The sequence below is a fragment of the Mesoplodon densirostris genome, chromosome 12 (assembly GCF_025265405.1).
Source record: "Mesoplodon densirostris isolate mMesDen1 chromosome 12, mMesDen1 primary haplotype, whole genome shotgun sequence".
In the NCBI taxonomy this organism is placed as follows: domain Eukaryota; kingdom Metazoa; phylum Chordata; class Mammalia; order Artiodactyla; family Ziphiidae; genus Mesoplodon; species Mesoplodon densirostris.
In genome coordinates, this window is record NC_082672.1 from 43,806,260 (window position 1) to 43,950,438 (window position 144,179).

General features: G+C 39.3%; 3 protein-coding genes across 5 annotated transcripts in view; 1 reads left to right on the forward strand and 2 right to left on the reverse strand.

Annotated features, from left to right (window-relative positions):
• Positions 1-6,051: 6,051 nt before the first annotated feature.
• Positions 6,052-120,539, forward strand: ROS1 (ROS proto-oncogene 1, receptor tyrosine kinase). 2 transcript variants are annotated; one of them, XM_060114794.1, is made up of 45 exons: positions 6,052-6,174; positions 16,749-16,793; positions 18,881-18,940; positions 21,017-21,043; positions 25,726-25,786; positions 32,422-32,570; positions 33,237-33,375; positions 36,299-36,500; positions 37,470-37,546; positions 39,248-39,370; positions 39,536-39,720; positions 40,467-40,564; positions 43,686-44,182; positions 45,579-45,791; positions 46,536-46,646; positions 47,793-47,971; positions 49,822-50,013; positions 53,442-53,542; positions 58,519-58,736; positions 59,065-59,225; positions 59,607-59,751; positions 62,245-62,507; positions 64,689-64,752; positions 65,066-65,268; positions 66,822-67,027; positions 67,902-68,188; positions 68,762-68,764; positions 72,177-72,353; positions 73,739-73,941; positions 75,433-75,577; positions 76,736-76,968; positions 77,056-77,232; positions 81,332-81,500; positions 82,233-82,350; positions 85,249-85,439; positions 89,016-89,099; positions 92,066-92,201; positions 93,441-93,603; positions 95,650-95,714; positions 96,649-96,778; positions 102,838-102,935; positions 103,152-103,355; positions 104,385-104,519; positions 112,699-112,862; positions 120,229-120,539. In XM_060114794.1, exons 1-45 carry the CDS (start codon positions 6,052-6,054, stop codon positions 120,537-120,539), a joined length of 7,035 nt encoding a protein of 2,344 aa, XP_059970777.1. The 2 variants fall into 2 exon arrangements, with proteins under 2 accessions (XP_059970777.1, XP_059970776.1); XM_060114793.1 differs by lacking the exon at positions 68,762-68,764 and having other exon boundaries at positions 58,522-58,736.
• On the reverse strand, positions 13,325-13,873 carry LOC132500276 (glycine cleavage system H protein, mitochondrial-like). Its single transcript, XM_060115240.1, has one exon. It carries the CDS (start codon positions 13,871-13,873, stop codon positions 13,352-13,354), a length of 522 nt encoding a protein of 173 aa, XP_059971223.1. The 3' UTR covers positions 13,325-13,351.
• Positions 120,540-138,103: 17,564 nt separating the features above from the next.
• VGLL2 (vestigial like family member 2) overlaps positions 138,104-144,179 on the reverse strand; it is an 8,222-nt gene continuing 2,146 nt past the window's right edge. The window contains exons 2-4 of one of the 2 annotated variants that reach the window (XM_060114985.1): positions 143,045-143,357; positions 140,461-140,982; positions 138,104-139,185 (exon numbers count right to left, since the gene is read on the reverse strand). In XM_060114985.1, coding sequence (XP_059970968.1) covers positions 139,145-139,185; positions 140,461-140,982; positions 143,045-143,357 — 876 coding nt within the window. In that variant the 3' untranslated portion in view covers positions 138,104-139,144. Of the gene's footprint in view, positions 139,186-140,171; positions 140,983-143,044; positions 143,358-144,179 lie in introns of those variants that run through there. The other variant, XM_060114984.1, reaches the window with a different exon arrangement.

The following is a 144,179-nucleotide window of genomic DNA, read 5'->3' on the forward strand; positions in this document are numbered from 1 at the left end:
GAAGTCCGTATTCAAAGACAATTGGTTTTGTGCTCAGACTAAGTCATAAATGGTAAACAATAATAAATGATGTAATTGAAAGAAGAGGTAAGGGGGCTGGGCACACCCATTAAAAGAATGACACAGCCATTGAGGACACAACAAAAACTGGTTAGAATCTACTAGGCCTAAGATGGCAGAAGATTCAACTTCCAGTAGACCTTGAGCCTCATTATATGCTCATTGTAATTCATTAGCACGCTAAATGACACACCCACAGGCACCATGACAGTTCCGAGGCTGATCATAAAAGGCCAAAAATTGGGTGGTCCAATAAAGATGTTAAAAAAAAAAAAAAAGTGGGTGGTGCTCCAATTCCTGGAAATCCCTGCCCCTTCTCCAAGATATTTAGTTAGAATATTTCTCCCACTTGACAGCCTATGAAGTTACTCAGCCCATAAAAACTAACCACCCCTGCACCCCGGGGCCGCTCTCACCTCTGAGACAGACCGCATCCTGCCTACGGAATGTGTATCTCTCTAAATAAACTTTGCTTTCACTTTACTATGGCTCACTCTTGACTTCTTTCCTGCGCAGAGCCAGGGACCCTCACTTGGTGGCCCATTCCAGGAACTCGCCAGAGACCTGGGACATGACCATCCTCCATGCCCCATTCTCCTGCAACATAATTAGTTGTTAGTAAGGCTTCCTATTCTGCCCCCCCTCCTTTTTTAAATTGGTTTCTCAATATCTGTAATAATGCCAATGTTGGAGTTTTTCCCACGTCACTCACAGCTTAATAATTACAATTATAATCACACATTTCTTAAAGTCCTTCATTACAAGATAAAAGTCTCCGGCTTGGTTCTCAGGGGTCAAAGTCACTGCCTCCCTCACCTGCTCCCATTGCCCATTGAGGTTTCCTGCCTCAACAAGATGCATCTGTGCTTTCCTGTCCTCTGCCCACCGTCTGTCCTTCGGCAGTTGCTTTCTTGGCTCTGTCCATATATCTCATGCCTGGAGTAGGGTTTGAAACAGCAGCAATTCTGGCCCAAGATGGGCTGCTGGTGGTGAGTATGGCAGTCTGCAAGGTCACTGGTGGTACCATGTGATACTGTGGGGTTCCTGGGCCCCAGCTCCTCAGGGATTGGAGAAGCTTCATTAAGAACAAAGGTTGGGGCCACTCTTGAGGGAGAGGAATGTGAAAACCCTGTTATAGATTCTGGGTCCTCTGATCTGGAGGCTGGGAGAAGAGGGCCTGATTTTGTATTTGAAAACCTCTCAACTTTATTACAAAAGCAGTTTTCACTTGAGGGCTAGCTTTAGGTAAAATGGTTAAGTGGTCATCCAGTATCTAGTTTCAATCTCTGGAAGTATCTTCCATGAAAACACAATGCCTTTTAGTCTCAATTAGATTGAAAAGGCTCAAAAAGTGCAAATACTTGGGAGAGTTGACAAATAAAAAGCAATGCTTTTGTCAGGGGTGGCTGGAAGGAGTGCTCAGTGGAACACAGGTATTTGCCTTGGAGGCCACTGGTTCTAACTGGAGAAATTTCAGCCAGCAGCCCATTCATGGGAACCAGGTATCAAGAAAAAGATTATTTGTGAAGATACAAATTCGGAGTTGCTACTAGAAGTTTATGGAAACCCAGACTCTGGCAGAAACTCAATAAATGGAAGTGAATCACAAAGTTAAAGTGAGAAATCCAGCAAAACTGACTTGGTGCCTACTTCATCTATGAATGAGGGTGTCTTAAATTCTGGCCAATGGTAGGATTGAGAGCCCAACCTGGGGGTACTGGTGAGTCAGTTCACCTGTGAGAAGCTGGGGGTCATGGGTGCAGGGGGTCAGGGGAGCAGACAGGGAAGATGCTGTGAAATGCACATGAAGAAACCTCTAAAGACTGTGATGAAAGTAACGCACTCTTATTGTAATGAATGTCTTGCAGACAAGAAACAGAAAGTTTTCTTCCTCCCTCCCTCCCTCCCTCTCTCTCTCCCCACCACTCAGAGAAAAATACTTTGGTACATTTGCATCCATTTTCTTTTTTTCGTTTTATTTTACAAAGTTGAGACCAGTCTTGTTGCAGGAAGGCGGACCCCTTCCAGGGCCCGAGAGTGGGCTCTTGTCTAACACTCGGAAATGAATCGTCTGAGTAGACACACGTGTTGACAAAGCAAGAGGCTTTTTTGGGAAGGGGAGCCCAGGTGGGGATCAGCAGGGTCAGGGAACCCAGGAGGACTGCTCTGCCACGTGGCTCGCAGTCTCGGCTTTTACGGTAATTGGGTTAGTTTCTGGGTTTTCTCTGGCCAATCACTCTGACTCAGGGTCCTTCCTGGTGGTGTGCACATGGCTCCACCAAGATGGAAACCAGCGAGGATGATTCTGGGAGGTTGGTAGGACATATGGACTGCTATCTCCTCTCTCCTTTTGACCTTTCCCGAATTCTTCCGGTTGGTGGTGGCTTGTTAGTTCCACATTCCTTACCAGGACTTCCTATTGTAAGATAATTCATGCAAATGGTTACTATAAGGGTCTGGCCGGGACCAGCGGTTTTAGTCAGTGGTTCCTCTGACAACGTGGCCCTTCTCAAGCCTAATAGTGTAAAAGATCCTTCTTTGGGGCTCCTTTTGATGATTGTAAAATTTTATTTCCCTGGAGTTATGTGGTGCTGATAGAGTGCAACTGAGTTTGAGGATATACATTGTATATTTTCAATAAATATAATTTCAAAACCCCGATGTATTTGATCACATCAAATCTATTCTGTTGCTAACCATCTGTATAGCTTATTCTAATGAAGCAGGATTAGAATAAAGGAATGTTTTAACAATTTCTCCTTTCACAGTGCCACCTCACTGATTCAATCTATGAACAAGGCAATTGTTTCAGAATGTGATCTCCTTTTTTTTTTTTTTTTTTTTTTTTCCGGTACGAGGGCCTCTCACTGTTGTGGTCTCTCCCGTTGCGGAGCACAGGCTCCGGACGCGCAAGCTCAGCGGCCATGGCTCACGGGCCCAGCCGCACCGTGGCATGTGGGATCTTCCTGGACTGGGGCACGAACCCGTGTCCCCTGCATCAGCAGGCAGACTCTCAACCACTGCACCACCAGGGAAGCCCCAGAATGTGATCTGTTAATTGCAAACTGATCCCATGGGAAAGTTGATTTAGTCTAAGGGATTTTATAGGAGTTTAAGTCTTATTTGTTAGAATAAAATTTTTAATGCATGCACTAAAATTTTGTTCAAAGACATTTTGGAGGAACTTGTTTGATGTGAGCTCTTGCCATGTATTTAGAGTATCCTATTTTAACTTGAGATGAATTTGAGGTTGTAAGTCTTATACTTTTAAAGTTTCATGCAGAATATTTAAAAAATTATTATTTAAAATTTATTTTTTGAAACTGTAATATGTACACATGGTACAAAACTCAGACATTACAAATAAATATTAACCCCTTGTCAGATACATGATTTGCAAATATTTTCTCATTCTGTAGGTTGCTTTTTCATTTTGTTGATGGGTTGCTTAGCTATGCAGAAACTTTTTAGTTTGATGTAGTTCGCCTTGTTATTGCTTTTGTTGCCTTGTTTTTGGTGTCAAATCCTCCATTTACATTTGATTCAAACATCACTTCCAGTTTTATCACTTTTTGTTTCTTTGCTGCATTTTTATCTTTGTTGGCCAATTCCCTTTTTTCAATTATCCATTTTTTCTAAACATCATTTTGTAAAATGTCATGTGGATTTACCACTGGAAGACAGGGAGGCAACACAACAACATGCTTTGCTGTCTGTGTAAGAATTGAATAACAGATGTGCAGTGAGTGGCCAATCACTGACAGACTTCGAAAGAAGTGACATAATTGGTATCTGATCATAATGTGCATCTGTTACATACACCTGATTTGTGGACTGCAGAGATAGCAGAGAAGTTTGTATTTAATGCACAATAGTTACAGTTAACATATTGGGCTAACTGAAGTTTGAACTGTATTATTATTTAACTAAACTGTGGTAACTTAAATTTCTGCATTTCAGAACCGTCCCAACAATGATTGCCTATACGGTGGCAGATTTTATTTTCCGAAGGTGGTGCGATGATCTCTTCCTCTTATATGTTCTTCTAGGACTCTGCTATTCCCACATCAAAAGGTAGGGTCTAATCCCCCTCTTCTTGAATCTAGGCAGTTTTGTGACTCTCTGGTAATTAGTAAAATGGAGCACAAGTAGCTGCATGATTTCTAAAGCTGAATCATGGAAGTCAATACAGCTTAACACTGGCACACTTTTACCAAAGCTCTAAGCCACCATGTAAGCCATCCAATTGCCTGGAGACTATTATGTTGTGAAGGAGTCCAAATAAGTCTATTTGGAGAAAGCACCTGGAGAAGATGTGTGAATTGGTTGATCCAGTATTATACTATTGAACTTTTAGGTTGTTTCAAGTCTTTTGCTAATATAATTAATTCTACAACAAATATCTTTGAACATACTCCATTTTTCACAAGTGCAAATCTATGTACCGGTTAGATTCCCCAAACCAGAATAAGCACAAGTCTTGATATTGTAAGGATACTTCTTTTCCACACCCCACCAAAGAGTTAGATCAAGTGAGAGTAAAGAATGTATTTAGGTTTTCAAGGAAGTACTTAGTGGTCCACTTTGTTAGTGAAGTAAAAGTTACAAATATTATTTGTGCTAATAAGACAAAGGCACTGGTGGCACAGTGAAGAAGATAAATTTTGTTGGGATGAGAAAATCCCTTAGGCAAGGTAGTTTATTCTGTGATTTAAAAATGCTTTTGTAGAAAGATGGCCATATCCTTTGACCAAGAAGTTGAAGAGTTGCATATTCTTTAATCTACGTTCTTTAAAATGCAGAAAATGAACAAAGAGCAGGCAGACAGTGGGGAATTTTTTCAAGAGAACAGGTTTTAGGGGTCAGTTCTGGAGTCAGTACCGTTCTTCTTTATGTTGTTCACCGATTTGGTTAGCATTTACTAAAAGATGTTCAGCTCAAAACAAACCCTCATGCGGATGTTGCTCACAATGAGAACTTCATGCCATTAAGAAAAGCTTAAGTTACATTAGTATAATTTATTTAAGAAGACAAGGAAGTTGATTTGGTACTTCAGATTGTCATAAGAAAGAACACCAACACGAAAATATCTAGCCTTAAAGAGTTAACCCTCAGCAATCTAAAACGTAGCTATCCAGAATGACTCACTTCTGTACATTGCAAATTTCAAATTCTTTGTTTCAGGCTTAAACTTTATCTTGATGCTGGGTTGACTGAAATTTGTACAATATTTCCTTTTCAGGGCTGTTACACTGGGACATATCTTAGGTTTCTGTGGTGGCTGGTTTCAGTTCTGTCTCAATAGACCTGATAAGGCTGTGTTTTAGTTAATATGTAGTGAAGTTCTGAAAGCGCTCTAACAAACTTCCTTGTCTTTAGCTAACCCTCAAGAGTATTTGTCTATTAATTGCAGCTTTGTTTGCTTTTTCATTTTGAAATATATATTTGGTTTCGAAGGGTTCTGTTTTCTCTCTCTGCTGCATCATTTGATTTGGGCGCTTTGATTTTTTTGATAATTCATTATTAGAATAGTATTACTGTTTGCTAAAGCATAGAGGGTCAAAACCCAATTTCCTGCGTAGCTGAACAAACCTCAAAGAAGTGAAGTAGTGGAGGATCCACCGAATCTGATCCCGTCTCAGGCTGCACGTGTCACATGCTTGCTGAAATGCAATTTGCGGTCTCTACTTTGTTTACTTTCCATGTGAAGCGCTCTCCTAAGACCTAACCTGTACGCAGTGGGTGACTTTCTTTATGGGAGTAAAAGGAAGCTACGTTATGAAATAGCTATTATGGGAATGATACAAGCTATCTAGGATTAAAAGGTCTAAACACTATTTTAAAAGGCAAAGATATTCCAACACATCAAAACAAACCCAAAAAATCCACCGGCCACTCTTTCAACTGAAGTGATGAAACCCAAAGAATTCAGATAGCTAAATGGAGAAAATGAGAAGAAAGTTCATCTAAGAATCCGCCATTGGTGAAGTGATGAAGAACATTTACTGGCTTGTTCTGAAACTTGTCAATTTTATGACTCTTGGCTGCATATGGATTTCTGTGGTACAGTGTACAATTTTAAACAGCTGCCTAAAGTCATGTGTAACTAACCTGGTAAGTTTTCCTGGTCTAATATTTGTCTTTGTAGAAACTAGAACATGTAGAATTCAGCTTGTTACAAATGCTTGAATTATTTTATCTTTATGAGAAGTTTTCTCATGAGAAGTTGGTAGCAAGGCAAGAAAGATTCTTTTTTCCAAAATAAGTTAGGAACATTAGTCATTACAGAAGGTAGGGCAGAGCTACTTTATTTCTTTAAGTTATCTGTTCATAGATCTTTTTTTTTTTGCAGGGGGGGCATGGGTTTCGGGTAAATGAGGCTTAAATAAAATCAATTTTGCACACCTTAAAAAATATCAGTTAAACTCATTTATTACAAAATCATTTATATTTGTCTTGAAGCATGAAATAGGTTCAGCCACAGGGCAATGCCTTCTAATTGCAGGCAGCAGTACTATTTATATTGTGGATGGATGACTGTATTGGGAGGTGGATGATGAGGGAAGCAGATGTAGGTGCCACAGAGAACATTTTATCTCACTATTAGTTATTATATATTTATATATTATTCTATGTATTATATATTTATATATAATAATTATTATTAAAAGACAGAATTGTTTGTAAATTCCTTTCTATCTGTGCATTTGTAATTCTTTTGGTGAGTTTTGTGAGACATTTATGATTTCCTTCTCATTTCTTGGTGTCATTGCTCCTATATATAGTTTCATATCTTTTCAGTTATTTTGACTTAGTTGTGCTTAAAACAGTCACTGAATCAACTTTAAAAACCAAATACATTCTAGCCAGGGACAGATACACTCTTCTTATCTAAAGACAAAGGAAATAGCATGATAGCTTACATGTGACAATACTTATAGTCATACTTTTAAAAATAATAAAAGTACTAAATACAATATTCACTATTATGCTGAGGTATTGGAGATAGAAGTCTATGGTAGAATAAAAAAGAAACATTTGTGTTACACTCTTGGCTTAATTTAAACTATAGTTTAAAACACTACTTAGGCTTACTATGGTTAATAGCACATTTTTTTAAAAGTTTGGTATTTTATATAAATCTTTGTTGAAGACTTCACTGCTACGAATGTAGAATTGTGTGCTTTAGGTTTTTACAGTTGTAATCTAAATTTAAACATGGAAAAATGGGGCTATTAAATGTTTTCTTTATTAAAAAATTAAAAAATTTTCTCTGATTATAACAGAACATATTAATTGTAAAATATTTATAAGATAGAGAAGAGCTAGAGAAGAATAAAAGAAAAAATCCTATAATTCCACCACTATTAACCTATGATTGTATTTTCTTTCAGTGTTTTCCCTCAAATATGTATATAATTTTTCACACAGTTGTGTACCCAGCCTTTTCACTGAGCATTACATGATGGGTTTTCTCCTATACCCTGAAGTTTTTATGGAAACAGGACCCTTAATATATTTAGAATATTCCATCGTATGAATGTACCACTGTAATTTGTTTATTAATTTCCCTACTATCAAAACTGATGTTGGTTGTTTCTCTTATTCTATTTGTTTTATTTTTTAGCTAAGCTTAGTTCTGTCTTATTTTGTGTGTGGGCTCCTTGATTTCAGGGCTTGGCAGGAGGAGTAGACAGTCTGTCCTTTGCCGAGTTGCCTTCCGCTCACCACCTACAGAGAAAGGCACAGCTGATGTGGCGGTGGCAGAAGACCCAGTCTGCCAATCTGACAGTAATCATGTCCTCCATCTGGGCCCCCCACACGGGGCTGGGGGGACAAAACCTCGGTGCAACAACAGTGAACGGAGCCATGGGTCAGAGGAAAGATATAGAAAAGTGCTCGAGTTTATTTCACTGTTTGAATTTTTTTCTGTGCTATCCTTTTTAGCCTGGATTTTCGCTATGAAGGTCATCTTCGATTTCACTGAGTGGTCCTTTTTTTTTTTTAATTAAAATTTTTTTGCTTTATCATGCTGGGTATACAACATACTTCCTATAACTGCTAATTCATGTATTTCAACATTTCTAGAAAATTATTAGTCATCATTTCTCATAAGGTTGTCTCTACTATATCCTTTTCTTGCCTTCTGAGACTCTAATTGGATGTATATTATATTATTCTCACTGGGTGGTTCTTGGTATTGAGGCATCTTTGTCTTTTAAAAAGAAACAAAAGAGTCTTGTACAAAGGAATGTTAGAATTGCTGTCCCCAAATGCACAAATCAGCGTTCTATGCTTGAGCATGGGTTTTACATTAATGGAGGAATCTGTATGTATTAGTTGAGTGTATTAACTGACATGATATTTTAAAATTACATATGCCATGTGCTGCAGAGAACAAAAAATAATGTTCTTCAGAACACTAGTATTGTGAGATCCTTTATAAAAAAGAAACAGGGCTTCCCTGGTGGCGCAGTGGTTGAGAGTCCGCCTGCCGATGCAGGGGAGACGGGTTCGTGCCCCGGTCCAGGAAGATCCCACATGCCGTAGAGCAGCTGGGCCTGTGAGCCATGGCCGCTGAGCCTGCGCGTCCGGAGCCTGTGCTCCGCGACGGGAGAGGCCACAACAGTGAGAGGCCCGTGTACCGCAAAAAAAAAAAAAAAAAAGAAAAAGAAACAAAAGAGATTCATGGTCAAATAATTTATGGAAAGGCTTTTTGCTATACCCTCTTTTTGTAGACCCACAGGACACAACCGCATATTAATGGTTTTGTTTAATCACAATTTTCTGATCTTCTTTGGCAACAAAACTCTTTTTTTGAGTAACAAATCTGAACAGCTGAGGGACTAGTGTTCAGAAGTGCTCTTTTACAAGTATCAACTCAATTCAAAAACAGACTATTAGAAACTATAGGATTCAGAAGGTTGTCCTGTTTAAAAAAATGTACTAACATCAATACCTTTCCTGTATATCAATATGTAACTGTATAACAAGAAAATGGAACAAAACCATAATCCAAAAATTCCATAAAATATCCAGAAATTAGCACAATTTGTACTGGTATAGGAATAGCCAAGCCAGTAAAACAGAATATACTCCAGAAACAATACCATGTACATAAGGGAGTGTGGAATATGATAAAGATGATCCTTCAAACCAAAGTGGGGCCATCCATTTAGAATGAAAAATAACTCCTTCCTTCAGCAGGCAAAAGAATAAGTAAACTGCGGCAATCCAGGAAATGGAATATTATTCTAAGCTAAAAAGAAACAAGCTATCAAGCCATGAAAGACATGGAGGAAACTTAAATGCATATTACTAAGTGAAAGAAGCCAATCTGAAAAGGCTGCATACTGTATGATTCCAACTGTATGACATTCTGGAAAAGGCAAAACTATGGAGATACTGGAAAGATCAGGGGTTGAGAGGGATGGCGTTGGGCTAGGGGGAGATGAACAGGTAGAACACAGAGGATTGTTAGAGCAGTGAAAATACTCTGTATGGTATTGATATCATAATGAGGGATATATCTCATTATACTTTTGTCCAAACACCAAGAGTGAAGGTAAGGTAAAATGTGGACTTCGGGTGATTATGGTTATGCAAATGTAGGTTCGTCCTTACTAAAAAATGTACTAGTCTGGTGAGTGGTGTTGATAATGGGGGAAGCTATGCATGTGTGGGGAAAGGGAGTTTATGGGAAATCTCTGTACCTTAATAATCTCAATTCTGCTGTAAACCTAAAGCTGCTTAAAAAACAAAAGTTTTAAAAAAGGATTAAAAAATCCAACTCCTACATCACTACCAGATTCAAATAAATTCCAGGAGGCATTTAAAAAGATATGATTTAAATACAAACAGACAAATAGCAAAACCAAAACAAGACCTCATCCTATAAAAATATTAGAATAAATTAGGGATGAATATTTCTATAATCTTGGAATGGGAATGCCTTAAGAAGCCTGCTTCAAAAATCCAGGATCACTAAAAGAAATTATTAATAAATTCAACTGCTAGAAACTAACTATATGACAATAAACGGGAGACAATAAAAACAAAGCCAAAGAATGGAAAAAAGTATGATAAACACAATTTTACCAACTCATATATATATATATATATATAGGAGTATTTAAATTAAGTTTAGAACATGAAGACTTTAAAAAAGAAGAACTATGAATGGTTAAAAAACATGTGAAAAATGTTCAACCTCACAGCAACCATAGAATTGCACAGAAAGAATGAATTATCAATTTTCTTCTATCAGATTGGCAGAGATAAAAAATTTTACAGTTGGCCAAGTTTGGATAAGCTGGGACTTTCATGTGCTGTTGGCTAGGATGTAAGTTGATAGATTTCTAGAAAACAGTGGGTTAATAAATGTCAAAATTAAAAGAGAAAATATACTTTTAACACTGAACATCAAGAAATTTATCTGAAGAGATTATTGCATAACTAACGATATGTCTGCAAAAGGCTGTTTATAGCAAATTTGCACATAATATTAATATTAGATTCCTAAGCACCTGGCACTGTACTATAATAATGAATATATGATTTAATTGAATCCTCACAGAACTTTATGTTTATTAATATTATCCTACTTATGTTTCAGATGAGAATACTAAGTTTAAACAGCATAGGTAACTTTCAAAATATCACATCAGGAGCAAATATCATATGTGGGATTAAAATACAGATCATTCTGCTCTGTTTCATTATTAGGGTAGGAAGTAAAGAATGAAATTAGTTCCGGCTGAGGCGGGCAAGATAGAAAAGCTTATGCCAAGAAGTAGGTGTTGGGTTGAGTTTTTAAGATCCAGGACTGGGATTGTGTCTTTCAAGCAGGTAATTGGAGCAGGTGGAACTAAGTTAAACGACGAGGATCCTAAGTCCAACGTGAGGAATTTGGTGCAGACTACAGGCAGCATCTGTGCTTTGGTTAAGAGCACAGGCTCTGGAGGCTCTGGAGCACAGGTACGGAGGCTCTGTGCCGTATTCAAATCCTAACTCTTGGACAATTTACAAAACTTCCCTGGGTATCAGCTGCACAATGGAATTAGCAATAGTACCTGTTGAATAGGGTTGTTGGGACGTTAAATAAGACAGTGTAAAACACCAAGAAGAGTGGCTGGAATGTGGGAATCACTCACTAATGTTAGCTGTGGTAATGAGGGGGAAGGGGATGGAGAGGGAGTGGAGATCAGGAAAGAGGGTTGACAAATCTGCTTCATCAGAACCCCCTAGACCCAACTCAGGAAGCTACCTTGCCCAAGACCATTTATGGGCACGCCATTCAACCTGTTAAATTTAATTCTGAGAGCTGCCAACAGAAGGACTTAATACTGTTACAGTGTGACTTTATGGTCATCAAGAAATACCTGTTGCTTTATTGTTTAAAAACTACCCAGCATCTACCTTTTTGGTTTTATGAGCTAACCCTGATTTTTTTGAAGGGGTAGGAAAAAATTCAATTGCAAATTCACCATTTTACACTTGGTTGTATATGGTTGTGTTTCAGTCACACAAAGGGGAATCAAAGGCTTCATTTTGAACAAAATTATGAAAACAAAGAACTGTGAATATGTGCTTGCACAATTAATCTAAAAGATACAGTTTTTTTTTTTTTGCGGTACGCGGGCCTCTCACTGTTGTGGCCTCTGCTGTTGCAGAGCACAGGCTCCGGACGTGCAGGCTCAGAGGCCATGGCTCACGGGCCCAGCCGCTCCGTGGCATGTGGGATCTTCCCGGACCAGGGCACAAACCCGAGTCCCCTGCATCGGCAGGTGAACTCAACCACTGCGCCACCAGGGAAGCCCTAGAGGAATCTCTATTTACACATCAAATGAGAGGAAAAAAGTCAACATTTGTCCTTTGGTTCCTGTGTCTGATTACTTCTCAAGTAAACCCCCATGACGCTAGGTCACTGGATGATGTTTCCAAGAGATATGACTTCTGGACCATTCCTGAGTAGTAGGCCATGTTGAATTCATGGATTTATTCCTTCAGCTTATAGTTATTTAACACTCATTATCCCTCTGGCACCGTTCTAGATGCTGGAGAGAGTGGAGAGCAAAATGGATGGTGCTTACGTGGAAGGGAGAGAGAGGGCTCCACGAACTCAGTAATGGCCCCTTTTCTCTTCCCTCTGAAAAGCACAGACTGTTTGGAAGGCCACAACAGATGCTTAAGCCACCTCCCAAGCCCCTATAGATTTTCGATTGTCTCTTGGAACGTATCTTGCTTGTAGTGCTGGGTCAGCCCAGGACAGATGGCGTGCTCCTTGCTGAATTAATCACCTCTCCAATTCAATGGTTCGAATTCAGCAACTTTTAAGGGGAGGTTCTGCTCAGTACCAATTAGAGTTACTAAAAATATTCACTTACTTTTCCTCTGCCTATAATTCTAAGTCAATGAGTGAGGCAGGTTGACAATTAGATCATATCCATGTAAGGCTATTCGGGTGCATATCTGATTATCATAGACTCAGCATTGCCATCCTTTGTAAGTCCTTCTGCTCATGAAGGTCTCCACTCAAAAATGACCAGGGACAGGATGGACAATTTATAGACTTTTCCCACCTTAGTTTCCATTTCTTTTATTTTCCTCCAGCACAAAAAAGTTCTTAAAATTTGTGAAAATGTGAGAAATAAACAGAGTAATCTGTTGTTTTACTATAAGAAAAATTCTGAATTTGTATTTTTCCTCTGTTCTTAATAAGACTGCTTTTAAAACAGAAAGATGCCATGTGCCATCAGGCAGGGCTAGAAGGCCTGATCCCCATTTTGACACATGGCAGCTGCTGCACTTGCTTGCACACATGTGTACATACACACTGCCTCTGTGTAAAGCCTAGAATGTGTCTGCAAATTGGGCTTTTAAAAATTAATATCAATCTCATATCTATCTATGAGAAAAATGAGACTTTAGTTTTGGTTTGTTTTAAGAAAAGAAAAACACCCTGACTTCAATGAACTATTGGCAAAAAAAGATGATGCCATGACTATGTGAATGAAGAGAGGATGGTCTTCAACTGAAATGCTGTTAAACATTCACCACGCTTGACCTATTGGGCATTTGTGAACAATCTAGAAATTTCTGGGTTGTGACTGTACATTTAACTTGGTGATTCATGAGAAAGCCAGAGGGGAATCTAGTAACTCTTGATGACAATGGGTGGTTTTCTGTTTCATTTTACAGTAGCAGGCTCTAGTAGTCACCTACAAGTTGTTTCATTTGTGAGATCCAAGAGTAGAGCAGTTTCCAACTAGTTTATTTAGGGGTTCCATTTTCACTCCTCAATAGATTTTATGTATTTCTCATATGCTTCTTCACTCATTAGTTCATCTAGTTCTGAAGGGTTACTGAGTGTCATCTTGATCAGCCAACCATCTTCATAACAAGATTTGTTGACAAGTCCTGGATTTTCTGCTAGAGCTTCATTAATTTCAGTTACTTCTCCTGATAGAGGAGAATAGAGTTCACTAGCAGCTTTCACACTTTCCAAAGCACCAAATTCCTCTTGTTTGTTCAATTTTGTCCCAACTTCAGGCAGACTACAGTAAACAACATCTCCCAAAGCTTCCTGTGCAAAACTGCTGATTCCCACTGTTCCAACACCGTTTTCTGTTGTTACCCATTCATGTTTGTCTGTGAATTTACGACCCGACAACAGAACGGGGCTGGTGCACAGCGGCCGGACGGCGCCCGCCCACAGTCCCCAGGGCCACGGCGGGCAGGGCGCGTTGGTCGCAGAGATGGCGCGCAGGCTGCAGACCGCGGCCTGCACGCTCCGCGCCACTCGCAGCGCCATGTTCGCAGGGGTACTTAATCTAGTATAGTTGTCTTAAATTAGTGGTGGATAGATTTTTAAAAAGCAACTTTTAGCAACAATGTTGCCTGAAGAAAATACCCCTTAACTTCCTAATGATTTCACATAAACACCATGCATCTTTTTCACAACACCCTGTGATTTTTAGGCTAGTCTCCAGTTATAATACTCAGAATTCCTGAAATTATCTGTGGTAAAACTAGTTATAAAAATTAATTCAAGGATAACATTGTTATCTTAACCTTATATAGTATTGTAACTTGCTTACCGCCATCCCTGGATTTGGGTCAAAATACTCAATGAACTTGCCACTGGAAATAAATGACAGTGGAGAAAAGTTTGTTAGTTGTATAGTGTCCAGTGAAGAACATTACTATTTTAATTTTGCAATATACTGTGTTTGCTGGTGCTATTTTTATACAGTGAAGCAACAGCCTTGCAGGAAAATAAGAAACAGTTTAATAATAAAATATTCAACTTCTTAAAAAAAAAAAAAAAAAAAAGAGTAGAGCAGGAAGATGGATACGGATACTTAAAAGCACAACAGCTCTGTAACCATGAACAGATACAGTTACTTCCCTGCTTAGTGGAAATTGCACACCCAACCCCCTAACACCCCGCCCCTGCCCCAAAGGAAAAAACAACCTGTTTCAGCAGTGGCTTCCTTTAGGCATATGTAAATCCCTTCATGGAAGGTTACGAAACCCCCGTTAATCCCACCTGTGAATGATTGTAGTATTTAACCCAGAGGTTAGTTCCTATAATGCTCATTTCATGAAAAGCCCCCCACCCCCATTTTTAGTGGTTAGTTTGTATAAAGCAAGCTCCAGACTGTAAGCCTGAAAAACCACAGTATTCCCAAACAGGCAGGATTTCCAGCGAAATAGTGTGAAGGCGACAGGGTTAACAGTCTTAAAGTCATTATTCAGACAAACTGAAAGTCTCTAAGTATGATGGTATAGGCCACCATAACCTTGGAGTCCTTTGAATGAGTTTTTGCACATGACACATATAATTGAATACGTGATTAGCATAGTCATCAATCTGTTTCGGGTATGCATATCCTATATTTATGTTTTAAAGCCCCCAGTACCACCTTTGTCTCTGCATGAGACAATTTAAGTGAGTTGCTGGTATCAGGACATTGTGGCATTCTCCGGGTCATGTGGTTGGCAATTTACTCAAGAAAATTTGAACATAATGTTTTTTTCATTACCCTTATTGTTTTTTTTTTTTTTAATTAATTAATTAATTTATTTATGGCTGTGTTGGTTCTTCGTTTCTGTGCGAGGGCTTTCTCTAGTTGCGGTGAGCGGGGGCCCCTCTTCATCGCGGTGCGTGGGCCTCTCACTATCGTGGCCTCTCTTGTTGCGGAGCACAGGCTTCAGACGCGCAGGCTCAGTAATTGTGGCCCACGGGCCCAGTTGCTCCGCGGTACGCGGGATCCTCCCAGACCAGGGCTCGAACCCGTGTCCCCTGCATCGGCAGGCAGACCCTCAACCACTGCGCCACCAGGGAAGCCCCCCCTTATTGTTTTTTAAACCATAGTTTTATACAAAACTATTTCATCTGTCTTCTGGTGGTACAGTATTTACAACAGAATGGTTATATGTTAAATGGTCGACTTTTCAACCAACTCAAACACCTGGTTAGCATAAATCTTTTAATAGTAATGCCATTCCATTAACTCTTTTGTTACCAGAACTTCTGAAAATCCCTTTGCTAAAGAGTTGGAGACTGACTGGCTATATAAACCCCAAACACTGCATAGCCATGAGAATTAAGATGTATTATTCATATTAGTACATGAGACTTTATAAGGAACAAAATCAAGTTGTTTCTGGGCTTCAGGTTATTAATCTCATGATCAAATAGTCTGTTTAGCTTATGACTTCATTTTCCCACTTCTGAATTTCATATCCAAGCTCACTAATGATTTCTATATTGGGAGCAATTTCTTGGATGGAGGAAAATAGTTTTTCCATTATCAAAAAAAAATCCAAAATAATAAATACGGAAACACAAGAAAGAGATACACCTTGAAAAATCTTGCCTAGGGAAATGCCCACATTTTTACTTTGTGTGTAATGAATGCAAATGTATACAGAGTTAGGTTGGAATATGAATATTTTTTGTATAGTCTGTTATATAATGTTAATTAAATGCAGTCAATGGTTGTTTCAGTCTCTTAAAAAAATAAGAAAGAAAAATGCAAACATAATTCATCTCTAATCCAGCAGTCCTTGATTAATTGACTAATTCACAGACTTATTTAATACTATGTAGAATCTCTCCATTGTTCTTAACTACTCCTTTTGTCTACACCCCAACTCCCATCTTTATCATTTCTGCAGAGTCCTTAAGCATTACATCTTAGACAGGCATACTTCGTTTTACTGCACTCTGCATATATTGCAGTTTTTTGCAAATTGAAGATTTGTGGTAACCTTGTGTTGTCTGATGATGGTTAGCATTTTTTAGGAATAAAGTATTTTAAATTAAGGTATGCACATTATGTTTTTTAAACATAGTGCTATTGCACACTTCATAGACTACTGTAGTGCAAACATAACTTTTATATGCACTGGGAAACCAAAAAATTTGTGTGATTCTATTTGTTTCGGTGGTCTGGAACTGAACTTGCAATATCTCCAAGGTATGCCTGTTAATTTGCACTGGCAATTTGTCTGGTTTTCAAAATGACTGATTTAACACTTTGAAACAGTTGGCTCCTTACTTTACAGTTAGAAAACACTGAGGAGGCAACACTACTCCAGGAAGCTTTAAAAAAAAGGTGGGGTGGTTATACTGAACACAGGATTGGTAGGGGTGTTCACTCCTTCCTTCTTCATTTCAGGGCAGACAGCTTGATGTCAGCACACCATACAATCTGAGTGAACCGGTGAGTAATCTCTTCCACCTCCTGGGACTTTATAGTGTTTGCATTAATAAAAAAGGGACAATGGTCAGTTTTGATCATCATAGAATAATTCCTAAATAAAAGCTCATTTATTTGTGCCTGATGGAGGAAGCTGGATGGAAAACAGAGAGAAGTCTGAATCACAGAGTATTCAAACATCAGTTCAGGAACAGTGTGTTGAAGTGTAAAGAGCACAGGACTAAGCCATGACCATGATTTTGATTCTACATTGCTATGTGACTTTGGGCAAATTCCTTAAAATTTCTGAGATGTAGTTAAAACTACTAAAGTATGTGTATTCTGAAAGGGTTGGATTAGATAATCTCCACTGGTTCTTCTAATAATTACATTTATGGTTTTATCACTATTCTGCACCTGTATCCATTTACTCAACAAGCATTTAGGGACTCCAAGTGTAAGACTAAACCAGACACTGTGCTGGGTAGTAGAGTAAAAATGAGTAAAATAGAGTCTCTGTTTTAAAGGACTCTCAACCTTGTGGGAGAGACAGACACACGGATAAAACCACAGCCAGACAGCCATGCGAGAGTCAGATCAGCAGTGTGTAGGAGGAGCAAAGAGAATACATAAGAGGAAAAGCACTTGCTTGCCTGCATGGCTAAAACTAGAAAGATGGACTAGAGGGGAGAGGTACACCGGTCAGAGGGAGCCTTCGTGCCAAGACACAACGGTTTCAGAGAGCTTGACTGGTGCAGGAGAAGAGGAGGATTTCAGCTTGCTTGGAGGACAGGGCGTGTGTGCAGAGATGGCAGGTAGAAGAGGTTGGCAAGCTAGGCAGGCCCACGTGGTGGAGAGCTGTGAGTACTATGTTGGTAATTTGGTTTCAGTGGCACATAAGGTTTTAGGTAAGAGAAGGATATGATTAGGTTTTGTTTTAAAAAGATCACTCCAAGTGTGGAAACAAGAGAGGTCCCTCATGAAGCTGTTGGCAAGCGGTGGCAGGCACAGAAAAGCAAGGGTAGTGAGTGAGTGAGGAACCCAGATAGAATCCAGGTAACGAAGGAGTGAGTCAATAGGACTTGATGATGGATTGTCCATGGGGCAAGGGGATGGCAGAAAGAGAAGCTACCCTGGTTCCTGGCTCGGGCAGCTCAGAAGATTGAAGCATACTAATGGGAAACACAGGAGAGAGAGCAAATTAGAGGGTAGAAAGTGAGGAATCTGATGTTATTTGCTGAATTTGAGGTATTGTAGGGACTTAAATGGAGATATCTAATGAGCAATTGGAAATCTGTGTCTGGAGCTCCGGAAGGAGTCTCAGCTGAGGTTCACATGTGGGGGTTATTGACACCTTGCAAGGTTGAAGCTGAGGTGGGGGATGAGTTCACTTGGAGAACTTGAAGAGTGAGAAGAGAAAAAGTTGAGGATAGGACACAAACACAGAAGGAGTAAGGAGAGGAAAAAAGAGATGGCAAAGTAGAAGGAACTGAGAAAAAGGTGGGATCTAGGTGTCATCATGGCCTGTGGACGGAAAGGTCAACACAATCACAGGCACAGACAAACCAGGTAAGGGAAGGAGGAACTGGCTGAATCTGTTCAGTAGGAGGCCAGGGCAGCTCTGCAAGCAGGTTTTCAGAGCAGCTAAGGGGTGAAAGCCAGCTAGTGGGCAGCTGACTTCCCAAACTGTCCACCTACTTAGATTTTGATGGGCTGCCTTCTGTTTGAGTCCCCAGCTTTGCTTTTTGCTTGTTGTGTGAGAACACCCCATTGACCTATATAATATGCTTGATGCCACGCTGTCCTGAACTTAACCTGCTGCCAAGCACCCAATGGACAGTGCGTTCCCTGAAGGTCTGGTGCTCTCTGGGATCCAGGCCTGCCTGCCCCAGGCTGGACTCCACTCAGCAATGCTGAGCCACACCAAGCCCTGTCTGCCTGTAAATATGACAGCTCTGCTTAGAATTCCAAAGGTCCTGATCCTTGTGAGGCCACAGATCCCTTGGTAGATTTCTATTTCAGAAAAACTTCATGTCACTATTTGCACTTTCGGGTGACAAGAAAAAAGTCATCCTTCTTCAGTCATCATTGTCTCTTATTGTCTCTTGTAGTGCATCCAAGGATGTCATTTTTGGACCTCTGCAGATCAGGAAAACTGTACTTTAAAGTGTGTAAGTATTAATTATGTTTCTGTTTTGATACTAATGTTTCCCTTAAGAGAAATGTTCTCCAAGAGGATTCCCACTTCAGCTTCCATTGGCTTTCGATTAGTTTGCCTGACTCTAAAGCAAAAGTATGAGTAATACATAGTAATAGAAAAAATGAGATCAACATTATTAATGCAACTGGAGATAGAGGGAAGTTAATGCAAACCATGGAACCCAGAGATGACCAGTTGCTCCAAATTATAAAGGCCTTTCAGTAGAATGTTAGGTATTTGTTAAATTTCCTAGCCCTGCACTTCTCAAATTTTAATATGCAAATATCAGGGATCTTGCTAAAATGCAGACTCTGATTCAGTAGGTTTGGGGCAGGACCTGAAATTTTGCCCTTGTAACAAGCTCCCAGGTGATGCAATGCTTGTTGTTTCCAGACCACACTTTGGATAACAGGGTCCTGGGTCATGTTCAGTTTCTCTTCAGGGAACATGGTAGCAATCTCATCCAGAGGGCACAAACACCTGGGTTTACTCCACTTTGTATAGGAAATACATCCCCAGTACTTTATTTTTCATTTTTCATTTATCCTGCCTTTGCCAATTAGTGTGTGACTTTGTTAAGGTACTTCACCCTTGGTACTTTGCTTTCCTTATCGATAAATGAGGATAATAATCGAATCTCCCTGCTAGGGATAGTGCCTGTTACACTATAATTACTCCAATCTCATGGCTAAGAATTTTGTAATTTAAAAATGGGTTGCGGGGCTTCCCTGGTGGCACAGTGGTTGAGAGTCTGCCTGCTGATGCAGGGGACACGGGTTCATGCCCCGGTCCAGGAAGATCCCACGTGCCGCGGAGCAACTAAGCCCGTGCGCCAAAACTACTGAACCTGTGCTCCAGAGCCCGCAAGCCACAACTACTGAGCCCACGTGCCACAACTACTGAAGCCTGTGTGCCTAGAGCCTGTGCTGTGCAACAAGAGAAGCCACTGCAATGAGAAGCCCGCACACCACAACAAAGAGCAGCCCTCGCTCGCCGCAACTAGAGAAAAGCCCATGCCCAGCAACAAAGACCCAATGCAGCCAAAAATAAATAAATAAATAAATTTATATAAAAAAAAGAAAAAACGGGTTTCTTTGTTCAAGTTGTTCAAGTCAGAGATTAAATCAGTTAGGATCATGATAACTTTAGGTAATATCATTTTCTATTAATGACTCAAATTATAGCATTGAGATTTAAATCCGTCATTAACATCTCCTATGTACAGTCCTTATAGCTTTTCTTATATAGTGTGTCTTCACAGATCTCTGCTATGGGAGTCACTTAAAGCCCACTCTCATGCTTGTGGCTGTGTGCTTCAAAGAATGGAATTTACCAAAAGATGGAGCAGATGCTGTCTGCACTTGGGAATTATTACACACTCTAAAAACACTTTTCCTTCTCCTTGGTAGCACTTTGTCCAAATGTCAATTTAAATCATTATTTGTCTCGTTACATGTTTAGTATCTTTTGCCGACATGTAAGCCCATCAAGGCAGGATCCTCTCTGTCTTGTTCATACTGTGTCCCTTGCACTGAACACAGTGAGGGGCTCGTAGCAGGTGCTCAGATCGCACTTGCTGAGTGAGTGAATGGGAAGTACCATTTGTTGCCAGTAACAGTCCAGGAAGCAGAGTGGACGCTGGAGCAGCCAGTCTGGGCAGAGGAACCTGCTGGCCTTTCCTAGCCAGAGCTGTTGGTGGTTTTCATTTTAGGTTCTGTCTCCCCGGGCACCTGCCAACACCCCTTCATTCTCTAGCCTGGCCCATGACAGATTACCCCTTAACTGACTGGGATTTTTAGTAGACATCATGCATCCCTGTTTCTCCAATGATGCAAACAACATAATTTTTATAGCTATTTGTACAGCAGCCTTCCTGGATGGAAGGCCCATCTATGGGCTCCCTTGCTTCTGATATTTTTTAATTGATTATTTTGTCAGTGGTGGAGCAAGAAATTAATTTGGAAGAAATGCCTAGCTAAGTGTCATTAAAATTATTTACAGCTTTAGAGATTTTCAATAATTTTCCTTTCCTTTTCTTTCTATGCAGAATGATACCTATGCTGCTGTTTGTGAGGTGAGTGTCAGTCACAGAAAACATGTAATTAAACCCCATGTCCTTCTCTCTTGTCCTTAAAAAGCTGTTAAAATAAGAATGAATGAAGAAAACGGAGTCACTCTTAATGCGCAGAAATGTTCTTCCTGGGAGTGTTCTACTCTGGCTATAGAAATGACTGTATAATTCCATGTTGACAGAAGTATTTGCTGTGCTTTATATATCTGTGTGCCTACCTAAAATGCATATATGAATATATATAGATGTGTGTATGCACACACACGCATTCACATATGTACATGTATATGACTCTAATCTGGTTTGAAAGGTTCTGATTACTGAAGCCTGGGTGGGAGAGGGTGGCAGGAAGAGAGGAAAAGGCACATGGAGAACTATCCTCAGCTCCGCTGATTTCATTTCTTCCCCATAAAGCCTATGCGCTATCATTAATACAGTGCATTAGAAGAGACCCCTTTACACAGGGAGATCAGCTCAGTGCTTTGTGACAACCTAGAGGGGTGGGATAGGGAGAGTGGGAGGGAGACGCAAAAGGGAAGAGATATGGGGACATATGTATATGTATAGCTGATTCACTTTGTTATAAAGCAGAAACTAACACACCATTGTAAAGCAATTATACTCCAATAAAGATGTTAAAAAAAAAAGGAGAGATCCCTTTAGTTACAATTTTCGTCCTTATTCAGCGAACTCTTTCAACAGCAATTTGAAACACAGCTTTTTAAAATTTTAATTTTAACTAATTAATTTACTTCCTGCTATGACAATAAGGGACCTTGTGCAGACTCTGGTGCCCAGGTCTCTTCTTATCAACGCCTCCCCCCATCCCTGCCCCCAGTCTCCCTCCCTCTAGGAGCTCCCTCTCCTGCGCTTGACTTTCTTCTTCCTTCAGAAAGACCTTGGGATTTTGATCTTTTCTTACTCAGTCTCCTTCAACTAAACTTCCCTGTCCTGGATTCCATACCCTTCAGAATTCATTTTAGTTTATTTGACAATAAGTATTTATGATGAAACTGCATTATTTCTCACGTTAACATCTATGCTGTATTCTATTTAAAATGTCCTTGAAACCAGAGAACAGAACTATCCTATCTTGCCTGAGGAAGAAACAGAGATTGACATTCATTAGTAAAATAGAAAAATTTCATTTGAGTGGAAAATAAAGTAAAAACAAAAAAGTAAATTGGAATATTTTCTCAATAGTCTGCGGCAACCCAGTACCTGAGTGATTTTTCCTTGGGGGTGGATGGTGACTGAGTTGGGTAAGAAGAGATAAAACAGAGAAGAAAATTTGCCCCGTATGTAAATAGATAATTAACGTTCTTTCCTGATTGACATTAAAAAAAAAGACTGCCTGAGAACTCTCTTATGTGACCAAAATAAAAGCAGCCAAAAAAACAGTCCCTGGAGGATTGTGTTTAGAAGCCAGAGAGAGTTAAAGTGTCTCAAACGTTGAAGCAGCCCAGGACTGGGTTTCCAGTGTGGTAGTTCCCTGTTCCTCAGTATGCTGCCCAGTTGTCTGTGCTTATGTAATGTACATCTTTTCTCTCTATTGTAACATATAATTATTCTATTCTTTTCTATTATATTTTGCTATTTTATACGTTAAGGAATGTAGAACTGAACAGTAATACATGCTCAATAGAGGTGGAGGTAGAGATAAACATAGAGATATTTATTTATTTATTTAATTAATTAATTAGGTTGCACCGGGTCTTAGTTGCAACATGTGGGATCTAGTTCTCTGACCAGGGATTGAACGTGGTCCCCCTGCATTGGGAGCACATAGTCTTAGCCACTGGACCACCAGGGAAGTCCCGAGGGAGATATTTTAAACTCAGCTGCTCACACCTTTAGGAAATCAACTCCTCAACCATCAATGCTTCAACCTAGGAAGCTTGGAATCTGCCCACATGTTTCTTGGAGGGAATAGTTTTACAAGTGGTAGCTTAGCAAAATAAAACTTGGAAAATGATGTTAGCAAGTAAGGTGGCTTATCCCTGAAGAACACAAATTAGATTATCCTAATCTAAAAGGTTCTAAAAACCTTTTTATGGCTTCTTATTGCCATTTGAGAAAAAATACAGACTGCCGGTGTTTGCTGACGCCCCTGCCTCATCTTGCCCCCTCTTCCTTGTGCTCTGTACTGGCCACACTGGCCTTTCCCTCTTCTCTGAGTATATGTGGCACATTCCTGCCTCAGGGTGTTTGCCCTTGCCCAGATTTTTGCAAGGCCAGCTCCTTCTAATCACTCAGGTCTTGCCTTGAGGGTCACCTCTGCATGGTTCTTCCTGAGTCCCCTCACTAAAGTTAGTCTCCTTCCTGTCTGGTCATGCCGTCTGCCTTTGACTTGTTTTATTTTCCTCATAGCACTTTTCTTATTTGAGCATATTTTATTTTTTAAGTGTGTTACTCCATTACTGGCTCTTCCCTTCTAAGAGAATGTAAATTCCATGAAGTCAGGGAACTTGCCTGTCTTATTCATTGCCATATCCTTAAAACCTAAAACAGTGCTTGGCATATAAAAGGTATTAATAAATATTTTTTGATGCGTGAATGAATGATTTTTTAGGAGATGAAGCCACAATTGGTGTGGAGACTCTGCAGTAGAGGCATCCCAGGAGGATGGTCCTCCTTGTGCTACAGGAATAAGAAAAGGCACCGACAGCAGGTGTGCCAGTCTGGGAAACACAAGCATGGAGCCAGAGGGATGATGATAAAAATGGTCTTACTGCTGTGAGAACAGAGACAGCAAACTGGTGCAGCCCCTGGGAAGTATGAACTTGGCTTCTGCAGTCAGTAGCCTGGAATATGCTGTATAAATGCCCCATCCAGGGGCTGTGAGCTCAGATTCTGTGAATTTCTTAAATCCGAATTCCTTTAGATTCTCTCCAGGCAACTTGAGCTTGAGAAACAGTGGATAATTTCATTTGAAGTCTAATGTTAGATTAGAGAGAGAGAGAGGAAGGCACAGAGAGAGAGAGAGAGAGAGGGAGAAGGAAATCCTAATCAATAGCTTTTGCCTCCACTTGAGAAAACATTTAAAGTCCTTGGAGTACAAACTTCTAGTTATAAGATTAACAGGTTCTGGGGATCTAATGTACAGCATGGTGATTACAGCTAATAACACTGTATTATGTACTTGAATGCTGCTAAAGAGCTGATCTTAAATGTTCTTATCACAAAAAAGAAATGGTAATTATATGATGGGATGAAGGTGTTAGCTAATGCTTTGGTGGTAATCATTTATCTCAAAAAAGCTGGAAAAAAATACAAGCTTCACCAAAGTAAACACAATGAAACATTTAAACTCTTAGGTCAGGACTAGCTACATTTCCAGATAAACATTATTCCATCTCCTTTCTTCTTCCTCAGTTTTCTTTCTTGAAAAGAAAATCCTATGTTAATGATAATTTTGCTCCCACTTGGTATATTTATTCTCTGCAGTTAATGAATGTGTTGAATGTATTTTACTGAAACCTGCAAAGAAGATGTGAAAAGTATACTAAACCCTTAAGTTAAATAATCCTGAGCCCAAACTGAAGTATTTAAATTAATCCTTAACTAAGCAAACCTAGGCTTATCAGGCTCCACTTCCTTTGAGTGCACAGATCAAACGTGGGACAGCTAAGTATTTGCAAATTAAAGCCCTTCTCTACCTGGATGTTCAGAGTAAATGCATTGTGTCATGGTTTCCACTATTATCATGAGAAACAATAGCATGTTGTCCTAGGTATTGTAAACTGAGTGAGAGCAGGAAGATTGATCATGATTGTGTTGTAGTTTTACGATGTGTAACTTTTCTCCGAGTTTCCCCCACCCCACCCCATTAACTATTGTTAATGCACCTGCTAAAATTTGCAGGAAATTTATCTCTCAGTCACCAAAATGTTTTCTGTTAATGAGATAAGCATGTTAATCATCATTAGGTTTTGGTAGACCTTAAAATTTAACGTTGGCATTAAGACAACCATTGAAATGTTTAGTTACTATAAAGTTTATAGTCCATTTTTAATTTTTCAAGGAAGACATGGATATATAAAATAAATAGGCATAACTTTAGGCTAGAGCTTTAGGTTATTAACTCACTAAAACTTTGACTAAGATGGCAAACATATAATTGCATTGTTGAGTTCAGTATTTTGTCACATTGTGGGGTGTCACCCATTAGAGGGTCATGAAATCAATTTACTGAATAAAGAGTCACAATAAAATGACATAGAATAGAACATATAAGATTGCATCACAGGTCAGGATTCCTTTTTGGGATGAAAATATTCTAAAATTAGATTGTAGTGATGATTGTACAAATCTTTGAATATACTAAAAACCACTGAACTATGTGCTTTAAATGGGCAAATTTTATGGTTATGTAAAATATATTTCAATAAAACTGTTAAAACAGGGGGAAAAAATACCATTTCAAGAATCTTTTTTTCCCAACATGTATGTGTGTACTAAGTTGTTTTGTTAAATGTACTTTGGAATTTGGTACACAGTCAAGAAAGATTGAGAAGTGTTGTTCTAATCCCACTAGCAAATGGGAACTTAAGTATTACAGCTGAAATACTTGATATACATGTATGCTTATATATCAGGCATTCATATTTCAAAATTTACTTGAAGCTTATCAGCAAAAGCAGTACAAAGGCTGTGCTGACTGGCATGCTACCTGTCTTCCACAGCGAGAATCCTGTGAGGTCGGCTGCAGCAGCGGGGAAGGTGCATATGAAGAGGAAGTGCTAGGTAAGCAGACGCAACCAAGTGTTACTGAAAATAATTTACACTACTCCAGGGACCTGTGCTAATGTAGGAGTAATGAGCCACCTCTTAAAATATCTAGACTTCTATGTCTCAGTATGATCTATCTATCTATCTATCTATCTATCTATCTATATTATTGAATATACGTATTATTGAATATATATATATTTCGATAACTTCAAATGTGGAAGCCATTTTGACAGACTCAGCAAAACTCTTCTTTCAGAGCAAAATAGAGGAAACAGCACATGACATGTTTAGAACTTGAGATTTTGCCCGCAGTTCAGTGGATGCAATTACTTCTGTCTTAACGAGAAAGACCAATGTGAATCCTGAGCAACTTGATGTCAGGAAATGCCACTGTTTTAATGAACTGAAAGTGTAGAAGTATTTTATTTAATGCACATTTCATTACTCAGCTAACAGTTATTCAATCGAGTACCTACTATAGTTATGGCTCCCTACCAGACATTGGGAAATTTGCACAATGTATGGAAGTTATCCTTCTCAGTGTTAAATTTTGAGTAAGTAGGGAACTTGGGTTTCCAGCTCCCTCTGACTTATTTCAGAGCAGGTTGGGTGTCTCTAAGTGACTTTGCCCAAGTGTGTTGATTCTCTAGTGGTTTCTGAAGGACCAACGCTTTGATAAATTATAGCCTATATGTTAGCAGCTAACTTTTCCAGAATTCCCCAGTGTTTCCTCCCACTGGGAGGAACAAGAGATGATTGGTTCTTCCATAAGTTGTAGTCCTTGTTTCAGTGGCTTGCTCCTTGCTCTCAGTGGCTGATGGAAATTGGAAGGTGGATCTTGCCTTCCTATCCTGATTTGCTTCTGCCCTTTAATGTCCCACAAAAGACCCTCCTTGACATTTCTGTGGAGGGGTAGTGGTATTACAGTTTTTACCTTCTGTGTAGTGGGAGTTAGTTGTGGATAAAATTTATATTCTGTGGTTTCCAAACTGTGCACTGAGATTCCCCAGCGCATCACATCTACCGTACAAGGAGGTGTGGGGCATTTTAAACATTGAGGGAAACACAAGGGTAGTCGATGTCTGTTGGACATCACAGGAACTACTAGCCAGAGGTAATTGATGGTATAAACAATGGATTGCACTACATTCCTTTCTATGTTATCATATCTTTACAATCCTGCTTTTTTGGTGTTGCTGTGATAAAAAGCAAATACCATGAGGAATACAACGAGGAACAGGAAATAAGGATGGAGATGTCCAGTCTGATTAGAATATTTGAGAAGTTGTGCAGTGCCCAGTAGGCACACAGATCCGAGTAGTATGCAATTATTTTTATTTAGGGATGAAATAAATATATTATTTTGTCTTTCAATTTATGTGTTTTTTCCCCAAACATCTACTAAGTTGATAGGACACGCATACTCAAGTTATAATACTTAATAAATGGAACTGTTTAGGTGATTCTTTTGTTCTAGTGGGTCATGAAAAAATTACTAATATATATATATATATATATATTTTTTTTTTTTTTGCGGTACGTGGGCCTCTCACTGCTGTGGCCTCTCCCGTTGTGGAGCACAGGCTCCGGACGCGCAGGCTCAGTGGCCATGGCTCATGGGCCCAGCCGCTCCACGGCATGTGGGATCTTCCCAGACCGGGGCATGAACCTGTGTCCCCTGCATCGGCAGGCAGACTCTCAACCACTGTGCCACCAGGGAAGCCCAAAAATTACTAATATATTAAAGATGCCAGAACTGAGAGAGTTTGGGAAACTTTGATTTATATCCTTTTCTTATATTCTAAAATTATACTACCAACTTAATTATACAATTCTGTTAGAGTACAAGTGTAATCAGTGCTTTATTTTATATTTTTTATATATTTTATATTTATATATAAATATAATTATATATAAATATTTATATTTATATTTTATATTTTTCATTTGGCTATCAATGTCTATGTACCACTAACTGAGATGTACCAAGTTTACATATATGGCATTTGTGCTTACAGACCTTATCTTTAGTTTGTTCTGATGAATCTTTTCACCCATGTACTTAAGACCCTGTTTGTCTTTAACACATCTGGTACTGGTCCATTTACCTGCGGATCTGCTACATTATTCTATTTTAGATACCCTCCATCCTCACCTTTTCCTCACGGTTGGAATGATAACAGCTAATAATATAGTGAAATAAAAATAGCTATTATTTATTAGGCATTTATGAGTCAGGCACAGTTCTAAGTAATTTATAGGTTTTAGCTCTTTTTGTCCTCAGAGGTATAAACACTATTATCCTCCTCATTTTACAGATGAGAAAAATAAGGCACGAGTGTAAATACTTACTTGGGGCTGCATAGCCAGAGAAGGATGTAACTTGAATTTTAACCCAGTTATCTCATTCCAGAGCCTATTCTTAGCCACTCTGCTATATATTGAAAATAGTATATAGCTCAGTTTAGCTTCTCTTCCTTTTTTAAAAAATTTTATTTTTATAAATTTATTCATTTATTTATCTATTTTTGGCTGCGTTGGGTGTTTGTTGCTGCACGTGGGCTTTCTTTAGTTGTGGCCAGGAGGGGCTACTCTTCATTGTGGTGCACAGGTTTCTCATTGTGGTGGTTTCTCATTGTGGTGGCTTCTCTTGTTGCAGAGTACGGACTCCAGGTGCACAGGCTTCAGTAGCTCTGGCACACGGGCTCAGTAGTTGTGGCTCGTGGGCTCTAGAGCACAGGTTCAGTAGTTGTGGTGCAAGGGCTTAGTTGCTCTGCAGCATGTGGGATCTTCCAGGACCAGGGCTCAAACCCATGTCCCCTGCATTGGCAGGTGGATTCTTAACCGCCGTGCCACCAGGGAAGTCCCTAGCTTCCTCTTTCTCATTTGGTTCACTCTTGTCTGATATTTTAGAATAAACCTACCTTATCTCTACTTTTCCATATGCATCACCATGGCTTTGAAACATATGTCTGTATTTAGCTATGAAATTTACATTTACTTGTACTTATATAACTCTGGCCCCTTCTGCCCAGTTCTTAACTTACATCTTTTCTGATGTCTCCTGGTTCGTCTTCCTTGCTCTGCTGACCACTCCATCACTGGACTCCTCTTCAAGGTATCCCACAGCTATCCAATCCCTGCTATCCAATCCCTGCTGATAAGCATCTCACCCTATAAAAAGGGAAAAATGGAACTGTGCTTTGCCTGTATAGTTATAGTATCCAAAAATGAACCCTAAATGGAAGAATAAGCAGAGAAGGGCTGTGTTAAGCCACTCTGTGGGCTAAACTCTCAGATGACAGTGGCTTTATTTTTTCTGGGTCACAGAGTATTTTTGTAGTATGGACTTTAATTAATTCAGATTCAGTATCTATAGTGATTAGAATTGTGTCAACTTTTCCTTTAACTGGAAATAGGTCATGGGAGTTTGTATTTAATCATTTTAAGCTCCTTAAAAATTTTACCATCTTTTCTGAACCAGAGTAGTGATTCTTTTTCTGTAAAAGAAAACTTATCCTCTAAGTTTAGCTAAAGATGCCTGCTTTTGCCACTTCTATATAGTACTGGATATACTAGCCAGAGCGATCAGGCAAGAAAAAGGCATCCAAATTTGATGGATCCAATAAAAGCCATCCAAATTTGAAAGGAAGAAGTAAAAATTCTCTTTGTTTGCAGATATTATGATCTTATATGCAGAAAACCCTAAAGATACCACAAAATACCATGTTAGAACTAATAAACAAATTTGGCAAAATAGCAGGATACAAAATTAACACTTGAAAATCAATTGCATTTCTATACACTAATAATGAACCATCTGATAAGGAAATTAAGAAAACAATTTCATTTACAATAGCATCAAAAAGAATAAAAACACTTAGAAATTAACTTAACCAAGGAGGTGAATGACTTGTAAAATGAAAACTACAAAACATTTCTGAAACAAATTAAAGAAGACAAATAAATGGAAAGACATCCTTATTCATTGGTTGAAAGACCTGGTATATTGTCAAGATGTCAATATTACCAAAACAGTCTACAGATTTAATGCAATCCGTATCAAAATTCCAAAGATGTTTTTGCAGATCTTTTGCATGAGATGGAAAGACCCATCCTACAATTTATATGGAATCTCAAAGCACCCCAAATCCTGAAGAGAAGAACAAAGCTGGAGGATTCATACTTCCTGGTTTCAAAACTTACTACAAACCTACAGTAATCAAAATACTGTGGTACTGGCATAAAGACAGACATATAGATCAGTGGACTAGAATAGAGAGTTCAGAGATAAATACTTATATATATGGTTAAATGATTTTTGACAAGGGTACCAAGACCATTCAATGGGGGAGAAGGCAGTCTTTTCAGCAAATAGTCCTGATAAAACTGAATATCAACATACAAAAGAATTAAGTTGGATCCTTATAAAACATCATATACAAAAATTAACTCAAAATGGGGACTTCTCTGGTGGCACTGTGGTTAAGAATCTGCCTGCCAATGCAGGGGACATGGGTTCAAGCCCTGGTCCAGGAAGATCCCACATGCCACGGAGCAACCAAGCCCACGCACCACAACTACTGAACCTGTGCTCTAGAGCCCATGAGCCACAACTACTGAGCCCACGTGCCACAACTACTGAAGCCTGTGCACCTAGAGCCTGTGCTCCGCAACAAGAGAAGCCACCGCAATGAGAAGCCCACGCACCACAACGAAGAGTAGCCCCCGCTCGCTGCAACTAAAGAAAGCCCGTGTGCAGCAACAAAGACCCAATGCAGCCCCCCCAAAATAAATAAATAACTCAAAATGGATCAATGATCTAAATGTAAGACCTGAAACTATAAAAATCTTAGAAGAAAACATAGGACAAAAGCTTTACAACATTGAATTTGGCAATGATTATTTGGATATGACACAAAAGGCATAGGTAACAAGAGAAAAAATAGACAAATTGAACTTCATGAAAATTAAAAAAATTTAAGCACACTATCAACAGAGTAAAAACAGCAAACAATAGAATAGGAGAAAATATTTGCAAATCACATAACTGATAAGGGATTAATATCAAAATATATAGTAAACTCCTAAAACTCAACAACAAAACCCCCAAACAATCCAATTAAAAAATGGGCAAAGGACTTAGACATTTCTACAAAGAAGATATACAAATGGCCAAAGAGCATATGAAAAGATGCTCAACATTACTAATCATTAGAGAAATGCAAATCAAACCTACAATGAAATACCACTTCAAGGAAAAAAAAAAAAAGCAAAAAATCCCAGAAAGGTAAAAGAGTTGACGAGGCTGTGGAGAAATTGGAATGCTGTGTACTGTTGATGGGGATGTAAAATGGTATAACTCCTGTGGAAAAAAACCAAAAAATTAAAGACAGAATTACTGCATGATCTGGCAATTCCACTTTGGGGTATATACTCAAAAGAATTGAAAGCAGAGTCTCAAAAAGATATTTATACACCCCTATTATACTCAAATATTGAATTCACAATAGCTAAAACATGGAAGCAGCCCAAATGTCCACTGACAGATGAATGGATTAGCAAAATGCAATATACACATACAATGGGATATTATTCAGACTCAAAAAGGAAGGAAATTCTGACATATGCCACAGCATGAATAAATTTTGAGGACATTATGCTAAGTGAAATAAGCCCGTCACAATAAGACAAATACTGTTTGATTCCACTTATATGAGGTATTTAGAGTACTTAAAATTATACAGACAGTAGATTGGTGGTTGCCTAGGGAAGGGGGAGGGAGAGGGGGAATGGGGAGTTATTATTTAATGGTTAGTTTCAGTTTTGCAAGATGAAAAGAGTTCTGGAGATGGACGGTCGTGATGGTTGTACGAGAATATAAATGTACTCAATACCACAGAACTGTACACTTAAAAATGGTTAAGATAGTAAATTTTATGCCATGTGTATTTTACCACAATAAAAAATTCTGGCGAAAAAGCAAGCTAATGCATTAAATTAGTCACAATTTTGGAAAATAGAAAAAGTAAAGTAAAATAATTTCATCCCAGTGGTACATACCATTCAGAATTCTAACCCCTCACACAGGGCCTGGGAAGTAGCACGAATAACTGTGTGTACCAATTGTAATGTTGCTACTGTTTAAAAGTTATGAAATATTTCACAATAAAAAACAGCAGAATATAGAATCCTTTGGAGTACAGACAACTACTTGCACATATAAAAATAATGTGTTGACAAAATGGGCAACAACTGTAGATATACAGTGTAAAATTAAAATATATCTTGAGACACATGTCCTGGGGTAGTGGATGGTTCTGTTGCCCCAGACACACCCTTGGTGCCCACCCTTTTAGCCTATATAGAAGTGGTATCACAAGAGAAAACTGGACAGTCTCAGAACACTCCATGTTGCTTGCTTGTAAAAAAACTATCATCAAAGATAAGTGCGTTCTATGGGGGAAAAAAGCTGCCAGACCGACTGGCTCATTTAAAAAAATAAATCACTTGAATATATGCATTAGTTATTGTTCAGGTGAATAATTGTGGCACGAGGGTGCTGAGGGCACTAGATGAAGCAGGGACACTCTCTCCTGCTTTGACAGACAGGGAACATGGTGAATGAAATCTTGTTTTCTCCCCAGAAAATACAGACTTCCCCACTGCACCATTTGCTTCTTCCATCGGAAGCCACAGTGTGACATTACGATGGAAATCGGCCAACATCTCTGGAGTAAAATACATCATTCAGTGGAAATATGCACAACTGCCTGGAAGCTGGACTTACACTGAGGTATGAACTGCTGCCCATGTGCCTAAATGGAGACTTTTTCTTCAAATTATTAAAAGTGCCAAATTACTACATATAATTATAGGTGTAAAGACATTCTAGAGAAGATTCAAACGTAAAATGAGTGGTTGGATTAGATGAAATTTAATCTCTGCTACTCTTTATGCTAAACCTTTTATTTTTAAGGAAGATATATTATTGGATGTATTTATTATTCCTTCAGTACAGCATCACATAACCAACTACTTATATCATTGGTCATTATCTGCCCACCCCACTGAAAATGATTCCAACTAGGGTGGAGGGCAGGGAGGTCATCCAGGATGGTCCCTTTTAGGAAATCAAAAGCATGTTCAGAGTAAAATAGTCCCAAGACACCAAATATATTAACATGGAAAAGTAAAGTAAAGCCTTGAGGTAAATTCCATATAATTGAATCCATAATTTTGCAGTTTTGAAGAAGGGAAGAATTTTGGTGTGAATTATGTTGACTGATGTCGGGATGGCTCAGCTCTGAGCTCCAGGCCTCCATTTCAACGGGTCTGGCAGGCCTTGGGTCACTCCATATCCAGAAGGCCATCCATCATCTACAAACGAATCTGTGCTCTTGAGTTACAATATGCAGTGGCTATTCCATAAATGCTGATTTTTGATCTCTTGTTGATTTAGGCCGTGTCCAAGCTCTCCTATGTGGTAGAGCCCTTGCATCCCTTCACTGAATATATTTTTCGAGTGGTTTGGATCTTCACAGCCCAGCTGCAACTGTATTCCCCTCCAAGTCCCAGTTATAGGACTCATCCTTATGGAGGTATGGCATGCACACATTGCTTAAGAAATCAGGGATTATTCCAAAGCTTTGGTTAGTTCATTTTATTTTAAACAATGAAATAAATTTATTCCTTCATTAATAGACCCATCGAACAATGGAGTACCTAGCTAGGTGCCAAATTATGTTCTAGGTGCTCACCATACTTCTGTGATCAAAACAAAAATACCCATTCTGGTGGAGAAGAAATACTCTAAGCAGTAAACCTAATAAATAAGAAAAGTATATTGTAAGTAGGAAGATACAGGGTGCTATGGTAAGAGGAACGTTTTGAGCAGGGTCTGTCCTTTAGAAATGGGGAGTGTATTAAAGAAGGTGGTCAGAATAAGCCTCATTTAGCAGTCAGAAATTATGGAAGGTTTTAAAGAAGAGGAGTAGTTGCTTTGAGTACTCCTTGAAAAGATAATTTTGGCCACTACACATGGAATGAATTGAAGGAATGAGAGAGACTGGAGAGTACAGAGGTAGTGAGACCAGCTGGGAGGTTATTATAATACTTTAACATTTGATTAGAGATGATTTTAAAAAACAGTACGTATATTGGGGCATTTTCTGATTTCTTCTTTCAAAGATGTGACTTCCATACCAGGAAAAGGATTCAAGCCTAGAGCCTTTTAGGGAGGTGAATGCCTGGGGCAGACACTCAGGGAGAGTTGCCTGGTGCTCTCACCCTTAGAGTTAGCTGAAGGAACTTGGGAGGACTTATTCCAAGCCAGATGTTATATGTCCCTACCCCTAGTTCTGGAGATTCAGCTGTGTGCAGAGACCCTCACTGTGAACTAGGCCTTGGACAGTGCATAGCTAGACAGCTGATGAAGCTGGTTGGGGCATTTTCCCTCTTCTCTGATTGGTGCTCTCTTCTTGCATATCAGATTTTAGGGTATGTGTGGCACCTCTGCTGATTATTCCCTGACTATCCTTGGGACCTCAGGTCAGACACTGGCCTAGGGTCATATTCGAAATATTCCAGATCCGAGTAGAATACGTGGATCCTTCTTCATTCAAAGCAATGCCTCATGTACTCCAATAGTGTTGGAACATTTTCCAGTGCTGGAGACATACCATGGTCCAGGGCCCAAGGCTAGTCAAATCAAAATAATGAAGAAGGGGGCCTCCCTGGTGGCGCAAGTGGTTGAGAGTCCGCCTGCCGATGCAGGGGATACGGGTTCGTGCCCCGGTCTGGGAGGATCCCATATGCCGCGGAGCGGCTGGGCCCGTGAGCCATGGCCGCTGAGCCTGCGCGTCCGGAGCCTGCGCGTCCGGAGCCTGTGCTCCGCAACGGGGGAGGCCACAACAGTGAGAGGCCCGCATACCGCCAAAAAAAAAATAATAATAATGAAGAAGGCAAATTTTGCTTTCCATTTCTGGGCCTTTCTCTGGATATGCAAGCCCACATACCCTCCAGGTGTTCCAGTCCTTGCACTGGGGGTCTTTTCCATGGATAGCATCTCATGCCTCAATTCTGTCACTTTTTTTAGCCACATCAAAACTTATAAGGTTATCTGTTTCATGTTCCATCATTTCATGATTCTTTTCTTTTTTAGCTATGGGAAATATATGGTTTTTAGATGGTATTACTGCCTTTTAATTGGGGCCCTTATGAAGATAATTTCTTAATCAGGTGGAATGTTTACCTTGCCTAACTTGACCAGCCTTTTCAGGGACAATTTTTGTGGGGGAGATTTGGACAATAATCACAGTTCACCACGTGACATCTACGTGCTTGAAGTGGAGCAGATCATGTCTGTCTGGGCACTGACCCTAGAGAGTTAGTTTTTCTGACATCCTGATTCTGATTCACTGGGAGATGATTCCTACTCCCCTGTTCACCAGGGTGACTGAGTGCATGGAGCAGAGGAATGATGTGATGGTATTTGTGTTTGCTAAAGCTCTGTCTGAGAGTTGGGGAGGAACTGTATCAGAGAAAGGCTGAGAGGTCAATTAAAAAGCCTTTTTAAAATGCAGCCATTGTGAGGGCTGAACTGTCTCTTTTCTCCCCACTCTAAAGGGTCAGGGGCGATGCAGAGCACCTGCCAAAATCGTTCCGAGGCAGAGAGACTACTGAAGAGCAGAGTGACATCAGTCTGTCTTTCTATGGAAAGAGGAAATAAAAGGGTGTGGTTTCAGGGCGTGGGGGGTATGGAAAGCAGGTGGAGACATGGATGGAAGGTAGGCTGTTAGATCATTCATTTTCCTTTCTGTTCTTTGTCACTTGGGTAGCTCCTAAAGTCTGTGGGTGAGTGCTTAATTAGTGAATGCATGCTCCTTTCATCCTTCACAAGGGAAGGGATGTTGCTAAGGCACAGAACGCCTGCATTCCAGGGGACCTTGGGAGCTGGGGGAGGAAAGTACAGTCTAGGTCAGCAGAGCTGATGCCAGCAAAAGTGAAGCAGACTGTTCTAATTCAGGCTTATCTAAATCCATATCTTTAGCTGGAACTAGTCCGGCCACAGCACTCTAGTGAGGGAATAGGCCCCAGGACTTACTTCTTTTAACTTGTATTAATCATTGACTCCAGTTTATTACAGATTCTCTTCTTCCTAACCTGGTTCCATCCCACGTTTCAACTTATTTAGGTCTCTGGAGATTTTTGACCACTTTTTTTCTAGAACATTTATCCTATTTGCATACTTCCACATTTAATTTTATTGCATAAATTAGAAGTGAGGAAAATAACATTTGAAAGAGTCCCTTAGGAAAGTAGCTAACTGGTATCATTTAGGGATCAAGAATTGCAGCTCATAGATATATTGCTATCTTCTCTCTATCACTTCTGTGAATATTAACAAAAATACTTCATTTATGCTCTTTTCAAAAAAAAAACACTTTTTTTCCTATCCTATTTACATTTTTACATTTTTCACTGTATATTTTCTGCTCACGATGTCACCATTATCTCTTCCAGTTCCTGAAACTGCTCCTCTCATTAGAAATATTGAAAGCTCCAGTCCCGACACGGTGGAAATCAGTTGGGCTCCACCTCAATTCCCAGGTGGACCTATTTTGGGTTATAACTTAAGGCTGATTAGTAAAAATCAAAAGTTAGATTCAGGGACACAGAGAACCAGTTTCCAGTTTTACTCCGCTCTACCAAATACCACCTACAGGTAAGAATTAAGTGGTGCAGGAAAGATGTAACCAGCATGCAAAACGGAAAGGTGGGGGGGGGAGGGGAGGGGGGAGGGAGGGATAAATTCGGAGTTTGGGATTAACATATACACACTACTATATGTAAAATAGATAACCAACAAGGACCTACCGTACAGCACAGGGAACTCTACTCGATACTATGTACTAACCTATATGGGAAAAGAATCTGCAAAAGAATAGAAATATGTATATGTATAACTAAGTTGCTTTGCTGTAGACCTGAATCTAACACAATATTATAAATCAACTATACTCCAATATAAAATTTAAAAATAGTAACCAGCATGGGTACAGGCATGATAATTATTTAAGAAACAGGGCTAAAAAATAGTTTAAATGTATTTTGAGAAGTCACATTGGCTTTGTGCTGCTGGTTTAAGTTACTGTGGTTTTCCTCAAGTTTTTATGCTTATTAGATTACACTATCCTGAGCAAAAACATTTGTGAGTATTTCTATTATATTCAGAGATAAATATAAATGTGGGCTAATAAATATGGGCTTATAAATATGGGCTAAAAAAGACATTATAAGCACCATAAATATCATTTCTTCATTTAATCCAACATGAAAAGTAAGGAGGTAAAATTCTGTTAATGGTATTTTTGTATTAACTGTTAAGGGGATTATTTTATTATTGTTAGCTTTTCCAGCATTTACTAAGACCTCTTTAAATTAGGGCATGAATGGGGGTCATGCAGATAGCAGAGTTCAGTTTTTGACCTCTGTGACCCTGAACTATTCTATGGGGAATGCAAACAAGGATGTGATTGATGGTCATTTTAGTGCTAAGCAGTGGCACCAAGTAACTAGATACATGCATTGCCACATCGTCCTTTAAATAGAAATGTTATTGCTCCTTCTATTTTTATCTCATGTTCACACCATGCCATGTAAAATACATCTCTCCAAATTGTTTTTGGAATAGGTTTTCTGTTGCAGCAGTAAATGAAGTTGGTGAGGGGCCGGAAGCAGAATCTAGTATTACTACTTCATCCCCAGCAGGTAGAGACTGGGGAGGCGCCTCCTGTTACACGGAACTGAGCGGGTGGCAAGGGTGGGTTCAGATCTTAGAGGTCCTGGGTCATCTGGTGCTCCCCAAGACCCTACTGTTCTGCTCAAATGGACACTGTCTTCTGAATACTTGGTAAGTTTTCAATTTTAAATGAGTCCCAGTATTTGACAAATAAGAGTAAGCTGTTTGATCAAAAGTTTCCACGTTGGAATTTAAAAATTAAAAAAAAAAATTAGGGATTAAAAAACTGGCTTCAAGCAAACCCTTGGTTTCAGTTAAAGTCACTAGTGATTATGACTCTCATTTACACACTTAGGGGATACATATATTGTTTCTGCCCTAACCTCCACCTTGTATTATGTATTATTATTTAACACAGATCAGATATCTTTTTCTTCCAGTTTCCTTAAGGTTTTTAAATATATCTAAACTTAATAAGTTACATTTTACCGTTCTGAATATTCAGTCTACCAAATTAGCTTCTGTTATTATTTTGCAAGTACCATTTTTTTTTTTTTTACTTCAGCATTTTAACAATTGCCTTGAGAGATTGAATACTTTCTGCATGATGCCCACGTGAGCAAAATAATAAAAGAAAATGCTCTCTAAGAAGCACTGGAAATATTTTGGGGAAGCGAGTTAAAAGACTTTGGGGGCTTCCCTGGTGGCACAGTGGTTGAGAGTCCGCCTGCCAATGCAGGCGACACGGGTTCGTGTCCCGGTCCGGGAAGATCCCACATGCCACAGAGTGGCTGGGCCCGTGAGCCATGGCCGCTGAGCCTGCACGTCCGGGGCCTGTGCTCTGCAACGGGAGAGGCCGCAACAGTGAGAGGCCTGCGTATCGCAAAAAAAAAAAAAAAAAAAAAAAAAGACTTTGGAATAACACACAAAGATTCAGAATTCTAGCAGTCTGCTCTCTGTTTTCATGGGAGCCCCATTTGCTGACTTGACTGCCCCTTCCTCTAATCTGCACAGGCCTATGCCAGTGGGTAGTGAATGTCATCTATCACCAGCCTTTAGTTTATTTTTTGGGGCTGTTACTACAATCTAGGAAAGGAGAGGTAATTTTGTTATGCAAGAAGCATCCAAAGGACGAGTTAAATATAGAGCAGGCTTAAGGTTGTTGTTACCGTGATTATTGCATAACATTTATTAATTACACTAAAAGTGTTCATCAACGCACACTTCATCAGTCTCTGGTTGATCAGGATGTCAAACAGAGTTCTGTAGTCCTCACATTTCATTACTACAGAACTTTCTCCTGCCTCAAAGGGAGATAATTAAAGACAAAACAGAGACAACCAAAGTTTGTCCATATGTGTGTGTTATGCAACAACCCGCTCCAGCCTGGGCTGGACCACCTCCACCAAGCAGTCAGATTCCTATGGTGGAGGATAAGCCAAGCTCCTATTTGGGCAAGGCTGTTGAGAACAGTGATACTGCATGTGATGTTATTTTGAGGGCATTTAGGGGCACATACCCAGAAATCCTACTTGACTGACACTGTACTTCTCATCCCAATCACAGAATGTCATTTATACCACAGTTGAAATACCCCAGTGCCTTCAGAGAAAATCTGACCAGCCTCTTTCACGTGCTACTCCCCTCATTTTGAAGGGTGGATTTGATCTTTTTTGTGTCAATGTGCATATGATTGGTCTGTCTGTCTAGAAACTGTGTTGTTGTTTTAGTTCAAGAAGAGGAACAGTGGCTCTTTTTATCCAGGAAAACTTCTCTGCGAAAGAGATCTTTAAAACATTTAGTAGATGAAGCACATTGCCTTCAGTCAGGTGCTACACACCGTAATATTACAGGTCAGTGTAATAGAGAAAAATGTTTCCTTAGTGTGAAAAGAAAGATCCAGGTTGACTTCAGTTTTAATCCCTTTATTAAGGATTAAAGAAATAAATCCTCTTTCATGGAAGTGTTTTGTCTGGTTGTTACCTAATAACACACATGTATTTGCATGGCTCTTCCAGGAATATCAGTTAATGTCCACCAGCAAGTTGTTTATTTCTCTGAAGGAACTCTCATATGGGTGAAGGGAACTGCCAACATGTCTGATGTGTCTGACCTAAGAATTTTTTACAGTGGTTCAGGATTAATTTCTTCCATCTCCATAGACTGGCTTTATCAGAGAATGTACTTCATCATGGATCAACTGGTTAGTCTGAGAATTTAAAGTAAACAACTTGATATTGATACTCTAATGCATATCTTGGTATATTTACAAATAAACATAATTCTTTCATTCAATAATTAGTTACTGAGTGTTTACTATGTTTTAGACACTGGGTTAGCAATGAACCATAGATCTAGCCTATAGGAGGGTCTAGACTTTACCTAGTACTAGTCCTGACCTACCATTAAATCATCTTTATTGTGATTTTTCAGAGCTACGAGTTTATACTAATGATAATTCATCTTCCATAAGACAGTGGTGGTACCTGAATTATCACTAGATAAAACTGCCAATCATGATCAAAATCAGCTGCAAGCATTGTAAATTGTATAATAACCATGGATAACTTTAGTAGGTCTCTGAAAATATTGTATTACCAAATCTTTGAGAAGACACAGTTTGCTGTGTTTCAAGTTTCCTTCTTTTAAAGGGACAGGCTGGTCACAATCACTATGGCTGGAAGCCCCTAAGCTTGGAAACAGCTTAAATATTAATAAAAATAGTTGAGTGCCTCTGTAAGCCAGGAAAATACGTACTTGTATTTCATGGATACCAAGAGGATATAAACTCATTAGGATATAGGATATAACACTGTCTTTTAAGAGCTTTTTTATGTTTTCTAAAAGTGCTCTGTGACTAGTGAAATTCTAAACACAGAACAGTTGCTCAAGAAATACTTGTTGGCCAAATTGAATAGACACTAATTCTACTGATGTACTCTTCTCTAGGTATGGGTCTGTGATTTAGAAAACTGCTCAAACATTGAGGAAGTTACTCCTCCCTCAATTATTGCACCTCAAAAAATTGTGGCTGATTCATACAATGGGTGAGTGTTAGCCTTGTAAATGTGAATTCTCTTCCTTTGGCAAGAATCTTGGGGAAACTTGCTTGCTAATAACATCCTAGTACCAGATGAGCCAATCTATGTATCTGATTTCACATTTAATTAAATCCAGGCAAAGATTTTCATTCTTATAGAGCCAAGAGGAAATTTCATTCAAACTTGATCCACAACTTCTCTAGGTAAGTAGTTTTTCCTTTCTCCTTCACAGTAAAATATGAGCTTATGGGAAAGACTTCTTGTCTGGGACTCTGGGGCCTGGGTTCTCGTCTTGGGTATGTCACTATTTTATGCATGACTCAGGGTCTTATTCCCCCTCAATGCTCCCCATGAGAAGCCCTTCCTGCCTCTCTTTCCTCTTTTCATTGCACCGTTTTCTCTTGCTGAGCAACTCAGTACCTGTTTATTTGTCTGGTCTGGTTCTCACATCTATCAGGAGGCTGGTTTATAAAGAACACTGCTACCATCCACTTTAGGAAACAGAAATTGATAGCTAATAACAAGTTAAAATTTGCCATTACAAATCACTATGTTTCCCCCTGCCACAATGAAATGGACACATTTTAGCTCAGTTGTGATGCTAAATTGTAGTAGGACTTCAAGAAAGTAACTTCGTGTCTATGACCTTTGCTTTATCCTTCCATATGGGGAAGACAATAATACTCAGTTGGGGTATTTTGAGGATGAAATGAGTTATTCACTGTGAATGTATTACATGATCTCCACGTGCCCAAATGTGAAGGATGAAAACATAGGAAGTTATTTTGGGGTTATTATTTCTTAAATGTGATCAGATAATTACAGGTTAGTAACCAATAAGCAAGGCCAATGTTTGTAAGACTAAACATTTTTCTTTCTTGTAGGGATAAAGTTGTTTTCATTTTGAGTGAAAAAAAATATAGCCCATAGCACTTTTTATCTTTCATGAATTGACTTTCTTACTCATTATTGATTTAAAATCAAGATTTTCTATTCATATTCTTTCATAATTTACCAGATATTTATTTTAATGTTTTAAGCTTGAGTGAATTACTGAATTACAGGATTTTTTCTTTTTCTTTTTTTTAAAACCCTGTGATGTAGGACAAGTCCTTTGGACTCTTTGGATCTTATTTTACTCATTTGTAAAAGTCTAAGATCCTATGAAATGAACTTTTTTGCTGGCAGTTACACGAAATGACTCATTCTGAGGATAATGAACTTCACTCACTAAATCAGTCACTCAAAATACATCTCAAAGAAGTCTTTGGTGGCTCTTTTTTCCATTAGGATAAAACTGATTTGTGCTTAGATTTTGAAATATGACTAGAAATTATAATAATTATTCAATAATAGTTATCAGGCACTTAATATGTGCCTCTAAGTGCATTACTTCCAATAATTCATTTAATTCTTGTTCAGCTGTATGGGGTAGTACTTCTATTATCCCAATTTTAAAGATAGGAAAGCAAAGCACAAGTTGATTTATCGACCGCCCAAGACCATCAGCTGTTTTGCGCTGGAATCAGTATTTGACTTCGTGCTCCAGGGCCTGTCTTCTAATCATCTCCTTATACAATGACAGTTTCTGTAAAAATCAAAACTTTTAGCAACCTTTCTATGTAGTATTCCTGAAGAATTTCAGACAGATGAATAGTTTATTCTTCTGATTAAAAAAGGTTACCATTATGCTGTTATCTTGCACCACTGAATTATTCACTCACTGAGTTTGTACTTATTATAAAACTCTTCCCTCTCCCCCCATCCCTGCTGCTTCTCTCTCTCACTTCCGTCCTCTCCCCCCACACCCAGCTCTCCTCACTTTTCTTCTCGTTTTCTTTCCCCTCCAAAGTGACAGTGAGGGTTAAAGACCTGCCCTCTTCCCTGCTTCAGTAAAAGAACTGTAATCTTCTGAAATCCCTTCAAAGTCCCTTAACAATTTTGAATTTGGGAAACAAAAGAGGAAGTTAAGAGCCAAGTTATTTCTGCTCTTTGCCTGCCACAATGTTCTCTTAAGAAAAAGAACATAGGTTGATATCTCAACATGAAGTTTACATCTCGGAATGTTATTCGGGCACAGGAGTCTCGAGCATGTTGGTAAAGATTTGGAATAGTCATCAAGGAGAATAAAAGCGGGACTGAACAGGACAAGAAAAATGATTTGACAGCGGTGATGATAGGTTGGAATCCTGCCAACCCACGGCATGGGCTCTTGATAAGATTTACTAAGCAAACATATGCGTGTGTTAACGTCTTTCTCCATGATCACAAATTCTAGATTAGCTACATGCGAATTAATAGTTTTATGTTTTAAAACTGTATTTATGAATTTGATTTATCAATGAAATATTTTGACAGTGTTTTCTCTTTCATTATTAAAAATCAACCTGTATCATTACCATGACATTTGGCTCCAAATTAGGTGTTTTATCCAACTTCTTCCACTGGCTCCTTTCTCCTGATTGTGGGGTGGTCCTTCCCAGCTGTGTTACTCAGTTGTGGGGTATTTCTTCATGATTTTGTAAAATGGTAGCCCTACTGTCCCACTCAATTGTGAATATTAAACAAAAAAAGCTTAGTCTACTACAAATGCAGAGCAGTACTGCTAGATAACCGTGTAAAATAATAACCGTCCAGTTTAAAAAAAGTGCTCAAATGTTTGTGCTTTCTTCCATTTTGTAATTCACAATGCATGGGAATATTTATTGACAGAATTAGACTCAGAATTTGTGTATATTGGAGAAAACTATTTCATAATAAATAACGTGTTCGGTCATGTAATTTTTATATAATATGCTTTCCTTTAAGAGTAGATTTTATTAGAAAACCTTTAAAGACCCTTGCTGTTCTTAAATTCTGATTCCTTAAAAAGTCACATTTAATAATTAGGAGATTATGCATTATAAGGGAGGCTGAAATTTTCCAGTGTTCCAACTTCTAACTTAAATGACTAGAGCATATCTTTAATAAATACCTTTACTAGTTTGCACCTTGGGAAACCCTGTACTTATCCACTCTGGAGATATCTGGTTCTAATTGCCCAACAGGATAAAACAATGGGCTGAGACATTGTTGCTCCTTCACCCTTGCACTGAATCACACCAGGCTTCTTTTGCTCCTGTGTCAGGTATGTCTTTTATCTTCTGAGAGACGGCATTTATAGAGTCGATCTCCCTGTGGCTTCTGGTCGGGACTCGGAAGTTGTGCGTATTGTGCAGAGTGGCACATTAAAGGACTTTGCAATCAAGCCACGGTCCAAGCGAATCATTTACTTCAATGACACCACCCAAGTCTTCATGTCAACCTTTCTGGATGGCTCCGCGTCCCACCTTGTCCTACCTCATGTCCCGTTTACTGATGTGAAGAGCTTTGCTTGTGAAAACAACGACTTCCTGGTCACAGATGGCAAGGCTGTTTTCCAAAAGGATTCTCTGTCTTTTAATGAGTTCATCGTGGGATGTGACCTGAGTCACATAGAAGAATTTGGGTTTGGCAACTTGGTCATCTTTGGCTTGTACACCCAGCCACACCCGCTGCCGGGCTGCCCACGGCAGCTCTCAGTGCTGTTCGGCTCACACCAGGCCCTGGTTCAGTGGAAGCCCCCTGTGCTCGCCATTGGAGCCAGTGAGTGCCCTGTCCCCAGCCTGGAGACTAGCCTTGCTGGAAGGAGAGGAAAGTTTGAATGGCTTGAGATGGCGACTCAACTTTGAGACCCCATATGTGATTATTTAGTCATCAACCCAAAGCACTACTTAGTGCTCTCTCTCTCTCTCTTTCACACACACACACACACACACACACACACACATACACACACACACAGTGTTTATACATTTGTTCTACATTTATCAGTTTTGCCTTAAGAGAATCTCTATATTTTATCATATATGTCCCAACAGAATGGTTGGAGCATTTATTGAGTGTCTCCTTGGAGTCAGGCACTGACATTCTAGTCTGAGGGAATGCATTAGCCAGGGGGATGGAGCACTTGGGTTGAGATTATGTATCCAGGGAGATCTTGCATGAATTTGAGCCTAAAACTCTCTGGACTTGAATTTTCATCTCTGGAGAGGCAGCATGTGTGGTGGGTATGCAGGTGGGCTCTGGAGCCAGCCTGCATGGATTCAAAGGCTGGTCTTGCCCTTTTTTAGCAGAATGACTTGAGCAAGTTACTTAACCACTTCATGCATGTTTCCACTACTGGAATAAAAATATTAATTATATATTTCTATGGGATTGTCATACAGACCAAATTAAGATTCATAGGTAGAACACTTAGAACAGTGTCTAGCACAGCTGTTGGCAATTTTTTTCTATAAAGGAAGGACCAGATAGTAAATATTTTCAGCTTTGTGGGTCATGTGGCTTCTGGCATAGCGACTCAACTCTGTCCTTGTGGTGTGTAAACAGCCATAGATAAAATGTAAATGTATAGCTGTGGCTGTGTTCCAGTACAACTTTATTTACAAAAACAGGCAGTAGGCCAGATTTGGCCTGTGGGCTGCCATTTGCCAACCCCTGGTCCCCTAGAGTACCTAGCAAACATTGGCTATTTTTTACTTTAAGACTACGTTAATTATGCCTGTTTGCTGTATATGACAAAGATGGCTGAAAATGAATTAGCAAAAAAAAAATTCTTTTGTATTGTTTGGGCTTCTAGAAGGGAGATGCTCTACCAACACTGGGAATTGTATTAGAGATTCATCATTAAGCATTTGTTTATTAGGAGCTTGTATAGAAAACCCCTCCGACAGTTCTATGCAGCCAATCATACAGCACTGACAGGGGAACAGTGGCCTCTGATTTGCTGGGCATGATGTCTCCTTTGATGGAACAAAATGAGTGGGTGGGATGACCACTGCCCTAGTCATGTCACCAAGTTAACCCTGGTGATTATGGGGTAACAGGCCCAATTATCCTTTCACTCAAGGTGAAGCTGTAGATAAATTTACTGACAGTCCTTTGTTTGCCCTTGCTGATGTCATCCTCGTCAGTAATATTGTTTAACTCTTCCAATTAGGTCCTTCCGCCTGGCAGAACTGGACTTATGAGGTGAAAGTATCAACCCAAGACTTTCCTGAAACCACTCACGTGTTCTCTAATATAAGTGGGACCATCCTTAATGTACACGACCTTCAGAGTGCTACGAAATACAAGGTTTTTGTGAGAGCAAGTTCTCCCAAGGGGCCAGGCCCTTGGTCAGAGCCCTCAGTGGGAACTACCCTGGTACCAGGTGAGAAAATATTCTTGATTTAGGGAATGATTCTGACAAAAAGCCTTTCTCCCTATGTCCTTTAAAATTTCTCACCTTCAATGTGGTAAAAAAATTAGAATGAGTGTGCGTTGACCCCTTGAGGATGTGTTTATTATCTGAGATTAGGAAAGCAAATAAAGCATTGTGTGATATTTATGTTTCTAACCTGCTATTTTAAACTGTCCAAGATATTTTTTAACAAACAATATAATTCTCTTCTTCTTCATGGTTTTCTCCTTTCTCATGGTTTATTAAGCAGTAGCGATCCTTGAACTCTGAAGCTCTTGGCGAGAGAAGCTGAGGGGCTGTGAATTATGTTGAATTCTATCCTCTTGGTTGAAAAAAAATGGAAAGATAACTGACCCATTTATACTATTGTTGTTATCGCAATCGCTTCTGGGTGCTCTGAATAGGACCATGGCCACCAATAGCTAAAGCACACACCACACACAAAAATCTGCCATGACCGTGACATTGCTATAGAGGCAACATCACTACACATTTCTCTTCACATTCAATTACAACTATTTACACAAAAATCAGAAAGTATGTTTAATATGATAGATAATTCTTTTAAGCAGATACAATTACTCATATTATTCCAGAGTATTTTTCAAAATGCTGATTGACTTTATGAAGGAAATCTAAGGTATAAATGTGTACCTAAAAAAAGTGTGTTTTCTGTGATATTTCTTTCAATTTTTTTTTAAAAAAACCAAACAGCTGCAGAGACACCATTTATCATGGCTGTGAAAGAAGACGGGCTTTGGAGTAAACCATTAAATAGCTTTGGCCCAGGAGAATTCCTATCCTCTGATATGGGAAATGTATCAGGTAAACACCAAGTCCCCTGTACACTTGGATGGCAGGTTTCTACTTGTAAGACTTCCTGAGATATTCAACCAATCAAAAGGATTGAGTATTTTAGTATTAGGTCAATAATGAAAGGAAAAAATATTGACTGAACTATACTGCCAGTGACACTATTAAGAAAATGTCTGTTCTCAAGGAGGAGGGCCATTCACTACTCCACAAAATGTAGTTATTTAATGATTTATGCCCATTTCAGGAAGGCTTTGATATACTTCTCATGTATTTTAATTTCTCAATGTTGTCTCACAGTAACAGCCTAACTTGTTCCATGAAGACAGCTATAGTTAAGTAATTTATTATGCGTTTGCTATAAGACTGGAGCACAGAACAGCTATGTGAAGTTCTAAATCAAGTATAAGAAAGAATTTCATGACAAAGAAGATTAAGTAATGGTATCTTACTTTAATGACATCTTCTATAATTTATTATTATTTATTTATTATTTAATGGCATCTTCTATAATTATCTAATTATTAGATCTCTTTGCTTGGCTATTAAAAGTAACCACAGCATTTCTGACCAAAATGAGTTGGACTTAGGAGGCAGTGTGGTACTAATAGAAAGAATGATGCTTTGAAGTTGACTTGAATCTGGGCTCCTCCTCTTTTCATCTGTGAGACCTCGGGCAGAATAGATAATTTCACGGAGTCTTGGGTTCGCCATGTCAAAAATGGGGATGGGGAGTTCCCTGGTGGCCTAACGGTTAGGGGTCTGGGCTTTCATTGCCATGGCCCGGCTTTAATCCCTGGTTGAGGAACTGAGATCTCGCAATCCTCACAGCATAGCCAAAAATAAAAATAAAAAAATAAAAAAATGGGGATGATTTCTACTTCATAGCTTTGTTTCAAGAGTTGAGTGAAATAGGTAAAAGTGCCCAAGACAATGTTAGGCAAAGAGGAGACACTCAATGACTATTAGTTCCTCTCTCTAGTCCCAGGTGTTAAGATTTTGGGATAACATTCTTGACAGATCCTTGAAGTTCTAGTGAGTACCTATGTTAGTATATGCTTTAATGTTATGTTGAGGTGCATGTATGATTTGTTGACTCGCCATGTTTACACCAGCATGTATGAAAAAATAACTGCTACCAATTCACTTTGTTTTGAGACATGGATTGGTATAACAACAGCCTTTACTACAGCGACATGAAAGGTGATGTCTATGTGTGGCTGCTGAATGGGACAGACATCTCAGAGAATTATCACATACCCAACATTGCAGGAGCAGGGGCGTTAGCTTTTGAGTGGCTGGGTCACTTTCTCTACTGGGCTGGAAAGACATACGTGGTAAGTAGAAGGCCTGGCATTCTGGATGCTCTCGAACAATGCCCACCCATTTCGGTGACTGGAATGTAATTTTCATGATTTTTTTCATACTTGTGTACCACCTATGCTAATATTTACTTAGTATTTGTCTCTAAGCCTAATCACTTTTTAATTAAAACATATTTAAGTATAAAGGGAATTTTATATCACTATGTGGTGTATAGTCACATATTTTCAATAATATCTTAAAATAAATATATTAAAATGTTCACCAGTGGGTTAGTGTCCTAGGGAAGATGGCACACTCCAAAGGCATGATTAAAAGAAACTAAGTGAGGGGACTATTTTCAAAGGTATCTACAGGGCTAAGGAAAATGAACAAAGGATGGTGAAGCATGCCCTGGGCTAGCAAGTGCGGGAGGATATTACTGCCACCAGGCAGAAAGGGCAAGGGAAAGAAGGGAAAGAATGGTGAGGGCTGTAGCTTTAGGAGAGCTGCTGACATGAAAACCAGCCACTGTCAAAATGTATGGTCTAGCAAGGAGTGATACGGGGGTACATATGTACCCCTATCCCTCTTTTCTTCTGGCATCTGATCTTCTGCCATTGCTTCCATTGGCTGGAAGCCAGAGAACAACAGAGCTAGGTTGATGTAGTCCATTGATACCAGGCTCAGGGGGCACCAGAGGAGGGTGGAGAGTGGATTTGGGGGCAAGATGAAGACATCCCGTGCATTGTGCACACTGAAGAAAAAGATGGTTGCTGATGAGAACACTGGTCTAACAGATGAAGAAATATGGTATGGAAATTGTTTTCTAATCAGGAAAGCAGGTGTCCATTCATTTATTTACTCATTATCTTTTACCAATATGTTTAGAGTCTTGAGAATAGGCATAGTAGAGAATATGAAGAAAATAGACGACATGCCTCTGCTCTGTTAAAAAAATATATCAGCTTTGTTGAGATATAATTCATGTAACATAAAACTCACCCTTTGATTGTATAAAATGCAGTGGTTTTTAGTATGTTCAGTATTGTGCAACCATCACTACTTGCCCCTGCTCTTTCCATGACATAAAAATACATTCATGAATTAATAGAAGAAGCATACAAAACAATGTATTTAGAAGCAAAGCAATATGGTATAGTCTGAATTCATAAGTGCCAATGACTTGTAGGCAGAATGGAGCTGACTGGGGTTAATCAAACTAACCCAAAATGGGTTAGTTTGGAAATAGTTTTGAAGGAGGAAGTGGAAGAGTGGGATAAAAGCTGGTTTCAAGTATTTGCTCTGTCTTTTATAAAACAGTTCAACTCCTTGAAAAATTACTTAACTTCTTTGAACCCAGTTTACTTGTGAAAAAGTAGGAAATAGAAATCCTTTACAGGCTTAATGTGAGGGCTAATATTTTAAAGATTGAAAAAAAAGAAGTACAGTGCCTGGCACATAATAGGTACTCAATAATAATAGTAATTAATATTATGGAGATATACTGACAGGAGCAAGGAGAGAGACATCACCATTTATCAGGAGGATACATCTTCTTTGGGACCCTAATCAAATACATTTTTATGTGTTGATTGGATGTATGATTAGGAAGGGCAAGTATTTTAACTCAAAATAAAATGTATCTCCTTTCTCTTTAGAGGCATGAAAAGGAGTAAACTTCCTTATAACCTCTAACTTTCTTATAACTTCTAACTGTTATGTTTCCAAGGCTAGACACACTACGCAGCACAGAGTGCCAATAAATACTTGTGGTTGAACAAATGAATGTATGAATGCAGTAATTTACTAACAATTGCAATAAACAATTCAGAAATCATGATGCCATTTGAAAATCACTAACTGACATGATTATGTTTTATAGATACAAAGGCAGTCTCTGTTGACAGGACACACAGACATTGTGACTCACGTGAAGTTGTTGGTGAATGACATGGTGGTGGACTCAGTTGGCGGATATCTCTATTGGACCACACTGTATTCAGTTGAAAGTACCAGGCTAAATGGGGAAAGTTCTCTTATACTACAGGCACAGCCTTGGTTTTCTGGGAAAAAGGTGAAAATTAAAAATAAGATCTGATCATTTAATAGTACTAAATAATGCTGTTTTATAGTTATGATAGTACTGTTTTATAGTTATGATAATACTGTTTCTGCTTATTGTGAGTTGTTCAGGTAGAGTCTGAAAAGAAATACTGTTATGGTTAGATCTTGGTATAACCAAACTTTCTCTAAGTCTTATTGATTGTCATAATTGATTAAATAAATTAGAATATAATATGGAGATTTTTATAGTTTGCTTTATCTTGAATGGACTCACACTTTAAGAGCATTTTAATTTCCAACTGTTTTCATAGTCTTTAGGAATTCTTTGGATATTTTAGAGCTTCTTCTTGGGTGATGATTAGGTGTTTTATTATTTTCAATCAATTTCTTGTACTGACTGCTCTAAAAACTGTGTACCTCCTAGGAAAGTTGACTTCTCTGTGTCTGTTTCATTATCTGAAAAATGGGAATATTAACAATTGTCCTACCTCTTAGGGTTGTTGTGAAGATTAAATGAGATAATTCATGGGAAGTAGTGAGAATAGTTCCAGGCACATGGTAACCACTCAATAGTTAAGCTTGTATTTTGTAACTCAATCTAAAAAATACCCTGATATAGAAATGGTTCTAAAACAAATGATATTTTTACTTCCTCAACTTCTAGAAGCAATATCTATTTTTCTTGATCCTGTTTAGCTACCCTCTAGCAACCCATCTAAATTTCTGAATTTTGTTTTTTCTGATCATCATAATAATATATGTCTACTGTAGAAAATTTAGAAGTTACAGAAAAGCATGAAGAAGAAATATATCATTTATACTATTTCTATCTAGGTTATTTCTTAAAATTTTCTTATTTTTTTAAAGCCTTTTTTGTTGTCAGTAGAGATAATACAGATGTATCAGATCATTTATAGACAAACAAACGAATTGTTGAGTCACTGATCCTCAATTCCATAGGATGTATCAGTTATAATTCCTAAGATTGACACCTACAGATTATAACACAGATATTTAAAAGAAATAGAAATTTACACACCATATCCAGAGATTAATTATTCCTGTCAAATAATGAAATAATCCCTTAATTCTATTTTAGAGCCACTTGAGTCTGAATACAAAGAAAGTATATTTTTTATGTCTCAATAAAAAACGTTAGGGGAAAAACTTTTTCTGTGTAAAAGCATATTAAAGGTAACAGTATATCAGGAGTAACTACCTATTCATCCCTGAGACTTTGTCAGTAATCTCCCTGCTGTCCTGATCTTGTTGTTTGAGATTTTTCTACTCAGGATAGCTCGGTAGTGGCCCTGGGGACTTTTCTGTAAATGAGTGAATCATTAAATTTCTCAGCATGTTTGGGGAAATACACTTTCCTTTAAAATCCACTCCAAATACTCTCACAGGCTGGCTAATGTTGTTGCTACTTGTGCAAATCTGTGTTCTGGTTCCGTGGCTTGTTTTATTCATCTGCCTCCATTAATGCTAGTAGGTGTTTTGAAGGTAATATGTTTTGCACTGTGCAAAGTGCTCCATCTCACTGTCATTCCTTTCTGTGTTACTCATAGATTTATCACGGAGTATAAGATACTTTGCAATCAACAGTGTAATAAAATAGTTAGCCAATCATTTATAGAAAGACTCATTTGTGTGATGAAAAGGGAGAATGAAATGAGATATTCGTTTAAAGTGAAAAGATACTTTTTGCCACATCTGATGTGTCAGGCTCATAGTATATAGTACATTTTACCAGAGGATTAAACTTTAAGGTTTTTGTTTAGATCAAAGGGATTATTTCCTAGGTATGGGAGTTACTAGACATAACAATGGTTACCAAAGGTTTATGGAACACCCTCTGACACTGCTTAAATATGGGCCCAAATGGCTGGTGTAAAGGAATGGGGTAATGATCCAACACCTGAATTTCACTTATAGCTTGAACAGTTTGTTGTATTCCAGCAAAGGGAGTTGTAGAATCTCTTTTTTAAGAGATAAAATAGAGTTAATCTGTAATTTAGAAAACTCTAGTACATCTCATTATAGATAACCAAACAATATTAACCTGGTTTCACTTTAACTGGAAAAATTATCAATAAATCTCTTTTAGCCTGAAGAAAGGACATAATTCAACTCCCGAAAGGCTAGGAACTGCTAGAATAGTTTTCTACCTTTTGGGAAAGGAGTAGGTTGAGTTTTCTTGAAGATTGAAGGCTGTGATTTACATGACTACTGAAGGTTCTTGCAGCCATGGGTCTTGAGATTATTTCTTTGTAGCAAGCCTTGGGTAACCTGCCAGCAAGTATTTTTAGTTGTTGGATACTTTATTGTATTCTTTTTACATTTTTCACTGGCTCACCTTTTTGTTTATATGCTGTTGTATCTTGCTAAAGATACAGTCATCAACTTTGATCCTATCTGATACCTCTCAGCCTCTAGGTCTGCTATAGAAAGACTCTGATATTCTGAGGTCAGACTCCTAGCAATCTCAATTCATTTGAAAAATACCTATAAAGCCAAAGAAAGCGAAAAAGATCCTTTGGATTGTAACTTCTATCTCATGCACCTTATTTCATAGGAGAAACAGTCTTCCCTCAGGCCTCACATAGTCAACTGGATGTAAAATTAAGACATAGATTGTAAAAAGAAGACAAAGAAAGAGTAGAAAGAAGTGGTTGTAAGATGTCAGCTGGAAATAGGACTTTATATATACATAACTCTATCCAATTATATCACATAAAAACCCTGTTTGTGTTATATTTTAGAAAAATACCAGGATGTTTTTGGTTGTAATTAACAGGAGATATAATTTTAAATGGTTTGAACCACTGGTTCTCAAACTTGGAGACACATTGGAATTACCTGGGGAATATGAAGACATACTGGAGACTGGGTACCATCTCCTGAGATCAAAATTTAACAGGATGCAGACTGGGAATTGAGATATTTAAATAATTTCACAAGTAATTCTAATGTGTAGCAATTGAGAACAACTAATTTAAACAATGATCAAATTCACTGGCTTATGTGGCTGAAGAATCCAAAGTTGTGGCTAGCTTTAGACAAGGCTTTACACAGTGGCTCAAAGTCCCTCATTCAGTAGGACCTGGAGTGTGGTTGAAAATTTGTATTTGTAACAAGTTCCCAGATGATGCTGATGTTGCTGGTCCAAGAATCAAACTTTGAGAACCACTAGAGATAAGTATATAGAAGTGAATACTTCTTGCCATTTGGGGATTTTTAGGAAACCAGTGCTTATATCAAAATCACATAGTAATAGACATACTCATATAATATTTATATTCAGTGAAAGGCAAAAATCACTGAGTTTATTATTCCAAAGAGGATGTTAAAGAGAAATCTGTAGCTTAAGTGTGACATAATCACAAAGGTATCCTTAAACATGTATTTGATTTGTTTTCTTTCCATATTTCTATTTAGGTAATTGCTCTCACTTTAGACCTTAGTGATGGGCTCCTGTATTGGTTGGTTCAAGACAGTCAGTGTATTCACCTGTACACAGCTGTTCTTAGGGGTCAGAGGTAAGTAAGATTGAAGGCAATTGGTTGAGAATAGAGAACAACTTGCTCCTCAGTTATAAATGATAGTGCATGAGAATTCATTTATTCTTCCAATAAACATTTACTAATTTTCCACTGTGTTGCAGGCATTGTGCTTGTAAGGAAAGGTAAGTTTGTAAATAACTAATTACTGTAGGATATGGTGAATACTGTGATAAGGTGTAAAGAGAGTCCTGTAGAGGCACTGAGGAGAATGCCCCTCAAGAACCCAGGAAATGGGTGGATGGGTTTTTCTCCTTCTTAATATAGTCTCCAACTATGATTATAGATTTGCCTATAACTCTTTAGTTGATGTATCTGCATGCTTTGTATTTAGTATTGTTATCTATATACTTGATTATATTGTATTTCCTTTTATTACTATAAAATATCCTCATTCATCTATGGTAATATTCTTCATCTTAAAGACTATTTTGTCTGATAGTATTAGGAAAGTCATAGCAGCTTTCTTATGCTTAGTGTTTGCATGGTACAGCTCTTTATATCTCTTTACTTTCAATTTTCGTCTTTACATTTATTTGTGGTTTTTTTTTTTTTTTTTTTTTTTTGTGGTACGCGGGCCTCTCACTGTTGTGGCCTCTCCCGTTGCGGAGCACAGGCTCCGGACGCACAGGCTCAGCGGCCATGGCTCACAGGCCCAGCCGCTCCGGGCATGTGGGATCTTCCCGGACCAGGGCACGAACCCACATCCCCTGCACTGGTAGGCAGATTCCCAACCACTGCGCCACCAGGGAAGCCCTTTGTCTTTACATTTAAAATGTGTCTCTTGTAAATAGCATATAAGGTTTTGCTTTTTTATGCAGTCTGACAATTTCTGCCTTTTAATTGGGGTGTTTGGTTCATTTACATTTAATATAATTATTGATATGTTGGGATTTAAGTCTACCATCTTGGTGTTTGACTTCCATTTGTCTCATCGGCTGTTCATTCCTCTGTTCTACTTCTCTGCATTTTTGAGGGTAAATAAAATACTTTTTTGGTATTCCATTTTATCTCCTCTCATGACATTTTAATTATGTGTATTTATAATTTTCTTTAGGTTGTTTTAGAGAGTAAAATATGCATTTTTAACATTAAATATCTTCAACTTACCACAGTCATATTAAAAATATTCTTACTTCATAAATGATTTTAAAACTTTATGGTGATATGTTTCCAATTATTACCTTTCACTCTTTGGGTTCTTGTTGTCATATATTTTACTTTCATCTACACTCTAAAATCCATGTTCATTACTATTTTTAGTTTAAACAGCCAATAGTTTTTAACTTCAAGGAAACAGTTACATATCTCAAATTAAAATACAGGACATAAACTCATTAAAGAACAGCAGTTAAAGGGAGAATATAGAGGTCATATTATTACTTAGATGAAGAAACTGAAACCACAGATGTGTATAAATTTGCCGATTGTCACATGGTAAATTAGAGAGATAGGAAAAGGTTAAAGTAAAACAAAAGGTCCTGCTCTAGGGCAGAGATTTCTAATATTGGGTTCTTGGACCCCCTAAGGAGTTCATGGAGGGCTTCAGGTTGTGTGTGAGTGCTTGGAAATTGAGCATCCATTCATTTCATCAAATTTTCAAAAGAGTCTAATCTTACAAAGACCAAGAATTCGTGCTCTATGAAGACAATGTCAAAATTACTTTTAGATTAAAAAATATATATTTTTTGGTTTATGGAAAAACTCTTAATCATAGAGACTATAAAAAAGGAGTATATGTTTATAAACCTATAATGCATACAAGCATAAACACAGCAAATCTGATTAATCATTTATTTCATATCAGCTATAACATACAGCTCTCGTTCGTTTCCCAACTGTGAACCATAGAAAACCGGTTGTTCCCTTCCCTAGAAATGTAAGGTACTGGCGATCTGATTGTCAAAAGAATCTGTCTGTGAGATATAGACAGTGTTGAAAGTGACAGTGTCCTGAAGGATTATGGCTCACTCTCCCTGTCTGTACATTCCAGAGGACAGGCTAGCTGGCGTTGAGAGCCCAGCTCCTCAAGTGTCCAGAAAAATCAGTATTATTGGATTTACCAGATAGAGGAAGGAAGTTTCTCCTTTAAAAATGCATTTCCTTATCTCAAGGTTAATAATTTTCCTTGTCTGCATGCCCAGTGGAGTGCAGCAGATCTTGACAAGGTTACACAAAGGACAGGCACTTTTGCCCTCCACATAAGACTTGCCTTTTTATCACACTGGGGGAAAAAAAAGCTGTACATAAAGACAGGGATTCCAGAGCCATCTTACAAGCAGAAATTTATAATGTATAGTATAATGTAATGTATAATCAAGCTTCCTTCTTCTGCATTTTAAGTTCCTCACCTCTAGTCTAGATCAGCACTGCCCAATACAACTAATGTGAGCCACATATATAATTGTAAATTTCCTTCTTGCCTCATTTTAAAAAGTAAAAGCATATAGGTAAATTATTAATGAGTTATTTGTATTCCTTTTTCATATTAATTCTTGGATAGCTTGGGTGTATTTTACATGTACTGCACATCTCATTTTGCACACTAAGTTTCCATAGGAAATACTTGATCTGCAGTTACATTTTATAAAATTTACAATTGAAAAAGTTGATTTACATACCTAAGTTTTTCCAAAATATTTTAAAGTTTTCCAGTAAGTCATACATGTGATTCATAATATATAAATCAAATATTAGCTTAAAATTTTAACCTAAATTAATTAAGATTAAATAACATAAAAATTCAGCTCCTCAATTGTAGTAGCCACATGTCAAGGGCTCAGTAGGCACCTGTGGCCTAGTGGTTACATTACTGGACAGTGTAGTTCTAGCACAGAGTAGAGATGAGATTAGCTGTCTGCTGTCGTTCAGCATATTCTGAACTTGACAACTGTAAGCCACCTTTCAAACTGCTCTTCTCTTTCCTATGTACAGCCATTCCCTTTGGTTTATTAAAGAATGAATCTATTACCAACACATATATATAATCTATAACAACATATCTGTCTTGGAGGTTGAAAAGGGTGCATGCATCTGTCATAAAAGTTCAGGCATATTTAGTCATGTCAGGACTGAGTATATTGCTCCAAAGGAGCCTACACCCTGCTGTTCCCTCTGCCTAAAATGGTCCCCAAACCCAGTTCTCTTGGTTACTTTGTGTTCAGATTGCATGGCTCAGCTTAAACATCGTTCTCTAAGAGTGGCTTTCTCTGACCAGACCCCATTAGGTCTCCTTGTTTAGGAGCCCACTCTACCTTTCCTTTTACAGTGCCATTCAATGGTGTAGTTATTTGCTCATTACCTGCCTATTCTGCTAGGCTGTATATTTTATGAGGGCAGGGATTGTATTTGTCTTATTTACCACTGTATTCCTAGTGGCCAACACAGAACTAGGCACCCAACATTTGCTGAATGAATGAATAAATGAGTAAGCCCTCAGTAGAGTAACCTCAGCTGACCTCTATACACAGCTCATGCTTCATGGAAGGGTTTACATTTTAATGATTTTCTTTTGTTGAGCTTTGATTTAAATCCAGCTCTACCCGTTGCTGAGGACTGAAGGGTTTGAGGTACTCATCTCCTGTAAGTGAGGAGGTTGTGCTGAAATTGCAGTGAACACCAGATGGCAAGAGATTTCTGATCAGCCCAGGAGATATTTACAGGAGAAGAGTCTTCAGCTGGAAATGAGGGACAATCCAAGCCAGTGACAACTAAGGATCTCCAGTCTCACCCTGCAGGGAAATCTCTGTCCTGGGGACTGTTTTGGGAATGCTGAACAAACAACCTGTGAGCAAGGCTAACATGAATACATTCAAGGATCTAGGCTGCAGCAGCTCTGTGTGTGGTCCAGAAGGGCCAGCCTTCTCAGGCCAAGTGCATCCTGCTTGGTGAGCTTCTTTTCATATGGGATTAGGTTTTATATACCTCACCAAGGTTACTGGAAAGTTCTAATGAGAAGTGGAAATGACAAAGTGTAAAATTAGACAAGTGGGTGAAAGGCCAAAAGGCAAACCAGGTGCTGGCTTCACATCTGAGTAGGTATGAATAAAGACTATTTTATGAGAAAAAGGACCATGGGAATAGTACTAGTGAATATACTTTTTCTTTATAAGGCTGACACCTCTCAGGTCCTTGGAGGTAGTTTCAGTGTTCTCAAGGAAGTATTATGAAACTCTCAAAACAAAACTTTTATTTATTTTGATTTTAGGTGCCATACTTTTCTAAAGAGGGGAATGTCAACACTTCAAAAAAATTTAGAGAAATCATTTTAAAAAAGTGAAATAACTACTCCAAGAGACTGAGAATCATTGAGATAGTTATTGTGAGAACTAGACAACTGGTGTAATTTTAGAAAAAACCAAGCAGATTTTTAAAATAAAAATCATTGTAAAATTCCTTGTCATTGAGAAAAAGACTTTAAAAGCAGTTTAAAACAATAGACTGTTTCCTTGAATTCCCTGGTCTGAAATGGAGCATTTGGACTAAGCTGTGGAAGTTGATAAGTATCGTTGAAGCAACAGACAGTTGTGAATAGTATAAAGTGAAGGACTAAACAACCTAGAATAAAGAATGGCGAGTAAATAAGATGACTAACCAAGAATAGGAGGAAGGCATGATGCAATGAGGAGAAACAAATCATGGGTTGTGCCTTTGATGTAGGGTGAAAAATTTTTTTGATAAAAATCACAAGGATTTATTAAAATCTGTGTAACACTCTTGCTATTGCAATATCACATTCATAAGAAAAACCCTAGGAAATTTGCTTTAGGTATACTTCATAAAAAATGTAAAAGTCAACTTAATATGGAATTAAGAATAATGACAATTATTGTTGCAAAGTATTTTCTCTTTGTTTTCAAACACACACACTCACAAACACACATTCTCTCCAGTACTGGAATGCACCAACCCTTACCCCAATCCAGATAGACATACTAATTGATGTCCTGTTTCAGCAGTGCTGGGGACACCACCATCACAGAGTTCGCAGCCTGGAGTACTTCTGACATTTCCCAGAACGCACTGATGTACTACAGTGGTCGGCTCTTCTGGATCAATGGCTTTAGGATTATTACAGCTCAGGAAATAGATCAGAGAACTAGCGTCTCTGTTTTGGAACCAGCCAAATTTAATCAGTTCACAATTATTCAGACATCCCTCAAGCCTCTGCCAGGTATGATATTTTATTCCTGCATACCCTCTCTTCTCCATACTTTCTGTTAAATAAATGTTAAGGTTGGGTTTTTTTTTTTCTTTAGAATTATGTTTTAAGAGGAAAAAAGGCTGTAGTCGTTTCTGTTAATTTGCTTGCAGTCATTTTACTCTTTACCCAAATTTATAGCCTGAAACAGTCAGAGAAAGATGGTTTTCAGGATGTATAAAAGGAAAGAAAAATTTTGTTTTGGTTCTAATTATTAGTAATTTCTATTAATCTTCCATGTATCTGTGATAATTGATAATCCTAAATTCTTTCTTTCTCTGTTGTTTCTTTCATCCCATAGGGAACTTGTCCTTTACCCCTAAGGTTATCCCAGATGCCATTCCAGAGTCTTCATTTATGATTGAAGGAAATGCTTCGAGCTTTCAAATCCTCTGGAATGCTCCCCCAGCAGTGGCTTGGGGTGCCGTTTTCTACAGTGTGGAATTTAGTGCCCATTCTAAGGTATGGCATTGGTTCTAGTAACTTCCATTTTTCAAACAGAGTGTACCATCTGTGTCAGCCCTGCCCACACTGATTTGCCACTTTCTTTACTTGGCCAAGCTCATCTCCCTCACTGTTCCTGTAGCATTTGATTATTAAGATTATTCCTGAGAACTCTTTTTTATAGCCAGTCTCTGATTGCTTTGTGGTTAGTGTTAACCGTTGGTGTGTTAGATACACTGGTCCTTGTGGAACAACATGGAATTTACCAACATTAGCGTTTCCAAAATTGCAAGGTTTAACTTTACATGTGAACCAAAGTTTGAAGATTTTAGTTAATTAGGAATAAAAGATGTTATGATTCTCTCCCTAAGAAAATCATGTTTTGTGCTTATATTTTAGTTCCTGGCTAGTGAGCAACACTCTTTACCTGTATTTACTGTGGAAGGGCTGGAGCCCTATGCCTTATTTAATCTTTCTGTCACTCCTTATACCTACTGGGGAAAGGGCCCCAAAACATCTCTATCACTCCGAGCACCTGAAACAGGTACAGGGGTTAAAATCTCTTTAAAAAAAAGACAGAATCTCACCTTCATAATCTAGAATGGATAGTTAATAATTTTTAAAAGTAACTTTCAGTTTTGTAGATGTGTTTAGATCCAATACTCTATCAATGACTTTCTGGAGATTAGAATAGCACCATTAAAATAAATCTGCATAATTTATTCCAAAGGAATATCTCAAAGATTTCTTAAAGACTGTTTCACTTGACCGTAATGATATACAGTATGTATATAATGCAGAAACATGGTTCAGGTAATTTGTGAGATGCTTCATAAAGACAAAGGGGATTTAAGAACAGTAAAAATGTCCTGGAAGGCAGGTTTACCAGGAGGTGTTCTCATAGATGGTAACTCAGAATCTTCTGTAGGTGAATATTGATGTCTAAATTTTTTTTTAATGTATTTAATTTATTTATTTTTGGCTGTGTTAGGTCTTCGTTGCTGCGCGCGGGCTTTCTCTAGCTGCTGCGAGCAGGGGCTACTCTTCGTTGGGGTGAGGGGGCTTCTCACTGCAGAGGCTTCTCTTGTTGCAGAGCAAGGGCTCTAGGCACGTGGGCTTCAGTAGTTGTAGCGCACGGGCTTAGCTGCTCCGCGGCATGTGGGATCTTCCCGGACCAGGGCTCGAACCCACGTCCCCTGCATTGGCAGGCAGATTCTTAACCACTGTGCCACCAGGGAAGTCCCTCTAAATTTTTAAAAAATGTTTTTCTTTGGAATATATTTTAAAAAAAGGAAATTAGCTATACCTTTACATGTGTATATCACTTTAAAGTGTATAAAGCACATTTATATATATCACTCCTTTATTAAACATTTATTACATCCCTATCATGTGTCAGAAACATCATTGTATCATTTCAGTGACCCTCAACATCATTGTATCATCTCTATGGTAGGTAGGACAGGTATTATTATCTTGGTTATGCTAAGAGAAAATGGAAGCCTAGGAGTTGCCCAATATAAATTAGCTAGTGAGTGACAGGGCTGGGGCTTAATCTGGACTTTTCACTCTAGTTTCTTCAAATCTCCATTCAGTCATTTTTGCAGACACTGGTGAGTGATCTTATCATGTTGATTTAATTTATATAAACTTCCTAGCACGGGACCTGGCAGGCAGTAAGAGCTCAATAAACAGACATACGTTCACTGTTGCAATTTTTTTTTTTAACTGTTAAGATTTTATCAACAATATTTATCCATGAGTCTCATAAAAGGAACATAGTGGAGCCTGGGCAGGTTGTGGAGCAGTTAACATTTGGATCCAGGTATGCTCTCTTTGAGATTGTCTTGGGATATCAGCTTTGATTGGCTTCTTCTGTGGAAATGGACTTGACTATCAGGGGATGCACTGGGGGCTGGGGCCATCAGCACTCTGAAATAAGGAAAAAGGATAAGATCTGGCCCTTGCCTTTGGGGAATTTACAATATAGTTGGAAATTATTCAAATTGACAAATATTTATTAAGCACTTACTGTGTGCCAGTCCTTTACTAGATATGGGGGGATTTAATAAGGAATAAGAAAAGGTGCTTTCTCTGTGACAGAGCTCATAAAACAGTAGAGAGATAAACACAGATGCTGCTAATGATAATAGAAATAAGACAGTGACAACTGAGTAGCAGTGGCATAGAGTGAATAAGCAGGCTATGAAACCTTCACCTCTATCAAGCTGCCTCTCACGCAGACTGGTATGGCTGTGGAAGGCCTTTGGGGAGTGGAAACTTTAGCTGGGCTCTAAGGCATGAAGCAAGAAGAGGTTTATCCCATGTAAATACAAAGCAAGAAGGTCTGGGGATTGGATAACGATGTGAGTGTTGAACATTACGGAGCAATATGATTGGAGCGGCAGAGTGGGAGGGGACCTATGGAGGAATCCTAAGAAAGAAGAGGGATGTCTTGGATGGAATGACTTGGAAATCAGGCAGAGGAATTTCTCTTGATTGACAGAGAGAGAGAGAGAGAGAGAAATTAATTAAAGGATTGGGAGAGGCTAAACTTCTTGATGTGCCTCCAGAATAGATGGAAACAACTAAGCCATACTCTCAGAGAGGGTTCACGGTGAGAGGGCCTGGATCCTGGATATGCTGTATTTTACACCCGGAACTGGCTAAAGGCTGGATAGAGATAGTGTCTTCCTTCCTGGTGACTGCCATTTCCACCTCCAGAGTGAGAGTAAATACTGTATTTTATAAGGTGAACTAGCCAGCTTCCATGTATATGGACCACAGATGAGAAAGGTGTGCCTTAGTGGTAGTAAGCAGGATTTGGGTTGGAGAAAAGGAAGATTTGCAGAAATATCAGGATAGGTTCCTGAAGAAATTTATGGAATATTCTCTCCTGAAGATCTTTAAGAAGAAGATAGATATACCTTAACTGTCAGGAATGAGAAATATTTATTACTAAGTTGCTCTGCATCCTCATCATGAGTGGTAGAAGTTGACCTTGTATTGTTTTCTGCCCTGTGTCTCTGCTTTTCAGTTCCATCAGCACCAGAGAATCCCAGAATATTTATATTACCAAGTGAAAAATACCACAATAAGAATGAAGTTGTGGTGGAATTTAGGTGGAATAAGCCTAAGCACGAAAATGGTGTGTTAACAAGATTCGAAATTTTCTATCAAATATCCAACCAAAGCGACACAAACAAAACATTCAAAGACTGGATTGCTGTCAATGTCACTTCCTCAGTGATGTCTTTTCAACTTGAGGGTATGAGTCTTGGGTACAGTGTTGCCTTCCAGGTATGAGAGTGAAAACAGGGATACAGGGGTCTGAATAGTGTAGACAAAAGGTGGATTAAAGGACCAGGTTAAGAATTCTGCTGCTCTGTCAATAATTTCATGTACGCTGTGATCACAGAGGTCAAGTGGACAGCAAAGGTACAGAAGGGAGAGGGGACAGCTAGGGTAAAGGACATCTTGACAATTTTCTTGCTTCCAGATTCAGAACAAACATTATTTTTTGGTTCCACCACTATAGGCCCTGTACCACACTAGGTGCTTTTATATTCATTATCTCATTTGATCCTCACATTGTGAAGAAAAAGCCATGTCCCTGGGTGTATCAGTGAGGTACCAAAGCTGCGTGGTTGGGAAGTGGTGTGCTACAGTCTAGCTTCTAGAGTCCTTTCCACTATATTACATCAACTGCTGGGAGTCATCTGGACACCCCCAACTGCAGCTCCTAAAGGAAATAAAAGCTGAGGGTCTGGGTAGTTGACATCTCACATTTATCACCTGGCTGCGGAGAGAGGAGAAAGTCGGAGAGAGTAGGAGTCAAAAGGAAAAATGACTGCCACCTATTTTGGCATTTTAAATATAATATGACATAGCTTTCCCCTTATGGTAGGTAGCCTGATGATTTTCACATCGTCATTATATACCAGGTTGGTGACAAGGTTGTATATATTTAGAGTTATTTTCCATTTCATTTTGGGGAACAGAATGTTTTGGGGAGTGTTTTAGAGATTTGTGGTTTCCAGAGGATCTATCTTCTTTCTGTAAAATTCTAATTCAGTAATTATTTTGATAATATACTAGGTCTACATATACTAATCAAAAAAGTTGTACATAAAAGTTAAAGATAACACACATTCCTATTTGTTAAGAATTATGGGGCTTCCCTGGTGGCGCAGTGGTTGAGAGTCTGCCTGCCAATGCAGGGTACGCGGGTTCGTGCCCCGGTCTGGGAGGATCCCACATGCCGCGGAGTGGCTGGGCCCGTGAGCCATGGTCGCTGGGCCTGTGCGTCCGGAGCCTGTGCTCCGTAACGGGAGAGGCCACGGCAGTGAGAGGCCCGCATACCGCAAAAAAAAAAAAAAAAAAAAAAAAAGAATTATGTGTGTTCCAGTTAAATAAATAGTCTGGTTAAGTGTATTTGCCTATATGTTTATATTGGTTCAAATCTCAGTCACCACAGAGCTTTGCAAAGTGACCTGCATGTATAGGCATGAGTTTTACTTAACATGGTCCAGTGCAAAAGTGAAGACTGATTGATATATATATGCACCATGATTAACACACACACATGCACGCACACCATACACAGATAGTAATAAACAGAATATATTAAAATAGATTTAATCCTAGAAGTATAATAAAAATAATCCAATGTTTTGTTGATTGAGAGGGCACTTGAGGTTCTATCTTTCAAGGCCATCATTATGGATGGCAATTTTCTTTTAGGCTATAGAACACAGGCAAGTTTTGGAAGTGGAAATAATTATTATATAATAAGAAACATGTAATAAAAATTGTTTAAAAAAACTTTGCTGTTAGAACGCAGCTTGGCACAGTGGGAAGAAAAGCATACAGACCTCAGAAGACTTAGTTTTATGCCAGTTTCTACGTGTGTCATTGTGGATAGGTTACCTCCCCTAATTACGATCTTTGTCCAGTTTCTACTCTTAGTAGTTGTGAGGATCAAAAGAGATAATATACGTAAAAGTGGTTTGAAATGCACAACTCATTTTCAAATAAAAGGGTTAATTACTATTTTCTTTTTATAAATCTTCTTTTAAAAAAGTACAGTACATTTAGTTATTTGAAGCTTCTTGTTGATTTCATGATAAAGTGGAAGTTTACCATAATCTGTATGGTTTTGTTTCTGTTAAATGTTCCATATAATTTAATTTTGGAAATAGCTAAAGACCTTTTATAGAAATTCAGATCTTTTGCAATAGAGGTTTGTGCCATTACTTTGTACTTTTCTGGACAAAACAATCCTACCAAAAATTGTTTGGGACAATATTTTTCCTCTTAGTAATTTTTTGTTATATACTTAGATGTGAATAACTGAACCTATTCATAATATATCTCATAATTGTGAAATGAAACATTCAATAATTTATCAGTCTCAGAACTTAACTGTTGTCACTGAGGACACTTTTGAATGCACATTTTTGTATCCTTTTCTTTCTTTAGGTTCGAGTCTTCACATCCAAAGGACCTGGACCATTTTCTGACATAGTAAAGTCCAAAACATCAGGTATTTATTATCTAAAACCCGTGCAAATAACAACTAGTGATTTAAAAACATTTTTGACCCTTAGTATTCTCAGGGATACCCAAGTGCTATCTCTGAGCTGAAATTAAAGTCAAATAAAATAATCAATTTTCATCATCACCAAACACGCTTAAATAAACCTAGGCTTAGAGCACCCAGGCAGAATCCATTGAGACGGGTGTAGTAAATGAGCCCAAAGGAGACTCATGGATTTCAAAACGGCCTGATGTTGAATCAAGATATTTTGCTAAAGTTCTTTTTCTCATACATATTATCTACTTGTTTTTGTTTTTAGAGATCAATGAATTTCCATACCTCATAACTTTTTTTGACAACAAGATAGTTTTGTTAGATATGGATCGAAATCAAGTTGTATGGACACTTTTGGCAGAAGGCGACGTTGGTGCCATGGGCTACACAGCTGATGACGCAGTGGCGTACTATGCTCAGGGAGACTCACTCTTCCTCCTCAACATGCACAATCAGTCCAGCTCTGAGGTATTTCGCTATGTAATTCTTCTGAAAGGAAGTGGAGTATTTGCATATCACACAACGCTGTGATGAAAATGATGAGCCAGTGGTTGAGCCATCAAGATTAGAATGGTTGAAAAGGACAGATGTTGTATAATTATTTAGTCACAAATGAATTCAGGTTATGTTTTGTGCAGATGTGATTCAGGCTTAATTTAGCAAACAGTTCTTGGGCTTAAGGCACTGTGTTACCTGAGATAGAGGTAAAACAGAATGTCACAGTCCTTGAACAAATCCAGTCCAGTATTAGTCTAACAAGAGTAAGACAGTATGGCATGGTGATTAAGAGGGTAAGCTTTAAAACCTGACAACCTAGAATTTAATTCTGACTTTACTACATGCTAGAACTGTGACCACCAGCAACTTATTTAACCACTATGGTTGCATAGTCCCTCATCTTAGGGTGAAGATTAATGAGCTAATCCATGTAAGGCATTTAGCACAATGCCTGGAATGTGGTAGGTATTCACTGAGTGTTAGCTAGTGGAGAAGACAGGCAGAAGACTGTAAGTGCTATGCTGAGGGCAGGATGCAGTGGAATCACAGAGAAAGGATGTTTCATCCAGAATGGAGTGGTGGTGGTGGTGGTAGAGTGGAAAGACATCTTGGGTACAAATAAGATGAACCAGGTGAATGTGGGGAAAAGCTGAGGGAGCAGCAAAGTCCGGGAAACCATAGAGCCATAGCCTGTTCGGGGAGCTGTAAGTAGAAGGAGCTTGGAATGGAGGTGGGGTTCAGGGCAGAGTAAGAGGCAGGTGGTAAAGCTGAAGAGGTGGGCAAGAGCCTAAATATAAGGGACCTTCTTTACTGTGCCAAGGAGATGAGTGTCAATTTTGAAGCCAACATCAAGCCATTCAAGAAATTTAGTGGGTCATTAACATGATCAAGTAGTGTTTTAGGAAGACCTCTCTGTTAGCAAAGAAGAGAAGGTTAAGTCTGAGGCAATCAGGAACTATCACAGGAATCCAGACAGGAAATGTTAGGCAGGAAGTGAGAGACACTAAGGTAAGAGAGGAGAGGAGAAACTCAGGAGATATTTAAAATGGGACTAATTCGCTATGGGTAGTAATGGGAGGAAGAAGTCAAGGGGGAACCACAGTTGTCAAGACTGCTCTTCAGGTGAGTGTTGGAAATCCATAAAAATATAAAATGCAGGAGAAAAGGAGGTTTGGGGGTGGGGTGATGAATTTTGTTTTCTGAGATAATTCATTTGGAGATGTTCAGTAGGCAGTTTGATATTTGAAGCAGTAACTCAGTGAGAGATCTTGCCTGAAGATGTGAATTTGTAGCTCCTGTCTATGGATTACAGTTGAAGCCATGGCAGTTGAAATTAACCAGGGAAAATATACAATGTGAGAAGAGGACCATTGTTACAGTGGCACATAGTCCAGAGTTACCAAGATTTTGGATTACAGAAGAGAAGTGCAGTAAATAAGAAATGGAGTGATTACAAAAAAAGTCCCCAGAGTTGAAGAAAATGAGCATTATCTTCTTGGCTGTGTTTTCTACCTGTTGTTAAGATTTTCCGAGATGCACTGGTTTTTGATATCAAAATTATTACAATTGACTGGATTTCAAGGCACCTCTACTTTGTGCGGAAAGAATCACAAAATGGAATGCAACTATTTGATGTAGATCTTGAAAACAAGGTGAAATATCCCAGGAAGCTGAAAATTTGCAACAGAAATTCAACAATAATCTCTTTTTCTGTATATCCTTTCTTAAGGTATGTAAAGTCTGAGTGTCTGTTTCTATTGTGATGAAATAGACATAGACATATTTAATGTAATATCTTTGGTTTAATATTAGAGTCAATGATGGGACAGTAAGATGCTTAATGTTCTTGATGTTAACTTATAGTAATTCTACATATAAATGATGAGCCTACAACCACCAACATATACAATTAATCCATGCTGACAATTCCACTAACCTAAAGTTAGGTTAATTACCAGCGGGAAACCAAAGGATATTTTTATACCAGTGAATTTAATAATATCCCCAGTTGGTAAGGACAAGAAGGGGACTGAGACGGCAGCAGGAAATGAGCAGGAGATAGACAGGAAGCATGTTTTCCATAGTAAATGCTATTCTGGGCTCATCCATCTTTAATTAATGTCCTTATGAGATTAATTTTAAGGCCTTCATTCAGCAACTGAATAGCAGTTTCTCTGGCTGAAGAGTTATATTTTGTTTGTGCCATAAGCATGGTTAGAGTCTATCTTGAAACTAGATTGGTAACTAGTATTAAGAAACAGAAACAAACTTGAGAGGAAGGGAATGGAGATGGTGTTGATGAAAAGTATGCAAATATATTTCAGACTTAAGAGCCAGTAATGAGTCATTTAATACAATGCCTAAGGTCATTATAGTCTAAGGCTTTCGTTGCAAACACATTTATTGAGAAATCATTGGAAAATGCTACAAACTAGACTTCTTGTGATCTCTTCCATCAGAAGGTTATTGAACACTGGGACATGTTCTTTCCAAAGGTGGCATCTGTCCCCACAATCATTAGAAATGATCGATCTTCATTAGAAACTGATATTTGCAATGATATGTTTTCCTCATTAAGTTGGAGTGTCCTTTTGTTCCTGTAGTCGCCTGTATTGGACAGAAGTTTCTGATTTTGGATCTCAGATGTTCTACTACAGTATTATCAACCAGACCTTGCACCGAATTCTGCAACCCCCAGCCATAAACCATCCAAATGGAAGAAGCCAATGTTCTTGCAGTGTGACTGAATTCGAGTTAAGTGGAGCAATGACTATTGATACCTCTGACCTAAAGAAACCACGGATATACTTTGTCAAAGGGCAAGAGATCTGGGCAATGGATCTGGAAGGATGTCAGTGTTGGCAAGTTATCATCATGCCTGCTCTGCTTGGTAAGACACTCGTGTGTGTACGTAGATCTTCACTAATAATGGCAGCCCCTCCTGTCCCATTAAAAAGGGGTTACATTCAACCTATACTCAAAGGAATATGTGTGTGTGTGTATATATATATATATATATATATATATGTGTGTGTATATATATATATATATACATATATATACGTATATATATATATACATATATATATACGTATATATATATACATATATATGTATATATATATACGTATATATATATGTATATATATATATATATAGTATTTGCTCCAGACCGTGCCAAATGTTTTTGTAGAATTCATGTTGTTTTCAGGCAAATTGTACATAGGCATTCACATAATTTTCTGGATCTGTGGGGGGCTCTTTTTGTTGTTATTTTATAATTAACAGTAGAACTACAACTTACTGAGCTCAACTATGTGTTCTAAGCAGGCTACTAAATGTATTATCTCATTTGATCTTCAAAACACCTCAGTGAAGTAGATACTAGTATCCACATTTTACAGATGAGGAAATTGAGGCTGAGAAAGGTAATTTGTCCAAAGGGCCATAGTTAATAGAGGAGCTGGTATCTGAAACTGGGCCTAACTACAGCATCCCTGATCTTCCCACCAGTACTCCACCCCCATGCTGATCATCTCATTGCCTCCATGTTCAGCATGACTTGGTCAACTTGACAGGTCTATCTGCTGAAATTCACAATCTTGTGGAGGAAATATGTGAAAGTCTAAAGTCACTTGGAAGTCTTCTAATTAGGAGTAATTGCAAAAGAAAAAAAACACTCTAAATACCCCCATATATTCTTAAGGGTCTAGTCCTCACTATCCAATCACTAATCATGTGTGGTGATTTAAGTTTAAATTAATTAAAATTTAAAAAAATTCAAAATTTAATTCCTCAGCCACACTAGTCACATTTTAAATGCTCAAAACCCACAGCGGCTAATGGTTACTGTATTGGGCAGCACAGATGTAAAATATTTCCATCATCAAAAGTGCTACTGGGGGGCCTTCCCTGGTGGCGCAGTGGTTAAGAATCCACCTGCTAGTGCAGGGGACATGGGTTCGATCCCTGGTCTGGTAAGATCTCACATGCCATGAAGCAACAAAGCTTGTGTGCCACAACTACTGAGCCCACGTGCCACAACTACTGAAGCCCACGTGCCTAGAGTCCATGCTCCGCAACAAGAGAAGCCACCACGGTGAAAAGTCTGAGCACCGCAGCAAGGAGCGGCCCCCCGCTCACCGCAGCTAGAGAAAGCCCACGTGCAGCAACGAAGACCCAACGCAGCCAAAAATAAATAAATAAATAAATAAATAAATAAATTTATTTATTTTAAAAAAGTGATATTGGGTATTGCTGGTTTATATAGTAAAGTTTTGAAATTGCAAATGTGCGTGTGTCTGTGTGTTGTAACTGCATGTATGGTTTTGTTGACATATCAGCCAGAGCCTTTTTTAAAATTTTTATTTATTTATTTTTGGTTGCGTTGGGTCTTCCTTGCTGCGTGCGGGCTTCCTCTAGTTGCGGCGAGTGGGGGGGGGTCATTCTTCCTTGTGGTGCACAGGCTTCTCATTGCTGTTCTCTCACTGTGGAGCACAGGCTCTAGGCACGCGGGCTTCAGTAGTTGTGGAACGTGGGTTCAGTAGTTGTGACGCATGGGCTTAATTGCTCTGCGGCATATAGGATCTTCCTGGACCAGGGCTCAAACCCGTGTCCCCTGCATTGGCAGGTGGATTCTTAACCGCTGAGCCAACGGGGAAGCCCCCAGAGCCTTTTAGAAGCAATTCCAATGTACTTTCAATGGGCTTAAGAGTGGAGATAATGTTCTGAACTTCTCTTATTAGGAGAATAACTTGATTCTATTGAATATGTGACAAAGACTCTTTCCTTGATCAAACTTTAATTGCTTTTTTTTTTTCTTAATTTTGGGCCACACCGAGTAGCTTGCTAGATCCTAGTTCCCCAACCAGGGATTAAATCTGTGCCTCCTGCAGTGGAAGCACGGAGTCCAGAGTCCTAACTATTGGACCGCCAGGGAATTCCCTGGTCAAACTTTAGTTACGCTCCTGTGAACCCTTTTCTCAACTAGGCCTCAAACTTGGTCTTCCATGTCCATCCTTGCTGAGTCCAGTTTTAGCAAGAGTCTTGCCAAATCAGGCAGAATCCTGAATCCCTCATCTTGGTATCTGATAAAGTTCTTCACCCCCACCCTTGATGTTCTTGGCCAAAAATCCTATGAGGCCAGTTTAGCAAGAATCCCCCTCCCATTGATGTCTCCTCTTAGTAATTTTCTTGACTGCTCTCTCCCTCTGCTTGTTGGCTATAACCCCCAGTTGTCTTTGTTGTATTTGGAGTTGTGCACGTCTCCCTCCCCTACTACAATATTGCAACAGCCTTGATTAAAGTCTTCCTTACCATTTAAACAAGTGTCAGAATAATTTTTCTTTAACATCTGATACACAAGAATTATCTAATGGGCCATTATTTTATAGCTATAGAACTAGTCAGTCTTTCATGAAGCCACAATTGAAATCCATAATCCAAAAATTAGAAAATTAAAATGACTTTAGAGATCATTTAGCTGACGTAATATTGGAAGAAATCCCCTCTACCAAAACAGCCTTCTTTGAGCACCTGTTTATAAAACAATTTACTACCTTATAAGGAAGTCTGTTTAATTTTTGCACAATTCTAAACGCTAGATATTTTTCTTATGTTTAGCCATTTTCTCCCCATTCCTCTCATTCATTGGCCTGAGTTCTGACTTTTAAATTTACAAAGAATAAATCAATCACTTTCCACATGATAGCGACTCAACTATGTGGAAACAGCTGCCATAGCCCATGCTGAGCACTTCCTTTAGAGGAAAAAATTCAAGTATCTGTAAGTACCCCTTAGGTGGTATGGCTTCTAGATCTTTCTTTGCCCTATTCACCCTCCTGAGGTTTCGCTCTAGCTGCCTAGTTCTCTTAAATGTTGTCCCGTAATGACTCACTGTACTTTCAGTATGTTCTGGTCAGCACAGAGGGCCTCTGACTTCCTAGGTCTTCTTTTACTGCAGCTAAAGTGACATCAGGTCTTTGGGCTGCCTGCCATTTGAAGAACCCATAGTCTTTTTCATGTTAACTATTATTAAGCCAGAATTTCTTTCATTCCTTATTTACAGATTTAATTTTAACCTTGAATTTAGGATGTTATATTTGTTGCTATTAAATTTCAATCCATTTCACGATTCTGTTGTGATATTTTTGAATAAGTCAAAGACAATGTACTAGTGACAGTAAGAATCATGTATTATCTGCAAATTTGGTAAATATGTTTATTATGCATTCATTCTAAATCATTGATAAATATACTGAGCAAGGCACTGAGCCCTATGCCTCAGCTAATACCTCCCTTCAGTTGGTGTTGTTTGGGGTGGAATCACACAGGTAAGGTTTTTTTTTTTTCTTGCGGTACGCGGCCTCTCACCACCACGGCCTCTCCCGCTGCGGAGCACAGGCTCCGGACGCGCAGGCTCAGCGGCCATGGCTCACGGGCCCAGCCGCTTCGCGGCATGTGGGATCCTCCCGGACCGGGGCACGAACCCGTGTCCCCTGCATTGGCAGGTGGACTCTCAACCACTGCGTCACCAGGGAAGCCCCACACAGGTAAGTTTTTAAATCCTGGCTCTGCCCTTGGCTAACTTTGTGGCCTTGAGGGGATTATTTAACCCCTCGAAGCCTCAGTTTCCACTTATACAAAATGAGGCTAATAATAATAGTATTTGCTTTGTTGGCTTGATATGGAGCTAAAATGAGAAAATATCTGTAAAATCCTTAGGCTAATGTCATAAAAGTATTATTTTTTCATATTGAAATAATAGATTCAAAATTTATCAGTTATGCTATAGAAAAAGGATTTCACATATTGCTTAGAGTAGAAAATGTCAGATATGTATTTTGTTCTTTATGTTCTTTTCTGTTTTTCATCAACAGGAAAAATGCTTGTTAGCTTGACTGTGGATGGACAATTTCTATACTGGATCTCCACAGCAGAGGACAGCACACAAATTTATCAGGCAAAGAAAAGCAATGGGGCCATCCTCTCCCAGGTGGAGGCCCTAAGTAGTAAGCATATCTTGGTTTACAGTTCAGTTCTGCAGCCTTTTCCAGGTAAGAAAGTCACATACTTAATCAGCTTGTTCTCCCAGTTTAGGGTCAGGAAAATTTCATAATGTTTCCTCCTCCAAGTCTGTCCCTCCAATTCTTTGTTGTGCTCTCAGCATTGTTCCAAACGGTCAGGGTTTGGTGCACGTTGTGATTGCTGTTTGCCCTGGGTCACAATTTATCTCTGTCTGTATACATGGCTTGGGCTGTGGCAGGCTACTTTAGACATGGGAAACCCTTGTCCTGTCATTCTCTCTGTCTATCCTCTTTGTCTTCTCAGTCCCATAATTTCCCTTCTTTTTGTCTTTTTTCTCCCCTGTTGATATTTTAGACCTCCCAGTGGTGTCAAAAAGCTTTGCATAAAATTTCAGGTCTTTTTCAAGGTAAAATGCCTATGTATTATAGGATTAGATATGTCAACCATTTAACATGTGTACATTTGTGCTACCATTTTTATTAAGTTTCTCTCTTGTTTGTTTAATGCGTCACTCATGAAGTTTTTTAGTGTTGTGCCCCTCACTCTATTTTTCCCACACATCCTCTGGATTTTGTATGATGCAATGACTTTTAGGAATGCATGTATCACATTATGGCAGAACTGACTATATATTTTTTGCTGAGAGTCATAATAAAATAAATGTTTGAAATATAAAAACCAACCAACCAAAAACAAAAACAGCATTACATAGCCTCATGGGTGACATTCAAACCTAAAGTGGTCTCTGAGTTTTTTCACAAAATCTCTCTGCCATTAAAGTCACAATGTCATTCTAAATTCAGTATAATTCCCTCTTAGAGAGGGAGAGAAATGAGTAAAACAAACCCTCTTTGCTTAAATGTATTCAGTTATAAAATATGTAGGTTATACAATATGAAAACATGGGAGAACTTATAAATAAGCTGAGTGCATATTTTGGTGAAATAATTCATTTAAGAGATTTAAAAAATCCATGCAATATCTGTTTGAGTTTGAACACACACGCATATCCCTAGAAATAAAAGTCCTAAAGATAACATCAGTTTTCATAATCGGAATTCATTGAAAAATATGATTGATATAATGCTCTCATTACTTTCTTCAAAATAAAAAAGGGTCAACTTATTTTGCTATTCACTGTCTAGGTACATAATTAAGGGTAGTTTAGCCCCATCTGCTGGAAATTGTAAGCAATTACCAGTTATTTTGCACTCTTTCCCAGGTGTTTAACATGTTTAAAACACATGAAAAAAACGTGTCTTCCTGTCCTGAATAACATTTCCAACACTCCAATGTACCATACCTTGTCAGTTAACTAAAAAGAAAATATGATATTATCCTTGATGTTAGATAAATCTGCTGTTTCTCTTGTACGTACATGTGTATATATTTAATCTTTTTATTATTATTTTAGATAGAGCATTTCTGTCTCTAGCTTCAGATATTGCAGAGCCAACTATACTTAACACCACTAACACCAGCCTCACAATCAGATTACCACCTGTCCAGACAAACCTCACGTGGGATGGCATCACCAGTCCCACTCCCACATACCTGCTTTATTACAAAGAAGTAAATGACAGGAAGAACAGCTCTGAACTGAAAGATAGAATGCTGGTAAGGTTGGAGCCCATTGTCTTTGTCTTTTCACAGGATGCCTTTTTTTGATATAAAATCCTCAGCCATAGTATTTTCTGTATTATGTTCTGAAACACACTGTGATGCAAACTTTTAAAGATGACTCATCAAAACATACTGTGTTCTATCTAGTCTCTTGTCTACGAGTAAGTTAAGCTTCAAGGAAGTATATTAACCCTAATCAGTCGGTAGATTGCCTTATAGTGACTGTTTCCTGAGTGTCCTAAAAGAGCTGGGTTTGTTTCCCTCCCTAATTATCTAATTATCCCCAGAAAGTGATAGAGACTTGTTTTTGTGGCCATTCCTGCAGATTGAGGGGTAAGAAATGAACTGGACAGAAAGAACATTTCTGTATACCTTTCCTCCATAGCATGTAGCTAATATAAAAATTGTACATTATATTTTTGTTTATTTTCTATATGTTGTGAAATGTGTTGTTACGCAGGGACTACGTTTTTATTCATCATTGTATTCCTAGCACCTAGCCTACTACTTGGCATTGTATAGGCATTACTAGATATTTCTTGAATGAATGGAGACAATTCATTCCATCATTGGCCTGGGTGTTCCAGTTGTTTTTGTGATGGAATTGTATGTATCCAGTATTTTTCTTTGTGCTTATTTTTTAATCAAGTCAAAAGGTGAAACTGACCACCATCTATTGGAGGTTAAGCACTATATACTTTCTTTCTGATTCTTGTAACTTCCTTTATTTTGTCTATTTTTAAAAAATATATTTATTTTAAAATTTTGTCTATTTTAACCTTTCTTTACACATTTCTAACAGGAGTTGTTTCAGAGACAGATTGGATCATTTGGCTGACCAAGATTGGGTTTCTGGCATTGGACATTTCTCTTATTAGAGCTTATCTCTTATTGTCTTCATAATGATTAATATGGGCCAAAGACAGTGAGTGGTTCTCAAACTTGACAGCACATTGAAGCTTTTAAAATTTCGGAGTACATGCTTCACCTCAGACCAATGCAATCAGAATCTTTAGGGGTGGGACCCAGGTATCACTATTTTCTTAAAACTTCCCAGATGATTCCAAAGTGTAACCAAAGTTGAGAACCATTAGTGTAAGGAAAGCCTTTTTAGTTTCTTAAACTTTATTTCTGAGAATGATTAGATCATGTAGCTTAATCTTTTATTGTATTCATTGATGTGTCACATCCTTACAATACCTTCCTGCTGAATTTCTAATGCAACGCTAATGAGATAGTGTGCTCTGGGAATTCAGCTTCCTAAGTGAAATGATTGTGTCACAACTGACTGAGGCTGCCAATCATTTGGCATTTATTATTGGAGACATTCTGGGCAGACTAGGACAGTGAAGATTGTCACTCATGATCCAAGATTTAAAGATGAATTAAAATTTTTTGAGTCTTTTAGTTTTTTTCTCTTTGATTAAATAATTTCTCCCCGTTTGTACAAAAAATAAGACAATGATTTTTTAAAATTAATTACAGGAATTTCAGCAGAGTATAGCCCTTATTGAAGGTTTACAACCATTTTCAACATATATGATACGGACAGCTGTAAGGAATTTTTATTCAGATCCTTTGGAACAATTACCTCTGGGAAAAGAGATTTGGGGAAAAACTAAAAGTGGAGGTGAGTTACGGGTGTGGTGTGGGATTTTCTAGAGTGGAATTTTGTGATATATGTGCTTGTTTGTGCCTATATTTGTTTTTTTTTTTTTAATAAATTTATTTATTTTATTTATTTATTTTTGGCTGCATTGGGTCTTTGTTGCTGCGCATGGGCAGGCTTTCTCTAGTTGCTTCGAGCGGGGGCTACTCTTCGTTGTGGTGCACAGGTTTCTCATTGTGGTGGCTTCTCTTATTTCAGAGCATGTGCTCAGGGTGCGTGGGCTTCATTAGTTGTAGCATGCAGTCTCAGTAGTTGTGGCCCACAGGCTTTAGAGCGCAGGCTCAGTAGTTGTGGTGCACGGGCTTAGCTGCTCTGCAGCATGTGGGATCTTCCCGGGCCAGGGCTCGAACCCATGTCCCCTGCATTGGCAGGCGGATTCTTAACCACTGAGCCACCAGGGAAGCCCTATACTTGGTTTTTATCTGGATGCTAAGTTATCTTTATTATGTGAGTTTTTTTAAGCTTAATAAGAAAAATGTATTTCTAGGAGAATATTCTACTGACATGATCCTTACGCTAACACCAGAAGATGATGGAAAATATCCCATCAAAATGAAAAGCAACTACATGGCAAAACATCATAATCAATTCTATGTGTCTGGAAACACATTCTTTGGTCTCACCTCACAGTGTCACTCTCTTCCCATGTATTTACAGGTCTCTGTACATGTGGTGAAACCTAGGAAAGCCAAGCCTCTTCTCTATGCGAATTTTACCAAGGCTACTGAATTGTAAAGTAATATAACATCGTTGCCTTAAAGAAAGTGGATTTAGAATCTGAAAAGGTGTTGTAAGAGGTGGCGATTATTATGAGGGGAGGCCATTTCTTTCACACATCTCTGATGCCATTCACAAAACTCACCCGAATTGGATTATTCATCATTGGCCATATCTTTGAGCTGCAGTCAGAGAATGATTTAGTCATTAGGCAAAAATAAGCAAGAGTCTTTCAGGCAGCCTGTTAACTTACCATTATGGAGGAGGCTGGCTTTCCTTTGGAACATCTGTCATTCATTCTGCTCACATGATATGCCTATCCCACAACCAAGACCCCATTACTTCTTTCCATCTTTCAGTGCTGTTGCAACATGCCTTATTGTGCACTGCTATTTATTTCAGTACCAGAGGCGGTTTGGCTCATTAACACAACCGTGCAGTCAGACACCAGCCTCGTTATATCCTGGAGAGAAACTCACAAGCCAAATGGACCGAAAGAGGCAGTCCGCTATCAGGTGGCAATCTCTCATCTGGCTCCCATTCCTGAGACTCCACTAAGGCAAAGTGAATATCCAAATGGGAGGCTCTCTCTCCTTGTTACTAGACTGTCTGGTGGAAAACTCTATGAGTTAAAAGTACGGCGAGTATATTGGGTACTCTTATTGCCATTCTCAAGTGCAAGGTTCTAGAAAAGGTAAGCAATTGTTCTTTTCTACAAAAAGGTTCTGGCCTGCCACGCAGAGGAAATGTGGTGCACGGAGAGTCATCCTGTCACCGTGGAAACGTTTGACACGCCAGAGAAACCTCATGCCTTGGTTCCAGAGAACACTAGTTTGCAATTAGATTGGAAGGCTCCATCTAATGTTCACCTTATCAGATTTTGGTTTGAACTCCAAAAGGTACATCTCACTGTACACTTTTTTAAAAATTTTTATTTATTTATTTTTTTGGCTGCTTTGGGTCTTCATTGCTGCACGTGGGCTCTCTCTAGTTGCGGTGAGTCGGGGCTACTCTTCATTGCGGTGTGCAGGTTTCTTATTGCGGTGGCTTCTCTAGTTGCGGAGCACGGGCTCTAGGACACGTGGGCTTCCGCAGTTGTGGTGCGAGGGCTCAGTAGTTGTGGCTCACAGGCTCTAGAGCACAGGCTCAGTAGCTGTGGCGCACGGGCTTAGTTGCTCCACGGCATGTGGGATCTTCCCAGACCAGGGCTCGAACCCGTGTCCCCTGCATTGGCAGGCAGATTCCTAACCACTGTGCCACCAGGGAAGCCCTCACTGTACACTTTTAATGCTAATCTTTGTTTTATGCTATAGAATAAATCAAAAGGCCTTTAAAAAGATATCTCTAGGGCATCCAGTTGTATAAATGAGCAATATATTTGACAAGATTCATTGATTCAGGTTTGCCAGATAGAAGTGGTAAACTATCTAGACTAATTTCTGATGGAAAAAATTCCCCGGGCTTCCCTGGTGGCACAGTGGTTGAGAGTCCGCCTGCCGATGCAGGGGACACGGGTTCGTGCCCCGGTCTGGGAAGATCCCACATGCCGTGGAGCGGGTGGGCCCGTGAGCCATGGCCGCTGGGCCTGTGCGTCCGGAGCCTGTGCTCCACAACAGGAGAGGCCACAGCAGTGAGAGGCCCGTGTACCGCCAAAAAAAAAAAAAAAAAAAGAAAAAATTCCCAGTGAGATTAATTTGCTCTTATAAGGCTTCACATAAAAGGGTATAAATTATGGTTTACTGGTTGCATAATGTTTTACTTACTTTAGATGTTACCAGCATGGCTCTTCAGTTTAAAGTCCATAGCAATTTGCTGTTTTCTACGAAAAAAAAAAGGAAAGAAATGAACAAACATAAATCTAAAACCTTGTTTAGAAATGTTCTTTCAGCCATTTCAGGGCTGAATAGCAACAGGAGAGAAGTAAACTATAAAACTAGTTTATTCTAAACTAGTTGGATCTTGGCTTGTAAACTAGTTTAAATGGCTCCTCATCCAAAAACCTTCACGCTTTAACCAATGTAAAAATGCCCACTGAATTTAAGCTTCAATTAATCTAATTAATTCACTGCTAGGGAAAGTCTACATTAATTTTTATACTGATATACTTAATAGATGATTAAGTTTTTATAACTGTGATGTTTCACTTTTCATTATTATATATTTGTGTGTCCGCATTTGTAAAGATTGGTTAGGAGTGTTTTGTTTAGTGGGAACTTAAAAACAAATCATTATAGTCGTGACCTCACTTTTCTTTAAAAATGGAGTTGCTTCCCAGAGGTTTAAAATTTTTCTATGTAAAATATTTTTTATAATCTTGTACTTTTAGATAAAAAGTATGAAAAATATGAAACAGCAGTGAATATTAAGTTGGTAAGACCAAAGACCATAGTTCAATCAGATCTCTTCCATTGAGCATGTTTATGATGATTTGTTGCCTATTTAAAAAATGGTCATTTCATAAAAATTCAGTTTTAAATTCGAGAAATTGAAGGATCATCTCTTTGGGGACATCTATTTACGTGAGCTTAATGTGGTTCAGTTTGAGGTCAAGGGGAGGGATGTAAAGTTCATTTCCCAGATCAAAGACGTGAACTGAGGAAGGACCTTAGAGGTGATGACTCCAGCCTCTCATTTTACTGATGAGAAGCCAGAGACCCAGTAAGGCGCCCTGATGAGTCAGATATCACAACCGTGCAGGGGAGGACCCTCAGGGCTGACTCATCCTTACAGAGGTTCTCCTTGGTTCATACACGGAAGGAACATGAGTCATCGTCACCCACCCAGCTTCGCAAAGTTTGGGAGAGGGACAGTAGACAGGGGCCACCTGGCTCAGTCCTCATGACTTTCATGTGATGCTTTTTCTTTCAAAACTTCCGCTACACTTGCTCAGCACAGGTTCCAGATAGATCACTTAAGAAATCATGAAGCTGAACATGTAAGATAGTAATTTCTACATGTGTGACCACCTACAAGTACTAACTGATGAGCACAGTAGAAGGCTGTGTTACATCTAGTCAGAAAGTTCTATTTCTTTTGAGCAAGTTGAATCTAACTCATAATGATAGGACAGCTAGCAATGGTCCTGTAATTCCACACTGAAACTCTGAGGGGTGGGTGATGAGGGTGAGTAAATATTTTAATGAACTTTTTTTTTTCAGAAACGAAAGGAGAAAAGGATAAACTTCCAGTCTTCATCTTTTCCTTACATGGAAAAATGAGGGAATTAGAGCACAAGGCTAAATTTTTATCTTGGTCTTAAATTTCATAGATTCTTTCTCACAACAATGTATAGCAGAAGAACATATTCAATTTAAGATTGAGGAGAAACAAATAATTTTGCTTTGGTAAAATTTTTTCATGGAAATTCATTACAATTGTCTTTTTCTCAGCTGTCCAGGGGAATCCCTACCAGAACCAAACATTTCTGGTTTCAATCTCTGAAACTGAGACACTGAGTTTGCACCATAGTCTGCACCATTTCCCTCACACCCTTGCCCAGGAATTTGGAAATCTTCTGTGGTAGCCTTCCCCCCCTGCACCTGTTGGCCTCTGATGAATGGAAAATCCCAACTCCCTTGTGATTTACTGGGGTAGCCCTTGGTACCTCTCCAAGCTGATGGTCTGCCCAGAACATTCATTGCTGTGGTGAGGTCAATACTCCACAGTTTTCCAGCAAAGCCCCTGGTCAAACATCTCCCTGACATTCCAAGGAGCTCTGATAATTTCTGGATGGTGTGGAATGTTGAGCCATCTAGACTATTCACTGAAGGCTTCTATGACAGAGCATTAAGGAGGCAGAACCAAAACGGGCTAACATTTTTGAGCCAGGGTTCAGCATTTCTCTCGCTCTGTCTCTCTCAGAAAGTCCAGACTAAATATTAAGGACCCAGTGCATCTGTTTCATTAGGCTATATGTCTCAGTGGGATTGAGACATTTATGAGTTTAACAGGCAATGTCTCTGACATCAGCATTTCTGTTTTTTGTTTTTTTTTCATTCCTTCTGTTCCTCTTTCTTTCTGGAACCAGGTGGTCTACTTCCTGAAGGTGCTACAGAGAATCATTTCTAACTGAACAGAAAACTAATATAAAGTGCCCATCCAATGAAATGGCATGACCTTGTGAGTGCTAAATGAAAAAGGAGATGTAAAGTCAGGTTTATTTATGGAAACTGACCTTCTTAGGAAACTCTACTGAGGAAAATGCAAGAAGAACCCTTGACAGGATGCCTCTGTCTTTTCCTATTTGTACATTGAAAAAAATCATCATTTTCAAACAAGATATTAAGGGTCCAAACATACAGATTTTTTTAAAGCAGTGTTTCAAAGAAAGAAGTTTAAGATAGCTATAATTAGAGACCCAGTGAAATGAAAGTAACATTTCCTATATTTAACTTGTAACCTTGTTACTTAGTGACTGAGTGATGGTGGGCAAAAATGTCCTTCTTTTAGGGAACTAGGCTTCCTGTGTATAAATATAAGGAATGTTGGTTAGATGTCTGAAGAGGGTTTGGGGAGGAAAAACTAAATGTTTTAATTTATAAGTTACTGTGGACTTCTTCAAAGAATCAAAATATGTAAAAATATTATTACTTTGAAATTAGCAAATCCGTGGAACTGAAAGTATCACTGTTTTGATCCATCATTTCCCCTCAGGTGTAAATTTGTGTTCTCAGTCATCCTGATTTAATAAAAATGCCTTTGATTAGGGATAACAAGAAGTCAAGCTTTGAATCCCTCCTGATGATATATAGTCAGGGGTGCACTTCCCACCTTGGACTTATCTTAAGGACCACCATTCAAGTTACTTATACCTTGTCATAAAAAATAAAATTGCTGTTGGTGGTAAGGATAATATTTGGGATCAAACACTCAAAAAGGAGCTCTTATTTTTTAATAGAAAGTAAACTTTAAGTTTTAATTGCCACAAGCTTTTGAATTTCTATGTTTAAAATGTTTTTCTTAAAGAAACAAAATGTTAATTGAGACTTCTTTTTCTAGTGGAAGCACAATGAGTTTTACCATGTTAAAGCTTCGTGCAGCCAAGGTCCTGCTTATGTTTGTAACATCACAGATCTACAGCCTTATACTTCCTATAATGTCCGAGTAGTGGTGGTGTACAGGACAGGAGAAAATAGCACCTCACTTCCAGAAAGCTTTAAGACTAAAGGTGAGTACTAACATATTCCACACTTAGAAAACTTTAGACGTTTCTCATTTCTTTTCTCATCGCTTACTTCACTAATCCTAGAGGTTGAGATTTTTCTTAAAAGAGTAAATTACTATCTCTAGAGCCTGACTGAAGAAATTGAAAAGAGGTAGGAGTCCTTACTGGCAGTAATGAGGTAATACTCATCTGGTCTTGCAGGATCCTGAACTGGGCAAAATTATTTCAGTATTCTGATTTCCTGTCTAGCTATGATATTTCGCAGTAAGAACTAAATGAAAACAGTGTCACTGAGTGTTCAAATATTTACTACTGACTACTATAACCAGATGCCCAAAATAAAAAATATCTAACAAGTATATTAAATTAACTAGTGTTCTAAAAGGTATACCATAACTCCAAGTTGATCCCTATAAGACTCAAGGGAAAGTGCTCCAAAACTTACAATAATTCTTTTTATTTGCATCACTTATTTCGTGTCAGGCTAAGATCTGTTGTTACTCCTATCACTAATCCATCTAATCTGTCACTAATAAGAACCTCAGTTACACATTTAAAAATATGCAATCATATGAGAATTTTTGAATATTTCTTGAATAAAATTTTTGAATAATTTTCTGAATATTTCTTTAATGTATCTGGCTTTCCTCTGAGTAAATACAGTCTATAGAAAGATGTTTTGCAGATTATTTTATACTTCTAACATACAAATCAGATTTTCTTTTGTTTCCAAAGCTGGAGTCCCAAGTAAACCAGGCATTCCAAAATTATTAGAAGGGAGTAAAAATTCAATACAGTGGGAAAATGCTGATGATAATGGAAGCAGACTTATGTACTATATCCTTGAGATGAGGTATGTCCATTTGCAAAAGTGCTTTGTAAACTACAAAGACCTAAGCCGTTAATTGTAAGGTATTATTAGATCAAAAGTAACAATATTTATGAACGTGTATTCACAAATAAACACAAAGGATCTTTAGTTTAAGGGCCTTGCATGCATCATTAGGTTCTTTGCACAATTCCTAGTGGTCAGCCTTGGCACTCAATTACAAGGCAGATAGTCATTCTTCTCAGAAATCTGCAACTGCTTGTCGATGGGAACAATTCAATCTTTTGAGCATGTAACTAATATTTACTTAATACCTATTCTGAGCTGACGTTTGATGTTAGATGATGGTATGCATGTAAATTTCTGAGGTTAATTTGTTTTAGGAAGATGAATAAGGTCTAGTGAGAATTGACAATGAGTTAGGTATTTTTCAGAATGTAAAATCAGGTCAAGATCTGAAATGGCCTGCAGTGTATAGGCAACCCAGGATTCTCTCTCTATTGTCAAGATTACAGTTTGTAGTGTGTTCCCAGGGACTGAAAATGTGCCTTTGATGAAAACCTGATGAATATATGCAACCTCAGATCTGGCCAGTGTGGGGAGCTCTGTGAATCATAACTGGCTCAGATGAGCTGATTTTGTGCCAACTTGAGGGGAGAATTTCCAAATTCCATAGACACTCCCCTCACGGGACTCTGAAGCCATCTTTTAAGAAGCTCCAAGGACAAAAGTCACTTCCATAATTATAGTCCTGGCAACTTGAGCTTTAGATCTATTTTTACTTCATCTTGCTCTGGCATTCCCATAGCCTTAAAAAAATTTCCTGCTCATGCTAGAGAATTATGTTGGCCATATTTCTAACTGAAACTTTCTTGAAATTTCTGTCATTTTTTTTTTTCATGCAGAGTGAAATACATTCTGACCTGCAGAACCATCCTGGTGGTCTGTGACTGCAATTATGTTCACCAACCAGGCCACACCATGGTCTTACTAGGACCCCTGTAGTGTATTCTCCTCAGTAACACCTTAAGTGCATAGCTCCATAAATACTCTGCATTTCCTTGCCCCCAAGTCTCTACTCTCAGGAGAGGGACTATGGTATAATAGAATGTATTATCTGTCTCAGAGTACCTCACAGTATCTCAGAATATCTTCTTCAGTCAGGATACTCGTGTGTACTTGCTGATGGTGCAGTGGTGGTCGTAGTGCAAGGGGCATGCACTTGGGAGCTGAGCCGACTGTATGAGTTTTCCAGGGAAGATGGAACAAAGTACGACCAACTGGGTGGCTTAAAACAGATATTTATTCTCTAGCAGTTCTGGAGACTAGAAGTCTGAAATCAAGGTGCTGGCAGGACTGCATTCTAGGGAAGCATCCTTCCTTGCCTTTTAGCTTCTGGTGATGACTGGCAATCCTTGGCATTCCTTGGTCTGTAGATGCATCACTCCAGTCTCTGGCTCTGTCATCACATGATGTTCTCCTTGTATGTGTCTGTGTCCAAATTTCTCTTTCTTAAGACGGCACTGGTCATTGGATTTAGGGCCCACCCTCATCCAGTATGATCTCATCTTGACTTAATTACATCTGAAAAGACCCTATTTCCAAACAAGGTCACATTCACAAGGTCTGGGTGGCATGAATTTTGGGGGGAATTATTCAACCCAGTACACAGACCATGTTTAAATCCTTGCTTTATTGCTTTCTTGAACTTAAGTTTTCTCATCTGTAAAATGGGATGATGATATCTACCTCTTTAGGTTGTTGAGAAGATTCAATGAAATGCAACAACATATGAAAAGCCCCAGTACGGTGTGTTGTAAATAGAAGGTGCTCAACCAAGGAAGCGTTCTTCCTTCTCTTCCTCAGTGGCCAGTATCTGTGAAGAGGCACTTTATACATTTTTTAAGGGTCTCTTTCTCTTGGATCAGCGTTGTTTGGGTTGAACAATGAAATTGCCAATGCCCAACATGAGACTTCACACAATGTACAAAATCACTGTGTCCTACAGCTTTACTTAGGATGGTCCTGAGGTCACTTAGCTCCTGGTCACAGTTGTGACCATCCTTGCTGCCCTTGCTCATTCCCTGTCCCTCAGAGGCTCAGCCCTTGCTGTCCTTGGTGCTCTTTCAGGACAACCACTCAGTTAGTGAGAGCAGAACTGGCTTCCATTACTTATCCTCAAGGTTACTGTGGGTTGGTACTAAGTCCTAAAATGGCTGTGGTCTGAGAAGTTTCAGATTTGAAAAGTTCGTTGTCAGAAAAGGCATAATTGGAAGGCCTTGAACTTGCCTTCAGTCTGTGGTTCTGTTAAAAGTAATTTCAGTTATGTCTTTTGAACCCAGCTCTTGTTCTCTTCCCATGTTTCGTTATGAAGAATAATGAGGATTATTACATGGAGGTAGTGTACGCCAATATAAATGCAAGCAATGAACCTTGGAATCTCAGATACAATGATAACTTTGGTAGCTGAACTATTTTATTTTCCTTTTCAATTTTATGTTCTGTATTTTATCCAGATATGGTATCAGTAGATGACAGATAGCATGAGACACCAAAAATTAAGAAAAATAAAAAATTCGCAGTTAAAAATTATGAAATAATTGTCTTATGTGTTTGGAATTCTGAAGAAAGTTTGCACACCCTAGTAGTAAGAAGAGGATCTTCAGCTTTCTCTTGGCCATTGATTATTCATAATTTTCCAGATGGGCTGAGTTGGTTGGCTCCAGGCACTGTTGGAATGACTTTATAAGACTCTGCTATGTTCTGTAGCCAAACCATGTGAGAGCAATGAAATCAAGGGCAAAGTGTGCAACAGGAGATGCTTTGGAGTTCTGTCATTAAATGATATATGAGCACCTAGAAATAACACATATATTGTCTTGTATATTTCCTATATTTATAACTTTGCTCTTTCTTTTGCAGTAAGGGCACTTCAGAGAATTCACAGAACCAGAATTTAATGTGGAAGATGGCATTTAATGGCTCATGCATTAGCATTTGCACATGGAAGTCCAAAAATCTGAAAGGAACATTTCAGTTCAGAGTAGTAGCTGTAAATAATCTGGGTTTTGGTGAATATAGTGGAATCAGTGAGGATATTATATTCGTTGGAGGTATGTTATCATGTCTGTCTATATATTAACTTGTTACACAAAGGTTCAGAGGTAAAGAGAAGTGAATTCTTAGCATTAGCAGTAAATTGGGTGACTGTCTAACTTCACCAGTCTATCATTGAAACTATTGGACTATTCATTTCATCCTATGTGATCTTCCTAAAACGTCAAGATCAGCATGTCCTTTTTCTCCTCAGTAACAATCAGCTAATTGTTAATGCCCACCACATCAAGTCCATGTTCCTAGATGGATTTCCAAGGTTGTCCCCAGTCTGGTTTTTATCCAGCCTTATTATTCTGTTCCTGGTACTCTCATCTGCTACACAACAGGCCTGAAACTCTACTTGCCGATATCTATATCTTCCACTGGGTAGCCTATTTTTGTTCATAACACATTACCTTTCTAATCACATAGGCTAGAAATCTCAGTACCATGTAGGATTTTTCCCTCTATTCGGCCACCAAGTTCTGTTGATTTTATTATCTTGATTTCTGTCTAATGAGTTCACTTCTTCCTATTTCTACTTTGACTTTCCTAATTTAAGCTACCATTTCTAGCCTGTGCTCTTGGCTTAATCCTACTGCTGACAGTTAATCTAGCTGAAGGACAATCTGGATCACTTCACCACTCTCTGAAATGCTTGAAATGGCTCTCCATTCACTGCCTTCAGAATCAAGTACAAACCTTTCTGTGGCATTTAAGGCCTTTCGTGATTTGCCCTCCAATTGTGGTTCATCTTTCCTGACATTTATCCTTATGCTGTAGCCATGTCAGACTGGTAAAAAACTTTCATGACACTGGGTCCTCAGCCTTTGTTTCCCTCAGCCTAGAATGCAGGCTTGTACCACCTACCACTTGTCCTTAGCTGGGATTTCCTTTCTCTCACTTTCTGTCAACTGAAATTCTTCTCATCCTTCAAGGCCTAACTTTATTTTATTATTTTTTTAAAAATTTTTTAAATTGACATCTTTATTGGAGTATAATTGCTTTACAATGGTGTGTTACTTTCTGCTTTATAACAAAGTGAATCAGTTATACATATACATATGTCCCCATATCTCTTCCCTCTTGCATCTCCCTCCCTCCCACCCTCCCTATCCCACCGCTCTAGGTGGTCACAAAGCACCAAACTGATCTCCCTGTGCTATGTGGCTGCTTCCCATTAGCTATCTATTTTACATTTGGTAGTGTATATATGTCCATGCCACTCTCTCACCTTGTCCCAGCTTACCCTTCCCCCTCCCTGTATCTTCAAGTCCATTCTCTAGTATGTGTGCATCTTTATTCCCATCTTGCCCCTAGCTTCTTCTGATCTTTTTTTTTCTTTTTTAGATTCCATATATATGTGTTAGCATATGGTATTTGTTTTTCTCTTTCTGACTTACTTCACTCTGTATGACAGTCTCTAGGTCCATCTACCTCACTACAAATAACTCAGTTTTGTTCCTTTTTATGGCTGAGTAATATTCCATTGTATATATGTGCCACATCTTCTTTATCCATTCATCTGTTGATGGACACTTAGGTTGCTTCCATGTCCTGGCTATTGTAAATAGAGCTGCAGTGAACATTCTGGTACATGACTCTTTTTGAATTATGGTTTTCTCAGGGTATATGCCCAGTAGTGGGATTGCTGGGTCATATGGTAGTTCTATTTGTAGTTTTTTAAGGAACCTCCACACTGTTCTCCACAGTGGCTGTATCAATTTACATTCCCACCAACAGTGCAAGAGGGTTCCCTTTTCTCCACACCCTCTCCAGCATTTCTTGTTTGTAGATTTTTTGCTGATGGCCATTCTGACCTGTGTGAGATGATATCTCATTGTAGTTTTGATTTGCATTTCTCTGATGATTAATGATGGGTTGTTTTTTTTGATATTGAGCTGCATGAGTTGCTGGTATGTTTTGGAGATTAATCCTTTGTCAGTTGCTTCATTTGCAAATATTTTCTCCCATTCTGAGGGTTGTCTTTTCGTCTTGTTTATGGTTTCCTTTGCTGTGCAAAAGCTTTTAAGTTTCATTCGGCCCCATTTGTTTATTTTTGTTTTTATTTCCATTCCTCTAGGAGGTGGGTCAAAAAGGATCTTGCTGTGATTTATGTCATAGAGTGTTCTGCCTATGTTTTCCTCTAAGAGTTTGATGGTGTCTGGCCTTAGGTCTTTAATCCATTTTGAGTTTATTTTTGTGTATGGTGTTAGGGAGTGTTCTAATTTCATTCTTTTACATGTAGCTGCCCAGTTTTGCCAGCACCAGTTATTGAAGAGGCTTGTCTTTTCTCCACTGTATATTCTTGCCTCCTTTATCAAAGATAAGGTGACCATATGTGCATGGGTTTATCTCTGGGCTTTCTATCCTGTTCCATTGATCTATATTTCTGTTTTTGTTCCAGTACCATACTGTCTTGATTACTGTAGCTTTGTAGTATAGTCTGAAGTTAGGGAGCCTGAAGGCCTAACTTTAAATGAACCCATTGTGATGCTTAACTGCTGCTCCTTAGGCAAAATGAGCTACTGCATTTTATACACACACAGCCCATTATTCTATACAAAACTGACATCATTCTTATTTGCATTATAGTTAGTTATCTGGAGAAGAGCTCAGCAAACCTTTTCTGCAAAGAACCAAACAGTAAATATTTTAGGCTTTCCAGGCTACATTCAGTGATCTCTGTAGCATCTTCTTTTTTTTCCAAATTATATATATATATTTTTTTAATTAATTAATTTATTTTTGGCTGTGTTGGGTCTTTGTTGCTGCGTGCGGTCTTTCTCTAGTTGTGGTGAGTGGGGGGCTACTCTTTGTTGCGATGCTCTGGCTTCTCATTGTGGTGGCTTCTCTTGTTGTGGAGCACGGGCTCGAGGTGCATGGGCTTCAGTAGTTGTGGCTTGCGGGCTTAGTGGCTCTGTGGCATGTGGGATCTTCCTGACCCAGGGCTCGAACCCATGTCCCCTGCATCAGCAGGCAGATTCTTAACCACTGTGCCACCAGGGAACTCCTTCAAATAATATTTTTAAAATGTAAAAATTATTCTTAGTTCATGAATAGTACAAAATCAGGCTGCTGTGGCCAGATGTGGCCTGAATGCCATAGTTTGCCAGCTCTGGTCCACATGTTTGTCTCCTCTGCTCAATGAAACCATCTGAGAGCAGGTACCATGTTATCATGTTTATATTCCTCAGTTCAGTACTCATGGAATTAAATGTACATGAACATGTTATAGAAGAAATAATATTCCCAACCATATGGTGCATGAAGACTGAGACTTCTTTGTCCCAAATTCACTAAAAAGATTATACATGTTTCCTCACCCATTTTAAAGTAGAAGATGGGGTGGGTATATCCCAATGATGTATTGGTAAACCAGATCATTGGAAAAGAAAAGAAAAAGAAGAAAACCTTGATTTTGGTTTCTCATGGTGTAAATACTCTCACCATGATTGATTTCAAGCTACCGATGGTTTAACAAGTGGCTTGCAAAAATCCAATAGGAGCTAACTCTGGCATATCTGGCATATCACTGAGACAATCTAGTTTTACTCTTTGAATTAATTTCTTTTTCTCATTTATTTTATTAGATGGTTTTTGGATACCAGAAACAAGCTTTATACTTACTACTATAATTGGAATATTTCTGGTTGTTACAATCCTATTGACCTTTGGTAAGTATAGTAGATTTAAAAATATAGGTAATAAACTGTTAATTTGATCATATTACTTAATTTAATCTCTGAGTTGATTTAATTTTCCACATGAAATAAATTTATAAAATTCACAATGTTACCTTTGGCTATACGTCAATAACCACTAACTCCTGTGAATTTTTTTTTCTAATCTGGGGTAACTTTATGAAAAATAAATCTGTATTTATACTTCACAGTATACTTTAGATAAAACTACTTGCAAAGGCACCAACTTTAGCCTTCTGTAGAACAGTATTACAGATTGGCTATTTAACAAGTGTTTTGTGACTTATAGTTCGAAATAAATTAAAAAAAATGACTCTGGGTATAAAAAAGTGTTCGATTAAAGGGAAACCAGTGACAATCCTTGGTCGGGATAGTTTAGGTCTCCAGGCAGACAGCCTGGTCTAGAATGAGCAGGGCCTCTTGCAGAAGATCCATTTCTGCCTTATAGCATTCAATACTCTCTCTTTCAGATGTCTGGCCTGCTTGTTTCAAATCGCTGCTCATTTGTAAATGACCAGGAAAGCAGAAGAATTAGGTTAGATAGACAGAAAGCTAGCTACTTCCCACCACTCATTTTATACTAATGTATTGGTCTTAAAAGTCTTTTTGTTTTCTTAAGATTTAATGATGAGAAAATACAGTGACAACTCCCAAAAAGATGATTAAATTTGGGACCTATGGGGTTACCATAGTGGATCATACATCCTGCTTCATTCCTATTGTTTCAGCATAATCATTAATAGTAGTTCCTTTCAGTCCCCAAAATGTTCTGATTCGGATTATAACATATATGGTCACCCTGTCATTATTAACATATGAGTCCCTGACATGCTGAAATATTACAAAAAAAGACATGATATTTACCGGAAGAGAACACTCAAGCGCATATTCAGGAAACAGTAGCTTCTTTTTTTTTTTCATAAATAGGGGAAAGTTTAAGGAAAAGTTACAAACATAAAGTTGAACTCTCAGGATAAAGAAAGCCAATATTTTACTAAGTGTTCTAAATCTATATTCTTCCCAAAACTGATTGGAGTCATAAGCTATTAGAGAGCACATTGAAACTTGAATTGAGATTTCTTTTCAAAGATTCCACACCAGATAATATATGGAATATATTATTTCTTCAGCTAACTTGGAAAGCTAAAAATTTCAGCTGACTCTGCCAGGATTTTAACCTGTGGTTCCAGGGGGTCTAAGTATTGCACAGCTGATGTTTGTGCCACTAAGCCAGCCCCTCCAGAATTATGCATATGACTGCAGTATATTTGGCAGTTGGCATATAGGCTTGACTGCTTGTCTGCTTTCCTACTGGGAAGGAGTATTACATGAAGAGTCCTTCATCTGACCTTTGCCTGCCTACTTGTACATCACCATTGTTAAACCCATAACTCTAGTGGATGATCATGAGATAATTTCAGACAATCTATTGTGCTTTCAAGACATCCTATGGATATCTGACTTTCGCAGGACTTAAAGGTCTTTATTGTACTTGGAACTCACAGATTTTTGAGTATAGGTAAGCTAATTTGGTTCTTTTGCTTTTAGTAGCAGTGCATGTGGTTTTACTGGTAGGATTATGCGAGTGCATGAGAAAAGATTGAATTATTCAAATAATGAAAATAGCAATTGTTTTAAAATTTGTATTGTGCAGAGGGCTCTCATCAATCATACTTATAAATAAAAAATTGAAGCAAGGGTTTTAAAATAAGCATCGACAGCTTTCACTTTGGTGAGTGGTTATATATACTGTGCAACGTGAGCCTGATGCTGGGAGCAAAGGAAAATAAACTGTAAAATACAATTGCTGATCTCAGGAGCTTGCCATTTAATGGGGGAGGTAAGACATACCTGTACGAAAAGATAAATAGCAGGATATATGTTAAACAGCAATAAAAGGAAATAGGAAATGTAGAAGACAGTGACATAGCCATGCTGACTGAGAGCCACAGTTGGTCTTAGAAGTTCAGAGATGAGAGATCAACAGAGGTTGCAGAGGTCTCAGAAGGCATCCTTGAGGATCTGGGGCCTCATTCTGGGCCTTTAAAAATGAAGAGGGATGGTAAGAGCATTTCAGGTTTGAAGAATTACATTAGCAAAGGTACTTAAGAGCCCTCCCTGTGTGGTCCCTCAGACGGAATTTCACTTGCATAAAACTCACCTGTTGGGTACTGAAGCTTCTATGGAATAAAGTTCAAATTTTAATCATCATCTCACAAAGCATCCTTGCTGTTTTCAACTTCTGAGCCAGTATTCTAGTATTGATGGGCGATCTTAATGATATAATTGTATTTTAATCTTCAAAAATATTACTTATGTTTCATGATTATAAAAATAATATTTGCCCATTGTATAAGGAAGACAATACAAATCACCCATGATCCCACAGCTAGGGAGGACCACTACTAACACTTGGTAGATTTCATTCTAATAATTTTTCTATGTATTTGAGTATGTGTATTATGAAAAACAATGAATATACACTCCTATACTCTGCATTATAAAATAAAGCATGCCATTATATTGAAAGCATTCCTCAGGTCTGCTGAGGAGTATAACCTGGACATATCTGGATTCAGAAATGAATTTGTTCACTAATAATTATTATGCAAGTTTGTTTTGGTTTATTTTGAGTCTAGTTTATGGGTGATTTTGAGAAATAAGTTCTGATATTAAGTTGCTTCAACTTGTTTATAACAGCAATAAGAAATATATTAAAATTTACTCTGAGAAGTGAGATAAAATGTGGTATAAGTTATGTGTTTTTATATGGCTTTGTACCTGGATTTATTCTATTATGGGCATATTTTTTCAATCATATTCTGTTATTCTATCAATAGTGTTCTTCAGTATAAACTTTAAAAATGTATTGTTAGCATTTCCTAGAGAAAAAGAAAGCAATGTTTTATTTTGTAAATTATGATCTTTTGTCTTTATAGTCTGTTACAGAAGATTAAAGAATCAAAAAACTCCCAAGGAAGGGCTGACGGGTCTCATAAATGAAGACAAAGAGTTGGCTGACCTTCGAGGTCTGGCCGCTGGAGTAGGACTGGCGAATGCCTGCTATGCGATACAGTATGTAACCTGGGTCGGCATTACAGGGCACCTAGATGAAGAGTGGGCAACTCTAAAGAGAGTGCCCATGCATGCCATGTTACCCAGGACTGTCCTGCTTTATGCCCATATTATTCTGGCATATTCAAAAGTAACATCCCCTTTCACTCTCAAATGTGACCTGGGATGGATGGCAAATTATGTTGTTATCCTATCCTAAGAAAAATAAACAAAAATTAGTTGTTTTCTAGCATCTTATCACATAGTTTGAAAGTCAATAAAACAAGGAGATAACTACTACGTGGAAGGGAGTAGATGGTAACATGATTGATTCAACTGGAAGAGAAGAATTCCAAGGTCTCTTGTGTGTGCTATTAAGTCAATTTTATTCTGTTTTCAGAAATTCTATGGTGATTGCCTACAAAACTTCTCTAAAATAGATGAGGTTTGAACTTCCATTGTCATCATAATTAAAGAAAATATTTAAATGTCTCATTGTACAAGACACTATGTTATGTTCCACGCAAAAAGGATTATATAGCCATCGGCCTTGCTTCTAGAAATTTATTTAAAGACATAAGAACACAGGATTTGAAGTAGACACAGAAGTGACCTAAATCAGCTTTTCAGAGGTGACTTTTCCTGGAGAAAATACACAGCATATCTGATATTCAAGATTCTCTTTTAAAATCTCAAAGTGTTTTTAATGCTGATGGATTTCCTCCCCTCATGATATTCCAAGTGAGAAGCTTGACTTTCTGAAAGTTAACCTGATGGACATGGAGTAATTTTGTGGTCATAGTAAATTTTTTACATGTTTTACATGAGAGATCAGGTGTATGAAGTAAAGCAAAAGCTTTTGAGATCATAAGCCCAGCTGTATTTATTACTAATTTGCAATAACTTTTTACACAAATTGGTGACCTGAAGAAATTAATAACTGATAACTTTAACAAAACAAACTACAGTAAAAAGTCTTGAGGCAGTGCACACACAGGCATACTATCAAAATGAAGGTGCCTAGAAGTGAAGTAACATGTTCTGGGTTTTGGAAGAGAGAAGGAATATTCTGGATGGTGGAATAGGAAAGGAATAGGAACACAGACACATCACTATGTCACGTTGAATGCACTGCAGTGTTACAAAACCATAAGATTTCTCTTCCTCTTTCTCATACTTTTTCTCTCTCAAACACTAACACCAACACCCACTCGTAAACCATACGCATTTTGGGAGACCAAAAATATCGTTATTTTCCAGTATGCTTCCAACCCAAGAGGAGATTGAAAGTCTTCCTGCCTTCCCTCGGGAAAAACTGACTCTGCGTCTCTTGTTGGGAAGTGGGGCCTTTGGAGAAGTGTATGAAGGGACAGCGGTAGACATCTTAGGAGTTGGAAGTGCAGAAACCAAAGTAGCAGTGAAGGTAATGCTGATCTTTTAACTCCTTGACTTGTTATGTCAACATATTTACAGGGACTTACATGGATACAACTATGATAAAAGAGGAGGGTTCTTGATGGAAAAGATAACTGGGAGAAGGTAGAAACCTGTCCATGGCTACAGAAATCACATCCCACCCCCATTTCCTACATAAATTCCGTTATTAACAGTTACCTCTGAGGTTGCTAATTAGCTAAGACCTGGCAGACAGTCTTTCCCTTCAAATATACTATAAGAAAACTGGGGTGCTAGGTGCTAGGGCAGATAGTAAATATTTTAGGCTTGCTGGCTAGACGGTGTCAGTTGCAACTACACAACTCTGCCATTGTAGCGTAAAATCAGCCACAGTCAATATGTGAATGAATGGGTGTGGTTGTGTTCCAGTAAAACTTTATCTATGAAAACGGAAATTTAAATTTTATATAATTTTCATGTGTTATGAAATACTCTTCTTTTTTATAACTTTTTTCAACCATTTAAAAATGTAACAAATTAATTATACCTCAATAAAGCTGGAAAAAGCAATCCCACTACTGGGCATATACCCTGAGAAAACCATAATTCAAAAAGAGTCATGTACCAAAATGTTCATTGCAGCTCTATTTACAATAGCCAGCACATGGAAGCAACCTAAGTGTCCATCAAAAGATGAATGGATAAAGAAGATGTGGCACATATATACAATGGAATATTACTCAGCCATAAAAATAAATGAAATTGAGCTATTTGTAATGAGGTGGATAGACCTAGAGTCTGTCATACAGAGTGAAGTAAGTCAGAAAGAGAAAGACAAATACTGTATGCTAACACACATATATGGAATTTAAGAAAAAAAAATGTCATGAAGAACATAGGGGTAAGACAGGAATAAAGACACAGACCTACTAGAGAATGGACTTGAGGATATGGGGAGGGGGAAGGGTAAGCTGTGACAAAGTGAGAGAGTGGCATGGACATATATACACTACCAAACGTAAAATAGATAGCTAGTGGGAAGCAGCTGCATAGCACAGGGAGATTAGCTAGGTGGTTTGTGACCACCTAGAGGCATGGGATAGGGAGGGTGGGAGGGAGGGAGACTCAAGAGGGAAGAGATATGGGAACATATGTATATGTATAACTGATTCACTTTGTTATAAAGCAGAAACTAATACACCATTGTAAAGCAATTATACTCTAATAAAGATGTTAAAAAAATAAAGCTGGAAAAAATAAAATAACAACCAATAAAAATGTAACAATTATTTTCAGATCATAAGCTGTACAAAAATAGGTAACAGGCTGGAGTTGGTCCACAGGCTGTAGTTTGCTGACCCCTGGACTACACAATTATTCATCATGGTGTATTTGATGATGTAGTTTTAAGGAAGCCCTGGATATACTCTCATATTTTTATAAAACTTTCTTTTGATCAAAGGATGATGAATCTTTTATGTAATTGAGTAATATCCTGATCACTGCTTGTTAGGAACTTATTGCTTTGAGAGTGGGCTATACAACCAGAAAAGTTGGCAAAATTTTCTCCACTTCCAACTGATAGCATTTAACAGTCTTTCACATACTCTAACCTCAACTGGTTTAAACAAGTGTTTCTTTTCCTTACATAACAAGTTGACTTCTGGCTTTGGTGTAGTACTGTGTCAGGCCAGAGCCAGTATATCTGAAATTCTCTCAACTTTGTACGTGTATGGTGCCTCATGGTCCCAAGATGGTTGCCAAAGGATCAAGCATCACATCTTCATTCAGGACATTGATAGGGGGAAGGATAGTGTTAGATGTATATGTTCAGGAAAGTAAAAGTTCTGCACAAGCCCCTCTCACCCTCAGCAGTTTCCCCCTTACATCTCTTTGACGAGGACTGAGTCATATGACCACCCCTGTTTGCAAGGGAGGCTGGAGAATTGGAGAACACAGTTTTTTATGATAAGGGTGGATATTACAAAACAAAACAAAGATTGTCTCCATTAACCCAATGAGCTCACGGAAATGTCTGCTATACTGATTCCTGGCTTGTTTTTACATTGCACAGACTTTGAAGAAGGGCTCCACAGACGAGGAGAAGATTGAATTCCTGAAGGAGGCACACCTGATGAGGTATCAGGGCAGCTCTAAAATAATTTTCCCTTGGTATGGGTAGGAAGCTTTTACATATGATTGGTGGATTTTTAACATTCAAAATGACCTGACATAACAGATCATGCCCAGAATAAACATGGCTGAAGTTTAAAAGGAAATATGTCTGGAGTGACAAGTATTCTATAGAACCCAGTCTTCTGAGCCTGTTCACAAGCAGTCCTCAGGCAGTCCTTTCTTTTACCTTCAATAAGAAGCATGTTTTGCAAGGGATTTCTGAAGCTGTTCAGCTTTAAATATGCTTATGTGCTTCTAAATGTGTGATAATGGGTCAAGTAGACCAAGTAAGGGAGAGTTCTCTTAAGTACACAGTGATGTCAATGAGAATATCCTGGTCTTGGTAAACTTGTCTTCAAGGTTAGAGTTAGTTGATGGTCATGGAAACTACTCAAATACATCTTAATACACCTTGAGGCAGTGGTTGATCGGGTCCCAGCTTGTGGGTTCTGATTGTTAGATTGGGGCTTACTTGCTTTGACCTCTTGAGAAAACATTTGTAGCCAAACCTGAGTGTTTGAATCGTTTCTCTGAAAGGGAGAGAATATTTCATACTTGTCATGACCAAAAACATAATGTTCTAAAATATTTTTCGAAGAAGGACATTAGTTAAAATTACTTTCTTTTCCAGAACATGAAATGATTAATATAAATATCACTTCTTCTAAAACTCCCTCTGTTCTATCCACATGCCTTGGCCACTAGGGGTTGCAATATTACCTCTGTAAGGCAGGCATGCAGCTGGGTTCTTGGAAAAGGAGGCTTTCATTTATTAAGAGGAAAAAAAAAATCAGGGTTTTGAAGGAAACCAGAAATAAAGAATTATTCTATTCATAAAGATCCTCACTAGATTTTTGTCGTTGTCATGTTATCCTGCCTGTCTCTTTTCGCCTTTTAGTAAGTTTAACCATCCCAACATTCTGAAGCAGCTTGGAGTTTGTCTGCTGAATGAGCCCCAGTACATCATCCTGGAACTGATGGAAGGAGGAGACCTTCTTACCTATTTGCGTAAAGCCCGGATGACATCGGTAGGAAATGGGGTCCACAGTATTGGTTATGTAATGCAGATGGCCTATAAGTTCGTCTTATTTTCCTTTAAATTCAATAGGCTGCAGTTTTGGCTGATGGTTGAAACTTAGAAGACTTCTGTCAAAAAAAATTCTTATATTTCCTTCATGTTGGATTAGTCAAACTAGAACCCTGGGCTAATGTCTGGCGTTTTCTGGCTATTTGAGCCTGCTCTTAGTATCTAATGGAAAAATAGGTCCCTCCCTGCCAGAATCATGGTTTCTGAAGAACAGAGAATGTGTGGAGTTTCTCTGTACTTAATCTATCTGCCTTTCTGTCCCAAATTGAAATTTCCAGCCCTTAGTCTTACATCTCTCCCAGCTGACTTTTCTCTGTGTGGATTTTCACAGGCGTCTCAAACTTTGGCCAAAACAGAACTCTTGATTTCATGCATCCTCCTTCATGCCATCCATCTGGTTCCTTACTTTTCTTTTCCTACAACCATGCTAATAGGTCCCATCCACTCTAGGGTCCTGCTAACAAAATGCAGCTCCGATCCATCCTCTCCATGTCTGCAGTGCCTAGAGCAGCATCCAGCACAGTGGACAGTGTAAATACTGTGGCACGTGTGAGGAATAAGGGCTGGGGGTCTCAGCACCTGTGGGAACCTGCTTTTAGGTCTCAGGTGAGAAACACCTGAGACAAAACAAGTAACTAAAATTTAAATGTGTAGTTTTAAAAATTACGGTTTTTTATTTCTATTGAAGTATACATTATATAGCTAAAAAACTGAAACATATGACAAGGTTTATGGTGAAAAACAGGAGTCCTGTGCTCTATCTCATCCCCACATCCCAGGCCTCTGCTCATTCCTTCTGGTGTTTACCTCCACTTTCCTAAACGCTCTGCTTATACTGCTGCACAGTGAGTTTTCAACCTTGGGGGAAATCTATTGACTGCCTACTGCAAGAGGCAAGGATTTAAGCTCTTAGTCATGTACCAGCCTGACCCCACCAGCTCTACACACAGAAAAACTTTGCTTTCCCCATCCTCTGACAGTTACCCCAATTTGCAGATAAATCAATATTGCAAGTTTATGTTACTATGTCTATTTAATTATTATTTGCTAAGTTACTCAAATACTATGATTGTGGCTCTTCTCTTGAGTAGTTTAATAAATGCCCCCCCCATTTGCTTAGGTTTCTATATTCCTAAACTCTCTGACAGAATTGTAACCCTTCTCACAATATGGATAAATATATGAGATAATCCAGTTCCTCACCATATTTTTCCTGGACACTTCCCTCCTGGAGTTGATATAGGCGCTTGTCCTCTGGTCGCTACAGAGCTGTTACCCTAGAGGTTTCCTTCACATGTACCTTGGTAATTTCCATGTTGGACCTTTATTTCCTCAATTCCATGGCCTCTTTGTTCTGTTTTAGAAAAGAGAAAGCATGCAAGGCAAAAGTCTTTTTTTTTTTCATTTTGAGGAACTGTTCTTCCCTCCTGCCCCATGCTTGATTAATAATTTGGCTGGATTCTAGGTTGAAAATCTCTTTTCCTCAAAAATAAAACTCCTGTATCTTTGTTTTCTAGCTTCTACAATTGCCTTTAAAATGTTTTATGCCATTCTGATTCCTGGACATATGATCAGTGACTTGCTTTTTGTCCTCTCTTTGGAAAATTTTAGGAACTTCTTTTTTTTCCCCTTATAAATTTATTTATTTATTTATTTAGTTTTAGCTGCGTTGGGTCTTCGTTGCTGCTCGCAGGCTTTCTCTAGTTGCTGCGAACTGGGGCTACTCTTCATTGCAGTGCGCAGGCTTCTCATTGCAGTGGCTTCTCTTTGCTGCGGAGCACGGTCTCTAGGCGTGCGGGCTTCAGTAGTTGTGGCATGTGGGCTCAGTAATTGTGGCTCGCAGGCTGTAGAGTGCAGGCTCAGTAGTTGTGGCACATGCGCTTAGTTGCTCTGTGCATGTGGGATCTTCCTGGACCAGGGCTCAAACCCGTGTCCTCTGCATTGGCAGGCAGATTCTTAACCACTGCGCCACCAGGGAAGTCCCAGGAACTGCTTCTTATCTGTGGTACTTTTTACTCATCTGGACACTCAGCCTGGAAAATTATCCCTTTCAGTTCTGGGATTTTTTAATATTCTTTCTTTGGTAATAAAGAAAACTCTTTGTTCCCTTTATTTCCTTGTTCTAGAAATCCCAGTAGTTGGATAATGGTCACCTTTGTTGTATCCTTTTCTTTTATTAGCTGTTTTCTCCTATTTTCTACACTTTGTATTTTTGCTCTCAATTCTGGTATATTTCCTTAATTTTTTAATGGAATTTAAAAATTTAATTTTCCACAGACTCATTCTTATATTTTGACTGCCTCTTAAAATAGTATTCTGATTTTTCCATACGTGCAAAATCTTCTTTTATCTTGCCTAGGATACTAATCATAGTTTTTTTTAAGTGTTAATTTGCTTCCTGCATTGTCTTGACTTCCTTTTTGCCTCATTGTTCTGGGATCTGTTTGTAATATGAGAAGCTTTTCTCAAATGTTTGGTAATTTGTGGCTGGTCTTCATATTTAATAGTGAGACCTAAGAAGCTGATTGGAGCCTACGTCTGTGGCAGCTTCCTTTTGGTTGTCAGGTGGGACCCTGATGTTCCGCTGGGGTCGCCTAATGACAGCATCTGGATGTCTTCCCTGGCGTACGCCAGTTTCCCCAGAGAGGAATCTGCTGGTCTCCTGCCTGGGCAATAAACGCCTGAGCCTCAGTCAGGGAGTCGAGTTGGGGAAGAGGGCTGGAGGTCTCAAGGCTCAGGATGAGGATTTTCATTTAATTCCCTTCTCCATTTTTAGCACAGTGCCTTAGTATGACTGGTATCTTTGAACTTGGAGTTGCTCTGGTTCTGTGTGTGTGTGTGTATGTGTGTGTATGTGTGTATGTGTGTGTGTGTGTGTGTGTATGTGTGTGTGTATGTGTGTGCGTGTGTGTGGGGGGTTTAGCAGAGGAAAGCCTCCTGCTGCTGTGTGTGGGGGATCTAGGGTCTACTTAGCTCTTAAAACAAACTTTTAAATATTCACCTTGCTTTCAGTCCTGCCCCTCAACCCTGCATTCAGAGATACTTGCTACCTCGAATTCCAGAGTGTTTATGGGGTTCTACAGTGAAACACATCACTTAATTCTCATCTTCTCCCTCCGCAGGCAGCCAGCTCTCATCTCTCCTGGCTCTGCTAAGTGACCACACCCCCACCTGCTTTCCTTCCTCCAAAATGTTTCCTTGTGCTCTATCTATTCTCCTGATCTGTTTATCCTCTTGAAATCACAACATTTCCTCTATAATGGCATTTTAGTAAGGTTTGGGGAGAGAATAAAACTAAAATGCATAAATTCAATTCCTCATCGTTAACAAGAAAGTGCCTCTGTAGATTTTTATTTTAGTTTTTTGTGGGGGAGAGAAGAGACAATGAAGATGGACTAAAAGAACTCACAGAGCTGCTTTTCCCAAACTACTCTTATTCAGCCAGTGTCCTAGTGGTTCTGACGACTGGTTCTCAAGTGCACTTCAGTTCTTCCGCTGCCTTTCCTGCTGGCTACCAAGGCAGCGTCCATGATTGTCTCCCTCGCCCTAACCTTATCGGATAGGGTGCTCTTAGGTGCTGAGTGCCAGAATCAAGGTGCGGGGTCCACAGTGGAGGGCCGTGGGCTCTACGCCCCCATCAGGCTAAGTTCACATGGGGCCAGCCGCCTCTCCACAGAGAGTGCTCAGAGGCACCTTTCCAGAATTACCACGAGCACCCTTCTCCCCATCCCCACTCTGAGACTGTTTTGTTGGGTTGAATGCATAAGGATTGACTGCAACTGGGTTTATAAACCTTAGTCTGGTCCTTCATCTTTAGGACTCAGTTTCTGCATCGTAAAATGGAACACTGAATCCAAAACTTTCTCGGCTTCTTTTAGCTTTGATATTCTAAGATTGTAGTAAGATAGAAAAAGTGAACAAAAAACCCTATCTATCAAAATAATACAACTACATAGCCGGATACAATTCAATTCATGAAATTTTTGCCGGGTATTTATTTTACGACAGTGGAGGATGTGGCTCTTGCTTTCAAGGGCCCTGCCACGTGGTAGGGTGGGTAAGTCACATATGAATGACTCATTTAAGGTAGAAAGAGGGAAGGCCCATTAGAATGGAGTAGAGAATACACTGCTGATGCACAGAGGAGAGAGAGAGATGATTTCCAACTGGGGAGATGTGAGGAGGCTTCACGGAGGAGGTCTTCTGTTTGGGACACAACCGAGGTGTGAGATAGAACAGTTTCTGAAACTACACTCATATGAGTTATATAAAAGGCTTTGACTAGGGATGGACAGAGATGGAGGTTCAATGTGTCTGGAGGGTTTGGCAAGAGAAGACAGGTGGTAGCCGAGGGCAGCATCTGGGGTTAAGGAGGCCCGACATGGGGTAATGAAATGTTCCAATAGGTTGTCACAGGGGCTATTAGGAGCAAGTTATAATTAGAGATTTAAGCAGGCAGGCAGCATTTGAATATCTCTCAGCAGGGAACAGGGCACTAGCCACCAGACTGAAGTGCAGGAGTAGGATTCTCTGCGAAGAATGTCTTCAAGAGTAGAGTAGGTTTTTCTAAGGGCAGAGCAGGATTCCATTCACAGAGGAACCAATGGACCAGTCGAGACACAAGGCAGGGACTCAGACACAAGGCTGTGAGACGCGCGTCTAGTGGACCTGAACAGGGCTGCACGGAATTGATTCTTGGGAGTAAGACTGAGTTTAGTTTTAAGACCTAGGTGTGGTTGAGTGGGACCATGGCAATGTTGAGTCCCAGAATTCAGGATTCTTCCTACTTTTGGGCCAAGACATGAGCTTGTCAGGGGAATCCGAGGGAACAGCATTTAAGAGCACCCATCTATGAGGAATCAAGGGATTTCAAGGTTGTGAATCCTTTGAGATGCTCATTGAAGGATGTGGATGGAAATCAAGAACACGGAGGGCATTCCAGGAATGACAGAAGGACTAATGAAGAGAGGTTGAGAAATGCAGAGCAGGTACAAGGAACTGCAAATGGCCCAGTGTGACCAAAGCACAGACTGTGAGAGGAGAATCTATGGAAAATAAATGGATGTAAAGAGAGGCTGGTGCAGCCTGGGGCTGCCATGGAGGCTGTGCTCAGGAATCTGTAATAGACTCTACAGGCAGTGGGTCACAACAAAGTGAGCTAATTAAAGCACAGGAGGCTGGAGACATGGGAAGTTTGGGAAGCGTCAGATAGGGATGATAAAGTCTTGAAACAGGGTAATTGCAGGGAAATGGTAAGGGACAGACAGTATATGAATATAGCCTCCAGGAAGGAACTTTGAATTTTTTCCATATGGTACTAAACTTCAACTGGCTTTGTTCATGTAGAAATCATCGCAGCCAGCACAGGCTCAACTGTATATTTGTGCTGGCTCTCTTAGATGAGAGGAGTAATCTGTGACCTTGAAGTAGAGTATTGCTAACAATTTTTATGGGGCTCATATGGAGAACAAGCCCATTGTCATGACTGACACTATAGCGTGACATTGGGCCAATAATTAAACTGATTAAACTATCATCATTACTGCTAATGAGAGCAGCTACTGTTTATTAAGTGCCTGTTATGTCCCAGCTAGATTACGTATCTTATCTCAAATCGGACACAGTTAGTATTATTGTTCCCATTTTACATATGAGAAAATTGCTTAGTGAATTAAGCAATGTGAGCAAGTTCACACAGCTTGTAAGTAGCAGAACTAGGTTTTAAACTAGTCTGTTTGATCTAACACCCTGAGATCTTTCCAATAAAGATTCTATATTGCTTCTGCTTACTAAAGATAGTCTTATTTATATATATTTTGGTAGAAAGCATGTAAATGTAGTTCTTTTCCTCTTTGTTTGAATTCTTTTACCATAACTAAAAATTCCTTTAAAACATCATATATATGTGTGTGTACATGCATATATATGTGGCCATATATATACATATATATTTTGTGCAAACTGGAAAAGTGCCTGTAATTTTTCTTTTATTTCTTACAGTTTCACGGTCCTTTACTCACCTTGGTTGACCTTGTAGACCTTTGTGTAGATATTTCAAAAGGCTGTGTCTACTTGGAGCAGATGCACTTCATTCACAGGTACAGTGACATTCTGGATAAAGGGTTCTTATGAAGATTGACACAATAATCACCTGTAGTTTGGGTAGAATATACAAGATAATTAACATTTTCATTCCTTCAAAATAGCAATAGTTTCTGTTAAAATCTCTCTTCTCTACAGACCTCCTAGTGTTACTTGTCTGATCTCTGGAACTTTATTATTATTATTATTATTAAGTATAGCTTCTGCCCTAGGGATCTGGCAGCTCGGAATTGCCTTGTCTCTGTAAAAGACTATACTAGTCCATCACGGATAGTGAAGATTGGGGACTTTGGACTCGCGAGGGACATCTATAAAAATGACTACTATAGAAAGAGAGGAGAAGGCCTGCTTCCTGTTCGGTGGATGGCTCCAGAAAGTTTGATGGATGGAATCTTCACTACTCAGTCTGATGTATGGTGAGCTTAACAGGACACAGAGAAACGTGGGCAGAATCATCCAATGCCAGAGCCAGAAGGGATCTTAAAAGGTCATCTAGTCTTGTTTTTTACATGAGAAAACATAAGACCAGAGAGGTTAAGTGATATGCCTCAAGCTAAAGTGAAAGCTGGTGGGCAAGGAAGGGCTATTCCTGGGTCTCAACAGTTTATACCTCTCCCTCCAATTAGTTTTGATCCGTTACCTTACTGGTATACGTGGAATAGATCCATTTATTTCAGATAGCTTATTACTCTCCAAAAGTGTAGAGGCTATGACTAATAGGAATTGGTGCCTATGAATTAATGTCCAAGTATGTGTTCAAATGCCTACTATTTGGGGATGTTTGGTCATTAATTTATACACAGAATTTAAATCATGGGTCTCAAAACGATTAGGACATGAGGGAGGTTTGGACAGCTCTTTATTATTTGAATAGAACCCCTCATTTTTGCTTGTTGACCCCAAACTTTTGATTAGAGCTGCTCAAAATGTAAAGATTCATCCAATAACTTTTAAGCTGGACTGGACCTCTGCAAAACTGGCGATGAAATAAAGTCTGTCTTCAGTGTCGTCAGTTTATATTCATGCCTTCCCTCTCCACATTTACTAGCACTCAAACTCAGGAAGAAAGGTGAAATGCTTTCTTGCTCACCCCTAGTGTGTTTGCATAATGAAGCTACAAAAGCCATAGGTAATGGAGGTCCACAGTGCAGATTCAGCCAGGGAAGAGGAGCATAGTGTGTGTGTGTGTGTGTGTGTGTGTGTGTGTGTGTGTGTGCCCCCACTAAGCCTTCCTATCACCTTTGAAGTGTTGCTAGTATGCAGTTGCTTGTTCTCTTTTTCTTGAGGTCAACTTGCTTTTAAGTCTCCCATTTGTCTTTTATGGGGCCAAAATGCCAATCACGAAGTAGACTCTGATAGCCCCAGGAATAATTATGTTGGAAAAACTACTGTAAACATGTTGTTTCTAATATGTATAATTAAAGCAAACTCTTTAATATCTTTAGGTCTTTTGGAATTTTGATTTGGGAAATTTTAACTCTTGGTCATCAGCCTTATCCAGCTCATTCTAACCTTGATGTTTTAAACTATGTGCAAACAGGAGGGAGACTGGAGCCACCGAGAAATTGTCCCGATGATCTGTAAGTTAATCATGTTCCATAAGTACCCAAGAACAAAAACATGTGCACATGCAATCATGTGCCTCATTGGTATGGTATTTTTAAATAAAAACTGAATCTATATATTTGTATATCTTATGTAAAATGTAAATTGATTGTGGCACTTAATTTACTAAATACATGATGGTTTCTTTTTATTTATATATATACATGATATTTCATTTCAGAAGCAAAATCTAGAACAGCAAAATATGTTTATATTCTAGGTTAAGAGAATTCTAATAAATAAAAGCTCTTTGTGTATAAGTGCGTGTGTGTGTGTGTGTGTGTGTGTGTATTCACATATATACTCATTTCATTTTGGAAGATCTAATTTGACTAACATCTTAACCTGCATATTAAAAGGTTCTATTAACTAGGAATATATTGTTTAAAAGTTGGATTGCTTTTGTTGATAAAGCTGATATTAGGAATATAGTACTGCTAAAAATTATATAGGTTGTTATCTATTTATGAACTTCACACGAAGTGGCTACATAAGTATTAGTGACTTTATCAAATTGATCCTGGCACTGAATTCTAATAGATTTGTGATCCTTGGAACAGTAGGTGATTTTGATCTAATTATAAAGGAAAAACAAGCCAAGTAATTTTGCTGAGTACTAATCTACCTTCTTGTGAACAACCTTAGCAGAAATATCAAGTCTTGACACTTTTTCTAAGAGGTGTTTTACCCAAGAAATTTCTAAAAGAATATATAATCAACAAGTATAAACTCCTCTGTTGTGTGCACTACACCATGCTAAGGACTGTATGGAATACAGAGGTGTTTAAACCGGAGCCACGCTTCTTCAGCATCTCTGAATGTATTTTGAAAGAAAAGACACACACATGGAGCAGTTGGATAACAAGCCAATATGTAATAAAGTGCTAAACTGCGTGGTACAGACAAGTGCAAAAGGAATTAGCAGTATGCGGATACACACCATGGTTGCACTGCCTTGCCTATGCTGTGTTATTTAGAGGATTATTCAGACTAGAGCCAAAGATGATTAAGATCTGGGCACCTTGGCTGGATGTTCTATGGGTGAATGTTTTTGTATTATTTAAATCTTCCAGCTAGAAGAAGATTGGAATCACTGTCTGTTTCTCTTTAGCTCTTATAGCCTCTGGGATATTTACAGAAGGATCAGTTATACACATACCTGAACAAGTTTGGTGGCAGTGTCTAAAAGTATGACTCATGATCCTTTTGGGGCAGATGGAAAAACTTCTATAAGTTAGGAGTAAGAAAGTTATACAAAATTTGAAAAACTTTAGTCTAGGGCTTGAGGAAAAAAACCCAGCATACCTAAGTATAAAATACATTTTAATTAAATAGTTAGCAAACTAATCACTGTTTTGTATCTCTTACACATCTACTGAACACTCATAAAATTCCTCCCAAATTTCAGTTGCACAAAATTTTCCTTGTGCTGTTAGAATTCTATTTGGCATATCTTCCCCTCTAGAGGGTAATGTACCTCATCATAATTAGGCTTTTTTTTTTTTGGATAGGCACTCTAGGAATCAGTCACTGAATTATACATCTTGACTGATGTGTTCACTTATTTTGTTTGGGGAAGAGGGAGGTGGATAATTAATTGCCCTATTGTGGAGAAGAAAAATGCAGGTATGTTGAACTTTGCTCTATCCAAAGGTATCCAAAAATTCAACTAGAAGGAGGAACAAGAAGGAGTGCTAGAAATGTTCTAGAAAAATATTCCTGATTATAAGTGGAAAAAGATAATATTCTATATAATTTTATCTTGAATAATTATTCAGTTGGATACATTATTGCTCTAATTTTATAAAAATATAGTTTCCTTGAAGCTAAAATTTCCATTGCTGATTTTGAAGTTCATTTGAACATCAATAATTAAAAAGTGAACAATGCTCCAAGCCCTCTAAGGGCTACATGCTCCAGATCCCTAGGAAGGGTTAACGACCCATGGCCAACCAGGAAGACAAGCTGTGCTAAGGAAATGGAGCTCTCAGCGATGCCATTCAATCTGTCCACGGCTTTAAGTTGTCATGATAAAGATTAACTACTCTCCTTAGAGTACAGAGGGAACTGATTTTTATTTGAAGCAGTTCTCTGAGATCATAGGCCCAGCTTAGAGGGTTGAAAGTCTGTGCTGAGCCAGGCTGCACCTTCTATTCACCGCTTAAATACTCAGCACCTGGATGCACTCTGGGTCAGGTGAGTCCATAGATGGCTACGCTGTGCTTAGCTATTAATGGAATGTGAGAGTTCAGAGCATTCCTGCCCTTCTTTCCATAGCCTGGGATGTACGGTGCAAAGCCCAGCCCTCAGCATTCTCTGCAGCTTTTAGTTTGCACAACAACCATAGCACTCTCAAGAATAAACGGGATCAAAGGGCAATCTACATCAAGTGAGAGCTCTTTCACAGGTATCACAGGGGCAACTGAAATTACCGGAGAGTCTCTCAAATGACGGAGGTGACAATGGGAGAACATGGAGGCTCACCACCTTATTTGTACCCCTTAAGAATATGTATACCTAGATGCTAATTGATGCTAATTGGGTCTTTCCGGGATTAGGTATTTTAAAATCTGTGTTTTATGTGCTTTGCTTAAATACTTATAGAAACTCATCCCCTTAATACTGAAAGATGCCATGGAGTTTGCAACTGTTGAATTTCAATTGTCTTATGAATCCAAGGGTTTTACTCATAGAGACTATTAATGAACATGGTTAATGAGGTTGTGCTATTGTGGAAAAAACTGAAGCAAAGAGGAGTAAAGGGGTTGGCATAGTGAATGGAAGAATTTGAACCGGAACACTTAGCTAAGTGAGATATTTCAAGTATAATGTGTGAGTATCTGTTTAGAGGTAGAACAACCAGCCCAGGTAAATTTTAATAAAAGTGAAGGAGCTGTCAGTTTATTTAGACTAATATGCTTGAATATTTGTAACTATAACTTGGTACAAGTATTTAATGCATGATACTGAATTGTGACAAGTATGTATTTGTAAGGAAAGACCCCTATGCCAAAGATACAGTTGTTGTTAATTTACCTGAAAGATGTAAGAAATGCATTTTTCAGGATTGATAAAATTTTAAAAGCCTAGTCACTTATTCCATTGTCAGCTTAATGCTGTTTAAGAGCACAAGTTTTACTCTTTACTTTTAAATGACTACTGCTTTATAGAGCTCCTCTTTTCTTAATCTAGGGCAATCCAGTGCTCATTTGGCCCTGGATAGTAGGAGAGAAAGGTTTCAAATACCATCAGGTCAATTGTTTTTGCCATCAGAGAGTTAAGAGTAATGATGGACTCAATGTAAATTAAAGCCTCCATAGATGAAAATTAGGAATATCTGATTAAATAACTTGCACAGATTAAACTTTCGGAGGGGAGTGTGAGTGGGTGAAGTACAGAGTGGCAAAGGGGCCACTGTATGGATGGCTTCTCTCCCCTCTCCCTCCGTCCTCCTCTTGCTCCTTCCTTCTCACTAAATCATCTCCATTAAGTGTCTTGAATACTTTGTAGAATGATGTGGGATATAAATAAATTAACTAGAAACTTCATAATTGAAATATGACAAGTCTTGAGAGATTCAGTGTATCCTCTGGCAGTATCTCAGAATCGCAACTTTCTTTTTAGAAGGGATAGGCTCCCTGTGGCAAGTTACACTTCACTTTCTCCTCTCACCTCTTAGGACAACCCTAAGATTCCCATCAAGATTCTACTTTAACTACTGGTTTAAACTCCATGATCGAATATCAGTTAACACGATGTTATTTCAGAGTCGAATTGTCTTTCACTGAGTTCTCTGTGTCATCCCTGTTTCTAAATGCTACAGATTATAAAGAAATATGTAAAAGATTAGGTTCTTAGCAATGATTCTAATCTTTAAAAAATAAAGCCAAGTTTGGCACTCCATATCCAGAATGTAAATTCCTTGTAATATATATGAAAAGTCATTAGATCAATACTGAAAACCAGACCAATATTAGGTTTCTCCATGATACTCTGATATTGAGTATTAACTCTGACCTGAGGTGCTTGCAAGAATGAAAGAGATGGAAGTGGAGTCTGCATGCCATATACAGATACAGCTATTTTAAATACAATACCTATGATGAGTTCTGCGTCATTGTCACCTAGCAATTGAATATTTTCTTACTCCTGCTCCACTGTCATTGTCTTAGTCCAACACCATTATCTCTCACCTAGTCTTCTTCGATAACTTCCTTTGCTTCGTCCCAGCTTACTGGACATATATTCACTACCAAATGTGAAATAGATAGCTAGTGGGAAGCAGCCACATAGCACAGGGAGATCAGCTCAGTGCTTTGTGATCACCTAGAGGGGTGGGATAGGGAGGGTGGAAGGGAGACGCAAGAGGGAGGAGATGGGGGGATATATGTAGCTGTATAGCTGATTCACTTTGTTATACAGTAGCAACTAACACACCATTGTAAAGCAATTATACCCCAATAAAGATGTTAAAAAAAAACAACTTCCTTGCTTCCAACTTGCCCCTCTACAATCAATTCTCCATATATATCAACTAGAGTCATCCTTTAAAGATGTAAAGATCATGCCCACTTAAAAACCTTGGACAGCTTCCACTGCAGTGCCATAAAATCCAGCACCTAGCCTGGTCCTTGATCTGTGTGATCCTCACTTCTCTGACCTCATCTTTTATACTCTCCCCCTCAATGACTGCTCTACAGCCACACTGGCTTTCCTTCACATTATAAAATGTGCCAAGCTCTTTCCAAATTTAGGAATTTATACATGCTTTTGCCTCTTCTAGTGTGTTCCCTGACTTCCATCCCCACCCAGTCCCCATGACTAGCATCTTATTTTTCTAGAGTTCATTGGCTTAAACATCACCTTTGCAGAGGGTCCTTCTATAAGCAATTTGCCAAAAATGTTCCATCTCTAATTAGAGCTCACATTTGTTTTCTTTAGTATTTTTTTTAGAACTTATAATTTGTAATTGTATATTTATCTGTTGATATGGTAGTACTAATATTTTTAAATACTTCCCAGTTTATGTTTCTTTATCAGGCTTTCTCTCTCTGCCCCCAATCTGCCTTCTAGATCCAGAAAGTAAAAAAGAGAACAGGTACTTGACCTTTTTAGTGAGTCAGCAGACTTGGAAATGAAGCTTGGAGGAGAGAGAGGGTTATCTGTTGGGCTGGCTAAAAAGTGCCTTTGATTTTTAAGTAAAAATAAAAGACACATTTTTCATTTTCACCAAGAACTTTATTGAACACTGTATTCACCCTCTTATTCCACTACCTTCTGCCATTTTTCAGGCAACTTAATAATTCCATCTTCCCAAAACTTATCTTTTTGAGCAAAGTACTGTTCCAGGTATCTTTCACAGTCTTCCAGGGAATTGAAATATTTTACATTAAGAGAATTTTGTAAAGACCAAAATAAATGGAAATCTGAAGGCACAATGTCTGTTGAATACAGCAGATGAATCAGAACTTCCCATCCAAGCTGTAACAGTTTTTGCCTGGTCATCAAAGAAACATGCACTCTTTCGTTAACCTGATGGAAGATTATGCATTTTCTGTTGACTAATTCTGGATGCTTTTTGTCGAGTGCTGCTTTCAGCTGGTCTAACTGGGAGCAGTACTTGTTGGAATTAATCGTTTGGTTTTCCGGAAGGAGCTCTTAATACAGGATTCTCTTCCAATCCCACCATATATACATCACCTTCTTTGAAGACCGGCCTTTGGTGTGGAAGGTAGTGGTTTATTTCACTTGCCCCACGATCTTTTCCATTCCACGTTATTGTATAGTACCCACTTTTCATCACCCATCACAATTTGTTTTAAAAACGGAATGTTTTCATTACGTTTAAAGAGAGAATTGCATGAGGAAACACAGTCAAGAAGGTTTTTCTCGCTTAACTTATGTGGAACCCAAACATAAAAGCGATTAACATAACCAAGCTGGTGCAAATGACTTTCAACACTTGATTTGGACATTTTGAGTATGTCAGCTATCTCCTTTGTGGCATAACGTCGACTATTCTCAGTTAATGTCTCGATTCGATCACTATCAACTTCACCTGGTCTACCCGACCCTGGAGCATCCTCCAGCGAGAAATCTCCAGCACGAAACTTCACAAACCACTTTTGACACATTCGATCAGTCATAGCACCTTCTTCATACATTGCACAAGTCTTTTTTTGCGTTTCAGTTGCATTTTTACCTTTCTTGAAATAATAAAGCATAATATGCTGAAAATGTTGCTTTTTTCCCTTCCACCTTCAGTATTAAAATGGCTACACCAATTTTGATAAGTTTTTTTTATAATGCACGCTGATGTGACAGCTCTCACGTACAATCTAACAAAATTGTTTTGAATGAAGTTAAAGACAACTAAGTGCTACTAGAGCCACCTTACGGAAAAAAACGAACGAATCTTTTAGCCCACCCAACAGACTCCTTTAGCTCCTTGTTAGCTTGCTAAATGCCAGGTATGAGCAACTAAATCTATAGTTCTATATACGGATAGTCTAATAAAAAAAGAGGAATTGAAGAGAAACTCAACTCCTTCTAAGCCCCGGGCAAGTGTAGGAAGAAGAGACCTTAACAGATAGAGGCAGGAGGATGAAGATGTTGGATATTTAGGTCTTGAAACCTCTGTAGGCCTCCGTTAGATTAGGTGCGGGTGACACCAAGCACAGGGAGCAACTGCCCACTCCTCCCAATTTGGCAGGATGGCAAGGAGATCACTGAGCAGGGGATCCCCCACATTGACATGGATACCCAGCATCATGAACAGGGTAGGATGGCATGTCCAGACAGAGAACATGTAGCTTGCACTTCTAAGCCTCCTTTGTTTCCTGTGTAGAGTGACATTTTGTTGAAGGCTGGAGATTCAGCCAAGGAGCATCCTGTGGGCATGCAACAGAAACAGGAAGGGATTTCCTGGGCCTTGTCAGCAGATATGGGACATGATGCCATCTCAGAGGCCTGCAGCTAGAGAGAGAAAAGCGGGGACCAGTTCAGGGAGAAGGGCCAAAAGAACAGGTTAAAGGGATCATAGACTGCAGAGAGCAGCCGATGCCTGCAGGATGGACCAGACCAGTCACTCCTTATGGAATTCCTCATCATTCCATTCTGAGACTAGAGAAGGAGGGCACAGTGGGGTCCAAAGGATCCTTCACCGTGCCAGTACAACTCACAAAAGACTTTCACCCAACATAAATCCTGATACCACCTTGGAGAGGAAGACAGAGGGAGTAGGAATAGCCTCAAGATAAGAGAGACTGAGTCACTATCCATAAAAGACTGAGGATGACCTAAAAAGGGCGGTTTAAAATATTGGAATGGGCTAGGTTATAAATGGCATTGTACTAATTTTCTTCTACTAGGTGGGGCTTTGAGAATTAGTTACAGAACTATAAAAGAGCTACATTTTCCCCCTGCTCCTATGAGTTGTAGTGGATAAATTTTGTCTCCCTCTTACGTTTGCTATATACATCGTATGAGGACAGGAGTCACACTGCCACATCTCTTGCTCTTGATATACTGCTCATATATAGTAAGTGTCCAACAAATCTTTGCTGAGTGAATGAATGAACATTAGTCAAGAGTTCTGCACAGACATTTCTTAGACAACCGTTAAGGAAAAGAGAATGTTCAACCAGCTATTTATGTCTAGGAGAACTGAGTCTCTTAATTAACCTGGCAGTGTAATGAAGAGTAAAAGCTTTAGAATTGGGTCTGATTTCTACCTCTGGTTCTGCCACTAAATATCTGTGTGGCTTGGAGTAAATCTTAGATTTTGTTTCAGATATCAGTGTATGAATGTAAAATTTAATCTCAGCTTCTTCAGTAATTTTTATAGCTGTTAGTTTCCTAATGGGTTCAGTAAACATTTTTCAACCATCTATTTACTATCTATTTATTTAGATTAATAACTGTTGAATGTCAGCTTTTCAGAAGGAAGATGTTTTCTAATAAACGTAGTTATATTGCCAGCCACTATTATATAAGAAACAAAAGCTTTTGTTCTGGTTCAGTTATATTAATTATGGAAAACTGGCAATAACTCAAATTCTTTTCCTTCTGAAATGACCTTACCTGGGTTATCAGTAATGGCTACCTAGTGATATCCGATCACTGTTTACTTTGTGTCCTTACCCACATATCCAGGTGGAATTTAATGACCCAGTGCTGGGCTCAAGAACCTGACCAAAGACCTACTTTCCATAAGATTCAAGAACAGCTTCAGTTATTCAGAAATTTTTCCTTAAATAGTATTTCTCAATGCAGAGGAGAAACAAACCCCAGTGGAGTCATAAATGAAGCCTTTGAAGGTAAGTTTGATTCTTCTTCAGAATTTTTGGGTTTTCTCTACAGTGTGAACTGAATAAGGTTAAAATGGGATGTATGTGGAAGACATCTTACAGTGTGTAAGAAGAATAATATACTGGCACCATCCTCATAATCAAGTATTTATTGTACATCTCTTTGAAAATAATTTTGATTTGTTCATTAAATTTTAAAAAAAGAATAATGGTATGGCCCCTGGATTTATAATTTAAGATAGTAAGGATGAGAATTAACATTTTAGACTATATTTTCATGAGGCCTGTTCTCTCCGCCCTCCACCCCTCATGCCAGTTTGCACCTCAGTGGCAGAGCTGAGTTAATTATAGTTGATGGTACATTATTGTCATTGGTCTATGCAAGACTTATCTTTCATTTGTTTGTTTAGTCCCTTTATCTCCATATTCCTCTCCTGTTCTATTTCCTCCCTCCACCTGCCAGGCAGCCATACTAATGTCTTTAATGTGTATCTTTTAATTTGTTGTATATTGTATGCATGGATACTATCATGTTATGTAATGTTTCTTTTCTTTCTTTTTCATTAAGTACTGTGTTTTTAAGAGTCATCCATTTTGCTATGTATATGTCTAATCTGGTACTTTTAACTGCTATTTAGTTTGCTATGATGATTGTAGTGGGTCACACCTTGCTAAGGTCTACTGTGATTCCACTACAGTATTTTGGTATTAAAACACAGTAGTCACTTAACTCATTTCCAAAATCAGATTTACAATACATTTGTCTAATAGGCTGCAGAAAAATAAATTTAAAAATGATCCTTTCCAGCTGCTCTTAAACTTCATCCCATTATTAAAAGTTCATAGGACCCTTTGTTTTTTTTCAAATGCAAACATTATTGCTTAGATATAAACCTGGCAAGATGGACCATGACTCAGAATCCCTCAGAAATTAAGACTCTCTGTCTCTGCACTGATTGATTACACAATGGCTGATGGTTGCCCTGGAGTCATCTCTCTACAGTGAGACCTTCACCTTGAGTGATGCACTTGACGAATAATAGCAGGGAAAAATATGAAGCCCAAGGACAAATATCTGCTTGTCTTGTTTGCTGTGTTTCTTACTATACATTTTGAGTAACTTTGGATCCATGACATGAATGGAGATAAGACTCTGATCATGAGACTTCTTTAACACAAACAGCTAAGTGACAGATTGGAAAGGGCTGTACTTGCTTTGAGCATGCATCCTGATCCTCATCAGAATAAGCCTTGTTAATAATCTCACATTGGCTCTACCTGCCTTCTCATCATGGAACCGAGCTGATTCTAGGAGTGCCAATGGTTGAGCCCTTAGGAGTTATAACTGCTAGGCAACCCCATTTTTCTGGAGGGTTCTATACGTGTACTTGTGAAGATCACTCAGGTTAAGAAAAAACATACCTATAAGCCATTCTACATACAATAAAATCCTTCTCATTTTCTAAACGTTTGCTTAATGTATTCCTTTGAATGAATTTTTGAGAAAATTTAAAAAATTATTTCAACAGATACCTGTTGACTTTTGTGCAAGACCTAGAATAGTGGTAAGCGCCTGAATTTAATGTGTACCATTGGGATGCTTTAAAGAAAGAGGCAAGAATATTTCTTTCCCTTGAGAAACTAGAGTCAGTTTCTTTAATCTTGTATGTAATGCTTAGTAGTGAGCTGTTCTTCTACTGGTGATTTTGAAAGTTGTCCTTGTCATAGGACTGTGTCTCTATCCACAGGAAAGGTGAGTGTCACCAGTCCACTACTGAATAATACTGTTTTGCTCAAGCCATTTGAATCTGCCCCTGCTTGGCCTGGTTCTTTATGGTTGTAACTTCACATATGGAAACCTTAGAGGAACAACAATCTGGGGTGGTTTGCCAATATGTAAAATGAAATCTTTTGTTCCTGAGGTAGATGAATGGCAGTAAGTGGGTTGAGTTGATTGCACAGATGTCTGAAAGGCAAGCAGAACATGGTTTTGCTTACTGGGCCCTGAAAGCATGATTTCCTTACTAAATCACTTCTCTGATCTCTAGAAGGCAAAGCTTAACTACTAAGCCTCTGATTCAGATTTTCTTGTGAATATCATTTTTGTGGGCTTTATAAAATGAAACACAATCATCATCTTTTTAAAGGTTTAAAAAAGAATTTTTATGTTATTTTACAATCAAAAAAGTGATTCCTGATCCTTTCCGAATTTTCTTCTAACTTTCCTAGTAATTAATCTCTGTAATAGTTCTTGCTATATTATTTTTATAACTGTATTTAAAGATCTTTATTAGAAAAGTAATTTATGTTTATTGTTTAAACAACATATAAAAGTATCTAAGCAGTGTAAAAAGTTAGTCTCTTCCTTCTTCCCTGTCCTTACTCCCCGTGCTAGCCATTGTTTGTGATTTGATTATATACTTCCAGATATTTTATATGCATATACAACCATTTACAGATATGTTCATTTGTGTATGTTTGTATACATACACACTGGCTGGTAGTCTAGAGGAATGAGTGAGATGTAGATTCTCTGGTCAGTTCTCCATCATTTTTCTTTTTCTTTTTAACAAATGAGCTTATTTTTGAAGATTTGGTGAGCAGATGATTTTAAACTACATCTTCTGCCAGAAGCCAGGAGGCATTCTCTTGCCATTGAGAGGGAATTCATGTTCTGTGGGAGTCCTGAGGCAGCATGCCAAACCTACACTGTATGGCAGAGGGAGAGTCAGTAAAAGCCACTGAGAGGTTAATCCTAAACTGAGTCCTGCAGGGGGGTGAGAGTAAGGTATCTCAGGAGAGAAGGAGCAGTATGTAGGAAGTCAGGGAATAATAGAGAATGGGGGTTCACAGAACTGCAGGTAGTTTATCACACTTGACGGTGGGAAATGGCAAGTGATGAAACTGGAGGAACAGTGGTCACACTAATCACATAAGAAATGAAAATTAATGAAAGCTGAAATAATGAATGGTGACAGGTATAGAAAGAAGGATATGGGAACCAGACTTACCACAGGGGTAGATGCTAGAGGATTTGGCATCTAATTGGGTGAAGAAGAGAGAGGAGACGATGGTGAATCCCAGTGATTTGAGAAACTAGGTGGAAAGCCATGCTCTTCCCAAAGGCGGGGGCACAGGAGGAGGAACAGCTTTACGCATGTTTGGTTTGAGGTGAATGTGGGAGAAATGAAGAAGCCCAGTATTCAGTTGGAAATACAGGTAGTTGAAGTCAAGGGTGTCATTGAGGTTATTCAATTAAAGTGTATAGAATTAGAAGAGAAGTAAACAGTGGATGGGACCCGGAAAACAGCCAATATATGAGGGACTGACAAAGAAAGATGATGGGCAGGCACTGAGAGAAGAAGTCAGAAAGGGAAGAGGAAGGCTGTCATGGAAATCCAAAGGAGAGAGGCTCACAGACTTGAGAGTGGTCAAATGCTGCAGAGATAAAGAGTTCCACAGGGTTGCGAGGAATTTACAGTTGACTTGTGTTGTATTTTAAAATTCAACTCCTTGCTCACGGAAGCCTTTCCTTCTAATGTGTACAGACATTCTATATAAAAATTATGGAGGCTGTCATAATGGGTGTTAGAGGGCCTGAGAGCTTAGTTTTACCTTAGGGTCTACCAGAAGTCTCCATGAACCCTTAAGAAAATCTTTTCACCATGTAGCATTACCTAGTTCATCTATGAGACCGAGGTAACAGTACATATAGAGAACAAAACTCTTTTTGTTAATGGCTTTTAATTGCAGTATTAGTTAACTTTATTTTAGCACTTTTTTATATATCACTTGTGCTATGTGGGTTAACTCATTAAATCCTCACAATAGCCCTATGAAGTGGGCATTATAATATTACCATTTTACAGCTGAAAAGATTGAGGTTAGTAAATTGCCCATGGTCATCCTGCTGAATGGGGCTGGAGTAGGACTCTATTCTAGAGCCTTTGCTCTCATCCTTCACAGAGACATGGCTATGGTTAGAAAACTGCTCCCACACTCTCCCCACTTTGTTTTCTTTGGTATGCTGATTTATTTAGGTGCTAAGTTGTTGAAAGACTGAATTAAAATTCTAAATAACATTAAAAAAATAGAGAAGCAGACATAATGAGGCAGAATAAGGATGCAGGAAGAGGTTAGGAAGAGGTTAACAGGGAATATAATCAAACTCTGATAATTTAGATAGAAACAAGTAATTCTGTGCCATGACAGATATAGAATTTTGGTACAAGAGAAATTCACATTCTGAGATTTACAATGAATGTAAATCCTGATGATAAGGAATGGAAAGAGATATGGGGATCACCAAAAATTTTGATAATTCGATGTGACTGAACAAAAGTGGTAGAGAAGAGAGAAGAAATAGAATCAAAAGCAGAGTTTGCATATTTGCAAAGGATAGAAATTATGGAACAGTCTCTTCAAGGCAAGCCTAAACTTAAATACCTTTTAAGTAAAAGAGAATGTATTTAATAATAGTTTGCTGCTTTGCAGACTGGTGGGCATACTTAACAAAACTGTAAGAAGTCTTCTTTGTTATTGTTGGAGGTATGTAAGAAGAGAGGAAAGCCACTGGGAGGACTTTTTTGAAAAAAAAAAAAGGCATTAGGATTTCAGGGAGCAATAATACCATGCCTATGCTATGGTCCTACTGACCTAATGGGGTGGAGAGGGGATAGAGAGAGAAGATTAGTAACATATCTGGGGATCTAGTAAAAATATCCCAGTGACTTCATCCAAACATTTGTGTAAACATCACCTCATCAGTCCCAGAGAGTTCTACAGGAAACAAATCTAAATGCTCTTCTGCTGTTCTAAACATAGCCAGTCAGCCAGCATATGTCTTGTCTGTAAATATCCTGTCTTACTTGGAAGTCTTTATTTTAATATTTCCCTCTTAAACCAAGGGTTGCCAAGTGCATGCCATCTTTGCTCAGGATCTCTCTCTGCTTTAAGGACCTGCAGGTTTTCTATACAGTAGTTTTTAAACCAAAATAAACAACCCGCCCCATCTCTCATAATTACGCAATAAGAAAATGTACTAATTGTTGAAAGCTTGCCAGGGTCAAGTTACTAAATATTGCCCTAAGTACTATGAACCAATGAAATAGTTAGCTAATGATTTTTCTTTGACATATTGCACCAGAATTTGTAAAAAGAATTTATTTGCCTTAGGTAAAAGATTTTTTTCCAAATAACTCAATATAGGCAAAAAATTAAATCATGTTTCAGTAGAAAGTTTCCCAATATGCTATTTAATGGACTAAATGTATGGCAGTGTAGCAGCTGATAACATGAGTAGCTAGACCTATATTGTAGGTGTACATTTTTGTTGAAATTCTAGACTCCTTTAGCCTAATTTCTTTAAGCCCTTCAGGAATATCATCCTAATTTCCTCAGTAATCTGGGCTGCTGGGCAATTTAAAGTTAAATACCCTATTTCCTGCTATCATTTTTCAATATTTTCTATTGCTATTATCTTGCATAACAAGTTATTCTTATGAGTTTCTCAATGGCTGTAAGTACATATTGACAATAATCATAACAGTTGGATCCTTCCATAGATATTCAGCACTTAGGCACTAACCAAACCTGACATCTGATAAACTTATTTCTGTGGGGGAGATATTTTACAACACTATCTGACTATTTGTGTGGTTTGAAATATACTAGAATGATGTTTGAACAATGAAGAGGAACATGGGGTGATGCCCAAGAACCTGTGAGCCTGTAGCTCGGCCTTCTTGCTCTTCAGCAGTGGGGGAGGGTCTGAAAATGAAATAAACACCTAATAAGACAGAGCAAGGACAGTGATTCACATGCTTCTTTCTTTGTAGTTCAGGTTTGGAACTTGGTAATAGGTAGATCCGTTAAATTCCATCAGGGAATAATAGATGCAATGGTGCTTCCCTTAGTTCTTTGAAATTATTTAAAATTTCCCCATATTTCAATTTAAATAAATCCAGCCTGGGTGTAGGTCAGGGCTAAGCACAGAAGCTTGGCAGCCCGGCAGGCCTCACCCACACATTTGGGTGCTCTTGTGCTGGAAGTAGGATGAGGAGAAAGGGAAGGACCTGCGTCTACTGACTAGAATGTTTCTGATTTGTAAAACGTGATGCTGTATGAAAGGACAGTAATATTTCCGACTGTAAATTTTTCATCCAGGTAGTAACACCCAGAGATTGGAAAACATTGATAAAAAGCAAATAATTCCCACAATATACATTTGCATATTTATCTTGTTGATTCCCTAGAATTTTGCGGAATGTTTCAGACACCCTGCAATTAGGTTTCAACAAGAATTCTTACACTTTTCTAAGTAAGAAGGTTAGCCTCTAAGTAGAGAAAGACAAAATAATATGAGCACAATTGTGAAGAAGGTCAAGCTACCCTCTGGCTGCCCATCTTTCTACTGCCACGCCCACCTCACACACATGTGTGTCTGGAGTCAGTGCCTCTCAAGGACTCCTGCAGGGCACACTGCCCACCACCTTCTTGTCACACGGCACGGCAGCTCCACTCTCCCCTCAGGGAGGTGAACATGAGGACACAGACTAGAGCCAGACAGTTTAGGTTCAAATCCTAGTTGTGTGACCTTGGGAAAATTGCTAAACTCCTCTGTCCTCAATTTCCTCATCTGTTAAATGGAGATAGTGCCAGTACTGACTTGATAGGAGAAGAATGAGTTAATATATGCATATCACTTGGAACAGTGCCTGGTACGTACTCTGTAAGTATTAATAACAACAATTATTATATTTCATATCAGTGCTTATCACCACCTGACATAAATTTAGTTTTGCACTAGTTTATCGTCTGTCTCTCCCCATTAGAATGTAAACCCCAAATAGCAACAAATGTGTTTTGTTCACTGCTGTATCATCCATACCTAGGACACAGCCTGGTGTGCAGTAGGCATGCAATAAATATTAGCTTAATAAATTATTAAATTACTTTATCTAAAGAAATACATCTTTAAAGGTAGGTATTTTAGCTGATGTGGCAAGATGAAAGGGTAAGCACTTCACACAAAAAGGGCTGCCCTAGGGCCACTTAATTCCTGTCACAAAGACCATGACCTGTTTCACCTGTTATGGCAGAGTTAATCACCTCTGTGCTCTCATCACTTTATGTATTCCTTTCTTATATACGCACACATGACCTTCCATGGTACTATTTCCGCTTTCCTACTAGACTGCAGTAGCGTCAAGGACAGGGAAAATGTCTTGGACTTTTGTGTTCCCTTAGTGGTCATCATAAATATTTGCTGAACCAATGGTAAGGCTGGTGTTGTTCTAATTCTCATACAGCCTGGCTATTACAGATAAAGGAAACCAAACAGATGCTAGAATAACTTTTGTATTTTTTTTCACAGATGAAGATGGTCATATGATTTGTTTGAATTCAGATGACGTTATGTCAACTGCTTTCCTGGAAACCAAGAACCAAGAAGGGTTAAACTATGTGGTACTGGCTACAGAATGCAGACAAGGTGAAGCAAATTCTGAGGGTCCTCTAAGCTTCAAGGCATTTGAATCTTGTGGTCTGAGGAAAGAAGAGAAGGAATCACATGCAGACAAAGACATCTGCCAAGAAAAACAAGTGGCTTACTGCCCTCCTGGCAAGCCTGAAGGCCTGAACTATGCCTGTCTCACTCACAGTGGATATGGAGATGGGTCTGATTAATAGCTCTGTTTGGGAAATGCAGAGTTGAGAGAAACACTCCTCCCATTAAGTAGTCACTGAAAGAAAGCCTAGTAGAATGATAGATGTTGTGGGTGGTGGTCTATGACTCTGAATTAACACAGGGAAGTTCCTGAGTTCTCATCTTGGCCCCAAGAGCCATTTGGTTTTAGTTGTGACAATCCCCATACCAACTGTCTAACCTTCAGCAGAATTCTGAGGTGAACCTTTGAGCATTTGGGAAAACTTAGAAAGACTCATGAGTCTGGAAATGAAACTGTGATCCCTCACCCTGAGGTCCCTTAGGCCACTGCCCACCCTTCAGTCTGGGCTGTAAGAGAAACATCTTAGTTAGGTGGTTAAAGACTAAACACTTATGTTTAGGGACCTGAAGGAGGAGGATAAGAAGTGTGCTCAAGGGGCCAAATGAACAACAGATTATCCCAAAAGGGACAAAGGAAGTGACTAAATAACTCTACACATACAGAAGGAACTAGCACCTATGACACGAGAAGTCATTTGGAAAGCTATTACTACAATAAAATATTGTCCTTAATGACTACTCTAAAATACTTTGTATTTTGGAGACTTGGAACAGCAGCTTCGGTCATAATGACAATAGGACCATGAAGGTCTCTACGTCCTAAAGTTTAGCATTCCACGATCTTTGGGTCATATAAAAATTACTCTGTGACTTGTGTGCTGTTACAGAAATTAGCTAATATAAAGATGGTTTTTGTTTGCCATATCTTTTATACATAACATACTTAGGATTACATTTACTATCCAAGTGTCCTTAAAATTAAACATAAATGATTATATAATGTTAATTCAAGCTGTGTGATTTTTAGCAACCATACAAAATAATAAACACCTAAATGAGAACTATTAAAAATTAAATGAGAGCACCTAAATGAGAGAAATTTAAAAATTGCTGCAGAGAAACACTCTGATTTAAAGCCAGTCATTTTTTTGCAGTTACCCATTTAAATCTGAAAGCCTCAAATGCTCTAATAGCAACACCAATGAAAGTATTGTGTGTTACTTAGTTGCAGTATACAGGATGTTCACGAGCTATAAGGAACACTTTGATCATAACATTTGCTAAAAACTACTGTGGAAGAGGAACACATATGTTTTCACCTTGGATCATTTAGTTCATTTTAAAATTTGCCTACTGCCTGAGAACCTGCACAGATGATAGACTGTATGATGAGGAACACAGGGAGGTCAATGTGTCAATTCTGTGGTGAACAGCCCCCAAGTAAAGGTCCAGGATTTATGGCCACTCTGCCACATCTGTCATCTCATTGAACAAGGCAGAATATTTTCCCTCTGATCTTTTGACTTTCTAATGGGCACTGATCATTCTTTTTGTTAGCCCAGCATATGATGCCCCTTCCTGTGTTGGGGAATTCCTCTACCATTATATTCCGAGTGGGAGCTATGCTCCATTTGCTTCCCCAAGATCTCTCACAGTAAGAAGGCAGGCAAGGGACCCTAGCCCCTACCACTCAGACACAGCCACCACAGGCTTCTAATTGAGAGCGAAGGAAGCAAAGAAATAGGAACCACAGTGAGTCGTCCCTGGTGATGGTGGCAATTGCAGTTGGTCTAGCTCCCAGAATGCAGTGTCCAGGGCCAGGAGAGTCGGCAGAGCAAGTCTGGAGCCTGGTGCCTCTGGCAGCTTGGGAGGCCAGGGTGGCCTGGTTCTGCTGTCTGCTTCTGGCCAGGCTCCCTGTTCCATAGCCTCTGAGTTGGGTTCTCAAGCCCTCCCAGGGATTCTGTGACTTATCTCCATAGCCTTTCCCCCACCCTGTATTTACATTTATTGATTCAATCCTTTAATAATTTATTCAACACATAGTTACTACATGCCACGTTCTGTTCCAAGCACTAGAAATACAGCAATGAACAAAACAAAATCCTTGCCTATATGGAGTGTAGTTCACCTACTATAACTACTAGTGTAGTTCACAGTACTGAGCACTTGGCCAGGTAACAGTTTCAAAAATAAAGAAAATGGGTAACATGGAGTGTGGTCATCTACAAACACTGGCATTAACAGTTCATCCTGTCCTGGGAGAAGCAAAAGAAATGAGAGATAGGGAAGAGCAGACAGTAGAGGGTCTTAGTGCTAAACCACAGAAATTGAATTTCATTCTGTAGTAGATGAGTCATCAAAGCTTTTTTAAAATTATACTCCATAGCCTGTTAATAAATGTTTTTCTTTTAAATCAGCCAGAGTCCGTTTCTGTTTCTTGCAACCATGACTTTTGCTCTGCCAGTGCCACAGACCTTTATTTTGGAATACACAAAGGGATTAGAAGCATATAGAAGAATTCGATTTTCAGTACAATACATTTGCATTACAACCTGGACAATAGAGAAATTTATAGAATAGCTGAGGGGAACAGCCCGTAAAATATCATGTTTCAGCTAGGATATAGGTGCAAATTAGTAGTCTTTTTTTATAATTCATAATGAATAATATTGGTAGAAATATTTAATGCAACATAAAATAGACAGTGGCTGAAATCTCATAGGTAAGTTTATTATAGATGAAAGTAATTGATAAAAATACAAATGGCTGGTAATACTGAAAACCATGTAAGTTAATTCTGGAAAAATTAGATTTTGTAATCAAGAGGGAAAAAATTGGCAATGGCTAAAATTGGCACTTGTTAAAATATGTTCTTCACTAAAAATTAACAGAAGAATAAACCTTATTGATAAATTTTTTATCTGCAAAATACGACCTGGGAATGTTAGACTTGAGAGAAATAATGGCTCCCAGAGGCAGAGTTATAATTGGTATGAATGAAACAAAACAATACAAAAGCCTATCAATAAATCTAACCTTCATTTTAAATTGCTCAAGGAAAAGAAATAATCCATAAAATTATTATGGTTTAACATTGCCAGTTGAACAAAATTTACCTGGATAAAATTAATGTGTTGCTATAATTCTGTTGAAAATGCTTTATTGAAAATGTCCTGGAGAAAAGAGCCTGTCCCTGGTCTCAGATACCCTCTGTGTTGCTTACCCATCCTGGTTTTCCCTGGCCTATTGGAATGTTCTCACCTATTCTTCTCTGCTTATCTAAATTCCAGTCTTCCTTTAGGATCAGCTCATATTCCAACTTTTTGGAAAGGCTTGTCCCTAACTCCCTCCCCTCTCACTTCTCAGAATTACTGTTGCCCTTGTCTTTATATCTCATTTGCTGGCAACCATATGTATTTCTATTCTATTTCTATGTATTTTATCTACTCGAATAAATTGGAAGCTTTCCGAAGACAGGGTGATGTCTTTTAAGACTTTATACCTTTAATCTAAAGTAAGTATTCATACTTAATGGATGAATTGGCTTTCTCATCATCCTTTTCCAACACACTTCACAAGTCTTCACTTTTAGCTCATGGAAGGGATGCCAGAAGATTGGTCTACTGTCAAGAGGGACTCAAGAGGATTCTTTAGATCCTGAGTTATCTCTTGAGACCTAGACATATTATAGAAGTTGGTGGACTGCTTTGAGGTTCAGATCAAACTTAGGTGAGGCCTGAAATTCTGAAAGCCCTTGAAATGATGGTAAAGGATGTTAAAGGAGGCAAAAAGTTATTTTATCATTAGCATTTCTCCCGTCTTAAACCCAACTTTTATCCTCAGATAGCCTTATGGATGTGGAATAAATGTCATAAATTTTAAGTTATCCTTGACTTCTCTTTGACCTTCTCTCTTTGGTAAAGAGGAGCCCATCCAATTTTGCTTTTTGCAGTGGTCAAGGCTATGGGGTGCCCAAACCAGAAGACCTATCCCAATCCGTCTAGAACTTTTCACAATTAGAAGAATCAAGGGGACAAAATATACAACCCAAACTCCATTGTATATATTTTAGAATATTTCCTTCCAGGTTTTTTTTTTTCTTCCCCATGTGAGCTTATTTTCATGGCTGGAGTAGTTGTATTTCTCTTGTTTTTTTTTTTTTTTTTTTTTTTCACTTACTTTATTGCATAAGCTTTCCCCCTTATCATTAAAAATTCTTTGTGAATGTTTCTAATGACTGCATACATCCCTTAGGATGAATATACTGCCGTTTAGTGTTCCCATGTAGATTCATTCACTCATTCATAAATATTTATTGAATGCTTACTACACAGGAAGCATTATTATAGATGCTAGGAATAGAGCAATAAACAAAGCTAAGTCTTTGCCTTGATGGAGGCCACATTCTAACATTCTATCAATAGATGGGGAAGAAGACATGGTAAATAAAAAACAAAAATATATTTGACAATACATTATAAGAATCATACCCCATGATCAAATGGGATTTATTCCAGGTTGCAAAGATGGTTCAAACATCCACAAATGAGTCAGTGTGATACACTGCATTAACAAAATGAAGGATAAACATCATATGATCTCAGTAGATCATCTCAGTAGATGCAGGAAAAGCATTTGACAAAATTCAGCATCCATTTATGATAATAACTCTCAACAAAGTGGGTATAGAGGGAAGGTATCTCAATATAATAGACTGTACATGAGAAGCTCACAGCTAACATCATACTCAACGTGAAAAGCTAAAAGCTTTTCCTCTGAGATCAGGAACAAGACAAGGATGTCCACTCTCACAACTTCTATTCAATATACTATTTGAAGTCCTAGCAAGAGTAATTAGGCAAGAAAAAGAAATAAAAAGCATCCAAATTGAGAAAGAAGGGGGCTTCCCTGGTGGCACAATGGTTGAGAGTCTGCCTGCCGATGCAGGGGACACAGGTTTGTGCCCTGGTCGGGGAAGATCCCACATGCTGCGGAGCGGCTGGGTCCGTGAGCCATGGCTGCTGCGCCTGCGCGCCTGGAGCCTGTGCTCTGCAACGGGAGAGGCCACAACAGTGAGAGGCCCATGTACCGCAAAAAAAAAAAAAAAAAAAAAAAAAAAAAAATTGAGAAAGAAGAAGTAAAACTGTCACTATTTGCAAATAATATGACATTATATACAGAAAACTCTAAAGACTCCATCAAAAAACTATTAGAACTAATAAACAAATTCAGTAAAGCTGCAGGATACAAATCAATACACAAAAGTCTGTTGCCTTACTTTACATTAATAATGAGCTATCAGAAAGAGAAATTAAGAAAACAACCCCATTTACAATTGCAACAAAAAGAATAAAATACCTTGGAATAAATCTAACCAAGGAGGTGAAAGAACTATATTTTGAAAGCGATAAGACAGTAATGAGTAAAACTGAAGAAGACACAAAGACCCTGAATAGCCAAAGCAATCTTGAGAAAGAAGAATGAAGCTGGAGACATCATGCTTCCTGATTTCAAACTATATTACAAAACTATAGAATTAAAACAGTAGTAGTATTGATATAAAACAGACACATAGATTAATGGAAGAGAATAGAGAACCCAGAAATAAACCCATGCATGTATCATCAATTAACTCATGACAAAATATGGAGGCAAAATGTACAATGGGGAAAGGATAGTCCCTTCAATAAATGGCATTGGGAAAATTGGACAGCCACATACAAAAGAATAAAACTGGATTGCTATCTTATACATAACTCCCTTTAGTTAACAAAAGTTAACTTAAAATGGATTAAAGGCTTGAATATAAGACCTGAAACCTTAAAACTTCTAGAAGAAAACACAGGTGGTAAGCTCCCTGACGTATGTCTTGGCAATGATGTTTTGAATCTGACACCAAAAACAAAAGCAACAAAAGCAAAAATAAACAAGTGGAACTGCATGTAACTAAAAAGCTTTTGCAGAGCAAAAACAAAACAAAATCGACAAAATTAAAAGGCAATCTACTGGATGTGAGATAATAATTGCAAATCATAAATCTGATAAGGGGCTAGTAGCCCAAATATACAAAGAATTCATATAACTCAATAGCAATAAAAAAAAAGGGAGGGAAGGAGGGGAGAGTGGTAGCGGGGGTTAGATCATACAGGCCATGGTAGGGACTTTTTACCTGATAGGAAGACACTAGGGAATTTTGAACATATGAGAGACATGAATTGACTTTGGTTTTAAAAGGATCATTCCAGAGCCCATGTGAAGAAGGGACTGAGAGTAGGGTGGGGCAGAAAGGTAGAAACAGGAAAATCAATTAGAAAGTTATGATAATTAACCACGAGATGATGACTGCTTGGCAGGGAAGGTGATGAAATAGCAGTGAAAGTGATGAAAGTGGTTGATTCTGTGTTTCTTTTGAAGGTTTTGCTGATGGATTAGATATGGAGTACAAGGGAAGAAAAGATTAAGATTTTTAATCTGAGCAGTGGGAAGAATGGAAGTTACCACTTATCAGATGGGAAAGACTGAAGGAGAGATGATTTATTTTGAGAGGCAAGATGGCCATTAGAGGTTCGGTTTAGGATATGTTAGTTTTGAGATGATTTTTAGAGATCTAAGTGAGAGGCTGACTATGCAGTGGGAGAGGGGATTAAGGAGAGGGTTCAGGCTGGAGAGTTGTCTGTATATAGATAAGGCTGAGACTAGCCATGAGACTGGTCCAGCTCAACCAGGGGTGTGTATAAGAAAGAAGGTCCAAGGACTGAGGCCAAAATCATTCCATGTTTAGACATTAGGGAGCTGAGGAGAGACTACCAAAGAAGAGTGAGAAGGAGGGGTCAGAAAAGTAGCATGAAAATCAAGAGTGCATGGAATCCTGGAAGCCGAATGAACAAAGTGTTTGAAGAAAGATGGAATTATGAACTGTGTCAAATTTTATTGACAGGTAGGTAACCATATGTCTTAATTTGCCTGGGATAGTTCCAGTTTATGCCTTTGTCCTGGATTATTACCAGTGTCCCTTTCACACTTATAAGTGATCTTGTTCAGACCATAAATTATATGGTCCCCTGCGGTGGACACGGAGGTGTGCTATTTAGATCATCTTTCAAGAGAACCTGCTTTGGGGAGCACGGCTAATTGACACCTCCAGCTGCTGTACCTTCAGATCTACTGTGACATTCATGCCAGGTCATGCTTCCCTTGGGCCATTTCCAGCCACTGACTAAACACAGGGGAGTACCAGGAATGGGCCATTCCTGCCTGATCTGGACATTATTTGGCCACCAACAGGCCATTTTGACTTGGGGACTGACTCTCTATCAGTCTGGCTGAGACTTTCCCAGAACTGCACTGTAATCTCAGGCTTTCCCTATCCAATCCTCCCTTCTCTCTCTTCTTAACAGGTGTCAGGCCTGCATTGCAATCTGAAGGCTTTTTTCACCTACGCTTTGTCTCTCCCCCTTTATCCTTCCCAGGCCTTTCTCCCAACAAATCATTTGCACATCTATTCCTCTTGGCATCTGTTTCTTTGAGGCCCTTAACTAATACAGATAGTACCAGGAATGGCCCAAGAAAACAGGTAGCGAGATGGGATTTGGGGTCTGGCTTACTCATCACCCAAGTGGCTAAGAGGACCTCAGCATGAGTGATAGATATGTGGGGCACAGACAGTCCTGGGCACAACGTGGCAGCCTAAATGCTACGGATTTCACCAGTGGTGAACAAGAAAAGTATCCCATGGAGGGGAACACCTTTGCCAATGTGATGATTCAGGCCTTTGAAAGATAGAGGTGATGATGCCTATGAGAACAGTGGAACTCGCTGGCTGTTTCCCTCAGAACAGTTGTACTGATTCCCTGCAGAAGGATAATGAGAAATTAAGGGTATGTAGCAAATAAAGGCTAATTGTGAGAGCTAGAAGGTGTCTCTGATAGGTTAAAAAGAGGCACTTATAAACTGTAGAGTAAGAGTAGACACAACTGAGGGGCAAGCCCCGCATGTGATAGTCAAGGTAGGTCTGTTGAGAAAACCTGTGACCCTGAAACCCTGGATGGGGGCAACTGGATGGATGCCCCCAAGGAATTTGGCTCAGCTGACCCCTCTCATCCCTCACTGCTTGTCGAGATGGTTCATACCTCTAACGTAAGAGCTAGCACTTTCTCTGTACAGGGAGATACTCCTGTGGCCTCTCCCCAGCAAGGCAACAGGAGCCCCCTTGGGAGCTGCATCTACCTCTGCTGGAGACTGCCAGGTTGATAACCAGGGTTAAATCCCAGCCTAACCTGACTTGGAATATGCTGGGTCTGATAAAGAAGGAAAGAGGGGCTTCCCTGGTGGCACAGTGGTTGAGAATCTGCCTGCCGATGCAGGGGATACGGGTTCGAGCCCTGGTCCAGGAAGATCCCACATGCCGCGGAGCGGCTGGGCCCATGAGCCATGGCCGCTGAGCCTGCGCGTCTGGAGCCTGTGCTCCGCAACAAGAGAGGCCATCATAGTGAGAGGCCTGTGCACCGCAATGAAGAGTGGCCCCCGCTTGCCACAACTAGAGAAAGCCCTCGCACAGAAACGAAGACGCAACACAGCAAAAATAAATAAATTAATTAAAACTCCTACCCCCAACATCTTCTTAAAAAAAAAAAAAAAAAGAAGGAAAGAGATTACATCTCAAAGGAGCTCTAAGAATTAGCTAACATCTAATGGTGGGAGCCAGGGGAGTAGTGCTGGGATTACATTCGGAGGGTACATGAGTAAGGGGGTGAGAAGGTAAGACTGGATAAGCAGGAATTCATTCACTCAGTGGGATTTCCTGGAACATGAAATTTTAACATCTTGGAAAAGACCCAAGGCAAACTTTCAGCTAGGGTAGCCTTGGAAGCCTGGAGAAAACAAAGGCCCATGCTGAGATGCCCTGTCAGATGGGAGAGGAAGGAATAAAAAGACTGAGGGAAGTGGGAATGCTGGCATGGACATATTATGTGAGGCCAGAAGACCCATCAAAGGACACACTAAGGGCATTAGGAACAGGCTGATGAGAGGGGTGCCTCACTGAGCATCACTAAGCAGCTCAGTAATGGCCTCCTCTGCAGGCCATCCACATCTGGGCTCGTTAAAATCTATGGACATGACACAGCCCTGAAATAATAGATACCAGATGGCTGCACTTGACTAGTAGAAGCCAGGGGACCCCCATCACCATGATGATGGAGAAGCCTGAGCATAGGGAGTTGTGGAGATGGTTAATAAAGCATGTTGTGCCCAGGACAAAACAGAAGGGCAGCAGTGCTTACCATTTACAATCAGAGGAAGGCAAAAATGGAGGAGTTAGGAGGCTGATGTGGTCACATGAATAAAAATCACCATTGTACAGACCTGTAACCCATTGACTGAAGAAGTGGACAGGTCCTAGAACAGAACCTGTAACACCATCACGGTATATACTATGATGATTCCACCACAGGGCACTGTGGCCATTTATTCCAGTACTGTGCACTGGGAATCCCCAGACATTTCAGACTATTAGACACAGGATCTGAGTTGACATTGGTATCTAGAGACCTGAAGCATCATCATAGCCCCTTTGTTAGGGTGGGGTTTATGGAGCCAGGTATTAAATTGAGTCCTGGCTAAAGGCCAACCTACAGTGTGTCCACCGGGTCCATGACCCCACTGGTGGTGGGGGGGTCACACATTTATACACTCTATAAATGTGTAATAGGGGTTGACATACTTGGTGGTTGAATCACTGGATCCTTGGCCTGTGGGGTAAAATATATCATGGTGTGGAAGGCCAGGCGGAAACCTCTGGAACTGCTGCCCTCCTCTCTTCCCTCCCCTAGCCAAGATAGTAAGTCAAAAATAAAATAGGATCCTGGGGAATTACAATGATTAGTGCCAGCATTTATGTTCAAAAGGTCACAGGGTTCATGGTTTCTGTCACACCTCCTTTTTTTTTTTGTGGTACGTGGGCCTCTCACTGCTGTGGCCTCTCCCGTTGTGGAGCACAGGCTCCGGACGTGCAGGCTCAGCGGCCATGGCTCATGGGCCCAGCCGCTCCGTGGTACGTGGGATCCTCCTGGACCGGGGCACGAACCCGTGTCCCCCGCACCGGCAGGTGGACTCTCAACCACTGCGCCACCAGGGAAGCCCTGTCACACCTCCTTTTAATTCACCAGAGCTTCTGCAGAAACCACATGGATCCTGGAGAATGGCTGTAGTGTAGCATGGGTTAAATCAAATAGTAGCCCAACTGCAGCTGCTATGCCAGGTGTAGTATCTTTGCTAGAACATATTAATAAGGCCTCAAGTGCATGGTATATGTCTTGACCTCTGCTTATCGGAGGATCTTCACTGATATATCACCCTATTGATGAGACAAGTAAAAGGTTACTGAGAGCTGATCTTCAGGTTTATACAGAGCTAACTGATGACCTTGACAAGTGTGTATGTAGTGGAAGCTAAGCTAGAGTGGGTACAAGAGAAAATGGAAAAGTAAGTGGAGAGAGCAAGAGGATGACTCATTTAAGGCTTGCTGCCATTTAAAGGGAGCAGAGAAATGAGTTAGTAACTAAAAGGAGACAGGGTCAAAGAAGGTTGCTTTTTTTTTTTAAAGGCAGGAAATATTGCAGCCTGTTTTATATTAATGGGAATGATCCAGTAGAGAGGGAGAAATGATGATGCAGGAAAAGAGAGGACAATTGTTGAAGGGATGTCCTTGAGCAGAAGACAGAGATTGAGGATCAGGATACAAGTGCAGAAAAAGGATATTTGACACTGCCTCCTAAAAGTGAAGAACCTCTCCCCACTCCTTTTAATAAAAGGATTTTCTTTACTGAAACAGCTTCCAGACTATTCTTATTTTCTTTTTTTTAACTTGTACATTAAACCTCAGATGAACCTGTATTTTAAAATTGGTTTGCACATAAAATAAAAAGTTTAATGCAATAATTTGTGTATTTTTTCCACAATAGTTGGTAGTACCTGCTCAATGTACTTAAATATCCAGCTGAGGGGGTAAAGAATAAGTCAAGGGAGAACGAGATAATCTTTAGGGTTACTGCAACCTTTTAAATTCTGAACTTGTGTCCCAAGATGTTAAATAATAAATGGCAAAAAAATGGCATAGACATTAGTTGATAAGAGTTCTGATATGGGTGAGACCACATACTGTGTCTGGTGTGGAGATGAGGCTTCCAGGAAGAGGCAGAAACTTAACGTGAGACGTTGAAGAACAGATAGCATTTGGATGAGAAGGTAGTTAGGGTGAAGGTTTTCTAACAGAATGGGAGGAAGGAATTTACCAGGAACTTTCTGTGGAATATGAGAAAAACACTGCCGAGTGCACTAACCCAGAGGAGCAGTCAACTAGAATTGTGATAAGTACTCTGGTCACTTCTAGATGATGTACCCTTGAGCTGAAATAGTCTCGTAGTGAGCTTGATGTCCTCCTGAGAACTGTGACGAGATAGCTCTAACTTCATTCTGAGCATCCATATGGACATATAGGACAAGCACAAGAACCAGATTAGGAAACGAGCAGATAACACACAAAGCATTTTCTATAATATCACTTTTAGAACTTTTCGGTTTATAGTAAGTAAGGAGAAGGAGAATAAAGCATGGGTAATTTGAGTTCAAATTAGAAGTTCCTCTAATAAAGGAAGTGACAAGAATTAAATTTGCACTCTAAAATAGCAGTAAAAATGTAGTCAGAAGCTTTTATGATCTGAAAGAATATACATTATTAAGTGGTATAATTTTGTCTTGTTTTAACTTAATGCCTTGCCCTTGTTCTGTGACACAGGGAGATTCAGTGGTACCTATACTTTCTACCTCAGTCTCCTAAGACCCAAAGCCTATATTAACCTGCAGCCTGGTACATTTTATGGCAGTGAAGCGTTGTTTTCCTTTTTTAGTTTCAATACATTTTATTTAAAATTTTTGAAACCTTTTAAATTTTATTGGGGTATAGTTGATCTAAAATAGTTTCAATATATATTTTTTTATTTTTTTAATTTAATTTTATTTTTTTTTTCCGGTATGTGGGCCTCTCACTGTTGTGGCCTCTCCCACTGCGGAGCACAGGCTCCGGACGCGCAGGCTCAACGGCCATGGCTCACGGGCCCAGCCGCTCCGCGGCATGTGGGATCCCCCCGGGCCGGGGCACGAACCCGCGTCCCCTGCATCGGCAGGCAGACTCTCAACCACTGCGCCACCAGGGAAGCCCTAGTTTCAATATATTTTATATCGCAAACAAAAAAGGGAGATGGCAGTATCTCACTGGCAGGTTTAAAAATTTTTCAGTCCTTAAACATCAAATAACCAGGTGTCCCAAACTTCAACGCAAGATGGTGGTGCCTGTATTATCATTTTTAAAATTTACTAGCTAGTTTGAAACAGTTAAGTATAAAACTGTGAATAAAATTTCCCTTCTCACCAATCCCAACTGAATACAACTTCTTCATGGTTTTCCCTCGGGATACAAGTCTGACACGTCGCTAGGCTCTTATCTTACTCCTTTCAAAAAGTACAAGCGAAGAATGTGTTTTTAGAAGAAGCCTTTGAACAGGGAAGAACAAATATCATAAGCTCTGTTCTTTGTGTTTCTTACCAAATCTGTCTGTCAATGCCCTCTGTCAGTTTCTGAGTGTGGAGGAGAAACTGCCCGAGGTAAAAACAGGATTTCACACTCCACAAAGCAAGATGGAAGAATACTAATAATACAGAACCTTTAGATATATTGAGATAACCTCCCAGATATGTCAAGAAATTCCATAAAAAAGCAGGTACAATGAAAAAAAGTAATATGATACCAGAGGAAAAAGCATCCTATTGTTTTCTGAGATGGATTACACATTGGGTAAAATGCACTAGAAGAAGAAAGAAGGAAAAGGATTGTACCTAGTAAAAATAAACAGCAATAAAAAATTTTGTTTTAACTTTTGTTTGTTTTCCATCCCATTTCTTGATAATACCATTACTGGCACAGGGCTGATAATGTAGTTGCCAAAAATAAGGGCAAGGCTGTAGTAATGAGAATTAGCAGGAAAAAAAATAAGCTCTGACATTCCCATCAATTATAATCCATGTTTTAAGCAATTGTGTGTTTAGAACTTTAAGATACTTGATTTGCTCTTCCTGAGCGAAAACTATTTTTACCTGAAGTATTCTAAAGAAGCTTCCAAATTATGAGGTAAACAGAGTATTTTACCAGTTGTAAATACATATATAGACTAAAGTATATTCTCCTTAAATAAATGTTGGTAAAAATCTCTAAGTGGTAACTAGGTCGTTAGAGTCATGCAAATATTGATTAGGAATCAAAAAATTTTAATTCTTTAGTTTTGTTTTCCAAATTTTAGTCTACCTTTAAACTAAATTTCTTATATATAATGAAAATTGTATATTTATTAATTTATGCAGTTTTGATAGGAAATGGAAATAATAATGACAGAGGAGGATGGTTTGAGCAAAATCACTTTAGTGACTTTGAAATTTTGGGACATAAGCAGAACTAGAGCTTACTAGGAGATTCGAAGAACAAAACAAAGGAACAGAAAATATGCTGCTGTTGCTTTTCTAGATGAAAGAAATGAATTCCATAAGACAAAGGAAATTTGGACTCCTTAATTCTGTTTTAGAGGTGCTTCGTTTCATAAGAGTACACTGGTAAACCCATGGAAACACTGTAAATTGAGGTAGACATGACCCTGTGCTGTGGAGAACTTTAGATTTTTCTCTTATTGAGTTAAACTTGTGTTTTAAAGTGGAAAAATTCCAAGTAAAGAGTAACATTTTACCAAAGTATTAATTATTCCAGTAAATTCACTATATATTTCTCTAAACAATATGTGTTTCTCTAAACGTTAATTTTTCAGTCAAATATTTTACTCTTTTCCCCCAAAGACAATTTGTCTATTTTCTTAAAGTGAGCTTGGATTAGCAGAATCACCTCGGCCGACTCTGCCAGTGGCCACTCTGCCTGGACACAGTGTTTCTGCTGGGGTGGAGGTCAAGGCTGGAGACAACTGGGCGCTCCTCCTGAAGGCTGCCTTGCCTTTTTAGGTTATGAGGGTCTCTCTGTGTTTAGGATAACATGATTGACAGCTCTGCGCCAGCTCCAATTAGCACCCTATAATTTATTAGCTTCTGCTTTCAGATTGTGCGTTAACTTCACAAATATTTCAACCACGGAAACAGCAGCTATCAAGTGTCTCTCTCCTGATCCAGCCCTCTGTGGCTGGAATGAAATACAAGGAAAGAGCGGTACACTTGGTCTGTCAAGTGAGAATAATCATTTGTGTCTGTGTCTGTCTGAGGGCATGGGGTCTCTGATTTCTCTTTAGGCATGCATCAGTGGTGTGTGTGTGTGTCTGAGTGTGTGTGGTATCTGTAGATAAATAGATTCTATTGTATGGATCCTGTATTTGTATTGAGAGTTTCACTTATTCATGGGAGATGAGGGAGAGCTGGTATTGAGGAAATATGAAATTTATATTTGCTTAATCCTGTTGTTTGTGTAAATGTCAAAACTTCAGTTATGTGCAAACAGCAACTATAACAATGATATTGCCTTTAGGACATTTTTTCCTTTACTCCAGAATTTAGAAATATGCAACAAATAAAGAAGAACAAATCTTAAAAATCTTGCAAGGAGGAAGGGACCATAGAGAGCAAAGACCTTCACAAGTACAATCAAAATGTGAATTATTTGCATGCAAATTATCCATAGACTGTTGAAGCAGTTTTATAAAGGAATCTTATGTTTTTTGGTTTCGTTTATTTTTAAAGTCTTTTCAAATATCTTTCAACTTTTCTTCCATGCTTTGACTCCTAGTGAATTATGTTTAAAAATGCAATTTATGGAAATGGCATTTACATGGAAAGCAGTTTAAGTTTTATTTTTTAAAAATTCCCAATTCTGAAGTAACCAATCACTAAGTGTTTAAGAAAAGGTTTCTTGTTTATTTTGAGAGGTGTACAGGTGCCTGCACATAAACACAGGATTTACGATTCTAAGCAAATGGGAGGTTAAAATTACCTTACAAGTTGTTTCCCCCTATTCGAAAGGGCACAGAAAATGCAGTACTTACCCAGAAAGAGCGGCAAGAGAAGCTTCCAATCAGGGAGTCTACGTCCCAACACTCACCACCTCTGCCCTCTCTCCCATCCAGGCCTGAATCAATCTTAAGTCATTGCTAGAATTTGCCACGCATCGAAATAGAACTTCAAAGGGGAAATGAGACAGGATGGCAACTCTTATTAAACTAAGGGAGTAGAATAGATAGAGTTCCCTGCAGTTGGGTGACTGAATTCTCAGCCAGAGGGCAATCGGCAACAGGATTATTTGGTGGCGGAGAGCTGTCTCTCCCCTTTTCCTCACCTCTCCCTCAGTAGAGGCCAAGTGCAAAGGGAAAACCGTGGATGAGGACACCAGTGCCAACCGGGATGATTAGAGGAGAATCTAATCTTTCTCTCAGACCCCCAACCAGGTATAATATATGCAAAAACATGTTTACCTTTTCTCATGTCATCCCTCCTTTCTTTGAATGTCCTTTTTTCAACTACTAGGGCCTTCTCTAATCTGCATGGTTTCACGAATATTAGCAAGACAAGCATGAGAATTCATCCTTTACATGACTTGCTGGGCCTAAAAGAATGTCAAAAAAATGTCAGTTAGAGCTATGAGTTCACCAAAGTTCCCTTTGAAAGTCTTAATACACAGAACCGAGTGATGATCTTTACAGGGCCTCTTGCATTTCTACTTGGGGAACGTGTAACACGGAGGGAAATGGTCTGCTCCTCGGCTCCGTGTGTCCTATGTGCTAGGTCACTGGAGCCCTGTCCGGCAGTCTGGACGGTCTGTTCAGGACTGCCCCCAAAGGCCAGGTCCAGTGAATGAGTCTCCTCCCCAGCAACCTGATATTCAGGTCGGATGCAGCTCAGGAGGCTTCAGTAATCAGAACCTCGTGGCTGGGAAAAGGCCCCCTGTGGGTTCTGATCAGAGATCTTGTGAGTGCTAACGTAGGTTGAGCACAAGGAAAGCTTCTTGGGGAGGGGGGCTACTTGGAAAAGATGTCCAGCAGAAAATGCACTTGCTGTGCTTTCTTCTTCGTCTGTACACTCAGTGGCAAAGTTTTAAAAGTGCGCTGGAACCAAATGCGTTTTATTTATGCTTGTATACACCAGTGATCCATGCCAATGGAACATGGATTTAAAAAAATCACAGAGAATCCAAAGTTAATTTTAGTTATTGCTTCAATGTCCAAACCTCAGACTAACACGCTTAACACGACTTGGTTAGGCTGGGTGTGAAGAGCTTCAGAGCAGAGAAGGCTATAAATACTGAAATGAATTAATAAGAGAAGCAATAATAATTCCTTCCTAGAGATGAATGGAAAAATGCATCTGGCTGAGTGGTCTACAGGTAGTGCCATTTGACGAAGGAGTCTGGACAACGTCCTTTGATACTTCCTTTGATACCTGGGATTCTATAAGTTCTACAGCATGTCAGTCTTTGCTGGCCTGTCTCTTTTCCCTTCTTTATTCATCTATTGTGGAGGAGAAAGTAAGCCCAAAGTTGAGCATTTCAAGACAGATCAGAAGTGGGCCAGTAGTTACTGCAGTGGATAATAGTGCAGTCTCTGTCCCGGGCTGCCTGGGTTGGCATCCTGGCTCTGCCCAGTTATGTGACTGGGCAGATTACTTCTCCTCTGTGAGCCTCTGTGGTAATAAGTACCACACAGAATTGTTGTGAGGTTTAAATAAGTTAACCTATATATAAAGCCCTCAGACCAGTGCCTGGGGCATGATAATTAACATTAGTTATTGTTATATGCAATACAATTAGTTATTACTAATTACTATCACATCTGGGACAATATAATCATATAGTACCTTCCATCTGAGCAAAAACAGTAATACGTTCTTGTAATGATCATAGTCTACTTAACAGGTACCAAAATGATAGAAAGAGGGGATGGGTAACTCTGCTAAGCCATGTTCTGAGTAAGGTCCCTTAACTGCACCCAACTCTTGAGACAATTACCCAATATGCACTGTATTTGCCTCTTGTGTTATAATGAAGATCAAGATTTGAATTAATATTTTATGCTTTAACAACTTTCAAGGGCAGTTTGGGCATAACATTAAATCTCTCTCTTTAGAGAAAGAACACGAGTAACTTTGGCATCAAGGGAAAATGAAACCATTAATTTAATAATTTCTCTTTTTTGGCCTAGCTGTAGGTTTGGTTTCCTAGCCTAGCTGATTAAAATATAAAATAACCAGTATTTCCAAAACATTTTTAAATTGAGGACTCTACTATCTGAAGAGTCTAGAATTTAAGAAGAACAATAATTCTCTTTTGGAGAAAAATGTGTGTATCTGACTGAATGGTATACAAGTAGTGTTTTCTATACATCTCTGCTTTTACTTGATGAAGGCCATCAGATAACCTGGCCTTCCGTGGGCTACCATTTTCTTATCTGTAAAAAGGAGGGGGGGATACCCAACTTCTCATGTCCAGGGTTGACATGAGGTGGAAAGGGGTTCACAGGTTTCACAGCATGACAATCACTTTGGAAAACCAAAAATATATATACGAAGTAATTTTACTTCCTGACATCAGATCATACTACTATAAGTTATTTTATGCTATTAGAGAAAAACTAAGGTATTTGCTTTCCTTTTAAGAAATAACACAGCGACATAGTGGTAAACAAACATCTTTAATGTTCGTTTCTTCTTCCTCATCCCCTTCAGTTTTGCCCACATGTGTACCCCTTCCCCTGTCCCAACACTAAAGTGACCAAACCATGACCACAGAGACTGAGAAGAATATTCGAGGTACCAGAGACTCCATGGGCATCTCTTCCCCTTCTGGTGACTCCTAGTTCTTCTTCTTGGAGACAATTGGGGCCTCTTGATGCTTACTTTTTTTCATCCAAAGGAGGATAGAGGGAGGGACAGAATTTGTGGGAGAGAAGGCAGAGAGAGTTTCTTCTTTCTTCATAAAATGTTCTTTGTAAAAAATATGATATATACACACACACACACATATAAAACATATCCAGTGCAACTGCAATTGCTGTGCCAAACACTGGGAAGTGCCCCCTTTGGTCGATGTATTTCTGGAGTTTTAAACAGTTGTCCTACAACAGCTGCATTTCAGTAAGACTCGGGCAGGTGGCTCCAGATAAGCCACTTGCCGCTCACATTCAGGCTGAGGCTTCCACGTTCACAGTCCAAAGGAAAAAGTGTGTCTTTGTGTCTGGAGTGGGTGTTGTAGGGAGGGAGCAGGCAGGAAAGGAGCTGGAGGCTACAGGTGAGGAAGAAGGAATTGGCTTCTTTTGACTTCTCTACCACAGTCCTTGATGCAAATACAAATACATTTCAGTCTGAGGATATTGACATCGGCAGTGCTAAGATCACACTACTTAATGAAATAATTCACATCAGCATAAAAAATATTCACACCAAAACATCTCTTTTTCTTTCCCTCTTTCCAAGAAAACTATGATATCATGTCATCTAAGTGATCACCATGGATATTTCCAGTGATTTGCCCAAAAGTCATTAAGTATCATTCAGAGTCTTTGGATTTCCTCTTTTGGCAGAAGAAATTATTTTTAGATGAACATTCTGTCGATGTGTGTTCTGGTTTTCCCAATACACGGAGAAGTTTGAAGTCTCTGCATTCCCCCATGTCCTCATCCATGAAGTGAGAGGCACAGATGCCAGCCTCCATGGCTGGTCAGAAGGGAAAGGGAAGGGGAAACCCTGGGTCAGCAGATCAGCTCAGGAGGGATGCACCACAGAGGGAATAACGACGAGCTGCAAACCAAGATCAGAAGCTGTTACAAACCCACTTGATTTCAGCTCTGAGTGTCACCAATTGCGCTATGCAGAGACCTACAGGGAAGAAGGTGGGTTGTCTAAAACCAGTACAGATCCTTGCTTTTGTCCTGAGGCTGCAAATCTGAAAACAGAGAGAAAATAAAAGGGAGAGAGAGAGGGAGAAGAGAAAGAGAGAGGGGGAGAGAAGGGGGTGGGGGAGGGAAGGCACAAGATATTTAAAGAAAGAGAAAGACAAACACCACTGTTTCATTGTGAAAGTCACAGAATTCATCTAAAGGGCATGAATGAAAGTAAAAGCAAAGCAAACAAGTGTCAAATTTGCACCTGAGGGAAGGGAGAGTGGGCAAGACTACGAGCCAATGATTGCATTTATTATATAACTATTTTTTTCATTTGCCCTAAAAATAAAGCAAACAAAAAAGTAAACCCTTATTTAACTGTACCTTTCAAATTCAACTCTTCAAGCTAGGGACTTAATATTATCACTAAAATCATATTCTTGTTAAGTTTTATGTTTTCCAGAGACCTATTTAATTTGACAATTAAGTTGATATCAGAGTCATGAGTCATATTTGTATGACTTGTAACTACCACAAGAGGTGACAAGACCCCCCCACCCCCCACCCCGGGCCACCATTTAAACTACGCTCTTAGCAGGCACTCTAGATCAGCGCTGTCCAACAGGAACACAATGGGAGCCATGGGCATAATTCTAAATTTTCCAGCAGCCACATTGAAAACAAGTAAAAAACAAACAGGTGAGACTTAATCTTAGTAATATATTTTATTTAACCCAATATATTCAGTATGCAATGTGTTGAAAATATTTCAACATGCAATCAATGTAAAACATCAGTGAGATGAATTTTACATTCTTTTTGGGACAAAATCCTGAAATCCAGTGTATATTATACACTTACAGCACATCCCAATTCGGCCTGGCCACGTTTCACGTGCTCAACCGACACATGTGGCCGGTGGCTACAGTACTGAACAGCACAGAGCTAGAACCCTTCCAACAAATTTTATTTTTAAAAAATCCTCTGTAATATTAACCAGTTACTTTCTCATTCTGCGCACACCGATAACACAGGGTCATCTGTCTGCTGAAACACAAGCCCGCCATGCAGACCTTCGGGCCTCAGGGTCACTGGGGTCTCCAAGGAGAACTAAGTAGGGTCCCGGCCTCAGCCCAGGTTTGGGCACAGGGCAGGAGGGGCCCGGGGATGCCACGTTCCCTCTCCCGCTTACCTGAGTCCACGCTGAGGCCCAGACCCCCGGCCACGTCCCCCGTGGGGCTCGCGAAGGGTCCCCCTGGCGCGGCCCACGTGGCGCCGGCCGGCTCGCCCTTGGCCGAGAGCTCGCAGGGCGGGCTGCCGGGCGCGGGGGCCGGCGCGGGAGCGAGGCGGGCCGGGCGCCCCGAGGCGGCTGGCATCAGCAGCGGCCCGTAGCGCGGGTCGAAGTGCGGCGCGTAGACCTCGTGCACGGCGGCGGGCCGCGGGTAGGCGGCGGCCTGGGCGCCGAGGGCGCCGCCCAGCGCGTAGGGGTGGTGCGGATGCGCGTGGTGGGGATGCGCGTGGTGCCAGGGCTCTGCCGCGCCCTGGTGCAGGTGGCCGTGCAGCGCGGCCGGTGAGTAGGGGTCGGCGGCGGCGAAGGGCAGCTCCGAGTGAGCGGCAGCCAGCGGGCTGCCCAGCGGCGCGGGCACCGGCGTCTGGTAAGCGCTGTTCCAGAAGGAGGCGGGGAAGCTGCGCTGGCTCATCGGGAAGGAGCCGTCTTTGGGCCGGCGAGGCGGAGGGGAGGAGAGGGAGAGAGGAACGAATCACCGCCGGAAGCACGGTTGCCGACGCCGCTCGGCCTCCTCAGAACTGAACGGCCGGGGCGGGCAAAGGGCGGGAAAGGCGCCGTGCTGGGCGCACGCGCGGCGCCTCTCTCGCGGGGCTGCGGCCCGGGAACGCGAGGTTCGGGCGCCGCATGGGGGAACCGTTTGGGGAGGAGCGCCGCTTCCTCAGATGTTGCAGGCGCGTCCCAGGCTGCGGGAACCTGGGGACTGGCGGGGAGAGGAAGAGCGGAGAGACTTCTTTCTCCAGCCCCAGTTTCAGGGCGCAGGGAGCTTCCTTCGGACTCCGGGCTGGACGGCCTCGGACCAGAAGCGGCCTCGCCTTCCCGGCCCGCAGCCTCTCCTCAAGCTAAAGGTACCTCTTCCCGCTCTTGGTCGGCCGCCTAGCGATCTCACTACCCGCTCTCGCATTTCAGCCTCCCTTGCTCCAGAAAATGTGCCCCTCCAAGGCCTCCGATAGACTGGAAGTCCATCGACATATTTCAGAGTCTTGCTATTATTAGTCTCCTTTCTAGAAACTTTATTTCAAAAAAATTTTTTGGCAAAGAGTAAACTTGACCTATTAAAAGGGCAGCTGTATTATTTGCAGAGGGGGACACGAAGGGACAGGTCTTTTCAGTTTTAATTAAAAAATTTTCTGCGTCAAAATGTGGACGCCAGGAATAATAATAATAACAACAATAATAAGTATTGTTTGTATCATTGTTGACCCCTAGTGTCTGGAAGCGTTTTAAGAGAACAGCATTTAGATCAAATTTGTTGCCTTTAGTTGGGAGGAAAGGAAAGAAAGACTTTTAATTAAAAGAACCCTGGAGAAGGCATCTGCATTTCATAGTAGATAATTTAAAATGCTTTGAAAATGCATTCTAAGTAGGGAACAGCCTTCCTGTTAAAAGTATTTAGGCAACTGGAGAATAAAAAGAATGTTTTGTATTTAAAACTAATGTTTTTGGATCTTGTCTAGGCAAGGTTTGTACAAACTGTCACACACTTAAGAAAAAAAAGGAAGGGCGACAGTTGTCATTTCCCCCAAAATGAAATATTTGTTTTCCTTTGTTACAACAAAGTCCTCATTTCTCAGCTTGGTACACATCAAAAGCTAAGATTAGTGAGAAAGTTACCAAAGTTACCAAATAGTTACTTCCACCCTTGTTTTGGTAATAAAGGGAGGTCAAGATTTCAGAATAGAAGGGAGAGTTCATTGACTCATCCAAGAAATCATTGTCCCAGGCTAGGTAAAGCAGTGCTTGGTGAGAAGGGTAAACCAATAAAGAAGGGATGTGTTTGGGGAAATCCCTTAGAGACGTTTTGGCTACCCTTAAATTCTTATTTCTTTATTATTTTACTCGCTTATTGAAAGACATTCTCTGCTTCAAGATTTCCCAAGTAATCAAAATCTGGCAAAAGGCATAAGTAGGTTTTAGGAGACATTCTTCAGCAGGTTTTGCTTGCATTGCATTCTAGGACTTTTTTCTCTGGAAAGATTTTCAGAAATGGGGTAAGGGCCCTGTAAGCTGTTGTTCGTGAAGATCCCCCTCCCCCCCCCCACCTGCCTTGGGAGGCTGTTGGAAACTTCACATTTCCAGAGCACATTTACATACATTTTCTGTTTCCCTTACAGCCACCTCCAGGGATAGTTAAGTGGGCAAGTATTATTCTAATTTTAGAGACCAGTAAATAGAGTGACCTCCAGAAGGTTAAGAGACTTGCCCAAGGTCATATTGCTAGGAAGTGGTGGAGCCAACACACAAACATAGGCCTCCCAATTCCAAGGCTATTGGTTTTTTCTAGGTCACTGCTCTGCCCTGCCTCTTCAAGGAGAGATCTTAGGCCTGTGCCTACTCCTCCTTCGATTTCCTTATCCTCCCCCAATGGCCCTCCTCACCTCTTCTCTAACACCTAGCATTCTTTCAGCTGCATCTCTTTGAACCCCTGTAGGTGGACCCCAGGCTATGAGGGCTCTCTATCCTCCCTTGCCAGTTGGGGCCCCATACTTACCCCGCCAGGGCCCGGAGCTCCGCGGGGCTTTGCTGCTCGTACAGCTTGGGGAATAGCTGCTAGGCTGGCTCAGGGCCCGGCTGAAGTGCTCGTCCACCACAGAGCTGATGTCTCCCTGGAAATAGGTGAAAAGGACGCAGCGGGAGTTGATGTACTCCGCCTCTGGTGGGCGCTCTTTCTCCGGGCTGCCTTCTTCTTCTTTTATACTAGCCGGAGTTTGGCTGGAGAAGGAGGAGCTGCCACTGCCGCTGCTGTTGCTGGGGCTGGCGTTGCACTCCTGGGCCTCCTGCATTTTGGAGTAACAGGCTAGTTTCTGCTCAAAGGAGAAAGAATAGAGAAGTCAATTTCAAAAGAGCGAGCAAATTGTGTTCAGACTGCACTCCCTCATCCGGATCCCGAAGGTATCCAGGAGCAACTGACATCGGTGCCCATGCCCAGTGCTCAGTAACGTGGGCTGCAGTCAACAGGCCTCCCAACCTGCAGCTCAAAAAAGGTGGGGTTCCTGAGAGGCCGACTGCCCTTCTTGGAGTCTCTGTCTCCCTGGAATTGCTGCCAGGCCACAGGGAGAAGTCTCTGAAGGTGTCAGGGTAGAGGTCCAGGAAGATGCCTAAGCAGTTTGACCACAGAGCCAGGCTCAAGGCAGATACAGTTTTAAAATCAGGCTCCAAGGGTAAAGGGCACCCAAGTCCACTTAGGGCCTGACTGTTCCCTGCCTGAGAATTCAGGGCAGACGTGCAAGATGCAGGATTAAAGCATCCTCATGATAGAACACGAAAATAACAAAATCCACTCTACACAGCAAGGATGTAAAGGAAGAACTGCTGCAGGATAAAAACATGGAATAACATCGTGACATGGATCATTTTAATAAATGCAAGTTGATATTTGGTCATTCATAAACTGGCCATTAGAAAGTCTCAGCTTTTAAAGAGATCTTCTTTTGAGTAAGGAAAAACCAGTGGGCTATGAGAATGTCTACCCTCACCATCTGTGTATATTGAGGAAAAAAAGTAGTAAAAAGGAGCAGAGGATGATCTTGGCTGTAAGGTTGGGTAAATCATGACTGTCTGCTAGTGATTTACAAAACCAAGTGTGGCCGCTGCAAACTTTCTTAGAAACGAGCAATGGACTGAAT

Excerpts from the sequence above, each read along its gene's own strand:
- ROS1 (XM_060114794.1), top strand. The coding sequence starts at position 6,052 with ATGAAGAACATTTACTGGCTTGTTCTGAAACTTGTCAATTTTATGACT. Across the intron at positions 44,183-45,578 it reads TGTGCTCGCCATTGGAGCCA|GTCCTTCCGCCTGGCAGAAC; the intron begins GTGAGTGCCCTG and ends TCTTCCAATTAG. Across the intron at positions 103,356-104,384 it reads ACTACTCAGTCTGATGTATG|GTCTTTTGGAATTTTGATTT; the intron begins GTGAGCTTAACA and ends TAATATCTTTAG.
- LOC132500276 (XM_060115240.1), bottom strand. The coding sequence starts at position 13,873 with ATGGCGCTGCGAGTGGCGCGGAGCGTGCAGGCCGCGGTCTGCAGCCTG.